We start from the raw sequence: 113381 nt of genomic DNA, 5'->3' as shown, positions 1-113381 counted from the left end.
AAAACGAAGTAATGTATTATGACAGAGTGACGTATGATGGCAACATTTGACATTTAATCAGAGAAACTGAAGAAACAGCACATACAATGCAGACTCATGATTATTTTATGCCTTGGAGTAAAAAGATCCTGGAGTTTCTGAGAGACTTTTATGAAGCTATGTGGTTTCTTTCAAGATCTACTTTGTACTTACTTTCAAATGACAAATAAGCTGCTAGGGGCTGAATTGGGTCTCCAAAAAATTCATATGTTGACACTCTAACCCTCAATGTGACTGTATTTAGAGACAGGACTTTTAGGAGGTAATAAAGGTTAAATGAAGTCATAAGGATGGCATCCTAGTCCTTTAGGATTGGTGGTCTTACAAAAAAGAGGAAGAGAGAGACATCTCTTTCTGCCTCATGCCTCCACGTAAGGACACGGTAAGAAGGTGGGCATCTGCAAGCCAGGAAGAGAGCTCTCACCAGGAACCAAACTGGCTAGCACCTTGATATGGACTTTCCAACCTCCAGAACTGTGAGAAAAAATTTCTCTTGTTTAAGCCACCCAGTGAGTGGTATTTTCTTATGGCAACCTGAGCAGACTAAGATATAAGCGTTATCTGCATTATGAGCCTAAGTGTTAAGCCCAACAGCACAGGCCTAAATATACATTTAGAGATCTGTTATTTCTACTATTTGTCTTTGAAAAAGGTCACGTCTTTGCATATACAGCCATAGATAAATTTAAGAGTTGTATTTTAAGATAGTATTATTCACTCCAGTAAAAATTTCAGTGGCCACATTTTTTCTATAAACAGAAGATATTCCTTTTCTGCTGACCAAAGAAATTTTAAATTTAAATAATCAACATAATGCCATCTTGTGTGTTTTGCACTTTGTCTTTGAAAAGGAAGCTGCTCAACTGTTCCAGGACATGTTCTGACAGTGAGAGTCAGATGCTGTTCTATCGCCTGCCCCCTCTCTCACCTCCCGCTACTTTTCTGTCCTTCCACACACATCCTTTGTATCTGTAAATCAGCCTGCAACAAAAAGGGCTTTAGAAAAAAATCTATCACTCCAAACATTGTTAACATTTGTTCCACATTTACCAATGTCGTAGGTACCTAAATCCAAGGGATCAATAATATCAGCTGAGGAGATAATTTACATTTCATCAAATGTCCTCCTATATGTTGAAATGTTTAATAGTAGTAAGCCTTATATCTGCAAAGCACGTTATAGTTTTCAAATGCTTTCATACTCATTAGCCTCAAAACTACCTTAAGAACTATCTAGAGCCATCATTCCCATGCTTCCAAGGGAGGAACTAGGCTCGGGGGATGAGACACAGGGCAGCTGGGAAATGGTAGGAGAGGACAAAGTTCCAGGAATTCTGAAACTTTATCCAGTATACTGAATATGGGAACATAACGGACACAAAATTCTTGAATCCTAAAGTAACTAACAGGAAGAGAGCACCAAAATAAATCTCATGAGTGGAAAAAGTCAAATGTGTTTGCAGTTTCCATTTTTGAAGCAGTTGCTTCCTGCACTTAGCGACCCAGGCTAGTTGCCATAGTTATAATTCCTCAAACGAAAAATAGGTTGTTCAGAACTTATTAGATCTTTAATAGCATAAACCAGTGGTCTGCAAAGCTCTCGGCATCAGAACTTCTTTACACTCTTAAAACGATCGTGAAATCTATCAAGGACTCCAGAGAGCTTTTGTTCATGTAAGTTATATCTAGCTATTTTTACTGTACTAGAAAATAAATAGAAATATTTAAAATATTTTATCAGTTTATTAAAAAATAACGAACTGATTAAATGTTAAACTAAATATCTCATTTTCATTACAATATAACTATTTCCTTACAATATAACCAAACAAAACAAGAATTAGTGAGAAAATGGGCATTGTTTTATCCTTTTACAACCCTCTTTCACGTCTGGCTTCACAGAAGATGACTGGATTCTCATATCTGTGCCTGTATTCTTGCTATGGTGATATCATACATGTAGCTCTGGAAAATTCCACTGCAAATTCATGAGAGAATGAGGGTGGAAAAGACAAGCAACAGATTTGTGCTTTAATGAAAATAGTTTTGACCTCGCAGACTGTCTGAAAAGATTTCAAGGGTCACTGCCATGTTTTGAGAACCATTGGCATAAACAATAGGAAACCCCAGAATTTTAAGAACACTGTTTTTAAGAACACAATAATTTCTGAGGTACATGCTTTTAAGTATATAATCTCCAAGATCAATTTGTCTTCCAATAGAATCAGTTGGGTATTCTAGTTCTTGCCTTTCCCTTGACTTTAAAGATAATCCAGGCACTGGCCCTATGGCTCAGTGGTTAAGTTCACGCGCTCCACTTCAGTGGCCCAGGTTTTCACTGGTTCAGATCCTGGATACGGACCAAGCACTGCTCATCAAGCCATGCTGAGGTGGCATCCCACAAAGCACAACCAGAAGGACCTACAACTAGAATATACAACTATGTACTGGGGGGCCTTGGGGAGAAGAGGTAGGAAAAAAAAAAGATTGGCAACAAATGTTAGCTTGGGGCGAATCTTTAAGAAAAAAAGAAATAAAGATAATCCAGAGCCAGGAAATTTTAAATCTGTGAAACAAACACAGTGACTCCAGCCCATCTGATCTCAGCAAGGACCCCAACAAGGGCAGTTATTACCCCAGGGACCACCAGTTTATGTGCAAACACCAAACAGTTACAAGTATGTGAATATAATTTTGGTTTCCTGATTAATGTAAATTCAACCCTGCATACTTTCTCTTTGTACTGTCAGTTCCAACAAATATGATTCAATTAAGACGGCGACAGGTGGAGAGATTAGAGACTACTCTAGACTCTTGGACTTTTGGGTGACCCAAAGGGAGTGGCAGACCTTTATGGGATGGCTGATCAGAGGCAAGAAGAGGCCTCTTTGTCTTGACCAGCAACATTCAGTCTCTTCCAGCTTCTCAGAACAGATTTTTCTCTCATGTTGTGGGACCAGAAAAATCTGAGTGCTGGATCCATGATACTCATCCAGTGAGAAAGGTATTAATGTTTTGCCACTTGTCACAGTTGGGAAATACTCAAATACAGCATTACTTAACAAAGTAGTTTAAAATGTAATGTCCTCTTTCTATGTTACCATCAACTAAACAAATGACAGGGGACTCACAATCCCTTAATTCCTCATTCTTCTCTGTGAAATAGTGTGATCTCCCTTCCTTATTCCTATCTTTGTTCTTTCCTCAAATATTTTTTATGCACCTATTACCGATGAAGCACTGTGATATATACAGGCTCATCTTTTTCTGGCTACAAATTCTGTTTCTTTTTCGTTATTAAATATTTCTTTTTCCTAAATAAGAGGAAAGCATGCCCACTAAAGAAAATTAAAATGATAGTAAAGTATAAAGAAGGCAATTCTAATTGCCTGAAACTAATCTCTAGGGAGTAATTTCAATAAATTCTTCTAGATTTCCTCCTGAATTTTTATCTACTTGAGATTATAAATATATATGCATATGCAGTTTTGTATCCTTATTTGTTTAACATTCTATCATAAGCAGTATCAGTGTTATTTAAAACTCACCATAAATGTAATTTTAATGCACAAAGTTAGTGATAAATATCTCAATGCAGAAATCTTATTCTTCATTTCAGATTTCCTTAGGATAAATGGAGTCCTGGGAGTGGAATTACTTGAGGGGGGAAAAGAATGTATACATTTTACAGCTTCGGGGGGAAAAGAATGCATACATTTTACAGCTTCTATTAACGTACTGACAAATTCCTTTCTGACAGTGTGTCAAAATTACACCACCAAATGAGGGGGCTCATTTCATTGCATCCTCACCAGTACTGAGGTCAATGTTTATTTATATGCAGTCTTTGCTAATATGATCGGTAGGGGGAAATACTTCTATCTTTTAAAAATTTGCGTTTTTGGATTAATATTGAAATAGAATCTTTAAAAGCACAAGGAAAATTAGAGAACATTTTAAAATTCTCTAAGATAACAGTTGTATAAATACACTTGTGCCCATTTTTCATTAAGTCAATTAGTGAAAGGGAGGCAGAGTTCAGATTACCCCAAAAGTCTTGGCGGCAAACACTGAAACCAATTCTGGTTAATTTAACCAGAAGAGAAATGTCTTGGAACCATCAGCTGGCATACAAAGGGACAGGAAGGCTGGAGAGTCAGGCTCATCAAACAGGCAGGGTAGCTTGGTAGCTGAAATCAGAACAGGTCATACCACCCAAACAGCACACTTAGGACACCACTGGTATTGCCATTGAACACTCCCACCTCTCACCTTTGGCACTGCTGTCTATGGGCACAAAAGCCACTTCACAGACAATGGGATTATTTCTAAAATATCTCTTCTTTGAATCACAGACTTCAGATTCAATGACCTGGACAGGAGCCTCTGTTAGGCTGAACTTAGGTCACATGATGATGCACTAGTTGCCAGGAGCTGGAGACAGTGAGTATTGGGCCATTTTGGCTTCTATGAGAGTTTGGGTTCTAGGCAGCCAGACCATGATCAATGACCACTATAAATATTTATGTGGAATTCTTTGTTTCATAATACTTTTTAGGAATCTAGTTAATCTTTTTAATTATCACTGAATTTTAGATTGTTTAGTAGGTCATGAGATTATCTAGCCCAGAACTGCAAACTCAAATGTCAGTGGGGTGGGGCATATAGGAGTGGTGGGGTCTGTGGAAAACTGAAGAGCATCTTCCCAGTCTAAAGGGGACATCTACTACTTGGCTCCAGCTGATGGAGCCTGCCACTAGAATCCACCATGGACCAAAGGTTGTCAGTTCTTCCAACTTTTCAGAACACGCCAAAAGTCTGAATTTTTGTGAAGTTTCCTGATTTTAAAATTTGGAACCAAATTCAAAAACAGAAAAACAATGACACCATTGCTTCTTAAAAATCAAGGCTGCAGGCTGCCTCTAATAGTCAAATCTCTTCATTTTAAAAACCAATGCTGAGATGAGGCCTAAGCAGATGAAATGCCTGACTCCAAACAGCTCAGTTGGTGGCAGAGCCAGGGCTAGAAGTCTGTCTCCCAGGGAGAAGCAGATTAAGAAAAGCTGATGTTCCACTACCCGTCTCTGCAGTCACTTCTCTCACTTGGAAGAAACCTCTGAACCAAACTCAAGAAAAGTGGGAAAGTGCCTGTGTTGCATCTAGAAGGAGCAGTGTTTGCAAAATGTTTATTAATTAATACAATCTGCCCAGCCAATAGAAATCACTTTTGGTGTTAGATCAGAATTTAAATCTTAATTTTTACTACTTTCTGGGTGGGTAACCTGGGACAAATTACTTTACTTCTCTGTGTTTCAGTCATGGGAAAAATAAGAATACCTTTTATATGGCTGTGGAGAGTATGAAATAAGATTTCATGTATTGAGTGCCCGGCACAGTGCCAGAACCATACTGAAAACATGGCACATGAGAATAATATAATATCCAGCAGATATGATAACAGTTTGCATTACCCGAGTACACTAAAGTGTTTCATGGTGGGGGCAGGTTATAAATAAATTTCAAGGTAGAATTCCTAATATGAAGGATAAAGCGGATTTTCACCAAAACCTTATCCTTCCTGCAACTCCAAAGCGAGTTTCACCGTCAAACCCAGCTGCATCACGGCATGCGTGCACTTCAGTCTTAAAAGGCATCCACTCCGGTCCACCTCGATGAAATTGATGGTGGAGCAAAATGAGACTCCGGGTGATTCTGGGCTGAGGAGTGGACGTGCAGGGTTTCACATGAGAAAGTCGCACTTCGTTTTACTCTCGCTCTAGGCCAGCCGCAGTGACCTGCTTCCACCTGCGAGCTTTTTCCGCAGAAAGCGGGAGGCCGCAGCCGCGGAGAAGGGGGCGGAGGCAGAAGCGGAGGCGGCACCTAGGGGCCGGGGCAGGGGAGGCCGGGACCATCGCAGTGACAGTTTCTTTTCCTGCAGCGGCGGCAGCAGGGACGGCTGCTGCAGGCTTGTGATCGACCGGCCTGCGTGTGGGTTTTCGAGGGAGCTGTGCGCCCCCGGCGCTGAGGAGCCACGGCCACGAAGGGGAGGAGGACGAGGAGGAGAACAACGCACCAGAGCCCGAGCAACTGGAACTAGCAAAGCTCCATCGGTCTGCAGAGGGGAAGCGGAGGAGGCACGGCTGGGGCAAGCGACCCGGCGCCTCGCGGTTGGGTGCCATATCACCCGGCTGCAGTGCCTTCTAGTAAAAAGCCACCGCGGCCCAGGCTGCAGCTGCCAGACGGATGCCAAGGACACACGGCAGGCGCGGGGACAGCCGCTGCAATCGCCGTCCCACGCGGGCTCCGGACATTAGAGGTTGCTGGTGAGTAGGCGCGCGCGCGCGCGAGTGTGAGCGCGTCCCCGCACAGGCGAGTGTGCACGCCGGGTGCGTGTGTCTGGTGGCCTGGCGCGTGCCGGCCCCTCTTCCCCTGGCGACGTCCAGTCCCGGGCTTGCTCTGCGGTTAGAAAATGCGCTTTGCTGGCTGCTCACTTCCTTCCTGCAAGTCCTACGATCGGCTTCCGCCGCCTGCGCTGCTGCTGTGCGCCCGGCAGCCAGACCCTAAGGGGTTAGTTTCACCTCTGTGGGGAAGGCAGGAAGCTGTCGCTCCTAGGGGCCAGGCGGGACTCTGGCAGTGACCTATACGCGTGTGTTTCTGGTTCAGACTTGGGATGCAGCCTGGGAGATGGTGCTGGCATTGAGAGAGGTCATACACTGGCTGAGAGTGCGTGATGTGAGGAAGAGAGGGCCGAGGATTGGAAAAATAGACCTTTACACCTGCAGGACGTGTGGCACGCCTTTCTAGGTGATGTTTACTTTTATGTATACTTTTTTTGAGCGACTCTTAAGACATTTTCCCTCACCTGAATAATTTAGGTCCGAGCCGAAAGGCTTTAATGAAATTCACAAAGTGAAATGTCACTAAAACAATTTTCCAGAACTCTCTAAAACAGCCCACCCTTCTGATAGCCACGAGCCTAAAGTGCTATAATTGCTAAAATTAAAAAAAAAAAATTACATGAGTGATAAATAATTCAGGAAACAGAACCTGATCTAGAGGATTGGAAAAAATCTTGTGTGTTTGGATGGCCTGGGGGTGGGGGTGGCTTTCTGGAAATTAGCTTTTGGTAGTAAGTAAAACAGACATCTTTCAAAGTAAGCTCTAGCGAGTGCACTGTTTTCTAATCACCCTACTAATCACTGAGAATAAAATGAAGTCCTAGGTTTGAAGGAGTTTCCAAAATTATCATGGAAATCACTGGGATGCTGATTTATGATCTCATGATTGAAGGCCCTGTCAAGGTCAGTATGGCAAATTTGTTCCGGTAGATAAATTACTCCTGAATGTTTGATTTCCTCTTTCAAGTTTTGGGGAGTAGTTTTCTATGGTTGGTTCCCCAGAGGTTAAGCCACTGTGTTCTGTTTTTTTCCAGCCCTTATCCAATTGGCAATCTTATGTTTGTGAGATGGATGGTAAATCGAACTTCAAAATGTGCTCTGCAACTATCATGTTGGCATTTTGTAGCTACACTGTAAATATCTATGGTTGTTTTTCATGCAAGTTAATGTCTTCGAGAAATAGGCTCCTCTTGTTTACCATTTGCTCCGTTCCCGCATCTTCATTCAAAGGCATGATGTGTGACTGGGATCTCCCTGGAAAATGAACTGGCTGCTTGTTTTCTGTTCGAGCGTGTATATGGCAAATTCTTTGCCTCTTGGGAATCTGCTTTTGAATATACTTAAACTGTAATTTATGTATCAACTGGTTCTTGGGAATTTTAAGAAGAAACTTGTTTTCTTACACTCTTTTGTAAAATAACACCATTTAAGTGATCAGGCAGAGGGGGCCTTTCTTTGCTTGCCTACTTTTGCCCTATTTCATAGGACTCATTGCCAGTGAGAGGTTTGGAGGGAGAAATGAGAGGACCATTGTCCCAAGGGTGTCGTCAGCAGAGAGATTTGCTCCTGGAGAGGGGAGTGTCTCTGGGGTTGGCTCCTGAGAAGGACTGATAAAAATAAAGAATTATCAATAATAGTTACCTCTTTTTTACTTTCAGCACAGAGGACTTCACTAAACACAATTTGATCATATACCTCCTTCAAGGACTCTTTCCAAGCCCTCTTACAGCTACACTCCAGGGAGTGAGGTTACATTTTGCAGAGAAGAAAAGCTTGATAATTCTTGCTCAAAATATGAGGGGTAGAAAAAATATGTGGATGCTGCCCAGGAAATGCTACGTGCCTTCCTGGAGGATGGATTTACCAATTATACACTTTTTAAACCACTGGATTTGTGATTCTGTCTAAGGCTGGTGTTTTTTCTTGACCCTGTTAAAGATTTATAAGTAACTTCAGTTGAAACAAGGAGAAATGACTCCTGGTCATCACTGAAAATATTAGAATAAGCTTTCTGTCCTTTAGAGCTAATGGATCGCAGCTGCCCAATAAATATTTGTTAAATGACTAACAATTCTAGAATGTCTTAATTTTCCCAACCTAACTACATTACCTTCCCTACTATTGATTTTTTTAACTATGACTTTACATGAATCACCAAACATTTCATCAAATTGAAGCCTGGTTGATATATTCAGATAAGAAGACCAGCTTCTTCAACTGAAGGAACAATGGCAATCCCTCCCAAACAAAACAAAAACAAACAAAAAACACTGAATTGGGACCTGTGGACTTGCTTATTCCAGCTCTCTGAACATGTGGATTGTCTGATTGGATGTGTGAATGTACATTCAGAAATCCTGAGTTGACATCAGAATGTTCAACTAAGGAATAATCTGGATGTAGCTACATCTGGATGTACCTTTTGTCAGAAGTTATTTGCATTTCTAAGCAAATCAGATGAACTTCTAGTACAATCCTACATCCCCTCATGCTAAGGGGAAAAGCCAATTAAACATTTGGCAAATTGCTAAGTCTTCAAAGCATACGTTACTTGATTTTCTTTCTAAATTTTAAATTAAATCCATGTTGTGTTTGTCCCTTGATGCGATTGGCTTAGAGGCATTAATTCAGACTGCGGTTACTTAGTAACTGTGTTTATTAAAAGCATTCTTTTGATATAAGCACCAGTAATTCACAAGTTTTGATTTGCTCTAGTTAACTTTTCAAGGTACTCTTAGAAATAGGTGCATGGTATGATCTTGAATATTAAGGATGTTATGCCTTCCTTTTTTTTTTTTTTTAATAGTTCTGACTTCACCCCCAGTCATTAGAGGTTTAGTCTATGATTCATGGTCTAATTTCAGGATGAAAGGTTAGAAAGCTGTCTGGAATTTGCCTGGATATTAATATTATAGTGCCTATTAATAATTCACATTTTCTTTATCTCCTCCAATCAAGCTTGTTTCACTCTGAATAAAAATCAAATGAGATCCTTAAGCATTTAAAATTTTTTCCTATTGGACTATGTCCAAAATAAGAACATAAAATAAAAAATTGCTTGTTACTGTTTTGAAGTAACACTAACACTGCTATTCTCTGTGTAATGAACCATGGCCATTCTTATCAAGTATTTATTTGATAAGTAGGCACTTAAGCACTTGAACTAGAGTTAAAGCCATGTTCCTTCCATGTCTTATTACCGCCCTTGAAAGCCAGAGGATGGCATTTTGATTTGATGAGGTAGCCAATTCAAGGCAGGTTCCTTGAAAGGAGGAAGTGATGAAAGCATCTTTTCGGAGGAGTATTTTGGCGGTTGGATGGGGAGTGGATTAGCAGAGTGAAGGTGGTAATCTGGTGTGAGCTAATGACAGCCTGACATAAGATCCAAGCGCACTGAGGTGGAGGCAGGAAAACTTCAGGCAGTCAGACATTAGGATTCTTTGTTTCATGTGAAAGAGGGATAGTAAACCCATGGACCAAGCGTGATCACCCACACATTCCACATCCCTGGGGCACATCATCAGTTGCTCACAGCATTGTTTCCTGCTGAGCCCTGGCGTAACCTCAGAATCTTGCACACATTTGACAAATATTTATTAATAAACATTAGTTATTGATCTTGTGCTAGATTCCAGGCACTGTACTAATCTTTAACACATGTTATGTCAAGGATGATGGAGTGGTTAGGAACATGAATTCTTTTTGCCATTTACTGGTTGTGTGTCCTTGGACAAGTTACTAACTTCTCTGAGCCTCAGTTTCTTCATCTTTCAATTGGGATATTAGTTTCTATTTCATAAGATTTGGGGAGGATTAAATAAATAAGTATAAATGAGTACTTAGAAGTGTCTGGCACAAAGTTAAGTACTGTATGTGTTGTTATTGTTATTGTTAATTCATAAAACAATCTTATGCAATAGGTACTGTTTTGCAGATTAAAAAATTGAGGCACAAAGAGGCTAGGTAAATTGCTTAGTATCATAGGCTGGTAGGTAATAGAGCTGGGAGTCAAACTGAGACAACTGACTCCAATGCCTGCTGTCCTAACTTGTATTTATCACTGTCTCCCGTACTGCATGCCAGGTGCTGGGGATACTGGTTGGAGCAAGAAAAGTTGGGGCTTGTCCTCCTGGAGATCCAGGGCTCCAATAATTTCCATTGTAGAATTTGCCGTCTTCAGTAAAGAATTAGTACCCAGATTGTTGCGCAAAATTTTTGCTGTTTTTCCTTGATGTTTCGGTTTCTTATAAATGGCATTTTTCATTAAGTTCTTTATTAAGAAGTGTTCCAATTTGTGTTTCACATATGCTTTAAAAGTTGATTATTTTGGGGGCCAGCCCAGCGGTGCAGCAGTTAAGTTCTCAAGTTCCACTTCAGTGGCCTGAGCTTCACCAGCCCGGATCCCAGGTGCAGACCTAGGCACCACTTATCAAGCCATGCTGTGGCAGGTGTCCCACATATGAGATAGAGGAAGATGGGCATGGATTTTAGCTCAGGGCCAGTCTTAGCAAAAAGAGGAGGATTGGTGGCAGTTGTTAGCTCAGGGCTAATCTTGCTCAAAAAAAAAACATTGATTACTTTTTGTTTTTGTCTAACAGTTGACAAATGTAATACATATTCATTTATAACATCTCTCCTTATACCCGGTGATTCTTTCCTGGAGCCGGGTAGGCTATGTCTCCCTAATATAATGTATAACATATACATCATACATATAATGTATAATGTAATATTACATAATTATATAATATATATTATATGCATTTTAGACAATGTACATAGTATATATATCATATGACATATGCATTATATACATTATAATGTGTATATTATATACTATATAATACCTTATATTAGGGAGACATTTACATTGTATATAAAGAGTCACTGGGTATAAGGAGAGATGTTACAAATGAGTATATGTACTCATTATATTATTGGGCAGATATTAGTATTCTGAAAATCTTCTATGCTAACCACCCTTCTTCACACAACCAGAGTCTCATATATCGCCCATTCCTGAGCCCTGGTGGAGTTAGGATGATGTTTCCTAACCATTTTTGTTAGATTATTTTATAGAGTAACAGCAGAGTAAATTTTAGCTATTTTTTGACTTGTTGAAGTAATTATGTCTAATTATAAGAGGCCGCATTTTAATTATAGGTAGGAAGATTGCTATAGCAACAAAGAATCAAAAATTCTTAATTCTTCCAGAGCTTCTTTAGGATGGAATATGTCATCGCTGATTTCAATATTTTAACGTTAGGTTAGCCCTTATAATTCTTTGTTCTCATAAATAACTTTCAGAAATCTGTAACTAGTGTTGTTTTTTCTAAGGAGGCAAAAGCTTTTCTTGGTCTTGTGTAAAGTTCTTGGGTACTGTTTAGTTGAGGAAAATTTTTAAAATCTCGTCTTTAAAACTATTAGACTGCATCCTTTGATTTATACTTTTGTGTAAGTTATGCATTATTATTTAACTAAAGTTCAGTTCCTTTTGAAGGAACTGCTTTTAAATTTTATGAGTTCAAACTTGATTGAAGATGAAAGAATTTGAGTTTGGTGAATTTGGTGTTTTGTTTTTTAAACTTTTGCTATGCTTATGTTTCAGTGGTAACACAGTAAGTGAACCAAAGATTCACCATGGGCTCATACAAGAGATGACGTGCAGGGACCCATCACGAGTTATTCATTTTGCTTGTTTGACTTGATGACTCTCTGGGTTAACTTGGAAAGAAGAGGCCAGTGATGACTCATTTTTAACCCTGTCTGACTCTGGTGGACACTGCCTGCTGTTTTGCCTTTGCCGGTACTCAGAGAGAAACTCCAGTGTGGTCCCTTTTCAGACTGTTACATTTCAGACTTGAATGGCTGGGGCACCAGTCATCTGTGTACTTTTTAATTAAAGGTGGAAAGAAAACTGTAATCAGAACTTCAGCTCATCTAAGGACTGTGTGATTTTGTTTATCCTGCTGCTAGAGCCATAACTTTTAACACTGGAAATGTGCATTTCAACCACCGAGAAGAAATAGAGACAGGCCTTTATGCCTGTGGGCTCATGCTTCAGTCTTCTGGTGGATGACTCTAGTTCTTTTTCTAATCTGTTTTGTCCTTGAAAGGTTGGTTTATGAACTGTTCCACAAGATAAGTTTTCTTTAACAGGGGCAACAAATGGAGATGGTGGATGGAATGATATTAGAAAGGAGAGGCCTGGAATAAGCCCTTCTTATGTTTCTGTTTTTGTTCAACAGAACAGAGAAACTGCTTACTAAATCAATATAGTACTTTAAGAGAAAAAAAAAAAACCAACCCAAATCACTTGGAATTATTAGTGGGTGTGGAACTTTGTTTTTCTAATTAATGAAAAATTCAAGGAATTAAAATATAGACTTTGAAAGGAATGTCAATGACCATCACATTCTATGGATAAAGGTTATTTTTCTTTTGTCAACTATAATATTATTGAAAGATGTAGAAAGGTAATGAGGGCAGTGCTTCTCAAAATAGTCTCAAACAGCCAAAATGTCCTCCATCCCACCCCCATCCATTATTATTCAGCAGGTTTGGGCAGGGCCCACGAGCCTTCATTTTAATATCTTCCCCGGGGGATTCCGATGCAGTTGGTCAATAAACCATACTCAGAAAAACCTATTTAAGAGCTAAGTCTAATGCTATATTTAGATCCATGCTTCTATTTTTAAGTTTTGTATGTTTTTTCCTCCTGATTTCCATAGACATTTTCATGTAATAACATATACATCAAGGCTGCCTTGGAGTTTTTATAATGGCACTCGATACTGTGTTTCATTTTCTTATTAATGCTTGTTTTCGGATGGAATCAGAAAACCACAGGGTTGGCGAGAATTTTGAGAGAGAATGTCACTCATCCTTCTGAATGGCAGATGTTGGGGTAGGGCAGAGAGGGTTTGATCAAAGGGAAGTAGAGGAAAACATGTTGGGAAGCAGAGGGAAACAAAGTCTAACAATGCAGGAGAAGGGAAAAGCGGTCGGACCTTGGGCACTGGAGGGCTGGCAGGGGTGTTTAGACTTCTTCTGGTAGGCACTAGGTTACCAGTGTGCGTTTGTGAGAAGGGGACTAACCTGATGCAGGGACCCGAGCTAGGGCCGCACTGCACCTGGTCCAGAACAGAGGATTAAGGAACAGGTGGGTGAAGCCGACTGGTATGTCACCATAAAGGCAGAAGGGAGCAAGAGTGAGCCCTTGGGGCCTTGAATTTGGCTGGGCTGACTTTGAAAGGGTTATTGCAGTAGAGTTCGCTGGCTCTGTGTTCCTGAAGGTCTGTAGCCAGAAAATTGCTCTTTCCAGCAACTGCATGTCATAGTGTGTAACACTAAGGCTACCCAGCTCAGCCATCAGACTAGACCAGCCCCTCTGGGTTTAGAAAGCCCTTGAATAACTACGACACCTACCACTTCCTTCATGATATTTTGAGGCAAGGAGAGCACAATTATTTCTCACTTTAGACCGGAGAAACAGACTGAGTAATTTATCAAAATTCACACATCTGGAAACTATCAGGGCTAAGACTCAACTCTGGAGCTACCTACTCAAAACTTATAGGCTTGAAAAAAGTATAATTTATATGATTATGAAATGATACATACTTGTAATGAATTGTACAGAAAGGAATGAATTGAATGTGAAATCCTTCATGACTCCATCCTTGAGAGAACAGCTGGGAAAAATTCAGTGTATGTTTTTCAGATGTTTTTCGTGCAAATGTCAATATGCATTAAATACATTTGTGTTAGTATTACAAGGATGGAGTCATACTTCATACGTTCTTCTGCAACTTGCTTTTTTTTGATTTAATGCTGTAACTTGAACAACTTCCTGGTTCAGTATATATAGATGTAAGTCCTTTCTAATGGCTTCATCCACTATAGAGATTCTTTGTTTGATTTTATTTATGCAATTTATTTATTTTTTAATTATTTTATTGAGGGCATATTGGCTTATAATGTTGTGTAAGTTTCAGGGGTACATTATTATATATCAGTTTATGTATAGACTATATCGTGTTTACTGCCAATAGTCTAGATTTTATCCGTCAACATACACATGTGCCCTCTACCCCTTTTGCCCTCCCCTAGCCACTTCCCCTCTGGTAACCACTAATCAGTTCTCCCTATATGTGTGTTTATTTATCTTCTGCATGTGAGTGAAATCATACGGTGTTTGTCTTTCTCTATCTGACTTACGTCGCCAAGTATAATACCCTTAAGGTCCATCCATGCTGTCACAAAAGACACAATTTTGTCTTTTTTATGGCTGAGTAGTATTCCAGTGTGTGTGTGTGTGTGTGTGTGTGTGTGTGTATACATGTATATGTATACACACACACACACTAAATTTTCTTTATCCATTCATCTGTAGATGGACACTTGGGTTGCTTTCATGTCTTGACTATTGTGAATAACGCTGCAATGAATCTCTTTGAATTGTTGATTTCATGTTCTTTGGGTAAATACCTAATAGTGGGATTGCTGGATTGTATGGTATTTCTATTTTTAATTTTTGAGAAATTTCCATACTGTTTTACATAGTGGCCGTACCAGTTTGCATTCCCCCCAGCTGTGTATGAGGGTTCCCTTTTCTCCACATCCTCTCCTACATGTATTTCTTTTCTTGTTATTTATAGTCATTCTGACAGGTGTAAGGTGATATCTCATTGTAATTTTGATTTGCATTTTCCTAATAATTAGTGATGTTGAACATCTTTCCATGTGCCTGTTAGCCATTTGTACTTCTTCTGTGGAAAGATGTCTGTTCATATCCTCTGCCCATTTTTTGATATAGTTGTTCATTTTTTTGTTGTTGAATTGTATGAGTTCTTTATATATTTTAGAAATTAACACCTTGTCAGATATATGATTTGCAAATATTTTCTCCCAGTTTGTGGGTTGTCTTTTCATTTTGTTGATGATTTCCATTGCCTTGCAGAAGCTTTTTAGTCTAATGTAGTCCCACTTGTTTATTTTGTCTTTTGTTTCCCTTGTCTGAGTGACGTGGTATTCAAAAAAATACTGCTAAGACCAGTGGCAAAGAGTATACTGCCTATATTTTCTTCAAGGAGTTTTTCTTTTTTGCTGAGGAAGATTTGCTTTGAGCCCACACCCATGCCAGTCTTCCTCTATTTTTTAGTATGTGGGCTGCCAGCACACCATGGCCACTAATAGAGCAGTGTAGTTCCACATCCAAGAACTAAACCCAGGTGGCTGAAACGCGGTGTGCTGAACTTAACCAGTAGGCCACCTGGGCTGACCCATCTTCTAGGAATTTTATGGTTTCAGGTCTTACATTCAAGTCCTTAATCCATTTTGAGTTGATTTTTCTGTATGATGTAAGATAATGGTCTACTTTCACACTTTTGCATGTGGCTGTCCAGTTTTCCCAACACCACGTATTGAAGAGAATTTCCTTTCTCCATTGTGTGTTCTTGGTTCCTTTGTCAAAGATTAGCTGTCCATAGATGTGTGGTTTTATTTCTGGGCTCTCAATTCTGTTCCAGTGATCTGTGTGTCTGTTTTTCTGCAAGTACCATGCTGTTTTGATTACTATAGCTTTGTAATATATTTTGAATTTAGGGAGTGTGATACCTCCAGCTTTGTTCTTTTTTTCTCAGGATTGCTTTGGCTATTCGGGGTCTTTTGTTGTTCCATATAGGGGATTCTTTGTTCTATTTCTGTGAAGAATGTCATTGGGATTCTGATTGGGATTGCATTGAATTTGTAGATTGCAATAGGTAATGTGGACATTTTATCTATGTTTATTCTTCCAATCCATGAGCATGGACTATCTTTCCATAACTTTATGTCTTCTTCAGTTTCTTTCAATAACGTCATAGTTTTCAGTAGATAGGTCTTTCACCTCCTTGATTAAATTTATTCTTAGATATTTTAATCTTTCTGTTGTGATTGTAAATGGGATTATATTCTTGAGTGCTCTTTTTGCTAGTTTGTTATTAGTGTATAGAAATGCAACTGATTTTTGTATGTTGGTTTTGTACCCTGAAACTTTGCTGTAGTTGTTAATTCTAATAGTTTTCTGGTGGATTTCTTAGGGTTTTTTATGTATAGGAGATTCTTTATTTTAAGTAATTCTCTCTTGATGGCTATTTATTTTTGTTTCCAAAATTTTAATACTTTTAAACCATACTGCAGTGACTGTGTGTATGTATTATTTGGCCAGGAAAGTCTATGGGGAAATCTTGGAATTGCTTGGTCAACAGGAATGAATATTATAAAAAAAACTTGCCAGTTTTTCTTCCAATCCTCATTAATATTGAGTATGATCAATCATGTAAATTTTATAAATCCAATAAATGAAAATACCCTGTTCAAATTCATAGTTTGTTAATTACTGATGAGATTAAACATTTTTCACGTTACTACCCTTTTATATTTCTCTTATGACTTGTTCATTCCATTTGTCCATTTTTATTCAACCCTTTATCTCTTTCTTTCTGTTCTGCAAATGCTCCCTATAGTGTAGAGATAATAAATATTATAGCTGTCGCAAGTGATGCAATTTTTTTTCCTTTTATTGTCCTTTTACTTGTTGAAGGGATTTTTAAGGTACTCATTGAACTTTTTAAAAAATATTTTATTTTAAAATAATTTCAAACTTCCAAAAAGTTGCAAAAACAGTATATAGAATTTCTATATATCCTTTACCCATTTTTCCCAAGTATTAGCACCTTACATAATCACAGTAGTTATCAAAATCAGGAACTTAACACTGTTATAGTACTCTTGTTTTAACTACAGATTTTAATCACCTCCACCGATGTCTTTCTTCTGGTCCAGGATCCCACCCAGGATCACACATTGCTTTTAGTTGTCATGTCTCCTTAGTCTCTTTTACTCTGAAACAATTCCTCAGTTTTTCATCATCTTGACATTTTTTAAGAGCACTGGCCAGTTGTTTTGTAGAAAATACCTCAATTTGGGTACGTCTGATGTTTCTTCATGAGTATATAATTAAGAGTGTGACTTAGTCTGGAAGTGGTCAAAAATATTTTGTTTGAAGGAGAGATGCTTAAACTAACACTGGAAAGATGCAGAAGTAGTGGAAGTGTGAAATGAGAGTGGGGCACATTTACATAGACCTTGCATAGTGCATCTCTGCAACTGAAAGATGCCAGTGTGTGGAGGAGGGGGTGCGAAAGAAGTCTGGTGAGTTGGCAGCTGGGTCAGACCCGGCATTGTGGGACCTATTAAGGATATGTGATATTAATAGTGATGGAAGGCTATTAAAGGGTTTTAAGTGAAGGAATGACGGTATCTGAATGACATACCTGTTGTGTATAGAATTAATCAAAGGGGAGCATGATGAAAACAAATAGACCAATTAAAAGGCTATTCCAGCAATACAGACAGAAAAAGGGGTGGCAGAGATTAGAGTGCTGTGAGGAAAGATGGTGAGAAAATGCAGATTTGAGAGAGATTTTGGAGGATGAATTTGCAGATGTAAGTGGTAGAATGGATCTGGAGTTGAGGGAGGGACCCAATCCAGTGTGGCTATTTCCAGGATTTGCCAGGTTTTGTGTAGTTGATTGAATGTTGGTACCATTCATTGAAATGGAGAAGTTTTCTCTTTTGAAGTCAGAAGCATCGCCATCTCCATGCCCTTAGATACCAACATTTACAATATCTTTGCCTGCTTATGCTCCTGTATCCCAATATGTCCACTGAACTTCCAAGTTCTATGTTTTTTCCTCAAAATCTCCCCCAGTGACTATTTATCCTCTCCATTCTTTTTACTGCTCTCAGTCCAGACCTGGGGTACTTCATCCACAATTGCATGCCTGCCTCCTTTCTGGGTTGCCAATTCTTCTTCTCTTTCTCTCTGTAACTTTATCCATCACTGTGAGGCTTTTTTTTCCTTTTAGCTATATTGAGGTATAAATGACAAAGACTATTTCAATTTAATAATATGTCCTAAGAGCCTGGTTTGGGCAGATCACCTTGTTAAGTAGAATTGAGAATTAGAAGGGAAGCTAAGCCTAGTTGAGGAGGCTCAGGGCCATGTTGCCTAGTGGTAAAGAGAAACTGTATCTTTGTCTTACTCCTTACTTACAAATAAATTCCACACAAATCAAAGGTATTTATCCAAAAATATCTAACCATAAAGTTACTGTAATAAAAGATTGGTGGACATACTTAAACATTTTCTCATCAGTGAGTTTGAAGAACTTCTAAAGAATCATGAAAAACCCCGATATTGTGAAAGATATATCCATTTGACAGCCTAAAATTTTGTGCAAAAGTTAAACAACTTTCATTCAAAAACTTCAACTAAACTAGTAAATGTAGAAGGAAGGATGAAAGTAGAAAATTCATAATTTTCAAATATCACAGTAATAATTATTTCAGGCAAGAATCGTCTTTGGATGCTAAAATTAGTGGGCAAAAGTATATTTGCGTGTTCTCAAAGTAACTCCCTACAAGATACTTTGTATTTATAAAGGAAAAAGTAGTATCTTTACAGAGGAGAAACCTGGAGACATACTTAAGTGATCAAAGTTACCATTACCGATAATGGTGCAAATCAGTGTCTCCTGATGCACTGAGAAGGACACACTATCACTTCTGAGGTATTTTTGCCAAAAATGCATAACTGTCTGTTTCCTATGTTTCATCTTTGTGGCAGTTACCACAGTTTTAATGGTGTAATTGTGTAGATAATTGTTGAGTATCGTTAAACCTCTCTGCTCAACCTCCTGCCCCTAGCAGAATGTTAAGTTTCATAAGCTCAATATTGTCTGTGTCTTTGCGCACCATTGCATCACTAGCTCCTAGCACAGAGTAGGAGCGTGGTAAATAATATTGAATAAATGAATGAATGAATGAATTTATTTGGAGCTAGCCTCATTTGTGGGAAAGATGTATTTAGCCTTGGAACATATTGAGTGAGAAATCACAGTTGGATGTCTTGGTGGAAGTGGATGGAGGACGTTTGAAGATACAGAGCTAAAGCTCAGATTAAGCTTTAGTTGAACCATGAAAGAAATGTGTCCTGTGGAATAAAGGTTTAAGAGAAAAGACGGAAAATTAATAGTTGAGCTGCAGAGTGAGGGAAGCGGAAGAAAGAAAGAAAATCCTCTACTTCATAGAGGCCACGGCAGGAGTTTATTCTAAATATTCAGGGAATATTCAGCTGATCAAGGCCAGGCGTTTAGGGGGTTATTTGTAACTATCTTAGAGCAGTTTTTTTCTGATGCAGTGAATCTCAAGTTTTAAGGTACAGAAAGATCTCCTGGGCTGCTTGATAAAAATAGAGATCCATGGGGCACCCTTCCCAGAAATTCTGACTTGGTAGGGCCTAGAAATCTGTTTCTTGTAGCAACCGCCTTCCTCCTCCACCAAATGATTACAGTGCAGGTGGCCCAGGAACCACACTCCGAGGAACTTTGCAACAAAGTAAGGGGATGTCAGCTACAGGGAAGGAAAACAGGAAGGGAGTGAGTGGTAGGCAAAGAGGAATAGCAGATGGACACTTGCTGACAGCTTTGGCGGTAGAAGGGGCTCTTTGAGCATTCCGAAATGGACTGCCAGGGGAAGTTATGGAAGGACGCAGCCTATTTTGCTTTCGTCCACTGCTTTGAAGAGATTGTCTACTGCAAAACCAAAAATGTGACTGTAGCTGTCTACTGGAAGATATTGAAAGCTAAGATTCCTGTAGTTGGGGACATTGGAGAAGCAGTTGATGAGATGTATTCTAGGATAGCTTTTGCTTTTGAATAGTAGTGATGGACTAAATTCATTTTTGTTGAAGTACTATCCCTAGGAAATTCATGAAAATTAAGCAAAATTGATTTATAATGCCCAAGGACTGACCTCATCTCTGAGCTTCAGGCAACTGGCAGAAAGAAAATGATATTATTTTTTAAATTTATTTCTGACTCATTATGCTTCATTGAATTAGATAACTTCTGGATAGTATTTTCTTAAAAGCAAATTGCAATAAAAACATTTCAACATACATTAGAATTTTGTGGCTTAGGAGTGGCTTATCTTTTAGAATGCATAATTTCCAGGAAATTTTAGTATTTCAACAGCAAGATAACAAAATTAACATGCTCATATGGATTTATAATGACTAAATAATTATATACACATATGAATTTCTCCCTGACACCTCAAATTTATTTTCCAAATGTTTTATGATGCATATTAGTTGAATCATCTCGTTGTAAATACAACAGAATGCTAAATTAGCATGTTTATGAGCATATGAAATGCCTTTTGAATACCACAATTTAGATTTTTTAATAAAAACCTGCAAATATTTTGAACTGAACAGTGTCTTGGTGGAATAATTATGCATTTGAATTTCTTAACTACATATTCCAGGTGGTCAGTCTGCAGACATTGAATCATTCTTCCTAAGAAACAAGTGAAGGGAGTGAATGCTGTTTTATTTCTTTGGCAGGGAGAAGATTGTGAATCTGGTATTTGTAATGCTGAACTGAAATTTTATTTCTGCAGTAAATCCTGTCATTCTTGTCCACGGCCCAAGGATTTGGCCTTCCTCTGATTTCCCCATTGACTGTTAAATGATAAAGACCAGTATCACTGTGACCGAGGATGAACTCTGGAATCCTATGCACCTAGTTTTGAGTTCCTGCTTCACCATTTGCTCAAATTACCTACCTACATATTCTAGGCTCTAGTTTCCTCATCTGTAAAGTGGAGATAATAGGAGCCATCATTTGTGGAGTGCGTACCGACTCCAGCATTGTGCTATATGTTTGACAGGCATTATCTCACTTCACCCTCTCAACAGCTCTTTCCTTAGTCACTATTATCAACCCCACTTTGCAGTTTGAGAAGAGGTGATTCTGCAGTTAGTGGTTGGAGTCAGAATTTGAACCCAGGTGGTCTGACCCTCGAGGTGACATGTGTTGTCTCTAGGCTCCACTGCCTCCTACTTGATAAGGCTGTTGTGAGAGTTGAAATCATGTGTGTTAATGCATTATTTCAATCAACCAGGGAAGGGAAGCTTTCTGTTCCTACTACCTATTATCATGATGATAACTCTTTTGCTGCATTAAAGGTGATATGTCGCCTATAATAATACCTCACCTGTCCAGAAGTCAGCTTGCTCTTATCTCGAAGACAGTGGAGGAAAAAAGGTAAGCAAAATGCTTTTTGAGCAGCCAGATTAGAAATCGTGTAGCACATTCACTGTAATCAGTTTATAGTTTTCTCACAGGACATCCCTTCCGATCCATGTCCAGTCTACACTTTAATTCCAGAGATAAATTTAAATTATTTTATCAGCGATCTAAGGTAAACTAAAAGTAGGGAGAGACCGAAGTCAGAGCAGTTTAGTAAAGAAGTTACTTTTTAATTGATTTTCTAAATGCGAGCAAATTAGAAACGGAGGGAAGCATTGCTGTTGGCAGATACATTGAAATAAGACTGAATCATCAAGAAAGAGTTAAATAATATTTATATTTCAATCAAAGAAGAATGTAATATTATCTTAGGAACATTTCCTTTGAAAATTGTTAAATCTCACAAAATTCTATTATTATTATTATTTATTATTATTTTAACTATTCAGAATCACCACTTTCGTCATCAGATTCACATAGCTAAAGATTTCCTTATATTGCTGGAGGAACCCAATATCAATTAGGCAGCATGTTACAGAATCCTAAGAGTGCCCTAAACAATAGCGTTTATATCTTACATAATGACAATTCAGATGGTGGCAGGATCAGTTTGGCAGTTCAACAGTGTCAGCAAGGAGCCAGGCTCATTCCACCCTTTGCCTCCACCATCCTCTGCACACCAGCTGCTTCTTGGGCTTGACCCTTCCAGTTGCAAGATGGCTGCTGCCTTTCAAGTCTTACATGAAGACACATGTCCAGCTGATGAAAAGGCACATATTCTCCAGAATATGTCTTTGTCTTAGAGGTGAAATTTTCTCACAGAATCCTCCTAAGAGATGTCCCCCTTCTGGTCCCATTGTCCAAGATTTGCTCATTTGCCAACTAGGCAAGTCCTGAGGGTAAAGGAGCCTGGAAAAGGGAATATCTCTGGGGAGATTGGACCCTGCTGGCAAGGAAGAAGTCGGGGTGGGAGGAGTAGGCGGCTGCTGGAGAGACAACTGACCGTGTCTGTCAGAAACTAATTGCAATGAAGCAAGTAGTTAAACATCAATCCTCTCTGATAAAGTCTACATGGCCTCACTTCTCTAACCATTGGAGGTGAGTAGAGACCAATTTTTTTTGAGTTTCCTTCTGCATTCTTGGAACTGTAATAGAATAGGTTTATGTCTTACCTCATTTAAGCTTCAACTGAGTTCTTCTGGAAAGGTGTTATTCCACCCCCCCCCCCCCCCCCCGCAATTTAATAGATGAAGATAAAGTGCACAAAAAGGTTAAATAGGATGCCGTAGCACTCCCAACTCCTATGGGGTGGAAACTGGATTCCCCTACAGGTGTATATGGCCCCTAAGCTGGAGCTGTTGATGCTAAGGGTGCCCAACCAATTCATCCTGGCTTCAGGAGAAAAATCATGTTGAACTATGAGAAATAACTATTTATGGCCAAAAGTGCAACTTGATTGCCCTTAAGGTGGCATAGACTTAGCTTGAAACTAATTTAAAACATACATTGAGGGGGTGATTTTTTTAATAATCTTTCCAGTAGCAACTGCATTCTTGTGGATTGACCTAATCCAAACCACACTGCCTTGGTATGTTTAACCTGGAATATCCCTCTAGGGTAAGAGAGAAGCACCTGACATGTAGTGGGTACTCACATGTAGTACTTACAAGTATAGAAAAACACAATGAAAGCTATGTCTTTTTTTTTTTTTAAAGATTAGCACCTGAGCTAACAACTGTTGCCAATCTTTTTTTTTCTTCTGCTTTTTCTCCCCAACTTCCCCCAGTACACAGATGCATATTTTAGTTGTTCGTCCTTCTAGTTGTGGCTGAAAGCTATTTCTAATCTGATTAAGTGTTGTACTTGTTTTATCAATATTTTAGCACAAATAAGGTATCATTTGGGCCCCAGCATATTTCTGATTTGCAGATGTTACAGATGAGTATAAAAAAACCTATGGTTTTAGTGTGTGAAATTTTAAATCTTTCAAAATGAACAGCAAGGGTGGGCCTAGCTCATTTTTTTCCTAAAGTAGGTTCCAAACTGTAAGAGTGAGACTCAGGAAATCCTCCTTTAGGCCGCTGTCATTTAAGGCGTGGGAATGACCCTTCACCTACCTGTGTCTTAATCAGATTAGGTCACTGCAGCCCACAGCCTAGGTTTTGATCATTTCCTTTGTTTATCTCTAAGTAGATCGCACCATGTCCTTCCTGGAAAACATGAACTAACCCACTGGGGAAAAGAAAGGCTGCTGGTTTGGCCAATTAGAAATGAGACTCCACGAGGCGGCGTGGGGTGTTCCGGCCTCTCTGACGTGCCTTCATCTGCTCATGCCTACTCAGTTCAGTACAGCATGCGGGTTGAAGGCGTGCCAGGGAGAACATGACATGTTTGGATGATGGTCTCGCTGGCTCTTCTCTGTGTGCTTAGTCTTGAAGGAGATTGTTCCCTGTCTGGTAGTCTCCTCTCTGTATACTGGAAAACATGGCTTTGTGTATGAAAGTGGGTCAGGATTCTGAGCTTAGCTGCAAAAAAAGTATTAAAAAAAAGAAAAGAAAAGAAAACGAAAGTTAAGGGAATTAAGGCTAAAAAGGTCACAAAATAAACAGTGTGCCAGGTGAGATATTTCCCTCTCTTCATTCTAGGCATTGTTTACTTCTGGCTTTAAAAGGCAGAATCATAGAGTGCTTCTCCACGTCCTTGGGAGGAGTTGAGACTTGGAGATATTGAATTGGGACCCAAAAACCAAAAGGATTCTGCCATTGGGCCGTCAGACTGGGAAAGAATAGGAATAGTAAACTCCTGTAAACTCAGAGCTGTGAAATCTCCATCTGGGGAGGGTTCGTGTCCCCTCCCAGGCCGCTCGTGGGTGAGACGCCGCCGTTTTTGCCACATTCCGCTCTGTGCTGTCGGGAGCTGCTCAGTTGGCTCCAGGAGCTGCTTGTTAGCTGAGCCACTGGGACAAGGGCTGACCTCCGTGTGCTCCTTGTGAATATATGGTTTTCATACCTCTTCTGTGCCCGGTTCCCCAAGCCCCTGTGTGCCAGGACTAACAGAAAGCAGACACTTCCCTACTCCTCTTTAAAAGGTCATCTAAAGGGGAAAACGAGTGTGTCTTTGTAGGCTGCCATGAGGGAAAGGGACTAGAGATAAAGGCAAGAAGACAGGAGCTCTAAAGCAAAAAGAACGCTCAAGAGGTATATTACAGGTTAAATGTGTCACCAGGCTGTAGCTGAGATGTTATCAAGCCACAGGAATGTGGGCTGTAGTGCGAGTGGAGGGCAGGGGGCAGGTTGAAGTGAAACCAGGCATGCTTGATGACAATGTTTTCAATTAGTCGTATGCCACTCGGAAGCAATAAAGTAGGGCCTTGATGGGCCTGATTGTGAATGAAGAAAGTGAGCCTGGGAGGGTCCAGTAAGGTTGACTAGCAAACAGATCAGGACTCCCAGCCAGGCTGACTCCAAAGGCTGCCTTTGCACTGTGTGCCCCAGAGCACACAGAGCCTCCACTCTGAAAAGGGAATTCATATTTCATCCGTGCGTGATGTTGAGTACTTTCCATCTGCCCTTGGCATGCTCCGGTAGCTTGTTTCGGTATATTTCCGATCCTCCAAGTTGCAGTGTCTATCTGAGCTTTAGCACTTGAAGTCAAGCTCCACTTGTCTTCCCAGGATAATGGCTGAAGTGTGAGGAGCCGGTGAAGACAGCCTGCCAGTGTCGTGCCTGCTCTCCGGTGCTGTTACATGGATTCCTTCCTTCCCTGAAGCACCAACTGCTTATAATCGGGGCACTTAGGTCATTTGCCTTTCCTCCGGCTGGAAATGGAGAACTTACGTGAAAATGGCTTCAATTTCCTCAGTAGGGCCTAAACATTCTATTTGCTTGATCCACTGTCCACCACCTCCCTGGACCACCCAAGACACTATCACCTCTCCCCTGGATTCCTGCAGTAACCTCCTCACTGTTCGCTCACCTCCCCCCTTGCTCGCCATGGCTTATCTCAACAGCGTGCCGGAAGGGCTCATTTTAAATCGTAATGCCATTTATGTCACTCCTTTGCTCAACACCCTCAACAGCTCCCCATTTCACTCCAAGTAAAAGCGGAAGTCCGTATGGTGATCTATGCGGCCTCCTGACCTTCCTCGCCTCTCTGATTTCATTTCCCTGCACTCAGCCCGCTCCAGCCACACTGCCCTTCTTGCTTTTTCTCAAACATCAGAGGCATTTCCACCCTGGGGCTTCCGCACCAGCGCTTTCCTAATCGCTCACCTCCTTCGAGCCCTTGTTTCATTTTAGGGTTCAAAATGAGACCTAACTTGAAAACTCCGTTTACCACTGTAATGTGCTACCTAGACTACCCCGTCTGCAGCACTCCTGGTTCCTGTACTTTGCTCTTTCTTAAGAGCACATATTACTTTCTAACTTACTATGTAATTTATTTATTTAAAAGCTTTATTGTGTATCTGTCTCTCCCCACTAAAATGTAAATTCCACAAGGGCAGGAACCTTTGCCAATTTTATTCATATCCCACATACCTAGAACAATGCCTGGCACATCCTAGGTGTTCAACTGATGTTTGTTGAATGACTATATGATTGAATTAATGACTAGATCTGTATTAAGAGAATTAAACGAGCTACCTGTGAGTTCTTGAAGGCCTGTGCATTTGGGGGACATATTTTAGCACTGATCTAGAGCCAAGTATTTACTAAGCTTCTGTATTTGTCTGGGAATGTGATGGGAAGTATACTATAGACTTTAAGAGAAACGCTTCTTCATTCATTCATTCAACAAATACATATTGAGTCCTTATTCTATAGCAGACACTGCTCTAAACTCAGGATAAAAGATAAATAATGGCAAATAAATGTTCCAGGTACTGGGCCCCGTGTGCCAGACCCTCTGACTTTTTTTTCTTTTCAGTTATTTTATTGAGGTCATAATGGTTTATAATATTGTGTAATTTCAGGTGCACATTATTATATATCAGTTTCTGTACAGACTGCATCGTGCTCACCACCAACAGTCTAATTTTCATCCATCACCATATATGTGTGCCCCTTTACCCCTTTCACCCACCCCCAACCCCTTTCCCCTCTGGTAACCTCTAATCTGTTCTCTTTATGTGTTTATGTTCCACATATGAGTGATGATTTTTTTTTTAAGAGAAGCAGAAATTTGAATTTTTATATGAAATCTCCCAATTTTCAAATGTTGGTAACTAACTTAAAAATTTTAAATTTACTATAACAACCAAACTAAACATTTGTAACAACCAAATGTTGCCTTTGGGGCTGTAGCTTATATTACCTGCTAGTTTGAAGTATGTGGTATTGATTCTGAAGAAGTCTGAAACTTCTAGATGGGTAAGCGGGATCTCCCAGGCTGGGCAGGATTTGGGCGAGCTGTGGGGAGGAAAGGAGGGAGGAGGATGTTTCTGTTACTCTTTGTACTGGGGCGGAGGTGTGGAGGCAGGACAGGCAGGGTGCTGAGGGGTGTGGAGGTGACGGAGGATATCTGTTTTCTTATCAGTGCCTACAGTAGTCTCTCCTGGACCACACTGAGTCATCCTTTCTAGGTTAAACGCATTGCAGCTGTCAGGATACAACAGGCCCAGCTGCCTAAACAAAGACACAGGATCAGATGAGATAGAAATTTGTCACTGTCAAAATGGTCTGAGCAAACTAGAGCGCTCCTTTTCTCTTCCTGCTTTGCCATGCGTGGCTCATCCTCATGACTGAAGATGGCACACCTGTGCGCCCTCATTCCAGTTGGCAGGAAGGGAAGGGCTGGGCCGAGAAGACTGTGTCCCTGCCTTTAAAGGGCAGGATCCAGACTTTGATCACAGTACTTCTGTTCTCACCCCATTGGCCAGAGCTTGGTGACATAGCCACATCTAGCTCCAAGAAAGGCTGGAAAATGTAGGGGCTTTTTTGGTGACTCTATATCAGCTGAAAATTCTGTTTCTATATTAGAAAAAGAGAATGGGTATTGCAGAATATATCATAGTCTGCTGCATTTGCTCTCGTGGGGCTCAGGTTCTGTGAGGTGGGGTACGTCTCACTGTACCCTCAGTTTTCTAATTATTTTAGCAAGAGCCTAGTAGCACAAATGGAAAGTGGTACTTGACATGGCCTATGATATTTCTGGTTAGTGTGAAATAGCTTAGTGAGTTTCTATGTTGTTTTATTTGTTCGCAGAGTTGATCTAGAGCTGTGGTTGTCAAACTGTTTGGTCTTAGGACCCCTTTACACTCTTAAAAATTACTAAGGGGGCTGGCCCAGTGGCGTAGTGGTTAAGTTCACACACTCCGCTTTGGCGGCCTGGGGTTCAGATCCTGAGCATGGACCTATACACTACTCATGAAGCCATGCTGTGGCAGTGTCCCACATACAAAATAGAGGAAGATGGGCACAGATGTTAGCTCAGTGACAATCTTCCTCAAGCAAAAAGAGGAGGCTTGGTGACAGATGTTAGCTCAGGGCCAATCTTCCTCACCAAAAAAAAAAAAAAAAAAAAAAAATTTAGGACACTAAAAAGCTTTGTTTATGTGGGTTATATTTATTTATATTTACCTATTAAAAGTTAAACCAGGCATTTACAAGAATATGCAAGTAAACATTCCATTAACCTGCACCCTCTGGAAATCTCCACTCTACATTTTTGAGAGATTGATGGTAAAAAAGCAAATAATGTTTTAGTAATATTATGAAAATAATGTTGACCTCACAGACCCATTTAAAGGATCTTGGGGACCCTGGACCATACTTTGACAACCACCAATCTAGAGAACATAACCTGTTTATGTTGCCTTTGGTAATTGTTTATATCACAGCTGGTAAGTGCTAGGACTGAGGATTAACAAATAAAGGAATTAACTGAGGACCACTGCCATTGAGTAGTTAATGGTCCAAAAAATAAGTCAACCAATCTGTAAGCTTCTTTCATCCTATATTTGAGGAGAGTTGCTTTCTCTTTCTGAATTATAAATAAGTTTACATGTGGGAGTTAACAGTGATTGGTTTTCATCTATAGCAATTTAATAAATTCTGGTGTTTAAGATGTATTGAATTAAACATTTTATACATTTAGAAGCTCATTACAGAGAAGTTTGTTTGATTTTTGTGCACACTTACCATTGTTTTTGGCCCCCCAGCCCTGAATCTACCTTTTCTCACTTGGCATATCCCACTGCCTCCTATGGAAGTGTCAAAGGGCTGGATATTTGCCTTTTCAGCCACCTTTGCAGCCAGGCTGCAGGCGTGTGACCTAGTCAGACACCACCGTCTGATACTTTGAAATAGAAACTAGTGACAAGAAGAAATATGTGGCAGTTCCACGTGGATTCCAGGGCAGCAGCTGGTTAGGGGTGGAAACTGCCAGCTCCTCTGCCCGGCAAATTAGTGCTTCTGTGTGATTTGGGTGATGATCCTGGATACATAACCTCTGAGCCCAATTTCTCTGGCCTTCCTGGAAACATGATCCTTCCATTATTCTATGAATTTAAGAATCAGTGCCTTTGCTTGCAACTAAGAATCCTGCTTGACACGTTCTCAAATGCGGTGTCTCTCATGTATCAGAATCACCTGGGCCACAGCCTAACAATTAATGCCCATTGGAGGGCTTAAAACTGATGGATTTAGAATCCTTGTGGGTGAGTTCCAGGAATCAGCATTTTAGACAAGTGTCAGGTTTATATGATTCTCAGGTACAGTAAAATTTAAGAACTGCTGTTCTAATATTTCCAACTTTTTAAATTATTTCTTCTCTATTTAAGGATCTGAGCAACCCCAAAAAGAAATAATTATAGGCTTTTATGATACCCTAATCAATGACTAACCAGTATTTCCTTGTTCCCCTTCTCTCCCTCTTGCCACAAATTCCCCCATAAGCTTCTTTGTTCTGTCTCTTTAACTCTTCAAATGTCTTTTTATTTTCTGGGGTTTTTTCTTCTCACTGAGAAGTGGTAATTCCCCAGAGGGGATTGCCTACATTCAGGGGCTCCAGAATTAATTTGGGTTTTGAACTACACCGTGACTGTGGCTCTCTCAAGGTCATGGCTTTCGTGGGCGTTTCTGCAACCTGCGAGCTTAGTTCTCTGTTTACTCGAAGGATCACTGGGGAGGACGAAGGGGAAATACTGGAACACGCCGAGTGACTTTCCTTGAAGGGGCTCTCAGCCATGGATGCAGGCCAGAAGATAGCATGGAAGGGTTGAATGGTCTACTTCTGAGATTTCTAGAATCATAAAATGTTATAACTCAAAAGAATGTAGCTTAACCCTCTCACTTCATAAATGAGGAACTGAGAAGATATGTGTCCAACACCACATCAGTGATTAGTAGAATATAAAGGCCAAAATAAATTTAGAAGAAGTGGGAAGTGGTGATACCGAGCTTGACCTCAACTAGCATAAAAGGAAAGAGGCTAACGTTTGTTGAGTGACTATTGGGACTTGAGTACATTCACTTAACATCTCCAAGCCTCAGTTTCTTCAACTGCAAAATAAAGATTCTAATAATAGCTAACATTTACCTAATGACTAGTACTAGGAACTATTCTAAGCACTTTATCTGCTAACTATTTAATCCTTACCAAACTGCATGACACAGGTACTATTATTTCCCCCATTTTCCAGACGCACAGAAAGACTGTATAACTTACCGGCAGTCACACAGCTAGCGTTTCAGTTTTCTGTTGCTGCTTTACAAATCACCCCGAGCTTCATGCCTAAAGACAAGCTACGTTTATTATCTCACATTTTTCGGGTCAGGAGTCTGGGCACAGCATAACCAGGTTCTCTGCTCAGGGTCCCGCAAGGCAGCAATGGAGGTGTCGACCAGGGTAAGAGTCTCACGGGAGGCTCAGGGTCCTCTTCCAAGCACACATGATTATTGGCAGAATTCATTTCCCTGCAGCTGTGGAGCTCATGGTGGCTGAGTCTCCAAGGCCAGCAGGGGAGTGTCTCCCTCCTTGAAAGGTCTCTCCTGCTTAGGTCAGGCCCACCTGGGATAAGCTTCCTTTTGATTCATTTAATGTCAACTGATTAGAGGTCTGAATATGTCTCCCAGATCTCTTCACTCTTGCCATATGACGTAACATAAACATGAGAGTAATGTCCCATTGCCTTTGCTGTGTTCTATTGATTAGAAGCCGGCTACAGGTCTCATCAACACTCAAGGGGAGGGGATTACACAAACCTGTGGATACTAAGGGGCAGGAAACACAGAGCCATTTTAGAGTTCTGCCTCCCACAGCTAGTAGGGCTGAGTTTAAGCTCAGATTGATTCTAGGTCTCAAAGTCCATGCTCCTAACTGCTGTGCTCTTTCTCCCTCTGAAGAAAGCAAACCCACCTAATAACCTGGCATAGATATCTAAGTAAGATAACACCCAGCAGGCTCATCCTGGGTGCTCAGCAATAATTAATTCTCTTCAAACTTCCACTTCTAAAGGGCTGCTTCAAGAAACCATAGCCACCTGCAGTTTTGTATTTTCATGAAGAGATTTCCAACAGTCTCTCTAAAACCTCAGATTACATAAGTTATTTCAATTTGTTCATGTTTCTCTAAGGTAGAAATAACCCTGGGGTTTGGGATTTGAGACTCGAGTTCTCAAAAAATAACACTAGTTCTGCTTTTTGTCTTTGAAACAGATGAAGTGATTGAGAAGAAACAGTGAACATCTTCATTTTGTAGACAGGACACCATGGATCAGCCTTTTACTCTGAATTCTCTGGTAGGTGGCACCAACTGATATTTTACATATGGTCGGAAAACCCAAAAAGAAGAACAGAAACACACCAAATGTGAAATGAGTCACATTTACTTCAAGAGGGTTAGCACTTGTCGTTTTTTCATCCATCTGTGTGGTCCTCTTCTATGAGGAAGTGACTAATAAAGCCATCTTTGCTAGAATTAAAAATAATTTTTTTCCACAAAGTGTGAAACTTTAATTTATCTGGGTAGATTCCAGGAGTGTAGTCCTTTAGCAGAACATGGAGAGAAGAATTTCAGAGTTGACATTGTTGCAGGTGCTTCAAATTCTTTGTGCTTCAGCTTGTTTACAGATAAAAATGGGAGACTTACCTTGTGTGACAATGACCAAGGAAAATATTTTCTATTTAACACCTAAATGTTGCTTTGAGATCCTGTGGAAATGTCTGCATATTTGAAACTCTGGTTCTTCTCACTTTTTCCCTTTCAGCCCAACGTGGTGCACGCTTTCTCTAGTGACATCTTATAAGATGCTGGAGAGGAAATAACAGAGGTCTTGGGGTCACGTGGGCTTATTTTGTGTCTCAGATCAGTCTTTGAGTGTGAATGTAGGCACATTAGTAATCTCCATGGCCCTGTTTGTGTACTTTGTACCTTATGATAATTGGAAACAATATTTTTTAACATTCCTAGCCTGTCACGGGGGCTTGAGAAATGGAAGCTGCCATTACCATTACCCTCCTGCTGGCAGCCCTCCCCAACCCAGTCACTGCAACCCTGAGGGAAACCCTGAGAGCAGCAGTATACTGAATACCCTCTACACACAAAGCTTAGCACCAGAACACAAAGACATAGGGGCCTGGTTCTTGCTCTGAAGAAGTTCTGACCCAATGTTCTCTGTCTACCAAGAAAGTCCTTCACTGAAGCTCAGTTGCTTTGAGAGGATGTTTGAAGAGCAGAGGATTGTGGGAACCTCTTCACTTTCTGACCCCATGTTGTTGGGATAATACCTGTGGAATAATAAAGGCTGCCCCATTTCCACCTCTGCAGAGGAAAGAATTATCCTTAGGGAGTGTCCTCTGTGTTTTTCTGGAACATTATTTAGGAATAATTAAAATTTTAGTGGACATGTCAATGTAAAAAGGAACACTAAGGCTTTTTCATCTGGAAATTTTGTATTTTCATCTGAGAACCTCACATGCAAATGAAACATTAGAGATTGCTGAAGACTTTAGGCTATTTCCCAGTTTATCTCTGAAATCATTTATAAATTTGGGAAGGATAGGATCATTCAGTAAAGGAAAAATAAATCTTATTTTTATCTTCAGATAAAAAAATAACCTAATTATAATCATGTTGCTCCCTTTTCTCTCTTCCTCCTCTATTTGGTGCATTTATTGATTATCATCTGTGTTGCAGGGAATATGCTACATCCTAGAGAACAGGAATGAATGGAAGATTGTTCCTTTCCCTCAGGAGTTCACGAGGAATTGAAAACACTTGTACACAAATATAATTCAGGGTGTAGTGTAGTGTCATAAAAAATGGACAGATTACTTTTGTGCATACAGGAGACTGGAAGCCCCCTTTAGAAAATGCCCTAATTTCCATAGAATTTTTTTTTCCCAGTCATTTTCTGATGTCATTGAAGCATGTGTGTGTGGTCGAGTAACAATATTTTCCCTTAGAGCTGTTGAGCTCCACAGGCGAGTGCGACGGGGAGAAGTGGATGTGTTGCTGTGGTGTCTGAGACTTCTCAGTTGGAAAAGACAGAGTGTACTCAGGCCCGAGGCTCAGAGTTCACGAGGTCCCATTCCTGCTCTGTTGCGGGGAAGCCTCCAACAGCTTCTCTGAATTTAGAAAGGCTTTCAGAGAATTGGGAGAGCAGCACAACACGGTTTGGATAGAAGGAAGAGTGCTTTCCTTTATGATAGAGTCACTTAGGAAGGGTCTGAGTGTTAGTGTTGCTGCCGGTCACATCTCTCTGATCTCACAATTCTGGACCAAGTGAAAATAGGTTTAAGGCACCAGGTGAGGATCAGAATCAAGTGTGCCCTTTATTCTTTGTAAGTTGGACCTGGAGAAAGTGGGAGATTGATGAGTCTTCTTGTCCCTTCTGCTCTAAATTGAACTGGCTTGCCTACCCCATCACAGGAGGTAGCTGGAGACCTTCAAGGCGAGGAAGCCCAGGCCTGAGAGCTTCCTTGGGGAGAAAGAAACAGGGAGGAGGACTTGCCCAATTGCTGCAGGCCGGGTCAAAGGGGTAATAGAAGGTAAAGAGGCATGGCCTGCTTCTGACTTAATGGGGCCTTGAGAAGCACGTTTATGGCTCTCTGGTTATATATTAAACTTTAAGAAGCAGGAATCATTCCAGGTCGCTAGGGTTCTATCTGGTATAAAATTACCACCAAAGTAGACCAGATAGCTTTGGAAAAACCGCAGCTATCTAATTCACCCCACCCTGCCCATGACGGTTGGTGCGGTAATTCATGGCCAGACTAAAACTATGTCTACCTTGATTTCTTCTTTAACCTTCTGTAGACCGTAATCAAATTAAGCTCTGCCCACATTGTAGTCAGCCTTGCGATCTACCCTCAGTGACTCAAGGGGACTTGGGAAGCTAAATCTGCTCTGGGCTAACTTTTCTGTTCCTGGAGCATCAGAGGATGGTAGAGTGGTCTCAAGCAGTGCTTCCCAAACTATAACGTGGGTTAAGTCCCTTTAGGAAACCAGTTAAAATTCCCAGCCCACCTCCAGAGATTCTGAGCCTGTAGATCTAAGGTGGGGCCTGTTAGGAATTTGTATTTTTAAGAGATCCCCAGTTGATGCCGATGCTGCTGGTACAGTGACCATACTTTGAGAAGCACTGGTCTAAAGCAGGAATCAGCAAACTGTGGTCTGAGGGCCAAATTCAACTGCTTGTTTTTGTAAATAGAAAGTTTTGGACCACGGTCAGGATCGTTTGTTTACATATTGTTTATGGCAGCTTTCACGCTCGCAGAGCTGAATAGCTGCAACCAAGACTGTGTGGCCTGCAAAGCCTGAAATATTTGCTATAGGGCCTTTAACCAAAAAATATTTGTTGCCTTTTTTGCCTTTTTGAAGCACCAACTTTTTACTGAATAATTGAATAATTATCCTGAATGTTTATGTTCTGTGTTTCTCCAAATATGTATAGATGCTGGCTGTTTGGTTTTTTTAAAGATTGGCACCTGAGCTAACGTCTGTTGCCAATCTTCTTTTTTTTCTTTCTCCCCAAAGCCCCCCAGTACGTAGGTGCACACTCTAGTTGTGGGTCCTTCTAGTTGTGGCATGTGGGAGGCCGCCCCAGCATGGCCTGATGAGCGGTGCCATGTCCACACCCAGGTTCCAAAACAGCGAAATCCTGGGCGTCTAAAGCAGAGTGTGCGAACCTAGCCACTTGGCCATGGAGCCAGCCCCTACAGATGCTGTTTTTATTAAGAAAATACAAATATATTAATTAATATCACTGATTTTTTTCTTAGTAATTATTATCATTTTTTCACTCGGGGATGAATTAACAGTGCAGTTTATATTATGTGGAGGTCTGAGAGTCTTTTTATGTTAAAAAAAAAAAAAGAGATAGGTGTCCATATGCTTGGAAAGGCTTCTCCAGGGCTTATTGGTAGAGTTTTATTCACTTGGTGAAGATACAGGGAGGTCCTGAAAGTTTCTTATTAAACTAGATGTATTCTGGAATAGAATAGAATCCTTACAGTAACTCTGAATCCAAGCTATCTCTTGGAGACCGTGCAGAGTAGAATGACATGAGCTCTAGCCTGGCAGGAATCCTTCTCTGGGCCAGCTTCACATGGCCCAGGATGGAAACATCCATGAGGACATAAGGGTCAATGATATTTTACCTAAAATCACCTAAAACATTTGCAAAAACGTTTTCAAACCCAGGAACTGCTAGATAATTGTACACTGAGACCTAAAAGAGATCTTACCTCAATAAAAATCCATATTTACCTGGAGATGTGTATCTCTTTGGTGTGTAGATCATGTGTTTTTGCAAAAAGACTTCACTTTTATCATATAAACTCTTGTGAAAAGCTTTCCTTAAGTATTGGTGTCAGGTCATTTCAGTCATATTCATTTCTTATTATAATCAGAGATTCAAATTTTACTTTGCAGAAAAAGTTAGCTGCTATGCCAGACCATACGGATGTTTCCCTCAGCCCAGAAGAGCGAGTCCGTGCCCTAAGCAAGCTTGGTTGTAATATTACAATCAGCGAAGATATCACTCCGCGCCGCTACTTCAGGTCCGGAGTAGAAATGGAGAGGATGGCTTCGGTGTATCTTCAAGAAGGAAACTTGGAAAACGCCTTTGTTCTTTATAATAAATTTATAACGTAAGTCTTTTGTTTTGGAGATCTGAGAAATGAGAAAATTGGAAAAATATTTACATGGTATTTCAGTAAGATAGGATGACAAGAATGTTTTCACGTTCAGACTAATTTTACAGTGTCCCAAAGCATTAGATGTCTAGGTTTTTAAATTACCAAGTGTGTACTCAAAGGCATCCCCACACCATCTCTGAGGCTTAGGGATGATGGGAAGAAGGTCAGGGATGGGGTGATGACCAGGAGGATCAGATAACTTCTCAATAGGCCAATACAGTAACCTACATGTCCCTTTAACATTCTTCACAAATAAAATTTCTTGCTTCATGTCATTCTCCCAGCACAGGAATGTAAGCTGTACGAGAGCAGGAGCCTTATTGCAGCTCCATCTGTTATCGAACCTGAAGTGAGTTCGCTCACCCACTGTGCAGCAAGCCAATCTCTAACACCAGGGGTAGTGGAAGAAAGTAAGAATTTTATTATTGCACAGAGCTGAGCAAGGAGAGAGGGTAGCTAACACTGAAATCCCAAACTCTCTGAAAAGCTAAAAGGAAGAGTTTTTATTTGGGGTTTTAGGTAGGGGAGGGGGAATATATGGCGTTGCTGGTGGGAGCTTTCCCACCAACCTGTCTTTGCCCTTGAGACTACTTGCAGAGAGGAGGGAGCCCGTGACCTTGCTGGTCAGCAGCTTTCCCACCAGCCTGTATCTCTTTGCCGGGAGGACATAGTGAATCCAGGTGCTTGTCCTTGGCCGTGTCTGTCTCCATGGAGGATAGTGGATTCTGGAGCCAGGAAGCCAGGGAGTAAGCAGGGAATGAGTGTTTTGGTTTTAATCCCATGTATGCTGGGTTTAATGTAGGGAAACTGATATCAGGGTCGGGATCACATCTATAGCACCTGGAACATGCCATGAACATTTTTAAAATTTGACTTGATGGGCTGAGACTGGGGGACATGTAGAGAATCACAGCAAGGATCTGATTTGGGGATAGGGTGTAGGAGTCAGTTTCACATTGTAGTTAGTATTTTTTTAAAAAAAGACATTTATCTAGCTGTGGAAGAATGCTATGTGTGAAAGAGCTTTTAAAATATTGAGTGAAAGCGGCTACTATATCAAAACAGCCATGTGAAAATGCACTTCACATTAGATAGATATTTATTAATAACATAATCCTAGTTTAAGAGTTAAGAGAAATGGGATTTAGATTTTCCTTGCCAATTTGCTGTCTTACTGGTTGGGAGGCTCTCCTGTTACCAATAATTATTTAATCTGAGGTAAACCTCTTATTTTTGTTTTAATTGAAAGCTGTGTGTTGATTAACATCATTCGTTAGTTGAGGTCTTAACCTGAGAACATTTGAGAAATTGAAAAGACAAACTATTTTAGAAACTGCGTCCCCTGATTCTACCAAGGGTGAAATTAAAAACAGTTTACGTGGTACACAAATTGGGTTCTGCATTTTGTTCAAGTTAAAAGTAACTTCTTGGAAATTGAAAGAATAGTTGAAAACATCCTTTGTGGGGAAAATGAGTTGTTTCTAGAAAGTTAAGCAATAAATATGAAATCAGAGGATATCAATTGTCGTTGATAGGACACATTTTCCATTTTAGTTTCTGAACTATAAGTTACCGCTTGATAATAGTGCTTTTTCACCTTCTGCTTGAGTTTTGCAAACACTCCCGTGGAATCAAAAGTGTAAAAGGGAAAGGCCACCATACCCTCTCAGTTACTGTGTAATCAGAATATTTGAATTCTCTTCTGTCATTATCAATGTGATAATTTATAATTCACTTATTCTCCATGGATCTCAGTTCCTCATCTACAAATGAAAGACTGTGGATGAAAATATCCGAGGTCTCTTCAACTCTAAATGTCTGTGACTTTATTCTATTTGTAAAGCCTTAGGTAACTAACAACTTATGTAGCCTCTTTAAGCCTTAATTTTCTAATTTGAGAAACGCGTTATGATGCCATTCCACTGTACCCTGTAGGTGAGATGATGAATGTATGTGTGATTTGTAAACAACAGAACATCAGTAATTATAAGGTATTGCATATTAGTTGATCAAAAATAGTATTTACAGCCTGTCATGATCTATCAAGGAAGGGCTATTCATTCATTTAACAAATACCTATTGAGCACTTATTCTGCAGGCTGGACACCTGATTTGCTATAGGGATATCCCTTTTCTTCTGCTGTCCTTTGTTCCTCAAAAAGGTGATGAAAAATAATTATCTCCTAATCCAGTAGGGATTCTGGCTATGTTTCTCTTCTCTTAGTGATGAATTTTCACTTGAGTTTTTGATATATACACTACGGCACTACTCATTCATCAGTGATCCTTTGAGTCCTTTTCAGTGATGAGAAGGGGTTACATCGATCACTCCAAACTCTTAGATTTTTACATGATCCTCTGTGTTGCCGGCAGGATTCATAAGTAAGGTGGTGCTCTGGTGGGGTGAAGCGCCCAGGACCTGGAAAGACCAAAGCGACGTAGTCTATTTAGGGAGCATCCTGACCATAACCCTTTAACCTCAGTGCTTAGTTTGCTGAGCTTCACTACCCTGTAATGCCAAAATCATACTCGTGCCAACCTTTGATAGAAAGGCAGATGAAAGAATACAGGTTCAATAAATTATTAAACATGCCCTTTTGGAAAGGAGGCTCATTCTCATATTAGAACCCATCATTGAACTTTTTCTGTGATATGATGCTAAGGACATGTTTTCTCTTTCTCTAGTTTGTTTGTAGAAAAGCTTCCCAGCCACCGAGATTACCAGCAATGTGCGGTACCCGAAAAGCAGGATATTATGAAGGTATTGTGGGATCAATTCTCCCCTGTGGGATCAAATGCTCCACAAGTATCCATTATTGATTCACCCCTTTCCACTGTCTCATCCTCTTGAGAGTTTAAGCACAGAAAATTCATTCCATTAGCCATGATGTTTCAATCTCTTCTTAGACTTTTAATCATCATTACTGAGCCAGTGTAGGATGTCTTATTGAAACTAGGGGGAAAAAAAGAGAATAAAAAGATCAACAATGTGCTCAATCACCTTAAGGCTTGAAAAAGGAATTATTTCACAATTCCTCCCAGAGACGGAGGGAATGGTTGTCTATTTCCCCATACTTACGTGAGACAGTCATTTGGGCTGGTTTTGATTATTCCGTAAAGTCTTGAACCCGAAAACTATTTGAAAATGAGCATTGATTATTAAGGCAACCACAAAGCTCTAATTTTCTTCTTATGGTACTAGCCTGATAGATAATAAAGTGTTTAGGGGGCGGCCTGAAATATTCTCAAGGAGAAGGAAGATTGTTGAATTGTATTGATTCATCATCAACATTTGCAGGATATATAGTTACAAAATATCTTTAGCTCAGAATATATCCTTTTAAATAACATTTTAAAAATATTTCCAATTTATTTGTCTTAAATAGTTTGGGTTAATCTTATATGAAGGAAGAGAAAACACTATATATACAAGCCAATCACAGCATGAAATTTTAAATAACTCTCAAAAGATTATTAACCATATAATGGAGTAAAGACTCTCTTACCAGTTATATCACGCCTGCAGCGGCCTGTAAGTAGAACTTATTTTGTGAAATGATCATCTGCATTTTCTAATTTTTCTACAACTTAATCAGAACTGTCCTTCATTATCATGCCTTTGTGTAGCATTTCCACTCAATTCTCTTGTTTATTCAACCTCAGCGAGTTCTGTATGGAAACCAAAGGTCCCAGGCTGCCAATGTGACTTTTTTACTGTAATTTAGGGTTATTCACATTTTTAGTTGTAGGAAAAAATTCTCCAAAGGTATATACATTTTCTTTGTTTATGCTTATTGAATAAACGGATGGATGGATAGATGGATGCATGCATGCATGCAAGGGTGAATGAATGAATGACAAAAGATTAAGAAAACAGAAATTTTATCGGAAGAGCCTGCCTAGAGTCAGGAGACTTGGATTCTAGTCCTAACTGGGTCACTGGCTAGTTGTATGATGCCGGACATGCATTCTAATTTTTCTAGGCCTGTTTCCTCATCTCTAAAAAGGTGGGTGGTCCTTGGACTATCTCAGATTTCCCAGCCGTTAAGAATCACTGGGGTGGTTGGCCCAGTGGTGTAGTGGTTAAGTTCACGCACTCCACTTTGGCAGCCCAGGCTTTGCAGGTTCAGATGCTGGGCACAGACCTGTGCACCACTTATCAAGCCATGCTGTGGCAGCATCCCACATACAAAATAGAGGAAGATTGGCCATGGATGTTAGCTCAGGGACAATTTTTCTCACCAAAAAAAAAAAAAGAATCACTGAGAAGTTGTTTTGAGATCCAGATTCCCCAATCTCTTCTCTAAATATGTTGATTCAGTAGATCTGGGAATCTATATTTTTATAAGAAGTCCCTCAGTGCTTTTCACAGTCTGTCAGGCCTAGGAGTCCCTGCCTACCATGTTGTCTGATCTTCCTTCTAACTATGATGCGTATCATTTACATGCTGTGGAAGGTGCAGGTAGAAACTCACTACCTAAAAATGGGGTACCCACCTAAACGAAACTCTTATGTCACCAGTGGAGTCAATAAAGGTCTTACAAAGGGGATATTTTTTCCCTTCCCTAACTGCGAAGTTATATTTTAGAGCCCTAGAAAAGAGAGATTTATTTTTCCACCATCATCTTTGGTTACTTGTGTCTTGATTTCTAATACACGTACCAGCTGTTTTTCTTTCTCAGCTGATGATCTGAAAGACTATACTGAAAATCCCACTAATCAATATGTATATATATATTTTTAAAAGAAACTGAAGGAGATTGCATTCCCAAGGACAGATGAATTGAAAAAGGAGCTTTTAAAGAAATATAACGTAGAATACCAAGAATATTTGCAAAGCAAAGTAAGTTCAACTGGTACATTTATTTCATGACTGTTTTCTGTGCAAATATTTTTTAAATTTCATTTTCATATGAATTTTTCAAATGTCATATGCATTTAAATTAAAAATTAAAGATGCAGTGATGTAAACCAATTAAAAATTCATGTTGATGTCCAGGTTAAGCACTTGCACCAAAGATGTGGTATTTTTATTTCCCTATACTGTCTAATAGTGTGATGCATTAGAAAATAGATTTCCTACAGTGGTTTAAGAAGAGCTTTTTGACCAACTCTTGCCAATGTGACCTTGAGCCAGATGACTGCTTTTTGCTGATGAACAAAGGCAGTAGGAGGTAGGGAGGAGAGTGGCATATGGTTTCTGATGTATCTAATTATGTAGGCCTTGGAAATGTGAATTTGATTCTTAAATATTATGGTCAATATTACTTTGAGATGGAATAATAGCTAACCATATGAGTGAAATGTAATCATATCACCAATAAGTGGTGGTTCCTAGATTATTAAATGAAGAGTGAAAATGATAATGATGTCTAACAGACTGAAAAGCATTGAAAGAAGAAATCGACCAAGTTAGTCTATAGGACCTCAAGTTCAAAACTTGAATTCTTAATGTTTGTAGCATTCTTATAAAGTTTGTTTTGCTTTTTTTGTTTGATTGTGTGTTTATGTGCTTTGGAAGTTGTCACCTTTACTGACTCTCATTTCAGTTTAGTCTCATTAACTCTGAACATGGTCAGAGAACTTCTGTACTTTCCATGGGCGTAGCTAGAAGTCAGGTGTGAGTGAGGTGTTTTGACTAAGTGACAGAAGGAATGTTGAAATCAGAAGATTCCCTCAAGTGTGGATCTTGATGATTTGATTTGAACTGTGAAAGAGAAAAATGATCCTGGAGGCTCAGACAAAGCAACAGTAAGGGAGCGAAAAGCCCAGTTAAGTCTCCCTTCCGCTCTTAGCGATGTGCATGGTCACTCCCTCTGGATCTCCCTGGGAGGAATGGCCTCAGCCGCTATTGCACAGCTTGCCTTTGGTGATACCAGTTACTTCGTAGTCCACAATAGTATCCCACGTATATGACATGCAGAGATCTCTGGGGGAATAGAATGGCAGCCTTTATGCCTAGAAGAGATGAACAGACACACCCGTAAGCCCTCGGCTACAGCCAGCACCAGGATCATCTGGGAGCTTATTAGAAATGCAGAGTCTCAGGCCCCCCAGACCTGCTAAATCCGAATCTGCCCTTTGACAAGACAGGGCGATTCGTGTGCATATCGAAGTGCTGCTGTGAGCTGTGTCCTCAGCCCCACCCCTACCTTGGAGTAGCTCCTCAAGTCTAGTTTTCATCAAAATCATTTGGGGAGCTTATTAAAGGTTTATATTCTCTGATCTAATAATGCCTGGATATTTTCGTTAAGACTGGGGAGCTTGAGAATCTTCATTTTTAACAAAACTCCTGGTTGTTCTGAGAGAGATGATTAGACCACATTTTGAGAACAATTTCTTAGCGATTCCCCCTTCTCCATAAAATTCCAGCAGTATGAGTTCTAGAGACAAATGCCAAAGGTTCTAGGGCAGCACTGTCCAAGAGAACTTCTTATAATGATGGAAATGTTCTGTTTGATGCTCTCTGATATGGGAGTCGTTAGCCACATGTGGCCAGTGGGTACCTGAAATGTTGCTAGCACAACTGAGGAACTGAATTTCTAATTTTATTTAATTTTGTTTGATTTTAAATTTAAATAGCCACATGGGGCTAGCGGACAGTGCAGTCTAGGGTGATATAACCATTTCTGAGATATTTTGTTCTAATATTGACCTTGATTTTCCACTATTTAACAGCACAGGGATAATGATGGGAACTTGGTTGTCATGGCCTGTCTCCGGTAAAATCTGAGTGGATTTAGATGCTGCCTTAATCAGATTAAGGGGCTTTTGCCATGATGTATATTTTCCTTACTGTCACGAGTGTACTGGTGGGCATATCGCAGTATCTAGCTGTCTCTCTCTGTCTGCTAGAAGATTGAAAGTTTGATATTTTTGCCTTGGAAGCTAACCTTTTATTCTGGCCACTGCATTTTTTTAGAACAAATATAGAGCTGAAATTCTCAAAAAACTGGAGCATCAGAGATTGATAGAGGCGGAAAGGAAGCGGATCGCTCAGATGCGCCAGCAGCAGATAGAATCGGAGCAGTTTCTGTTTTTTGAAGATCAGCTCAAGAAACAAGAGTTAGCCCGGGGTCAGCGCAGCCAGGAAGCCCCAGCGCCATCGGAGCAGATTGATGGGAGCGCTTTGTCCTGCTTTTCCGCACACCAGAATGACTCCTTGCTGAATGTATTTGCAGATCAACCTAATAGAAGTGATGCAACCAATTACGCTAGCCATTCTCCTCCCGTAAACAGGGCCTTAAAGCCAGCTGCTACTCTAAGTGCTGTTCAGAGTAAGTGATGAAATGCACCCAGCGAGACATTGAATCTCTTCTCATGCAACCGTATTTCTGTACGTCTGGGAGGGTTCTTCTCATTTTGTTATCAGTTGTCGTAGGACCCTACGTGATGTGGTGTGAGTGATAGAGCTAGTCTTTCAGTACCATCTGGCTTTACTATGTGTAACCTTAAAATTCAGGAAACCTGATTTGTACCCTGATAGAGTAGAGACTCTCTAATTAACAAGGCTATATTTGGTCATGCTACAGAGATTTTAAGAGAAGAATTCCAATCATTTTTTTTCATGTAATTTAACTGAGAAACACATGAATCTTCAAGGTAAACACATACTGAAGAGGAAAGAAGATGTTGAGAAAATTGTTTGTCCAGACCTTTGCTCAAAAATTTAAATGTAAATATTTAGCATTTCGCTGCTCAGGAGGATCTGGTACACACAGGTAGTTAAGCTCCAAATGGATTATGTGTTTTTGCCAACAATTAGTGCTGCTTCGTACTGCTGCATCAGTCCTGGCAAGTTTCCAGAGCCAATGGGAAAGTCTTCCCGGCAGACACTGTCAGATGGAGTTTGTGTTTCCATTTATTTTAAAAGAGTTATGATGGGGAACCATTTTATAAATTACTTTACTGCTAATTATTTCTGAAAACATAATGGTTTTACTTAATGATCATCAACTTTCATAAAGATGAAAGTACCATATGGGAAACATAATAAAGAGTATTTTTCCTGTATCTTACAGGCTATGAGATGTAGTGTATGCAGGCTGCACGCTTTAAGAGTGTGTTTGCTTTGTGCCAAAAGAAAACGCGCATACATGTAAATAGTTGATCTAGGGCACAAAGATATAAAAATGCTTGCGCCTTCCCACTTGCTTATAAAATAATTTATATGCAAAGTGTAATTTTATCTTCTTTCTAGTTAGTGTTTGCTTTTAGGATTTTAAAATATGGAAGATGGAGCACCAGATAATAATTTTATTTTTCATACTTATATTGACCTGCAGTTGCTTGCCAAAAACAGCTTTGATGGATGGAATGTAAGATTTGTTTTTTGAGTTTTTCTCTCTTTTCCCTTTCTTAGATTTAGTGGTTGAAGGACTGCGCTGTGTAGTTTTATCAAGAGATCTTTGCCACAGATTTCTACTGCTGGCAGAATCTAATACAATGAGAGGCATAGAAACCTGTGGAATACTTTGCGGAAAACTGGTATGATCTTTGCTTCATGTCTCTCTGCACAGGATACTTTCAGTAGTAATGGCTTTCTAGTAATAAGCAGAACAGAATAAAAGCATCTTAAAAGTTATAAATATTATGAAATTATCTTTACATAGATTAAGTTTACGAAACTACTGTTATTATTACGGAATTATCCTTCTAGAAAATGGATTGCAAAGTTTCAAGGATACTGTAAAAGCTTATTGTAAAGAATTAATCTAACCATATATTAAATCTTTGTTTAAAAAACAGTGGAGTACAGGTCTTCAGATTTCCAAAACCATCTAATTTTCTGAATCAATTTCCATTGCAACTGATAGTTTCACATATATTCATGTAATTAATTCTACCCTTTTTTATCAGTGACAGGTATCATCTTGCCATCTTTTTTCAGGTACACGTGGAGTAAAACTACAGTTTTGTTGTTTTCTTTAGTTTAAGGCAGTAATTTAACAAACTGAAATCTTATAGTCCGGGTCATATTTAAGTATGAAGATTTTTATCAGAAATATGTGTTGAAAGACAATGTCAAAATAGAGGGAGATAAAACAGAGAGGATACATTTAATCGGACTTGCAAGAAAGAGGAACAATGTTTCTTTGAAAGTGCCCTTTCATAGTCTCTTTTGGGTATCAGTTTATATATTTCTGGGTCTAGGCACATTTTCAGTCCTGACTATTTAGCTCGAGAACTGTTAATTGAATAATATGTTTCATTCAACACACATTCACCTATTGTATTTTGGTATGGCGTCATCACTTTTCCTCCAGGAGAGAGGAAGCTCGGATAACAAGCATAGGAGAATGACCTGCCATCTCCCCCCTCCTCCCCACAACCACCTTAGTTGCCCTTCAGGGGGCAGTATGCTATCAATGCCTCTTCCCCAAGACCATATGTTGTACTTAGTTTGATTTGTTCATTCATTCATTCCTTCATCAGACATTTACAGAGTACCTGTCTGTGCCTGGCGCTGTGCTAGGTGTTGACATTCGGTAACCTACAACAGCCATGGGTTCCTGCCACATGATGCTTACATGATGCTTGTGAAGAACCAGACAGATGATTAATTATAAATGGGGCTGGGTGCTGTCAATGGAGCACAAGATGTCATGGGAATGTGAAACTGGGAAAGCCTTGTCTGGCAGGGTCAAGAAGGGCTTACCTGAGAAGTGGTGTTTATGCTAGGCCTGAAGAATACGTAAAGTCAGCCATGAAAGGAGGAGGTAGGATGGAGGGAAGAGTTGTAATCAAGGCTGGAGAAAGAGTGCCCAGTTTGCAGGAAAGCCCTCAGACTAGAGAACATGGTGCTGTGGAGGGATAGACAGCCACTCATAGCACAGACATCTCTTACCTGAGGATCCTACCAGCACTTCACAACCTTCTTCCTTTCAACTCTTATCTTTTATGCGAGGAGAGTAATTTGTTTATGCTTTCTCTTTATCTAATTGCAAATCCAAAACATTACCCTAATTATGAAAACTCCCAGTGAGTCCCCCCAGTAGAAGAAAGTCCTAAGTCTTGAAATGAAATTAAATATAATTAATAAAATAAAAACAAGACCATCAACAAACCTTAGAGGTGTCCTTCAGTAAAACCACAAAATTTTTTAATGAGTATCTCCCCCTCCAAATAAGCCTGCTGTTGTGTTTTTCTGATTTTTCCATTACAGATACAATATATCAAGACATTATTTATTAACTAAACTTCTGTGGACCAGCCTGGGATGCTAATTCCTATTTATGTACATTTTCTGTTGTGAAAATGAGTTTCAAGGTCCAAACAACTGGCTCAGATTTTTGGCAAATAATCCATTTTCAAGTTTGGGGCTTTGTTTTTGAATTGTGATCAGGTGGGAGGATCCTGATGCAAGTGGTGGGGCAGTCTTGTAGTAAAACATTGCACTTGTAGCAAAACACTGTACTTCTATTCAGAGTTGTTGTTCTTCCTGTCAAATTCTCATTATTCTTTTTCTGCTAATTGTTTTTTAGACTCATAATGAATTTACTATTACTCATGTCATCGTGCCAAAGCAGTCTGCGGGACCAGACTATTGTGACATGGAGAATGTAGAAGAATTATTCAGTGTTCAGGATCAATACAATCTCCTCACTCTGGGATGGATCCATGTACGTTTGACCTTTTGGGTCTCAGTTTATTTTTTGTGGTGTGCCATTGTCCTCCTTGAGGAAATGCAACCTAATTTAAATAATTGCTTATTTTAAAATTTTTTTCAAGTGTAATAAATGTCATCATATGAAAACATTTTCTTCACTGTTAGGCCATGTCTAAATCTGTCAGATCTGGATTTGGAGAGGGGTATATTATGCTTTTCTCTATCATCCAAAGTTAGAAGAGAGAGAAACATTTGGGAGTTAGGTGACTTGTTTCAGTGATTTTACATAGTTTAATGGAGGCCTAGTTAGATTTTTAACTAATTTGACTAGATGGTTATTAATATTCTCTTTTGCTTTGCTGTGGATCTAAAGTAGATTATTTCAAGAAAATTTCTGAAAAAGTTCGTTTTAAACAGGTGTTTGTACATATCAAATAGGGACCATATGCTCCACTGCACCTCCCCTGCAGACCAAGGATGTATGTATCGTTGTATAAACAGCCATGGAGTGGGGCCAAAAGAACGGGGCCAAAAACATTGGGTTCCAGCATCCACCAGGCTATCATAGGGCAGGAAAGGGCTTCCAATCAAAAGACATGAGTTTAAAGCTCGGCTTTGCCAAGAATTCTCTCTAGGAATGTTGGCAAATTATTTAAGCAATCTGAGCATCAGCTTTATCATCCATAAAAATGGGGATCATAATAATGGCCTTCATGTGATGGTGAGTTTTAAATGAGATAATGTCAGTGAATTTCTTAGCACATTTTTCTTGGGACTCAGAAAATCGTACCTATTTTTATTGATGATGTTACTCTACTTTTCGTATCCATGGTTTAATCCATCTGAGGGACATTTTTCCATTCAGTCTCACACATCTGGGCCTGGGGTAGGGACAAGTCATCCTGCTGTCATGGGATACTGCCCAAGATTTCCAGGGCACATCCTGGGGACCTCCAAGAGCCCCGAAGAGTGATAAGTGATCATTTTTATTTTACTTTATAGAGAAGTATTGAGTAGGAGCAGGACACACCCACGCCCCTCACACAAAATCAAGCATCTGGTGTTGTGTAATTTAGGATGGTAGGGGAGCGTTTAGTCCCAGCTCCACCTGTTAATTCCCATGTGCCCCTGGTCAAACTCCTAACCTCCTTGTCTCAGGTTCCTTCACTGACCAAGGTGGGGCTAATGAACACCTTTTCTCCTTCACTGAATTTCTCTGAGCCATAAACAAGATACTAAGTGTGAAAGCCCTTTGAAAAGTATAAACCACCTCTCAAGTGCCAGAAATTATTTATAATGATGAGTTTTCCAAACTTTCCTTAGGTCTATTTGTTTTACTTAACAGTAAGTAATGCGCCTTACTGTTTACTTAGAAATTACTGGATTTTAAAGGCATTATTTAGTTTAATGTGATTTTCTGTAACAAGAATGCATTTTAAAGCAAAAGAAATTGTATCATAAATTGAGGAAGAAAGACAGTCCATTAAATTACACTTACATTGAAAAGTCACGGGACTGGCCCGGTGACGCAGCGGTTAAGTGCGCACATTCCACTTCAGTGGCCTGGGGTTTGCCGGTTTGGATCCTGGGTGTGGACATGCACCACTTGGCAAGCCATGCTGTGATAGGTGTCCCACATATAAAGCAGAGGAAGATGGGCATGGATGTTAGCTCAAGGCCAGTCTTCCTCAGCAAAAAGGGGGGAATTGGCAGAGTTAGCTCAGGCTAATCTTCCTAAAAAAGAAAAAGAAAAAGAAAAATCAATGTTGGTTTATCTTACAAAATGTTTCCCAAATTAGAAACAAAAGTTTTTCCCTATGACCTGTGTATATAATGTATGCAATAATGAAGTTAAATCATTCAAATAATGGATTTGGCATAATTCTAGAATTCCAGGACTTTGCTTTTTGTTTAATTTATTTTACCATATCAAATTGTTGTGATTCAATGAAAACACTAAAATGTTATATTTCTAAACTTCAGTGGTTGTAATGACTTTTTGTGATGATTTTTATTGGCATAATAATAGCAACAAATTCCAGAGCTAACTTTTTTCCAGGTATAAATTAGTCATAGGAAAGACAGGCTGAATCAGAATCAGACAGATCTGGATTTGAATTTAGACTTCTCAGCTTAACTAGCTCTGTGACCGTCAGCATGTTATTTACTCTTCTGTTAAGCTCACTTTCCTCATCCGTAAAATGGAGATGATAATAGCACTTATCTCATCTTGTTTTTGCAAGAATTCAATGAGATAATTCATGGAAACTGATTAGTTCAGTCTGGCGCATTATTCAGTTGCAATAAATGGCATGTGCTGCTATTGTCATCATCATTGGCATGATCATTTCTATTTCCATAGAGTGGGTGGTGGGGTGGGAGCACCATTCTCCCAAGGGAGAGCTGTCCTTATCGGAGTAGAAGTGATTCCTCTTGGCAGAAATGAAGGACTCAGAATGTCTTCTGGTGTGTGTTCAGTCTGGAAATAAATTAACACGCAGAGAGATTTGTCTGTTTGATGTTCTGCTTGCTGCCTCCACAGCACTAGAGTTTCACTGAACACTTCCCTTCTCACCAAGGCGGAGAAGGCTCTGTGTAGTAGTCGAAGGTTTGCACTGAATCAAATAGCAGGCAGTCAGATCTCCCACTCATACCCTCGCTAAAGATTTGGGTTTTAACAATTACGATAATTTCCATTCCTCAGTTGATCTAGGTCTTTGCAGACCAAGAGTTATTTTTTTCCTTGTAGAACATGTATCTTTCTGTAAATAGGTATCAACAGATTTTACCTTCATCCTGTTAAATGAAGTAGAAAGGAGTTTTAAAATCTTGCATTTCTTTAATAGCCCATGGTTATGTGTAAAGTCATGAAGCTATTTCTATGGGCCTATGCCCTCTAGTTAACAATGACAACGTTAAAATAACGACAGCAGCAGTAATAATAGCAGCTTATGATTTTGATTCCTTTCTCTGGGCTAGGCACTCTTCTAAGACTTTTACACGGATTGTCTCATTTCGTTTTCATAACAATCCCATGAAGAAATGATTGTCCCTATTTTACAGTTGATGAAATGGGCATGAGGAGGTTATAGAATCTTCGCAGTGTCATACACCTAGTGAGTGATAGAGCCAGGACCCACATAGGACATCCCAAGGACCTTGATTTCATGATTAAAATGGTCACATTCCGTTTTCAAGTATAATTGGGTTTTACTGTAAATTTTAAAATCATTATGGGTGCATGTAGTTTTCGTATTCAAATGTGAATCACTGATTTGTCACTCATTAACACAAGTTTGTATACAGCCAAAAACCTGGAAAATACTTCTTTTAATTTATAATCTCCCCTTCCTTCTCATGATGTGGGTATTTACTTGCTGTGAAAGATGAGTTCAAAATACCTTCAACAATTTGGAGAGTTCCATTCTCCCGTTTATAGGGAATGGCAATCCATGAAAGGATACACGTGTGGTAAATTTAGTGGAAACTTTGCTTTTGTGTCCATGGTTTTATATAAAGTATCTCTGGGTTTCCAATTACAACTCTGCTCCTTACCAGCTGTGTGACCACAGGCAAGTACTTAAAGGAGACTCAGAATCCTTGTATGTAAAATTGAGGTACTAAGTATCTGCTCAATGAGTTATGATGATTAAATGTGAATCTGTTTAAAGCCTCTGGCAAATTTCCAGTTCAGTCTTTCCCAAAAAGCAGAAGTTACATGAATACTCTCACAAGCCTCTTCTCAAAATCGTAGTTATTCCAAAGATGCACAAAGGGAAGGATTATGTTAGCAAGACATTTTTAAAAATCTGTATTAATGATGGTGAGAAAGAAAAAGCAACTAACTAGAGTTTTCCCTTAGAATGGGCTGTGGTCTTGGCTAAGACAGCTACCCGAATAAGATTGTCCGCTTTTCTTTTTATAGACACATCCAACCCAAACTGCGTTCTTATCCAGTGTTGATCTTCACACTCACTGTTCCTATCAGCTCATGTTGCCAGAGGCCATTGCCATTGTTTGTTCACCAAAGCATAAAGAGTAAGTGAAACCGTGGAGGGGCCCGGGTGAGGCTTTGTCTGGGGCTGCTGAGTTCAAGTGTGTCCACATACCAGGTTGTGGCACATGGAAAGGCAGACACACCATGCCCTTGGGGAAAAGAGATTAGTGACAGCCGGCTCCCATATACCTGTCTTGCTTTTTAAGACCCTTTCAGTGTTAGGATTTCGGGTTCTCTTTCTTCAGTTAGCATGACCTTCAAGTGGATAAATTGTATGTTATAGCAGTTTGCCATTTGAGATCTTAGTTCTACCATATTATTTCCCATTGTGAGAAAATTTCCAGCCTTAGCTTAATTACCTCCAAAACCTTTCCAGGTTTGGGAGACAATGATTATCGTAGCATGATTACAAGCAAAGGAGATAGACAAACTGATGTTGGAATCTCAACCCCAGCCTCCAGTGGAGTGTTGAGCAGGACCCCTGACCACTGTGAGCCTCAGTCTCTTCGTCCCTGATACCTGCCCATCACAGACTGATGTGAGGGTGGAACTAGATAAGAGTCTATGTAAAGAGCTTAGCATAGTGCCTGGCACCACTGCCAGCACTCGATAAATATTTGCTGTTGCTGTGAACAGTATTAGCATGATTAGAAAAATTAGAAATATCTGCCACCTGTAATTTCCTCCCACGGGGTCTCGGCTTTTCCTCTGTGGTCTCACGCAACAGTTCAGTTGCTTCTTCCCCATTACAGTCCTGCAGGTGCTTGGCGGTAGCATTGGCTCCTTGGGGTTTCTCTTTTTGAGGCCAATCCTCAAAAGATTGGCTAAAAAATCACTGTGGAGTTCCTAGTTTGTGGTTTCTTTCTCCATCCCGTTTGAGGAACACGTATGCTTGCACCATTCTAATAAAGCATCTGGAAAGTCCAAATGATCCTTAATTTTTTTTGTACCTTTTTCACCCTGAAATTTAGCACTGGCATCTTCAGGCTCACCAATGCTGGCATGCTTGAGGTTTCCGCTTGTAAAAAGAAGGGCTTTCATCCGCACACCAAGGACCCCAGGCTGTTTAGTGTGAGTAGACAGTGTTGGTTATTTTTTGCAGGTATTTATATTTCACTTCCTCTTTTTTTTTTTTTAAGGAGAGAACTATTAGCGGTGTCATATGGGATAAACACTAAAACACTGTGCTGCTTTGTTTGGAGTTTTCTTATCCAGAAAATTAATCAGTCTTCTGATTTATTCTCACTATTATTTTGTTTATAAGGGAATACCGGTATTTCTGTAGCAAAGTTGATTCTGCATAAAATTACCTTTCCATTTCTGTATCTGTGTGATACTTGAAGAAACACAGTTTTCTGCAGACTCCAAGTAAGCAGACAGTTATTAAATAAAATTATATTAAATGTTTCATGAATTATTTCTGCTTGATGTGCCCACATTAATTTTTTCATAACAATTCAATGAAAACTATAATCATACGTCTTGATCGGCTTCATGTAGCCCCCAAAGAAACATTATTTGACTACATCTTTTCTTTCTTACTGCTTGCTTTGTGGTTCTCTGGCTTTCACATCAGAGAAACATTATTTTGAAGTGAGAATTTATTTAAAATGAAAATTTCCTGGCAACCTCTGTAAATATTTTCCTGTTGAAAATGAATAAACCCGATTGTATTTGTTCTGATGGGAAATATTTTTTTAAATACGGAAGCTTTTTAAATTGGGAAATTCGTACCTTCTTCCTAAAGAGAATCATGTTAAACGTTGTGGTGTAAAGCCAATTTTTTCTTTTCTAGATATGCAAACATGTGTTGGTAAAAGACATAAAAATAACCGTGCTGGATCTGAGGTGACATGTTCCGAAGATTAGCATCGTCAACACCAGACACCTACCTATGGACATGTGGTTGCCAGATTTTCTTAAGATGTTTTCAGAAATGACTGATATTTTATATTTATACATTTTAGATCAGGAAGTTTGATATTTATTGCTCTTGCACATCTGAAGTTTTCTTTTTGGGTGGTTCTGTCTCAAGAGAGGTCACCATGGTGTTCAATCAGTACTTATTATTGTGCCCAAATACTATGACCAGACAATAAATTGTGCTGCAAACAACATGTCTGGTATTTATAGAGGTCTCTGCATACATTTTCAGAGCTTTAGGTGTTTCACTGTATTTTTTTTCATTCCTGTAAAATATAATTCCAGATAAGAAATTCTGAGTATCAGGTGTTCTCCAAGACAGGCCGTCTGTGTCTGCGACTTTTCCTGTGGGTGGTAGAAGGTGAACAGTTTACGCCTGTGAGAAGAAACATGGCTGCAGATGGTGGAGCCCATCCTGTGTTTTCAGTGTCATCACATCCCAGGCTCACAGATGTCCGCAGGCAGACAGTGTAGGATACCAGAACAGTGAGCTTCTACTTGCGGGTCGGGTATCAGAGGGCTCCGGGCAGCAGACGATTCATCATCTTGATTTAGAGGACTAAAAGTGGAGATGCTGGAGAGAGGAATGAAAAAAGACTCAGATAAAAGTATAAAGCCTGTTACTGTGGAAGTCAACAGGGGTGACAGGGAGAAGAAATGAGGCATAGGAAATGCTGATAATTTTCAACCAAAAGAATGAATAAGAAAATAATTTGGAGGTAGTTGAGGCCTGAGCCTTTCTGAGGCTGGTCCAGACAAAGCCGGGGGAAGAAAGGTTGTGGATTTGCTGAGTTGCTCCCTTCACAGAGATCATTGCTTTTCCAGTAGCGTTGCCTTTCCTTACACTCCACGACTTGTCAAAAGGCTGTAGGTTGTGACCCTTTGGAGGTGTTGAGACACACCAGGGAAGGGTTAGGAAGTCTCCGGGGACACGTGATGACAGGAGTGATTTGAGGTGGAAGGGCCAGGGAGATGCCTCCTCAGGCCTGTGGCTATTACAACTTAAATTGCTACCTGAAGAGACTCTCAACATTGGCCCAAGGCTTTTCAGTTACAGTGAATGAACAGTGCCCTGCTGAGGGGGAAAAATAATTTGGAAAGAGCAGTCATAATTAAAAGTATCTCTATATAAATCTATGCAGAGGGAATAGGAAGAAAAATACATTTAAACTGAAGAGGATATCGTAAATACACTGCTATGGTATTATTAAGGCTTGGAATGGGACTTGTGACTGGTACCTAGGTAATAAAAGCATTTACCTTGATCAACAGATACAGATTAAATAGAAGGAATGGGAGACTTATGGACTATGTTGGCAAGTTGAATTGGTAGGAAAAACCTGAGGGTAGAAACATTATGGAGAAAATTTAGCTGCAAATATGAGGAGAGAAGAATGGAAGTGACATTTTTGAGGAGCAAAGTCCAACCATGGCAGAAGGATATGGATGCCTTCTTTCTGAGCATTTACACAAGACTAACAGGGAGGCACAAGAAACAGTGGTTAGGCTTCAAACGATCTTATCATCAAGTGAACATCATGTTCAGCTAAAAGCAGATCATAATAAACCCTGGACTTGACTAACTGATTGTTTAATTTCTCTGTAGACAATTTAAATGCTAATCAATAAGGTTAAACAAATAGATTTTGAGTTGACAGAAACATTGGGACATTTCCAATGATCCTATAGTGGGTACTTTCAAAGGAGGTAAAGACTGAAACGTATAGGGAAGTCCCTAGGAAATCAAATGCATGCTCTGCCACCCTAGACATTGCCAGTGAGGTGGGCACAGGAAGGCATTAGAAAAAACAGCCTGGCATCCCAGCAAGCTCGCTGATTTGCCCAGGTTTCAAAGGAGCCTGTGTAAAAGCTGGAATGCAGGCACTAAGTCCAAAAGCAATTCTGAGAAATGGATAAAAATTAGCAACTAAAAAATAACAGAAGATTGACTAGGAATTGTCAGATGACAAAAATAAAACAATTTAGTAATGAGTTTGATGTCCTTTTTTTCAAGGGAAAACAATCCATGAACTGGGGGTGTACAGAGCCTCCCAGGCAGCAAGCACTCTTCCTCAGGATGTTTGGGCAAAAGCGAGTTTTATAGAGCCTTAGAAGAGGCAACACGGAAACAAGAAGATCGGGGATTTTCTTATAAGGTTAGCAGGTTTCTAGGGTAAGGTGAGCTAAAACTGAGTTGGAGATTGTGATTGGTGTACGTTAGGTTTCATTGACAGGTGTTTACCATAAGTGCAGGATACCATTAGGTTGCCATTTGTGATGTGGGCCAGGCCACTGGGGCAGCTTCCATTTTGTGGGTCCCGACATATGAATTAACTTTATCAGAATTAACATAGCTTCTCTGGGAACAATTCATAGCTCATATTTCTATTTTATTAATAGGTAGGTGCATTACTCTGCAGATCAGAAAGATGGTGCAGGTATGCTTAGAAGCAGGACAGCAGAGTCTTACGTTCTGCAGTCAGAGAAACTTGGGTCCAAGTTCCTGCTCTGCCATGTACAAGACAATGCTTTATGACAGCATGAAAACCAGAATACAAGAAGCTAGTAGCAGGGCAATTTCTAGGATATGGGTCTTTCCTTACTCTAGCTTAGCTTTGCTCTCCTTTCCAACATTTAAATTTCCATCTCCAGCCGTCTTCCCCTGAATCTTCAGTTTCTTCCCTGACAGGATCAAGCTAACCCGATCTAACCTTCTCTCTTTCCAATCTCTTGTGTATGCCAACCACAGCTTTCCCAGACTTTGCTTTCCTCCTGGCATTATATCTGAGTTGCCAAAATGACCTTGTCTGCATGTGCTAGCATCCATTTTTAAGTTCACTGATTTTTGTATTCCAAGAAGGGCTGTTCCCTGTTCTCTGAGCTTGAATGAGATAACATCCCTCCCCTATTCTCTAATACTGACATCGTGCCACCCAGAGCCTGCTCCACTTCTCATTCTTGAAGCACCACCCTGTGGGCCGCTCCATCACTTGTCTCTGCCTTATGACAACTTATAGGCTTGGAAAATTCAGATCCAAGACTCCAGAAGTAGAGCTTGGCTTGCCTTAGGCATGGGGACCTGGTTCTACAACCACCACCAGCTAAAGGCAAACTAACCTTACAAGGCTGGCTCCACAGACAACCCACTTTTCTCTGAGTGATGCTGTCCTCAGCTTCTTAGTATGTAAGGACACCATGATATTCTGACATACTTGATCAAAGGAAAAGATTATATAATTTATCCAAGTAAAAATGACAAGTGGTACTAGAATAGTTGAGAAATGAGTGATATTCTCAACAGAGAAATCAAAGATACAGTAGAGGACCAAGAGGATATAAAATGAGAGGTATCTGATGAAAAAACTGTGGCTATTGAATGGTGCCTACAGATAGAAAGGACTCATTTGAAAGCCTAGAACATTTAGCTTCTTAGATTTCTGTAAAGAATAGAAAGAGCGGCTATGAGTATGTAAACCCAATTATATGCCTTCTGAGTTGCAAATTAGAAGAGAACTAATTTTTCATTAAAAAGATATATTGTATCCCCTAAAAGAGTGGGGCATTTTCGACACTTTCATTTCCTTGCAAGGAGAAGCACAATCTCAGGCCTGAGGTGAAGTTTGAGAAGGTGTTCTTGAAGGGGACGTGACTTCCTTATTGCCAAGTACAAACCCAATTAACCAGATTTCCCAGAAGGACCTTGTCACAGTGCTGAAGGACCCTTGGAATCAGCAAACCAGCGACATGCCCTTGCCTGGCAGAATGAGTCCTGAGGCTCTATCTGAAAGAAGAATATTGGAAATGTAGCCACACCGTTGAGGGATGGGCTGGCCAGGAGGGAGAGCCCATGCCAGCCACCCTGGAGGCCTGTGTGAGTGTGTGTGTGCATGTGTGGCTGAGTGCATGACCACTGGTGTTCCTTGAATGAGCTTCCTTTGGAAGATCTCATTCACAGCAGGCAGAACAGCTCCCTCTTTTGAATATTCCAGAGCCCCATTTGCCACTTCCTTTCTCCTAAGGCAAAGATAGTTCTTCATTTCTTTTCAGATTGGTGTTTCTGTAGAAAATGAACCAATTAAGACTGAGCTTCCTGTTCTTTAATGCTAGTCAGTTTGTACTCAGTGCCTGGCACCTCGTAGTACATCTCATGGGCTGAATTGTCTTCCCCCAAAATTCATATGTTAAAGTTCTAACCTCCAGTACCTCAGAATGTGACTGTATTTGGAGATAGAACTTTAAAGAGTTAATCAAGTTAAAATGAGACCATTAGAGTGGGCTCTAACCCAACTGATATCTTTATAAGAAGAAGAGGTTAGGACACAGACATAGAGGGAAGCCCTGAGAAGACACAGGGAGAAGATGGCCATCTACAAGGAAAGAAATCTCAGAAGAACCCAAACCTCCTGACACCTTGATCTCTGACTTGCAGCCTCCACAACTGTGAGAAAATAAATTTCTGTTGTTTAAGCCACCCAATCTGCAGTGTTTTGTTGGGCAACTCTAGAAGACTAATACAATTCTCAATTAATATTTATTAAAGTTGTTGTTTGTTTTTTCTCTTACAGACTGAATAAAAATCAAGTTCTTTGTTGTCACGCGTAATCATTCTCTTTTCCACAGACCTTGTCAATTATAGTAGAGTAAACCAGGATGTCTGTGGATTATTCTCAGCTTCTGAAATTGTTCCTGGTTTCTTTTGAGTAGAATCTTGCTTGTGGAAAAATTGGCTTTTTTTCTTTGTTTGATATATAATGTCACTTAAGGCTACATCCTAGAATTGTTTCAGTATTTTTCCCCCCCAATTCATTCAATGCCGCAGCCATGTGGGTTGTTCCGGGGACTGTATTATTACAACAATTTGGCCTTAGATTGAGGTTTATGTTGCGAAACCAGCTACAGTGGGCCCAAATGTGGAAAGCAGATGTTTCTTTTCTGGCATATCTTGCATAATTATCTAACAAGAGAATGTCTCTGTGAAGAGGATGCTTGAGAAATGTCATGTTTTTGGCAAGGATCAAGGAAGAAAAGTAAACTTTCAGCTCCTCATTCTTCTTAGAAGAATTTTACTTGTTATTGTGAAGACAACAAGTATGCAAAGAACTCTTCTCTGTTCCTTTAAGAAACTTGTTTCCTTTTCTAGTGTCTTGGCTCTTCATGAGGCAAAAATATTCCTTGGGGACAGCTGACAAAAACTTTATTTAGTAGCTCTTAGAGATTCATCATACTGGGGTTAAAGAAGACTTTTTAAAAAAAATTTTCAAAAGGCGTGTCTTAGTCAGTTTGGGCTGCTATGACAAAAATACCATAAACTGGATGGCTTAAACAAGAAACATTTATTTCTTACAGTTCTGGAGGCTGGAAGCCCGAGACCAGGGTACCAGCATGGTTGGGTTTGGGGCGAGAACTCTCTTCCTGGTTTGCAGACAGCTGCCTTCTTGCTGTGTCTTCACGCGGTGGAGAGAGAGATCATCTCTAGTGTCTCTCGTTCTAAGGGCACCAATCTTGTCATCAGGGCCCCTCTCTCATGACCTAATCATCTCCCAAAGCCTCACCTCCAAATACCATCACATTGGGGATTAGGCTGCAACATAGAAATCTTGGGGGAGACACAAATATTCAATGCATAGGAAAGCGAGTGCCCCCAAGCTAACTTTTTTGTGCATTTGCAGTGCTGTGTGGAAGCTCTGTTGTACATCTCCTGAGATCCCATAGGTACCATATTAAAAAGTACCACTCAAGTGAGAATGTGAATAACTGTTATTAGATTCCCTCTGACCTGGTGTTAAAATGCCTTCAAATAGATTTAAGGAATTACTCATTAAGAGGATAGTTTTCAAAAAGAATTGCCAATTGATTAAGTCACACTCGGTATTAGATTCCAACTTATGGAAGAACAAACTTCTTGAAAAGAAAGGGTTGGTTTTTTTTTAAATTAAAGAAATATATTTTTATCTTTATACTGTTTTATAATTATGCTTTTAATTTTATAATGCTTTTATGATTAAAGGAATTTAATAAAATCCATGTTCATGGATATGTTTGAATAATCAATGAAGAGCTAGAGAAATGGAAAAGATGAAGAAAATCCAAGAAAAAGAACATTGTTTAGAAAGGAAACTAGTTACACTCTTCAGATCTGTCACCGTGGCTTCCCAGAATTCAGGGTGGGGTTGAGGGAGGCAGAGGATGAGGGAGAGAGAACGGAAAACCAGAGAAGGACTCTGGGGGAGGGAGGGTCGAGGGAGAGTATTGTGGACTGGCTTTATTTGTTTGTTTGAAGTAAATGCCTTGGGCATTATCTAGACCAAAAGACATTCTGAAACCAAATGGAGATAATTCGTTTTGTTATTGTTGTTTTACCTCCATCAAGGAGGATCACCTAAACATCTGCATCAGTAAAGAAGAGTTGACTGTGAAACATTAAAACTGTTGACTCAAATTAGTCACTTTCGGGTGAGTCCCTGATGAACTGACGGAGTGAGTGGTGAATCTGTATTCTTAAGTCTGAAGAGGACGTTGAAACTTCCTCTCTGCAGTTTTTCCAGGAGAGAAAGCGTTTATAGGTTGTTCAAAACATAAGGTCCATTATCTTTCGTCCTAAAATAAAGGCTGAAGAACAAGGAAAGCAAAATGAACAGTTCGAAGACATTTGCTCTATTCCTGACTTTGGGCAAAGTTTCCGTAACTACAGAAATGAGGGGTGTGAATTAACTGATTTAGCAGGTTCCTTGCAGGGATAAACTGTGTACTTATCGAAGTTTTTTCCAGAGCACTATATTATTTTTAATTGTTTAATTTATTATTTTTTTATTTTTATTTTTTTTGCTGAGGAAGAGTCGCCCTGAGCTAACGTCTGTGCCAGTCTTCCTCTACTTTTTATGTGGGTTACCACCACAGCATGGCTGACAAGTGGTGCAGGTCTGTGCCCAGCATCCAAACCACAAACCTGGGCTGCTGAAGCGGAGTGCACCAAGCTTAACCACCATGCCACGGGTCTAGCCCCTAATTTTACTTTTAAAGAATAATTTATTGAGGTGAAATTTACATAACATAAAATTAACCATTTTAAAGTGAACAATTTGGTGACATTTAGTACATTCACAATGTTGTGCAACTACCATTTCTATCTAGTTCCAAAACATTCCCCTTACTCCAAAGTGAAAACCTTTACCCATTAAGCCATTTTTCCTCATCCCCCTCCCCTGGCAACCATCAATCTGCATTCTGTCTCTATAGTTTATCTATTCTGGATATTTCATAGAATTATAAAATATGTAAATGTTTGTGTGTGGCTTCTTTCACTTATTAGAACATTTTTTAAAAGTTTGTCCACATTGTACCATGTATGAGTATGCCATTCCTTTTCATGGCTGACTAATATTTCATTATATATATTTACCACAATTTGTTCATCCATTCATCCCATGCTAGACATGTGGGCTGTTTTCACCTTTTGGTTATTGTGAATAGTGTTGCTAGGAACATGCATGTACATGTACTTGTTTGAGTATCTGTTTTCAATTCTTTTGGATATATATTTAGCAGTGGAATTGCAGGGTCACATGGTAATTCTGTGTTTAACTTTTTGAGGAACTGTCAAACTGTTTTCCACAGCAGCTGAACCATTTGACCTTCCCACCAGCAATGTGCAAGGGTTCCGATTCCTCCACATCCTTGCCAACACTTATTATTTTTCATTATTATAGCCATCCTAGTCTGTGTGAAGTGGTATCTCATTATGGTTTTGACAGCAATATGTTATTAAGTTAATTCTTTAAAAGTCAACTTTTAATAATAAAATCAGAGTGGACAGTGAAGACGCCTGAGGGTTCTAGAACCCACGCCCATCAATCTCTTATTGTTGTGGGACACCAGTCCCGGGCCTCTGTCAAGTTCATTGGAACCATGTTCAGAAGCAGAATTTTATTTTATCAAGGGGGTCAACTCTTTTGACTGGGTAGGATTAGAAATACAGGAGCGAGAACAACCAATGAGAGCCACCAGCAATAGCACTCAAAATATTACTTTTGCTTTCATTCAACTCAATGGTTTATGCATTCTTAAGGGAGAATGGTGCATCAGAACATCTATCTGAAATCACAAACTTTTTTTTTAAGAAGTAGTAGTAGTTACAAATTTGAAGGATACGATTCACCTGCTTAATATACTTTTGCCTAAGTAGATGATGCCATTTTGGCCATTTCTTAAGGAGTTTCAGGTTGTAGTATATGCAGAGATCTAAAGAGGGGAGGAAATAATTAATCCAATGAAAGGACAGAGAAATAAAGTCCAAAACTAAATGTGGAGAGAAAGAAAACAAAAGGCATGATCTAAGAAGAATATGAATAGAAGATGTTTTGATTTGGTGTGTCTACAATGCCACATATTTTTCTCCAAGGATAGGAATCTGCTTAAGGACACTTGAGCTCTAGGCCTCTGGAAAACTGTCATTGACGACACCATGTCAGAGCTGTTTCATCAGTGGTTTCCTTTGAAGATAATATTTGCTTCAAAACCAATCAGGCAAATTGTAATCATTTACATTCCTTTCACTTTTAAGGGGCATGAAGTTACTACAAGAAGAACATTCTAGAATAGCTCTAGCCATCAGGAATAAATTAGAGTGAGAGGTGGTAGCTTTGGGGCGTTCATTTCCCAGATGCATTTCTAAAAAGGGGATAAAGAATTTAATTAGCCTTCAAGAAGAAATGCTCAGGAATGGCAAATGAATCAGATATCAAATTTCTCATGGAAAATAGCCTTAATTGCTTGTAATTTGGTGTCTGATTTCAAGACAGATGTTTCACAGAGAGAATGTTATGAACTCTACTTTGGAAAATGGTCAAGTCATAGCCACACTTCTAAAGTCTGTGTGTGGCCCAGTTCTGTGGGATTCTCTTTTCTGCATGTGCAGGGCACTCTCCCATCGCTGGGCCTCTGCCTGGAGCACATTCCCTGTACACTTCCTCTTCTCCAGCCTCACTGTCCCTTTTCATTTTTTCCCTAGTTAACTCATTTTTTGAGCCTCTGCTTAAGCACTACCTCCTCAGAGAGGCCTCCTCTGAGCTATAAGAGCCCGTACCTCATATATTTCCACTTTTGTAGTCCTCACAAGGCACCGTGGCTCCTTGTTTACTTCCATCTTCCATGCTAGACTGTAAATTCTATTCGGGCAAGCTTGTTCTCTTTTTATCAGTAAGTGCCCTTCAAACGTTACCTGAATTGACTTGGCTCTCCCAGGAATAAACCTTGCTTAAACATCTGGTTTCATATTTCTGATGTGGAAGAACCACGTCCCTGGCTGTCCCATTTCCTTCTCTTTTTTCGGTCATATCTTCTTGAATAAGCTTAGTTGCAGCGATGGCTTCTGGTCAGACCGTGAGTGCATTGGCCCAGACAGCCTCCTCTCTCCCTGGAATTGCGAATTCTTCTGCAGGCTGTTCTGTGTTGGAAATCCTACTAAAGAGACAGAAGCTCAGCCTGACTGCACAAATGATGCCACACTGACAACAGAGAATTGTTTGTTTGTTTAAAAAGTAGATAATGCTTCCTCCTCTCTCACATCTGCTCACAGCAAAGCCTGCATGGTGTGGATTAATGTTATTAGAAACCCATGTTGTCTTCAGGGCTTGCATAAGCCGATCGTGGGAAAATTGGTGTCATGGAAGAAGAGTATTAGAGTTTGGTTTGCTGTTAGGGGAAAGAAGAGGATTCAGGAGGCAGCAAGACCCGGATGTTGCTGGTTTTATCTCCTCTGGAGATTCATGTGAGGCTAATCAATGAGACAGCCGCTTGTCCAACCCTTCAAGTCCCTGGGCACCTTGCGGAATCAAGGGGAGGAGTTAATGATCTATGACTGGAAGAAGGTGCTTAGGTGCTGCAGCTGGATGCTCACAAGGAAGCAACATTCCGTGGGTAGTTCTGGTTTTTCTGATTTTTGCCTCTGGCCATGCGTGTTTCGAATTCTTTGAGACTATTTCAAGCACCTATTCCTGTACCAGAGAGATTGCGCCCTCTGGTGGTAAAAGCGAAGTACAACAGACTTGTTTTAATTTTAAACTCAATACTGATAATGGGGAATGGTTGGCGATTTTTGCCTAAATTATGAAAGTGATCTGTTTGCAAATATCTATACACTAATCCTTAAGTTTAAGTCTAGAATGTCCTTGCCTGGCAAGCATAAATTTGCAACTGGAAAATGTCCCTCAATCATAGCATGTGACAGGGATTTTCAAATTTTGATGTGCAAAAGAATCACCAGAGAAATTTGATTAAAACTGAAATTCTCAGCCTCAGCTCCAGAAGTTCTAGTTCAGCAGGCTTTGGATACTGCCCAGGAATACTCCCATTTAAAACGAGCCCCCAATGAGGGTGACCTGTGTGGCCTGTTCTTTGGGAAATGCTGGTCTGATGGCTAGGAGTATGGACTTGGAACCAAGTTCAAGTTCCCCCTCTGCCAGTCGTATGGCATTGGGTATATTCCTTAACCACTCATTGCCTCAGCTCGTCCATCTGTAAAAAGGCAATAAGAATACTGACTCCATTGGGTAGGATAAGATGAGATCCTAATATAAACAGCGTGGTACAGGATCTGGTCATGACAGGCACCCAGCACATGCCAACTCTTATTATTGGTAGTGTTAATCTTAATTAGCTGCAAGTTGCAGGGCCAGAAAAGACCAGAGGAAGCTTAGATTTTCTGGACCAAACAGGCATTAAATCCTGGGCCACAAGTTCTCCGCAGTGAGATGCAGCCATGGATAGAGACCCCTGTCTCCCCAGGATGGCCAGTAACTGCGGACCTCACTCAGAGCTTTACATACAGGAGGACAAGCAGCACCCAGCCGGGGGGCTGCCAAGGATGCTAAACAGCCTGGGCAGAAAAGTGCTTTGAGACTAAGGCCCTTAAAGGCAGGGAAAGTGTTTTTATACATCTTCGTACCTCCCAGGCCAGATGGGTAAAGGAGAAGGTGGAGTTGACAGCTCCCCTACATAATGGTATTAAGAGAACAACTGCTGTTTCTTCATCTATAGAATGGGCATGATAATACTACTTTCCCCACATTGTGCTGAAGAACAAATGAGAGAGGATATGTTTAAAACCCTCAGTACGATAGTCGACACCACTGGTCCTTGGAAAGTATTGTTATCTTTCCCATCCCTTCAGATGTGAATTTATCTGTAGGATCCTTTTGAAAGATAGATATTGATCAGAAGGGAAACAGATGATCCAGATGTGTAATGAGATTTTAGAGCAGTGTTTCTTAATGATTTTTAAAACTCTGTTTTTCCCCCGATTAACTTAAAAGTCATATCTTCTTTTAATATACATTTATTAAGTTTAATATGTTTATGTATAAAAAGTCATATATGTGTGTATGTATAATAAATGTGTGTGTGTGTATGTGTGTGTGTACAGGCTACCAGTATTGAGGTTGTGAGAGCAAAGTAAAACAATGACTGGCATGTTATGAAGTCCTAGGCCAGTGTGGATTATTCCTATCGATACACTTTAATCCATGTTTATATTTATCTCCTGTGTATCTTCAAATTCTTCCCACTTACAGCATTTAGCTGAGCTTCCCGCGTTAATGTGATTCCAGCCCCACCTGGGAAACATGCACATCCTTGTGTGGCCTGTCCTCGGCTGCACCACTAGAGGGAGCCACTCTGTAACGGGTGAGGTCAACCTAACAGAAATGCGTGATCAGCCGGGTGCTGATCAGAGGCCAAGGCTATAGGTTACCGGTGACATAGTTCAGATTTATTAAAAAACACATGGGTAACGAGTCAGAGCTTTGGCTAGCAATGGTTTGGAAAAGAACTGAAGGCATTATTCCACAAAACATTCACAGTTGCGTGCTAGAGACAGAGAGCGGGGAAGTGTTTTAGAAGCATTTGCGGTGGACAATGGAGGGCCCGGCTTCGTCGTACTCCTGTTTGCTGATCCACATCTGCTGGAAGGTGGACAGAGAGGCCAGGATGGAGCCGCCAATCCAGACAGAGTATTTGCGCTCGGGTGGGGCAATGATCTGTGGGTCAGGATGAGAAAGAAGGGCCTTTAGTGCACTAGGACAGGGCCTGGGCGTTCTGCCATGGTCCAGACTTGGTGACCTGGTTGAAGTCTCATGGACAGCAGGGTCAGTCTTGGCTGTTAGATGCCTACCCCTACCTGTACCCCTAACCTTACCCGTACCCCTACCCCTATCCCTGACCCTACTCCTACCCCTAACCCTATCCCTCACCCTACTCCTACCCCTAGCCCAAGAGGGTGTGAATAGCTTGTGGATTTGGAGATTCTTCACTGAGCATATTTGTTTTTCTGGCTTCCTTTACGCCACCTATTCCAAAGCATGTGTAATACCTCTCCTGCGTTCAGTCTACTATGGGGCAAACTGAAAGTTGGCCCCAAATCCTGCATGGCCTCCACTTAAGAGCCCCCAAAATAACTACAGCTGAGCAATTCCAAATTCCACTCCAGACTTGGATATTGTGTAGAAATGAATATGAACACTTCAGCTCACAGACAAGGTGTTTCTGAAACCACGGTGAAAGGGTTTAATTTCTATTTACTCCCCAAGCTCTGGTTGCACATTTATCTTTAATACAAGTAGCTGACACTTACTGAACACTTACAGTGTACCAGACACTGTGCTGAGCATTTTACATGTATTGTCTCATTTAACTCCCATACCTACTTTGAAGAGTAAATATTAAATTACTGCCGTGTTTCATACAAGGAAACAGAGACTGAGAGATTTAGGTAGCTGGCCTTGGTCACACTGCTTGCGTACATGTCAGACCCACTATTCAAACCAGGATCTCTTCCAGGTGTTTTTTGTTTGTTTGTTTCATTTGTTTTGTTTTAGAGGTAACCTTTTTATTTGGGGATAATTTTAGATTTACAGAAAAGTTGTAAAGATCGTGCAGAGAGTTCCTGTAGACCCCTCATCCAGTTTGAATTTCCCCTAATGTCATCATCTTACTGTCCCAGGTTTTTAATGGTTTCCTCTCACCACACTGGAACCAAAGTTCCACATTCATTTCTAAACAAGAGTCTAGTTTGGAGCACTAGAAACTACCCAACTTTAGCTAGAGCCTCTCTTTGTAATATGCCCCCCACCTAGGTTGGCTTTGTAGGGGAGTCCAGCAGCTGGTTTCATCTCTCTCCCTGCAGTGTGGGGGGAAGCAGGGGGAAGAGCCAACCAGAGGGGCATCCAAGAAACAGAGGTCCTCAGAACCGGTCTCTCTCCTCTCACCTGCAGACTGTGAGAGTCTATGCTGCAGAGAGCGAGCGTGCTTCAGGCTTGCGCTCTTTTATGTTGCATACCGCTTCCAAAAAAGAAAAGGGAGTGCAAATAGCAGAGAACTTGTTTGAACTCTTCTCCTGTGTGTGATCTGCACCCAGATTGCCCCTTTTCTGGCTCCCTGTGACATGTGCCTGCATGGCCTTCTGATGTCAGAGAGTGATAATAGCCTTTGAGAAGTCACCAGCCACATGTAAGTTGCCGCCAAAGAATGATTTCCATTTAATCTCTGAGTTCCCTGGATTGGGACTCAAAACTCACACAATAGAGGAGTCTTGGGTGGTTTAGGGACTGAGCTTGGTCGTCCTGGAGTCATTCTGTGCTTTTGAGCACTTGTGTCAAAAGGTGTGCCACACAGAGAGATGAAGATAACATTCTAATTCCTGGCTACTGAGACATGGTCACGTTTAGTAGTGGAAGAAGAGTCTATTCTATTGAATCTACAGGGTTTAAACCTCTTCAGAAGTATACCTGACTTGTCTGATTTTTTTTAACGTCCTATACTATATATAATGTTCTATACTATGCTATCTATACTAGACATTCTATTTTTGTGATGAGGAAAAATAACAAAATGTATATTTTAAAAAGGTATGATGAAGGTTAATTGGATTTATTGAGTGGATCATTTCGCACTATATGCAAATATTGGATCATTGTGTTGTACATCTGAAACTAATATGTCAATTATATCTCAATTAAAAAATAAAAAGATATGTGCACATGGGGAGCTCTGTTGACCTTGACTGCAGCTGCTGAAAATAGCTGATAGACAGGGATATGTGTAGATTAAATCTTTTACAAAAATAATTCAGCTTCTCTTATGAACTGGATTGACTTATATCCTATAAGGTATGGAACTGTGGACTGGTGCCCACCGCCTAGCCCTAGAACCCGTGAGCAGATATGACTAAGATGTGGCCTCTGAAGGAAGAGTCCTTCACGTCACATCTGGTGGTAAGGTTGGCACTGCCAGCAGCCTAGCCACGGGGTCTGTCACCGAAACATACCTTGATCTTCATGGTGCTGGGCGCAAGGGCCGTGATCTCCTTCTGCATGCGGTCAGCAATGCCGGGGTACATGGTGGTGCCCCCGGAGAGGACGTTGTTAGCATAGAGATCCTTCCTGATGTCAATATCGCACTTCATGATGCTGTTGTAGGTGGTTTCATGGATGCCAGCAGATTCCATCCCTGGAAAAGAGATACGGGCCATGGTCCTTGGGCAGTGGGTAAAACCCAGGTTAGACACAGAAGACCTGCATGAGCAAGTGGAAGATTTTACACTGGACTGAGGCTAGGCGGGCATAGTAATCTAGGAACCTCCCATCTGAAAGACCAAAAGTTCCTTGTAATGCTTGTAAAGGTCCCTGTCCTCCCACCTCTTGTCCAGTGAGGAAGCCCTGCTGCAACATCTCCATGGAGTGGGGGTCTATGACATCACATCACTGATTTTTAATAGACTCACTACTGTGTGTATGGTCCAAAAAAGGGGTAAAGCCTTTGGGCTCCCTGCAGAAGGTCCAAAACTGAGCCAGTGTCGCAGCCATCACTCAGAACTCTCCCAATCTCCCTTCAGCTGCTGCCTTGTTCTCACCCCTCAGAGCGAGATGGTGCTGAATCATCAGAAAAGCGCTTCATCCTATTTGGACAAAGACTCATTTTTCTTCAATCTTGATAAGACTTTTTTTGTCTGAACTTTTTGTTAATTTCCGATATGGATCTTTTGATAAGAACTTCTAGGTGGCCCTTCATCTTTTGCAGTGCTGTGATATAATAATAATAGTAACAATAATAATATCTAATTATTAATTATCAACAATATCTGATAATTATAGAGTGCTCATTTTGGCCAGGCACTGGCCCAAGTGCTCCACACATATCTCTGGTAATTCTCAGAGCCACCCTATGACACAGGTACTCTTACAGTCCTCATTTTACAGGTGAGGACAGTGAAAACCCAGGCTCACCCCTCCCAGAGCCTACCCTCTGTGAACAACTGTGCTAACCTCTCTCCCAAGATCAATGCTAATGTAGGAACAGGCTCTTCCATTTCTCTCTCCCCATACCATTCCCAAACTCTCAGCATTCAGCACAACCTTCGCATCCATCCAGTGGCTCCACTGTGTCCTAAGCACAGACGATATCTGATCTTTCACCATGCACCACGTGCCAAGAATGCTTTTGGCTTGGCTACAACATAGTGTTTTCTCAGAAGGAAAACTCTTTTCTTGGCTTCCTTAAGTCTTCTTACTCTTTCCCTTGCCTTGGTTTAGAAATGCATTTGGTCTTGTGGCCCCTGTTGCACATTCCCACATGCAGAAGGGTGCTGGTTGCCAAGGGCTCGTTGGATATGGGAGAATGGGGTGGTGTCCCCTTCCCAGGAATGGGGTGTTGGTGCCTACCGATGAAAGATGGCTGGAACAGGGTCTCTGGGCATCGGAAGCGCTCGTTCCCAATGGTGATCACCTGCCCATCAGGCAGCTCATAGCTCTTCTCCAGGGAGGAGGAGGACGCGGCAGTGGCCATCTCATTTTCAAAGTCCAGAGCTACATAGCACAGTTTCTCCTTGATGTCCCGGACAATCTCACGCTCAGCTGTCAAGATACAAACATTAGGGTTTGCACAAGCAGTAAAAATCCACCTGCCCTACTCCAATCTCTCCCACAATACAAGCTCCTTCAAAAAAGTGTGTAAATTCATTATTCTGTGACCCCAAATCCATGATGGGGATTAAGTTATAGGTCCACTAGGGAACCGCTCTGTTCCTAACAGAGTGCCTCACTCATGGAACACCTTTAGTAAACATTGTCTGGAAAATGCATGACAGGAGTAAAATGAGCTAGCTAAAGAAAGGGACAGAGCAGGAAATCCTTCTGTACATTAATTGTTTTTGCAGAATTAACTAATCACTGTCTTTATCACTGTTTTATAACAGTTTGTTATATTGGTTTTTCAGTTTTTCAGGATGGCTTATGCTGAAGCAGCCCCTTAGGGGTCGCCACAGTTTTCAAAAAGCTCCAGAGATCCATGTTGATTAACCCAGGTAGATTCTAGCTCAAACTCTTGGCACATTTATCACCTTCCAGAAAGAGGCAGGCCCTGGCTCAGGACCAGTCCTAGTCTAGAAGGCTCTTGTGATGCATGGAAGAAGTGGGCAGGCAGATACCTTTCAAATCCTGTACCCTTAAGTTCTAAACTATTAGTTCCATCTGGGCCTCTGGGAATTTTTTGGAAGTGTCTTGGGATTCTTTGTAGGGAGCAGAGGAGGAACAGAATTAATTCAATTCCCTACTCCAAAAGGAGCCTTTAACATCTTCAGGGCTCAAACTTGGAGGCTAGAAAGCCCCAGGCATGTCCAGAAGCCTAAACATTTGACCAATTGGTGAGGTGTGGGTAGGCAGCTAGGGCCACAGACACTGAGGATGTCCCGATGTCTCTAGTGATGTCTGACTCTGCCTCTTGTGGATGGAGACTGGGAGGCATCAGTTTGGAGTCTGAAGACACAGGTATCACTGCCTGCTGGGATGGTATCAGTAACAGCTAACATTTACTGGATGCTTACTTTTTGCTTATTCCATGTGCATTATCTCATTTAATACTCACAACAATCATCTGAGAAAGGAACTATGATTACCCTCATTCTCCAGATGAAGAGACTATGCCTTAACGAGGTTAGATAACTTGTCCAAGGCCACACGGCTATCACGTGGCAGAATTGGGACCCAAGCCCTGTCTAGATGTCTCCAAATACTGCCCATCACCATGCCATTCTATCTTCAGTCTCTGCACTCTCTCTTGTGAGTGGAGAGGATTAAAAAAGTTTCAAATAATACAACTGTGACTAGCTCAGAATACCAGACAGTTATAATGTTCTCAAGGAAACATTATAAGCATTTTGCAATTTCACATAGCAAAAAAGCTATGCTTCGCTCTGGGCAATACAGTCAGGCCTTGCCATCTGCAAGGCTCCCTCCCATAGTTTCCTTGGATAGTCGCTATGGTCCTGTAAATTACTGTGAAGAACACACTGTCCCTAAACCCCCTTCCCTTTATTTCCATGGGCCTCACCGGTAGTCACAAAGGAGTAGCCACGCTCAGTTAGGATCTTCATGAGGTAGTCAGTGAGATCTCGGCCAGCCAGGTCCAGACGCATGATGGCGTGGGGCAGGGCATAGCCTTCATAGATGGGCACGTTGTGGGTGACACCATCTCCAGAGTCCAGCACAATGCCTGGAGGACAGTTGGGCATGACAAAACTTATCCATGGCAGCCAGCCTGTTGTCACTTGCTGGTGTAGTAGAAGGGGAATTTCTAAGCCTCCTACTTGAAAGGGAGGAAGGAAGGCATTTGATAGGATAGGGGAGGTGGGCCAGGGTTTGGGAAAGATGAAAAAAGGAAAGAACAGGAAGAGAGGAGGAACGGAAAAACCCTTGCTGGAAATACGAACTTAAGAGCTTGTTTTTAAAGATGAGAAGACCTTTTAGGGCTGGGAATAGCCCTGTCAATTCTAACTAACCCCCGTGCATCACGACCCACATGTTTATAAACATCAACTCCCGTAACTGATGGTGTATTCAGGAGAGTTTCCCTTTCTTCCCACACACCTACCAGTTGTACGTCCAGAGGCGTAGAGGGACAGCACCGCCTGAATAGCCACATACATGGCCGGGACGTTGAAAGTCTCAAACATAATCTGCAAAGCAATCCAAAGAGCTAAGTTAGTGATCTGCCAGTTTTACCAAGAATGTTCAAGAGAGCTTGCCTTGTGGATGAACGCGAATGGGCTCGCCTGGTTCTGTGCAGAGGAGACTAAGGCAAAGTAGATCCAGGACAGACAGCCCTGGCCACTGGAAGAGGAGAATGAAGGTGTGAGCGAAGAGACCAACGTACCGGTGACCTGACAGCATGGGGAAAGGAAAGGGCAGTGTGCACACGTGACTGGCCAGGCATAAGGGGGTCTAGCTTCTGGCTCTTGCCCTGGCTCTGACTTGAATGTGGCCTGGGGAAATTCACCAAACGACTAGCTGACTAATGCGGGCTTCATTCCAGGGCTCTCAACTGTACACGGAGGAGGAGTTTGGACTAGATGAGCTCTGGGGCTCTTCCAGTGTGAACAGTGTAGGATTTACTAACAATATCAGAGCCAAAAGAAAAAGAAAAGGCAACACCCACGTTTTGACTTCTCTGCTATAAAGAGAGAGACCTTTTAAACCTGAAGCTTTGATTGATTGTGATTCACCCAATTCTGTGATTTGCCTGAGGTTCCACGTAATCTTTTCTGCTTTTTTATTTAGTTGCTGGGTCAATGCCAGCCCTAGAATGTGAGGCCACCCTGGGGTGCAGTGGAAGGGGCCCTGATTCCCGGAAGACAAGAACTGCCTGCTGGTAACAGGACCACGTATGAATGCCAGTGCACCAGCTCAGGCAGTCCAGAGATAAGACTAGAACCAGAACCCCTCCAGGTGACTCAGGAGAAGTTTGTGCACACTGAGATGCCCACAGGCTTCCATTTCTCCATCTGCAGAACCCTTCCTGGTCTATTCACCAGAATGCCCCACATCATTTGCTAGAGAGTCATAATTCCCAACTATTTTTCTACCTTCACAGTATTCACAAGAACAATAAGGCACATCTGAAACAGCATCTCTTGCTGCATGGAGTGATTCCCAGGCACACGGATGTTCCCCTGTGGAGAATAACAGCTAGTGTGTTGGTGTAAGCACCGAGAGCTCTTCTGAGGAAAAGGCGCTGCAGTATGTATATTTATCCTTTTCCAAGGCCAAAACATCCTGGGTCGATTCCAGGCTCTGCCACTTCTAGCCGTGTGACCTTGGGACAACACCTAATGTATTTGAGCCTCCATTTCTTCATTTATATAATCAGGATAATAATAGCTTCTGCTTCACATTGTTAAGATTTAAAGAGACAATACATGTAAAATACTTAGCCCAGGATTTAACCAGAGCAAGCATGAAATTGACATTAGATATTTTTATTTGACAGCTCATCCAAACTGGAAACCTTGTCTGGCAGGTAGAATGGATGGTCTCCTGCTATAGGTCTTTGAGCTTCAGACAAGTCACAGTAATGACAAGGATAACTATGATTCGTTGAATATTTATTACACCAGACATCATGATATACATTTAACATTTTGTCTCATTAATCTTCACGTCAATCCTTTGAAAAATAACAGTACTAGTATTACTCCCGATGTGTAGACAAAGAAACTGAGGCTCTGAGAAATTAAGTGGATTTCAGGTCACATGGCTGAGAAGTGACAGATCCAGTTTTCAAACCTAGATCTGTCTGACTCCAGAACCCAAATTCCCCACTGTGTTACCTGCGTTTTGAAATGACTTCTCCTTAGAAGTTTTTAACCTAAACATATGTCACCTTTTCAACTAAATCTTTTAAATTTCCTATTGCTCTTGGAGCCAAGGGGCAGTTCCTGCAGGAAGGATGTGAATCCCATCAAGATATTCCTTTGGAATCCTTTGTCCTTTGGAATCCCCAAGTTTCTGGAAAGTTGTCAGTCTGTGAGTCTACTGCTAGGGTGGGCCTTCTCTCTGCTGTCCTTCATAGCCGCTTTCAAACAGGACTTTTCCAAACCCAAAAGTGCTGGGTCCTGGAATGGGTATTTACCTGGGTCATTTTCTCCCTGTTGGCCTTGGGGTTCAGGGGTGCCTCGGTGAGCAGGGTTGGATGCTCTTCAGGGGCAACACGAAGCTCATTGTAGAAAGAGTGGTGCCAGATCTATCGGGGAACCAAGGAGAAAAACGATGTGATGACGGGAGGGCACTGCAGACCCCAGAAAGGGACCAGAATGAGCTAAATAAAACCAGGACCACATAAAGTGTTACAAGTACTCATGATGTGTTCACATTTTTACAGATGCTGAGATTGAAGCTCAAGTGAATAATTTACCCAAGGGTTCACATCTGGTAAGTGACTGAGGAAAAACCCAAACCCAGATCTATGAGGCAGGATGGTATGTATAGTGGTTAAAGGCACAGCCTCTGGGAGTCAAACCTGGTTTCAAATCCCAGCTCAACCACTTCTTGGTTGTGTGAGCTTAGGCAAATTTTAACCCTTCTCAGCTCCAGTCTCACCATCAGTAATATGAAAATAGCTAGTACATCTTTGTGAGAATTAAATGAGGTAACCCTAGAGTTACTATCCAGCTCAATGCCTGGCCTGAGTGAACGTTATTATTATTCACTGTATCTTCTTTACCCCTTACTTCCATTTTAGTTAGTATTCATGGGGAAATGATTTCGTTTAGCAGGTAAAGGACAAATGAATGATACGTGAATGGATGAATGAAGCGGACCTGAAAACCTAGTTGCCATTTTTAATACTTTTAGGGAACTCTCCCTCTGCAGGGTATGCTAAGAGGACAGGTCTCCCTGCCTCTTGCCTCCATCCCTTCAGTCCTCCTCCTTGCTCTCCAAGGCTGGGATAAGCCTGCCTCCACTGGTACCCTCTAGACCTTCCATTCATGGGCAGACACTTGGCCTTCAGGTGTTTCAAAAAAGCCAGCGCCTATTTATAGCATATTGTGTGAATGTACTTTGGACATAAGTGTGTTTGCTTCATGGTTGAGCGTCCTCTTTCATCCCTGGATGCCAAAAAGAACAATCGATTATAAAAAGCGCTAATTAATTGATTATTTTTAAAAGCAAGAAAATTCTCCACTAGCACCAGGAATATTAGATTCATCCAGAATTAAAACAAAACAAGTACTGCTGGTGAAAGTTTATAAATGAATAAAAGCAAGATGGACTTTAAAGACTCTTTATCTTGTTCCAGTTTCTTTGGTTTTGAATTTGTGGTTTCTAGAAAGGAAATGAGACTCCTGAAAGTTCTCCTTTGATGGAGTAAAAGCAGCAGAGTGCTCAAGAGATTCTGCCAGTCATATTATAGACTGCGGTTACTCTGAAACATCATTAGAAAAACAGCCAATTTCTCTCTCTCTCTCTCTCTCTTCTCTATCTCTCCAGAAGACACTTGGAATTTAAATTTTAGAAATGATGAAATGCTTTATTCGTTCCAAGGATCTTTCTCCAGGCACATACATTCCAAGGTGCTGCCAGCTCCATGGAGAAACTCTTAAAGAGCGTTTTCTCACTGCTATTAATATCGTCTCCTTGAGACCGGCCGGGTGGCGCAGCAGTTAAGTTCGCAGGTTCCACTTCTTGCCGGCCCGGGGTTCGTGGGTTCGGATCCCGGGTGGGGACATGGCACCGCTTGGCAAAAGCCATGCTGTGGTAGGCATCCCACGTATAAAATAGAGGAAGATGGGCATAGATGTTAGCTCAGGGCCAGTCTATAAAATAGAGGAAGATGGGCATAGATGTTAGCTCAGGGCCAGTCTTCCTCAGCAAAAAGAGGAAGATTGGCAGTAGTTAGCTCAGGGCTAATCTTCCTCAAAAAAAAAAAGATAAAAAAAAACTTCTCCTCAATGCAAACTGCAGTCTTACCAAATCCAGAATCTTAAACTAAGCAAACCCAATGAAATGCAATTTTTTTAGAGAAGCAGATGTTTCATCATTACTGATAAATTCCAATTCCAGCAAAACTATATTCTTTTAAACTGGTAATATTGCACATGTGTGTGCATGTGTGTAGGGAGCTGATAGATAATTAAAAGTCCAGATGTTGTTCCAGTACATTTTGCTGCATTTTTAAAAATTCATGCCATTTTTCTCATTAGCCCTTCTGCTTTTTGTCTGATCATTTGTGTTTCTGTGATGCCAACATCCTAGGATTTAACTCTTCTCATTAGTTCTTTGACATGAGTCTGGGAGATAAAGACTTCACTTAAGGCAACACAGAGACATCCTTCTTTAAAACATTTATTCTAAAACTTTTGTCAGTTGCTTGTGCTTCAGTATGTTGAGGGACATTCCAGAATGTACCAAATCCACAATGTCACAGCCCCTTTTGCTATAGCGAAACTAGGGTTTTTTTTGTTTTTGTTTTTGTTGACATTCTGGATAGGTTAACGAAAAGCTTTCAAGAATGGGTGAGATAAAGGAACACCCAGCCCTTCAAGTCTTCAGCCATATGGCACTGAGAGGGACAACCATGCAGCCTCTGATGAGAACAAAAGGGGGGATTATTCTCCTGGTTGTGGCTCATACAATGTTTGTCCTGGTGGGGGGGTGGTGGGTAATCCAATTGACTGAGCCATAGTATATTCATTCCAACCACTGGCAAAAGACTACTGTTCTCAACTCCAGAACTGTCTCCCTCTAATTGGTTTATAAACCTTATTAGGCAAGGGATTTGTTTTTTTAAGGAAAGGTTTCAGGATTTCTTTTTCAGTTAGTGATAGTCTAGAATAAACATTAGCTAGGCAAAGTAAAATTGAGCAATGTGAGCCAGTTATTTTCCCCAGCAGGAGCTAGATGTTTTGAACCAGCGGCCACAGGACATATGCATCTCAACCTTCAGGGAACCTTCGGGTACCTTTTCCATGTCATCCCAGTTGGTGATGATGCCATGTTCTATCGGGTACTTCAAGGTCAGGATTCCTCTTTTGCTTTGTGCTTCATCACCCACATAGCTGTCTTTTTGTCCCATTCCCACCATCACCCCCTGAAAAGGTTCAAGACATAATGAGTCAGTCTTTCCCAGAATTCGTGAATTCATTCAATCCTATCATAAAGGGTTAAGTCACTGAGCTGGGAAGTTCCTCTTTCGGTACCAGCAACAATGTGCTGAGTCACTATGCTCTTAAACAACACCCCTCAGGCCTGAATGAGTCTACAAGTAGCCCAGAACCCTGTGGGTAAGGCAACTTTACACTGTGTGTTTATCTTCTGTCTTCCTTGATGAGCTCTGTTAGGGCAGAGATTGAGTTTGTCTTGTTCCCCACTATAACAAATTGCCTGGCACATATTTGGCACTCGGTAATTATTTGTTGAATGGATGTATGAAGTTTGACTTATTAGTTAAATGGCATTTTGCCTCTTATAAATCCTTTAAACTGCACTTTTAAAGTTGTCAGCTACCCAAGAGTATGTTGTTTTCTAACTATTATAAGCAAATGCATTATATTTACAAATGACCCCTCAGTGCTTGATTTCTAATGGATAAATCAATACCAGTCAACATTAAAACATCTGCCCAAACTAGTCAGATGTATTTTTTTTAATTATTAAGATGAAGCTTAAAAAAATAAAATAAGGAGAATTCTCATTCCTGGGTTTTGTATTGCACCGGGGTGACAATTTTAGAATTGCAAAACAGTCGTGGCTACTAATAGATCCATAAGATAGTGGCTTGTGCAAACTATTTCTATTGCATACAGTTCAACAAGGAGACAGAGTAAGTTCACTGGAGGAAGCTTGTAGTATTTGTTCTTGGGAATATATGCCAAATTGAGAGCCATAAACATCAATCACATAGGCTCAATGCGCGAAATACATTTCTGATGTGATGGAGAATTTCTGAGATGAAATTCTCAGTTTTTGCTATGTGGCTGCCACCAACATTTTGTTTATATGTAACATTACGTAAAATTACCATGGGGCTTTCCAGATGTATTTCATTGACAGCTAGCATTACATAAAATTACATTTGGTAACAGAGCTGGTTTCATCGAACATTGAGTTCTATGAGAGCGAGTGACCTGGGTTCTTTGTTTAGTTTCTTTCCAAAGAATAGCTATGGTATACAGCAGGTAACTCATAAGTATTTCTGATAATGAGGAGGATTATATTTAGAAAAACAGAACTTAAGAAAAAGGGGCATACTTATATCTGATAGATACCCACCAGATAGTCTGTCTACATCATATATGAAATTGGCACTTCCTTCTAGATATCAATCATCAGAGGTGTATTTTTAGCAAGTTTATATAATTTCTGGGCAGAGAGCAAAAGATAATCTGTGGATACCCAGGGACACACAGACATTGAGGGACCTAATCTGTAGCACTATTTCTCTCTGTTCCAATCACAATTTTGCTCACCTGATGTCTGGGACGTCCCACGATAGATGGGAAAACAGCCCTGGGAGCATCGTCCCCAGCAAAGCCAGCCTTACAAAGCCCGGAGCCATTGTCACACACCAGGGCAGTGCTGTCCTCTTCTTCACACATCTTGGCTGGAGCAGCTTCACAGGGTCCTACAGGGAACAGGGAGGAAGCAGCCCCAACTGTAATTCAGTACTCATGGCATTTACCCGACCACTCCCACCTTCCAAGCTGAGTTGGGTCCCTCCTCTATACTCCTAGAACACTCTCCACTAACCTTTATCTAATATAGCATTTATCTCAAAGTACTTGAACTAGACTGTAAGCTTTTTATAAGCCAAAACTCTGACTTTCATGTTCATACAACTGGCTTCTACCACAGTAGCTGGCACGTCACCTGTACCATTAAGGACTTAAAAGATTGACTAAGCAAGTGAGTGAATGAAGAGCTGTAGAGCAAAGATAGGAAGATCAGACTGTGAGACCAGACCTTCACAAGGACAAGTCACTTGTCATATGTTAAAGAAGTTTCTGGAATTTGCCCTCTGTATTGACCCAAAGTCACATTTTTCTAGATATGTTATAACTTTTTAAAATTTTTTCAAAAAGGTAAATTTTGAGGGATGGGCAGCATGTGAAAATTTGGAACTGTTGAAAAGTTTAATATAAAATATTTAAAAGAAAAATCTCTTTTAGATCCTGAGAACTTTTATTTTACCCTTTGAAAAACATTAGAACAGATCAAAACTTTCTAAGAAGGTGCTTTAAATTTAGGGGCTGCTGTTATTTTCCATTAATAAAAATCACTGCCAACTTGAAAGTCCAACAAGCCAGAGTGAGTCCAATAAATTACACATCATGAGGTAGAAAACTTTGCTGCCATCAAGAAAGATAAATAAAAGGATAAGCTAAAGGCATATTCTTATGTAAGAATAATAGGTGAGAGAAAGTAACATTGTGTGATCCCATTAAAAATGTGTTTTTATGCAATGCAAAAAGATTTATCATATTTACCAAGATGTTGATGGGGGTTATTTTGAAGTGGTAGGTGTTGTAGATGTTTTTAATTATCCTACCTGGTTTCTGTATTATTTTCTAAATTTCCTAAGTTGAGCATGTATTCTTTTAGAAATAAAACAATATTTTAAATGTCTCACTCTTAAGTTTGGGTCCAATGACAAAATTTGAAAGGCTGGAGCAAAAGCAACAACTTACAGATTTGGGAAATTGAAGGCCTAGTCAAGAACATTTTGATCCAACACCCTCATTTTTGTAAATGAGAAAACCCAGGGGAAGCGATTTGCTCAAGGTCGCATAGCCTTAGAGGCGGAGTTGAACCAGAAATCAGGTCCCCTTGGCTTTCAATCCAGATTCCCTTCCATTTTTCCAAGCAGGATTAGGTGGAAATAGATATCTGGTAAAGAGAGGGCCACCCATAGTTTTCCGCCTGACTTTAGATCTTAGGATTTCACGTTGAGGAAGATTCTTCTAAGCTGGTGAATTCCTTGTACACCCAGACCTGTTTTTAAAAGGAAACACTTTTAAGGAAATTTGTGGTAAGTAAGAAAAGAATAAAAGCGATTACAGTTGGCGTTCTGCCAGACCGTTCCCATGAAATCAATGCTGCATCTTTCCAGATGCCTAGAACTTCCCTAGCAGTGCCTCCGCAGCATAAGCCTTGCCAAAGAACGTGAACCGCAGCTGAGATGATAGAGTTTAAAATCCATCTACTATTGTAGAGGACATCTACTATTGTCTGCAACTGACAAACAAGGAAATCAAGACTCAAGAAGTTGAAGTGACTTGTCCAAGATCCCGACACTGGGAAAGTCAGGGAACAAAGGTCACAGAGCACAATGACTACAAGCTTGGACTCTTAAGTCAGACTGCCTGGATTTCAGTTTGAATTTCACCACTTAGAAGCTGTGTGACTCAGTAAGTTATTTAACATCTCTAAATCACAGTTTCCTTATTTATTTAAAAAAAGCAATAATATTGGTGCATACCACATAGAGTTCTTATGAGCATTAGGTTTTTTAAAAAGCATTTAAAATAATTTATAGTGGTGTATACGTTATGAGTTCTCAATAAATGCTAGTTTTAAAATTACTATTATTAAAATCATTATGTGATGATTATCATTATCCAGATCTTTTTATTCCTGGTCTTTGCTTCCTTTCCACACTGCCTCCAAGCTTAGTACAGAAACCCTCAACTTGTGGATTCCACTTGTAGAAATGGAAAATGGGGGGCTGGCCCCGTGGCCGAGTGGTTAAGTTTGCGCGCTCCGCTGCAGGCGGCCCAGTGTTTCGTCGGTTCGAATCCTGGGCGCGGACATGGCACTGCTCGTCAGACCACGCTGAGGCAGCGTCCCACATGCCACAACTAGAGGAACCCACAATGAAGAATACACAACTATGTACCGGGGGGCTTTGGGGAGAAAAAGGAAAAAATAAAATCTTTAAAAAAAAAAAAAAAAAAAAAAAAAAAAAAAAAGAAATGGAAAATGGGACTTATAAATGCTTGTTCTTTTCTTTCCCACCCATCTCTTCCCCTTCCAGACACTGAATTCTGTTTGGCATTCGTGTGATTTGGCTTCCTTCCTAGCAGATTTGAAGCTGGAAGAGAGGTGAAAACTGTAAGGGAAACAAGATAGAAGAAACAGTAAGAGTCTGAGGCATGTGTCAGAGGCGGCCAGCACCGAGAGCAGCAGGCTGTCTGTGGATGCGCCAAGCAGACTGTCCAAACCAAAAGTAAAAGCTGAAAAGAGGATAAAATATTTGGCATTAGAACGTTCTGAAGAGGCGACAGTGTGGTCATCATGAATACACATGTCCTTAATAACCCTTTTGTTGGGGAGGGAGTGTTTGGGTGGAGTGTTTGAATATACTGCAGAAAAAGTAGGCTGACCCTCGGCATCAGCACGCGTGCAGGAAAAAATCTCAAAATTCAGTGAACGTATTTTTATTTGGCAAAGATGTCCACGAGGAATTTTATAATCTTTAAAACGAGCACTGTGATTAGAGAAGAAATCTCTATGCCCTCGGAAAGGAGCTGGCTCTGTGGTTTACAACTCTTACCAAACCTGAATGAGCAGCTCGGTTTGGAGCAGAGCATTTCCTAATTAGGTAAAACACACTCAAATGTCTGCTTTTGGAACTGCACCCGGGTCAAGGGGTTTGCTCCAACCACTCGAGTGCATCTTGTGCCAAAAATGACTAGTTAGTGGGAGGGGAGCGGGGAGAGAACATTGCAGTTCCCAGCTCCTTGGTCTTGAAACACAAACCATATTTAGTCATGAATCACAAATCGAAGGAGAATCTCAGTGTGAAAACTCTAGTCCGAGTTGAAGCTGCCAAGCCCTGATTTACAGCAAAGATCAGCCTAGGGTGGCAGGGCTGTCCACAGTCCCGCCTGCCTCACCAGGCTGAGAGAAACGCAAACCAGACATCCCGTAGGCTGAGACACAAACAGCTGTCAGATGCACACTCTGCTGCCTCCTTCCTATTCACAGAGAAAGATTCAGTTGGTTTCCTGCTGCGCTCTGCTGCAAGCAATCAACCACCGACCGACTGCAATGCACATCCTCAAGTGTAGCTCACAGAAGACACTACCAATTAGAGCCAAGGGAACTCGATGCAAATACACAGATAGCCAGTGTCAAAAACCAGGCAACTCGCCTCTGGTTGCTTCTAAAATCTGCTTCCAGACACCTTCGCTGCACCAAAAGTACAGTCCAATTTAAAACCCCCACATCAAATCAGAACCACAAATACTGAAGTTTTCAGTGCCTAAATATAAATAAATGTATAACTTACTACAAACAGCTAAGCTGCCTCCTTGAACTGCGCTTCAAGATTTGGGCTGTTGGTTCAGTATAAACAGATTTTACGGGTAACAGACATAGATTTCAGCCCATCTTCCTCTCCCCTTCCTCCCCGACACCAAGCTGCATCTTAGCCTTGTTTTTAATATTAAATATTTAGGGCTGATATGTACAATCGTTTTAGTAGTATAATCTTCATTCAAAAATTTCAGAGTCGTGAGCCCAGCCAAATTCCCGTAGACGACGCTGTATTACGCTGAGTAAGATCAGAGCCGCTGGATCTGTAAATCACATCCCTGGGCCTGTGCCACTTACCCTGTCAGTGCTCTGCTGGGCTTCTCCGCTCTGGGTGGTGTTCAGGGAAGCTGAATTCTGAAGGGTTATATAGCCCCTTGGTCTGCTCCCCTCCCACTTGCTTCCCAAACAAGGAACAAAGACTGACTTGAGCCCGTCGTTCAGTCTAACACAACCATATAGGGACCTCAGCACAAAACTCTCTAATCTGGGTGGCCGGAGGCCTGGGTCTCTTCCACTGCATTCCACTGCTCTGCTCATGAAACAGGAGGCAGCTCAGCTGCCTTGGGAGATAAACACCCCAAGCCTTCAGAACAACTGCTGAAATGGCCAAAGATACTAAGCTAGTGTAATGGGGCCGAGGCAGGCATGGTTTGCACATTTCTCAGAAGATGCCAGCCTGCTGTCATGCTGGCATTTCAGGGCATTTCCTAGTGAACCGAGTTCAGAAAGGAGTAGCTTCTGAGGAGTAGGAACTTTTAAAAATTCTCCTGCAAAGATCACCTGCAATGAAGAAAGATATTGTTTCAATTGTCCATAAATATATAGAGGGAATAATGATTCTACCTAGTCATATTGTGTTTATAAATCAAGTTTGTGAGCAGTGTTAATGGAAATAGGAATTGCAGTGGAGACCGGGTTGACAGGTTCATGTTTCACAGAGGAATTTGGAAGTCAGCATTACCATAACCACTTTAATCTTTTGGTACATTAGGTATGTCTACTAATTGGTCACTGAGCAATTTAGCAGCATGATCAGGGACCATCCTTTTATCAGAGTCCATATGGCATTCTGTCACAGAAGCAGTTTGAAAGAGAAAAGGGCGTGTTCAGGGGAAGTCTTTCCCATCCTCCTCTCTCCCCGCTAACTCGTTTGACAGGTGATAGAGAGACAAGGGGACCCAGACATTTCTCAAAGATAGGTAGTGAATGAACACAAACCTGGCCTTAAGCATTCATTTCCAAGCGTCAATGGATAGCTTCAGTGGTTTTACGTTTATTTGCTCCCATTCTCCAAGCCAAGGTTCTAACTAAATTCATGATAGAAATATTTTTGATGGATACTATGAGTATTTCTGGACTGACTTGTGAGAATGAATGAATGGCTTTATTTTACAACTGTGGCCAGCTGTTCACTCATGTTACTGTATCCGATCGGTTTAATTTATGGTGTACACACACATACGCTTAGATTTGTCTTTGAGAAGTTGCGCTATTGATTATTAGAACATTTTAAATAGCTTAATATTAAATGATAGCAGGTTTCTCTATATTTTTCAGGAATTTTGTCAACTGTGTCTAGTTTTTGTCACCCAGAAAATACAACTTTCTGAATGTTCAAATAGGAAGACGATAGAGTACAACATAAAGTTGGGCTTTGGGGATTAATTCAATGGTGCTTATCGCAGGGATCATGTGAAACAAAAAGTCCTTATTTTCCTGATCAGGAGGGCAATTTGAGTAGAGGTGGGATTCCCCCATCTCCCGCTCTGTCTCAAGCAGGGTCTTTCTCATCCTTGGTGACTTTATGAAGTGAATATTCCTTTAAACACCAGAAGAAGAGTTTTGATACTCATCTTTATGACTCATGTCATTTTATTTCTTGAGTATAGTAGTGTGCATCCACAGCTCTGACAGCAATCAATTTTCATGACATAGACAGACATCCAAGGAGATAACTCAAGATTTAGGGGTTTTTTACAAGTTTTTTTTTTTCTTTCCTTCCTTCCCTCTTTTCTTTCTTCCTTCCTTCCCTCCTCCCCTCCTTCCTTCCTTCCTTCCCTCCTTTCTTTCCTCTTTCCTTCCTTCCTTCTTTCCTTTCTTCCTTCCTCCCTTCCCTCCTTCCTTTCTTCCTTCCTTCCTTGCTTTCTTGGTTTCATCTGTGATACTAACCAGGGAGAAACTGTAACTGAAAACAAATTTCTGAACTAGTGAGTAAAAGGCCTCATTGTCTGGGTGAGATTTATACTCCTGTGCCCCATCCAAGTCTCTTCAGGGAGAGAAGGCAGCACTGGCTGAGTACGTGTGTGTATGAAGAATCTCCAGTTGAGTGGCCGGAAATCTTCCAGGGCTCTCAGCCACGTATCCAAGGAGTTATGGAGCAATTAGAAAAACAATAGTGCCTGATGACTTGGTTGCAGTTCAGGAAAACTATAAAATAAATTCCAAAGTCTAAGCACATATTCAAGAATCATCTCCAGACCTGTCGTTCTGCAAACATCACACACCATCTTGGTAACATTATCCAGTGATGATTTATTGTAAATTCTTTGAGACCCGGGATAATTTTAATCCTCTTTGGGGCCCAGTCCAAAGCTGAGTGAGCAGTGAGTGCTCAATAATTACCTAACAATTTCTTGATTATTCTTCATCCCCAGTGCCTTGCTGAATAAAAATTAAGCCATGTCAATACAAGCAAACATTCATATAATATGAATTTCTGGTATGAAATATGATTTTCTTCTGCTCTTGAAAATTTGGGCTGTAGGAATTGTTTTCTCTAGACTGATCACACTCCTTAGCTATTTTGTTCAGCTCATAAAATTCATTTCATCTGAGAAGACACAGTGAGAGCAAGCCATCCTTTCCACCTCCCTTTCTTGGAATTCTCCAGGTTCTGAAATTCTCAGAACCAAAGGCTGAGTTCTCCCAAGACAGCCTAAGCAGACAAACTCATCAAGGCCATGGTGGCACGATGACCACTCTGACCACGTCTGCAGGGATTTGCCAGGCTCTGTTCTGTTTTCTACTTGAACATAATCAGGATTCTTTATGGCAAATTTGATTTGACGCCTCCCGTGGGGGTGTAAGAGCAGGGATTTGGGAGATATGCTAATACTCAGTAGATGGTGTTTATTTTCATTGTGTTCCCATTTATTTCAAAATCTGAGAAGCTCAAAGGAATGTCCCATAAGAGAAGACCCTTGGCACACTAAATGTGAGAGAAACAACATGCGACATAAGGAAGGGATGCAGTGACAATCCGGCCTCAGACCTTGACTTTATATAAAGGCAAAACATTTTGGAGCAATATGCAGGGATTTTAAGTCAGAGTTCAAGATCTAGATCTACCACTTCCCAGTTCTGTGTCGTCTCCCTGCTTTAGCTTTCTTAGGTGAAAAATGGAGTTAATAGGGCCCAGCTCAGTGGCATAGTGGTTAAGCTTGGCATACTCCACTTAGGCGGCCTGGGTTTGCAAGTTTGGATCCCAGGCACAGACCTACACCACTCATCAGCCATGCCTTGGCAACACCCCACATGCAAAGTGGAGGAACATTGGCACAGATGTTAGCTCAGGGCTAATCTTCCTCAAGCAAAAAAGGAGGAAGACTGGCAACAGATGTTAGCTCAGGGCTAATCTTCCTCAGAAAAAAAAAAAAAAAATAGAGTTAATAATCATACCTTATCACAAGGTGGTAATGAGATGTGAAGAGTTAACAAATGAGAAGTGCCTAGAGCACTGACTAGCCCTGTGGAGAGACGACTATGTAATTGTTAGCTGTTATTATCACCAAGTGTTCTGTAAGAGGAAGTTAGATCTAGAGGCGAGAGAGATACTTTCTCAGATAAAAGTTCAGAGGTAAACTCTTAACCAGAATGTGACACCCTGTTTCCTGTTGCTGCTTGAACAAATTACAACAAACTTACTGGTTTCAAACAACAAAAATTTATTATGTTACAGTTCTTGAAACAGGGTTCACTGGGCTGACATCAAGGTGGCTGTCTTTCTTTTGCAAGCTCTGGGGGAGAATCTGTTTCCTCACCTTTTGTACTTTCTAGAGGCCACCTGCATTCCTTGGCTTACAGCCCCTTTTTCCCATCTTCAAAGCTAGCAGTGCAGCATCTTCAAATCTCTCTTTTTGATCTTGACCATTCTGCCTCCTTCTTAGAATGGCCCTGTCACTACACTGGGCCCTGCTGAATAATCCAGGATAATCTCCCCATTTTAACAACATTAACTTAATCACATCTGCAAAGTTCCTTTTCACAGGTTTTGGGGATGAGGATAGGGATAGGTTGAGGAGGCCATTATTCTGAATGCCACATATGTCCATCCCATCACACACGCAAATGTATTTCCTGTTGCACGTCAAGGCATTTGTAGCAGTTTCTCAGTTTAAAAATCATATCTGCCCTGTTCAACCAATGGCATTGATGTTAGATATACTTACTAACATTTAATAGACACTTAAGAGATAGTGCCCGCGTCCTATCTTAGGAAAGGGATCAAAAAACTGTAAAGCTGTCTGTCCATAATCCAATAAAGGCCAACTGGGAAAGCAGAATAAGCTTGTTTATGCCTTTAAACTTTTCAGAGGGTTTAGAATACGTAAAGTATTTCTAGATTGAAAGAAGACTTTCAAGTGCTTTATTTTATTTTATTTGTAAAAGGACGCAATGCATGTTGGATTGCAGAATAGCACCCTGTTAGATAGGGGAGGCAGAACAATTTTTAGCATTCTCGTTGTCACCAAAAGATAACTTGGGAAATTAGATTTAACAGTGAAGAACAGAGAGCTTTAAAAGCTGAGTTAAATTCCCGGAGGAGAAAGACGCCAGCTATCGTCCCTTTGTCAAGGCACTTAGTTTTTGCCTGCTTCTTCTGCCTTACACCCCCCACCCCCCACCCCCCAAGTAGTAGGTATCCAGCAAAGTCTGAATGATGGACTTTTCCACTAGCAAATCAGACTAGCTTACAGTTTAGGACCTTTGCTCATGCTGTTCCTCTACCTGGAACAGTCTTTCCCCATTTATCCTTCCAACTTCGCCCCTCACTCCAGTTCTTCTTCTGGCATGCTCTACTCATCCTCCTCAACTCAGGTAGGTGTCACCACCCCCGGGGAAGCCTTCCCTGCCCACCTCCATACCCCATTCTCTGTTTGCCCCTACCACACTATGTTCAGCTCTCTCATAGGACTCACAACATTGCTCCATAATAATACACCTAACTTCCAGGCTAGACTATAACATGTTTGAGGGCAAAGACTAAATTGATTTCATCTTTGCATTCATAGAGCCTGGAACATTCAGTAAATTTTTCCTGAACTGAACTGAATCAAGCACAGAAAATGCTTAGCAAGTGATTTTTCAACAATAAAGGTCAAAGGTATTCTGAGGAGAGGGTAAATAATAACAACATCAACTAATATTTATCAGATAGTACTTTGAGCTATTTTCTCTATATACATGAGCTCATTTAATCTTCACAGCAGCCATAAGCAATACTGTTATTCCCTTTTATAGGTGAGGAAATAGAGGCTCAGATAAGCTAAATATCTTGCAAAAGGCGTCATAGCTAGTAAGCGGTGGAGCAGAGAATCAGACTCAGACACGTCTTGGTTTGACCAGGGATTGAGTTGAAGCACATACACAGAAGTTAGGTAGGGGCCTGGGTGTCAGGATCTACCAAGGGAGCAGGGAGCAAGGGGTTTAACCATCATGCAAAGGCAGGTGAATTCACTGTTCAACATCCCTGCCTCATGAAATCCTGGGCACACAGGACAATTCAGGCACCAGCTGGCTCAAGTGAGCGAAAACATCCCTAGCATCAGCTCCTCCCTCCTTCCCTGACTAGACTCGAATCTCCCAGCCTCCTACTAGTTAAAGCTCTTCTTCCCTAAAGCCTTGGATCTCTAGGGTGACTATCATGGTTTGCCCATAACTGAGAGATTTCTCAGGATGTGGGACTGTTAGTGCTTGAGATAGTCTTGGGCAAACCAGGACAAGTTGGTTATCCTGATTTTCACCAATGATAAGAGTGGCCTGTCCTACGTATTACTCACAGGGACTCTTTAGGCATTCTTCCTCTCAGAGGCCCCTGGAGAAGACCACAAATGTCCCCTTCACACCAATTATATGGATCAGCACTGTCCAACAGAACTTTCTACAATGATGGAAATGTTCAATATCTGCACTATTCAGTACAGTAGCCACTAGCCACATGTGACTATTGATCACTGAAATGTGGGTAGGAATTGAATTTTTCATTTTATTTAATTTTAATTAAATTTAAATGCCATATGTGGCTAGTAGCCACTATATTGGACATCACAGGAACAGAGGTTATTTTTAAAGTTGACTACATATAAAATCAGCTAAGGGGCTTTAAAAAAATCCCAATGCCCAGGCCACACTCCAGATCAATTAAATCAGAGCATCTGGGATGGGGCACAGACATCCAAAGTGCAGCCAAGGATGAGAACCTTCAGAGTAGACCAGGGTTCTCAAAGCATGATCTGGGTTGATTATATCAGCATCAACAAGACTGTGTGTTAATAATACACAAAGCTGAACCCCCTCCCACCCAAACACACCTCCTAAATAAAAATCCTGGGGAAGATCTTTGAATAAATTTTTTAAAATAAACTTTTCATTTCAGAATAGATTTAGGTTTACAGAAAACTTATGAAGATAGTACATAGTTCCTGATACCCCACACCCAGTTTCCTCTATTATTAACATCTTACATTAGCATGGTACATTTGTCACAATTACTGAACCAATAGTGATACTTCCTTATTAACTGAAGTGCATACTTTATTCAGATTTCCTTAGTTTTACCTAATGTCCCTTTTTTGTTCCAGGATCCTACCCAGAATACCACATTACGTTTAGTTGTCGTGTCTCCTTAGGTTCCTCTTGGCTGTGATGGTTTCTTAGACTTTCCTTATTTTTAATGACCTTGACAGTTTTGAAGAGTACTGGTCAGGTATCATTGGGAATTTTCTAATGATTTTCTCATGATTAGACTGAGGTTATATGTTTTGAGGAGGAACAGCTCAGAGGTAAAGTGCCATTCTCATCACTGCATATCAAGTGTACATGTTATCAAGAGGACTTATCACAATTGATGTTAATCTTAATCACCTGACTGAGGTTTACAGCTTTCTCTATGGTAAAGTTACTCTTCTCCCACCCCCTTCCATACTATACTCTTTGGAAGTCACCATTCAAGGTCTACACTTAAAGAATGGGGAGTTACACTCCACCTCCTTGAGGGCAATGTATCCACATAAATTATCAGGAATGGAATCTATTTTTGATAGGATCCTCAATGATTCTTATACATACTGGAATTTGGGAATCACTGGGCTGAAAGGGTAGAATCACGTGATGTCCTGGGGTTCTTTCCAACTTGAAACCCCAGTTGGGTTCCATCCATCAACTCGATGACTCTCTGACTCTCTAAGTGTGGATGACGTGGTGAATGGGTGGATTTGCTGGACTTCTGTGGAGACTAACTGATAGTCACTTATTTAGTCTAGAAACCAAGTTGTGAATCCTCTAGACACAAAACAGTGAATAAATATAGAATTGTTAATATTACCACCAGTGTTTTGGAATTGGAACCCAGCATGTTGGAGGAGAAAAAAGCCATACCAAGGAGGATATATATAGTGCTTCGGACTGGAGTCATAGACACCATTGAGGAGTGAGCTAAAGAAGACAAAATATCAGCTGTTTCAATTAGAGAAACGGTGTTGTGGTGGAGCAACTTATCCTGGGATAAACAAGGCTGTGTGAAGAGGATCACATTGCTTATGAGCAGTATAGGAAGTTCAGAGCTACAATAGCATTATTAACAGCAACAACAAACATTCATTACCCAGTTAGCATGGATCAGGTATCAACTGTACTCTTAATATATCCATTCTTTAAACCAGGAAACGGAAGCTGAGTTTAAGTAACTTACCCAAGGTCATACCATTTCTGAGTAATGGGGTTGGAATTCAAACTCAGGTCTGTATGACTTTGGACCTGAGATTAAAGCAAAGGATTAGGCCAGCTGTGTTCTTAGAGAAACAGGACATTCCCAAAGCTATCAGAAGGATGTACCTCACACAACAGGAGAGAAGCAACCAAGTTCCCGCTCAGGAAGGTGGAAAAAGGATGGAAGCTTATCAAAGTCACCGACTTCAGAGAAACAATATAGGAAAGGCAAGTTGAAGATGAAATCAGCAGGGAGGGTTCTGGCGCATGAACTGTTGAGAGATTTTATGGGGTAAAAGATAATTCAGAAATTCATTTGTTACTAATGGAAGCCTTGAACTATTAACAAAGTCATCTCACCAAGGGGGAAGTGTCTTGTTATTGCTGTTTATAAGCCACAGAAAGTCTCCGCAATGTGGATCTCTGTTTGGCTTAGCAAAGCTGCAGTTGGAGACTTAACCTATTTGTTTCGCAAGGCATTGATCAGCAAAGTGTTCCATTTTAATAATCAAGGAAATGATCAGGTGATGAGGATTGTGAGAGGCCCAGAAGCCTGGCCACATAGAGAAATGGCTCTGAGTAACTGAGAAGGCTTAGTCAGAAGTCAGGACCTGAGGGAGACGTGAGGGCTGCCTGACGCACTGGAGTGACGTGGAGGAGGAGAGCTGGCGTCTTCATGGTCCTTGTGAAAGTATACCTGCACCCATGGGTTACGTCTACAAGGAAACAGTTTTCACTTACCTTCACCTAGAAACTCAGGTGAAAGTTTCTACCAACCCAATAACACAGAGGACGACTTACCTTATAGGGTAGAGCACGCCTTGTCTGTTGAATTAATTAATTGGAAGCAAGATGGTTTCAGGACTGTTACAGAATGGATTCTTGTACTATGTGCAAAGTTTGAAGAGATCTTTAAGTACCTTTTAACTGTTTGACTGTCCAATCTTTTAATAGAGTATGAATGACACTGTACTGAGTGTCTTTGATGAGTGTTACTGCCCATCTCTAGTCCCCAAAATATGAGAAAGATCAATATCAACTGTTACAAATATGCAATATACAGCTATAACAGTGTTATGCTTTTCCCAACCTGGCTGATTTACACACATCAGAGGAAAATGTAGTACAGGCAAGCAGAGAATAGCCGCAGAGTAACAGAAAGACCCCTGGCATGGGAATCCCACCGTCCTGACTCTGGCAACAAGAAGCTAATGTGACTTGGGACAAGATCTTTACATCTCTGGATCTCCACAACTTATTTCTGAAATGGAAGTTTGAGCTCTTGCACTTCTCAGTTTTCTTCCAGTTCTGACATTCTATGTGATCTTCCCCTCGTGTTTATCTTGAAACAGTGTTTACTCAATCACGATGAGAAAGTATTAGGCATTATCATTCAATGAAAATCAGAAGCCTTAAGACTATGGTTTGCTGATGTTGCTCCAGAAAATATAAACAACAGGATTATTATTATTGCATTGATTGACCTTTCTAATTCTTAATTTCTTGAAGTGTGCACAACCTATATATGATATTTTTGCTGTGCATTGCTCATCTATGTCCCAAAATGTAGGGCAAGTTTCGCTTATCCAAATGCAGAAATGACTGAAAAGGCAGAGTGATACCTCCAATGAGCAGGGGACCTCGGTACCCCATAAAGGAGTCAGCCGCCAATGTGCCTATTCATCGTTGACACACTTGTTTAGTGTTGCTAGATTTTCCGCTTTTTAAGAGAAGGCAGCCATTGTGATTTTTATGTGTAATCCTCTCATTGTTGGCGATTAAGACACGCTAAAAAAAAAAAGCAATGAAAGAGGCTAAATCAGTCTTTTCCATGGGCCTTCAGTTTGTAAACTCTGATGTACAAATGATGATATGACTGATTCAATCACAATTCCAGTGCTCCCTGGCGCTCCACCCTACAGCATTTCAATGGATCATTAATTTTAAAAGAGAGGGAGCAGAAGTATGAAATGCTATCAAGGCTTAGTTTTCAAAAATGCGTTACGTGATATAACAGAATTAAGGGGTAAAAGGGCAACAAATTCAGCGAAGAGGGCAGTCTCAATTAACAATATTTCAGGTATGCATCCTCCTGCCTGCTTTGTTATCAGTTTTTTAGATGTGGTTCTACAACTTTCATTTGTAGATGGAAGGAAGTGGTAACAAAATATCTCAGGTCAGTGTGTTTGATGATATCACAGAAGGTGTATATACTAAGTGTGTGAACACAAAAGTGTCACACACTATTTCAGTGTCTAAAATAAGGAAAAATGACCATCTAACCAGCAAGTGATTACCATGATGTGGAATGAATTACATAAGGAAATCTGGGGAAATTTCCAGGTGTCAATACTCTGGGCAGATTTTGAGGAGCACAGGATTTGGAGCAAATATCAAAAATGCCTTAGGTAGTCTGAATTTAATTCCAAAGATAGACAGGGGAAGAACAGAACTTAAATTTAGTGCCTGGAATGTCCCCAAGTATAGTCCTTATTACATGGATAATAAGATGATTGAAATAGCTTCTTACCCTTCAGAAGTAAGGGATTAAACAGCAAGTCTGATTTACTAGGAGAGGAATGGTGGAAACGAATGAGAATTTCTATTTTTTTAATACTCATCTGAGTTTAAATAGCCAAGTAATTTTTGCCCCTCTCCTGGAAGTCACCTTGGGAAGTTACACTACTTCAACAACGCCCACCATTGCTCAGATCATCTGGATTTATGGACCAAATCAGTAGCAAATTCTTTTGGATCACTCTAGTGTTGGCAAATCTCTGTCCTTTGAGGATGGGTTTGATTTTTGTCTGCAGCCCAGTGTCATTCTTATCAAAGGCTGGCAAAGAAGATGAGTGGGCAAGCTTGGGTATTACCATTTTTGGTCAAAACAGAAGTAGGTTCTGGAGTAACCAGACTGACATGCTTTTGTGGCTTGTAAAGAACCAGGAAGTACAATACACATTTAGCCATACGTTCCTGCAGATTTTCTTAAAGATCCCTCTTTTCTGCATGTCTATATTTTATTACAATGCTACAGTCTCTAATGATCTTCTAGATAGATTAAAATCCTCTTTCTTACTCTGCCATCTCATTTCTGATTTCTCTTTTTCCTAATAGGCCCCACTTAAGTCTAGACTATGCATCTATGTATTTTGCATATAGTATCTGTGTATTTTGTACAGACTGGCCTCTTTCCCTCTGTGTAGCTACAAGAATTCAACTATTAGGAGAACAAGGACATTCAAAGGGGGCTCCCTTTCACCACTCCCATTTGCTTCCCCCTCGCAATTTTCACTCCAAGCTTCACAAACATTTTTAATGTCCTCAGTTTCCCTTTTCCCCTGCAGCACACAAATCCATACAGTCCAGCCTCTAAGCCCTCAGGCAGTCCATTTCCAGAACCTGAGATACCTTCCTACTTCTTATTCTGTTAAATCGTGTTCCTGCCTCATTTTAAAAACCTGCTCAAATGAAAGTTCTTAGGTTAATTTTTCCACATGGAGAATGCTCTCGTCACTCCAGTGATTCACTCAGCACATTCCCTCATTGTAAGCTCTTATATTTTCCCACGTTTGCCCTACACTCAACCTTAGGTCACAAACTTGGAAGCAGCCAGTGCCATTGGTTATTTCCTCAGGGCACACTGGCCTTCTACACAGAGCAGGAACTCAGGAATGCAGTTAAGCAACTTCCTATTTCCCCCAACCTTAAAAGAGCTGCAATGACCATCTCAGACATTGTTATTTTCAGAAAGTTTTTCTAATTTATTTTAAGAAAAGAACAGATAAGATGCATACGATAAGGAAGTTCTCTGGCTCTAGGCTTTCTTCAGCACATTTCAGGATTATTACAACATGACAGCTTTGTTCTCTTTTCCTTAAACAGAGTGTGGCTGACCAGTGTCCCAGCCTTAGGAGGTCAAGCACATTAAGTATATAAATATATATCAACTGCCAAAAGCCAGTGCACGTACAGAGCCCTCCGCCAGGCAGGCTGGATCACACCTTGGGAGATCAGGTCATTGGGCAAAGCAGCCAAGTGTGGCCAGCATGCTTCTCTTTGCACTTCCACAAAGGGCAGATTTTCCCGGGGATTGCTGAGCTAAGGAGCTCCTTAGTAAAGGAGCCACAGACCATTGCACGAGTCTCTGTTTTGTGATATACCACTGGTTTGGGCTGATTTGCTGCTAACTAATTTCTGATCACCACTATGGCAGGTCTCTGGGACAGCCTTACAAAACTGTAAAGCACTCCTGAAATGTAATTAACCAATGTTTTTCCCACCCTAGTCCTTGAAAACAGAGTTAGAGCAAAGTTCTTAAAGCATGACCTAAACTCATAGAATCACAGTCATTGGAATCACTTGGGCAGTTTGTCAAACTGTACATTCCTTGGGCTCACTTGAGCCAGATTCTCTGGTGTGGGGCCTGAGATGTGCATTTAAACAAGAGCCACCCAGAAGCACTGGAACAGAGAGTAGGGGGCATACTCTTACAGAGAAGTCTCAAAAGTGCAGAAAAATACTGAGAGTCAGTTCATCATTATCATTATCATCTCTCGTTAGATTATGGTCCCAGCACGTGCCCTCAGAGAGCAGAGTGGATAGCAAGATATACAGACAGGGAAGGCAAGACAGGAGGCCTGTGTTCTGTGTTAGGCTCTGCCACTGATTGTATGGCTTTGAACAGTTCACTAAATCCTCTCATGTTGCTTTTGTCATCCATAACCAGAAGTGTGTGGGCCTATATATCTCAATATTCTTTTTACCGCTACCAATCTATGATTGAAATATTAAATTTGAAAATATAAATATGTAGTATAAAGTCTCCTGATAGCATCAATGAGGTAATAGGCCAAAGAGATTGATAGTTTTCATAAAAGGAAAAGGTGACTGAGATACAGTGGCTGAAGTTCTGCCCCAGGAGCCAGACCTTATCACTGAATGGCTGTGTGTGTGACTTGCATCCGCAGTTTCCTCATTTGTAAAATGACAATGACACCTGTTCAACCACTTCGCAGGGTTCCTGAGCTTTTAGAACTTATAGAAAGACACATACTGCTCAAGTGTTTTGAAAACTATAAAGTGGCAATCAATGGAACATATCATCAGTTGTCATCTAAGTTCGGATTAATTCAGGTGAGTATCAGGTGTCAGTAGATGCTTAAATGCTCGTTGTCCAGAGTGATGTGGGAAGCGCCAGGAACTTAGGGTTCCATTAGAAGATCCTCAGGCTCGAGTGAGAAGATCCCATAAAGAGTAATGTGGCCTGAATGATGCTGAGAAATGGCAGGCTGTGTGCCAAGATTGGCCTGGGAGTTTACGCAACACTCATTTTAGCATCAGACATACTTTCACCCCCAGAAAAGAAAGTGAACAGGAAGGGCCCTGTGAGCTATCTTTGGATGCTTCAAGAATTCTAAAAGCTGCAACTTGGAATTCAAGGCATTCACTTCCTTTTCCAACAAAATTGAGACCCTATAGGGTAATTTCATACTGAGGAGCTCCCACTTCTTTAAAACCTGATTGGAATTTGAGATAGTTGGAACAGGCCAAGACTCTTATTCTCTATGATGGAAGGCATCAAAAAGTAGGAGCAAACCTATTGGCTTTGGACTTGGGTTGGATTCAAATGCCAGTTTTCCAACAACTTATTTGAGTCATGGGGCAAATCATCGAGCATCTCAGCTCCTTAGTTTTCTCACCTGTGAAACAGGAATGACACAGCATCTACTTCATCACGTTGTCATGAGGACGGATGAGAGAACACAGTGTAATCCTGATTTCTGGTGACTTTCAATACTGTATTCCTCAGCATCGTTGCATTCTTACATGCATTTTATCACAATCCACGTTGTCTAAACCCAAATTGCTAAATGTAGCACACTCTGGCACCCTTCAAACACAAACAAAAATAAGCATAAGAACACGTTTCTTAAACTTCCAAAGATAAATTTATAATGTAGACCATATTGTTTCATAATTTTCATACTGTAAGCTGTATCTTGTAAAGGCCAATAAAATAAAAACAGGCTGAGTCACTGTGACTTACTTCAGCCAGCCCAGAAGCAATGAAAGTTCACACATCTGAACCCATTTTAACTAGCACTAAATTAAAAGTAGGAAAATGGTTTACAAGGTTCTCTTCTCCCACCCCCCAACCTTGGGACACTACTTGGGATAAATATAAATGTGAGCTTTTAAAATGAGTGATATCACAGGATTTTGTTGATATGATCATCGTACTACAGGCTTATATATTATTTAGAATTTAAAACAACTGTAGTGTCCAGATAACAGCTGCTTTTTTGCTGTAACATATGACAATAATTGAGACTCTCCAGTTGGACCTTAAGGTGTGTCATGGTCCTGACATTTCTTCAGAAGTAAAGTATTCAATTTGATAGTTTTGTATGTATAATTATGTGTATTTAACTTGTATGTTGGCTATTAAATTTGTATTTAAGTCTTTGAAAACTGATAACTCAGATATGTTAGATTTAGCAACTCATTTATCCAGAATATCTGACTAACCACAATATTGAATCATGTTTTGTGTGGTCACATCTACCCATTTAATGAACTTTCTTATTTTGCAGCAAGGTTATGGAATAGAGGTGATTTCTTTTGGGGTCAGGAGCCCAGCAAATCTACCTGCAGTCTTTGGTCACCTTCGGTTTAACATTCATAATAGAACAACTGAAAACATGTTTGTTTTCCTGAATCCATGACAACAAGAATTTATCCAAAAATCAGCTGTGGGTGCTGGTAACATAGGCACTCCACCGACCTGAAAGAATGCAGGCAAGGTCTGCATTTTGCGCATGTACTTGTCGATGGAGTACTTTTTTGGTAGAGAGGAACAAAAAATTCTGGCTTCTTCAGATGCAGGCAACCCCTCCTCCAAAAGAAGTCAAAATACCACTCCAGAGAACCTTGACTTTATAAGGGAAGGCAGCTTCTGAGTCACAGAAAGTCTTTTCCTGCTAAATTCTCACTGGCTGGCCTGGAATGAGGCTCTGCTAAAAATGTTTCAAGCAACTGTTGATTTAGGAATTTCTGTCCTCTTTTCTAGTAACAGTATGTGTATGCGCTATGGAGATTCTGCAGGTCACTCGCCCTTTTAAAGCCTTCTTCTTGGAAAATGGATGTGGAAGGAAGATTTCCCAGACTTTGAGAAGGAAAAGTTTTTGTCAGAACTTTGTATAGGTTTGGTATTTTGGGTAAAACATTACATTATTTAATTTTTTCCCGGACTACATACAGATGGAAAATGTCTCCGGGTAGAAGATCCTTCTAAATAAAAAGAAACATCCTAGAATACATAAAGTGTTAAGGGTTTGGAAAGCTATGATCTGTGTTGGATTAAGACTTTACTTTTTTTTTTCACATTGAATAGTACTCAAGACAATTTTTTAAGTAGGATCTTGATTGTTGAACTAAGAAGTTTAATCCTAAGTGGTGGGAGTGGGGGGAACTTGGAGCACATTGTTATTTCCATAAGATTTAAAATAGATTTCTCTAATGCCCTGCTTGCCTTGCCAATTCTCTCATCTCCCAAAAAAGGCCTTTAGTATCAATATTCCGTCTTAAAAAAAACTGCTTTGGAAGAATGAATATTTTCACATTCTGGTATGTCTTGGGGCATTGGCTGTGCCTGAACCCGCCCTGTAAGCTGAGCAGTCACCTCAGTGTGCCTCTGATGTCTCTATTTTGAAGGAAAAAACATGCCCCATTGGCATATTGTCCATTGTACAGAGATTTTCAGAGCTTTAACGTGTATCTGTCATGATTATTTGTTGGCTGGTTTACTCCCACTCCGATTTTTCAGATTTCTGAGATGATCAGTTTCTCAAGGAAGCCTTCCCTGACCACCAGACACCTTCTGGATAACTAGAGCTTGTTATATCCTCTAATAGCACTCAACCTCTCCCTCCTAGTACTTAGCGTAGTTTGTAACGGTATATTTATGTATGGCTATGTCATTAATATCTGCCTTTCTCACTAGGCTAGGGCAGGACCTCTGATTGTTCACCATTGGATCTCCAGTGTCTATTTCAATGTCTAGGGCACAGCAGGTGCTCAGTAAATGTCTCTCATGTAGATGTTGGTAAATTATAAACTCCACCTGAGCCTTTATGATGAATGAATGCCTTTAATCCTTCAGGAAATAGGCACTTTTTGAAAAATATGCTGATAGGAGACCCCAGATGTAACCACACTAACTGGAAAAAAGATGAATTTAGATGAGTTTTTAGGGATAGAACAGTGTTCTCAATATTCAAACAATCCATGAATCCCTTATGTTTAATGTTAAAATGCATACGGAAAATGTTTACATTTATGTACCTGGATAAACAGGCCTACCAGCTCTTCCTTTACTCACAGGCAAAGTCACCACTCCATTCAAGCAGATCTGTTTCTCCAAGAGGCCTCCCTCCAATCTCTGCCTCCCATTCCACTCTCCAGGAACAGCCCCAAATCCCAGTAAAGTCTTGTTGACCTGATTGTCCTCTCCACTGAGTTCCCTCTGAAGGCAGCGTGAGCCCTCTCTGTCTTCCATCACCACTTTTATCCCAAGATTTCTTTGGACCTCAGGCCCGTGCTCGACAGAGAGGGCATTCAGTTAGCAATGTTGGGATCATCTGAATAGTTCTAGTTCTAGCTAAGCACAACTCAGAGGAGCAGTAAGCGCTAGGGGGTGGGAGGAAGGACATCATACCAGAATACTAAAATTGCATTTGAATAGTCTAGAAATTAGACAGTCTGCATAGCTCTGGAATTTCCCCATTTGATATTTCTGAATCCAAAATCTGACAAAGACATATGTCTGAGTTCGTGTCTGACATTGGGATTTCACCACCCAAAGATAACAAAATGCAAAGACAAACTTTGTCTTCTCTTGCCCTTATCCATAAAAGGCACAAATAATAGACATCTTCCTGAATAATGGAGTCTGATTTTCGAGCACTTCTCAGAAGATTATGGATTTGGGCAGGAAAGGGTTTTCCAGAACACCTAAACTGGAGAAGGCAGACATTTTTCTTACTCCCACCTTTACTAAAGTTCAAAACTTCAGCTGCTTAAATGGGTATCTCACTTTCAAGTGTGTAGAATAATAGATGACATATTTGTTTTTCATCCTCAAGTTGTTAACTTGATGAAATAAGTAAAGCTAAGGACAAATACAAACAAAAAATGAGCAAACCCCATGTGGGATGTGTTGTGAAGGGCATCAACGGAATGGAGCCATATGATTCTGTCTCAATCTTTGTCAACACAGCCCATTTTAATTCAAGTTAGGATCTGAGTGTTTGGGTAAAGAGAATAAGCTAAGAATGAGTGTGAGATGTATTTCCTAAAATGCCATCTGCTACAAGTTTAAGTCCAAATCTCATTATTTGACTAACTCCTTCCTCTCTAGACCGTATGGGTTTGATTTTTTTCTGATGGGTTTGCCAGAAGTAGAAGCAAAAATGCTAACCACTTCAAGAGTTTTTTGTTGTTTTTTTTCGGTTTTGGTTTTTACTAATAGGACATTTGTAAAAGCAGGTCTATAATACAGACGGGAGCCACAGTACGTAGTGGCTTCAGCAATTTATGCAATATCCCTCTTCTTGCCTTTGCTGCATAATTTTTCTCCAGAAAACAGCCAAGAATGGGTGTTAAAGAGTGGTACTCTGACAGTGAGCTGACATATCAATCTGTACCTTCTCCAACAGTTTATTTAAGCCAGACTTACAGTTTTTGGAGAACTAGAAGACTGCTGCCCAATGGAACCACTTATCAATTATCCATTTCTAATGAAATGAAACAAAGTTCTCAATTGCTAACAATTAAGAGGAGAGGAGTCTAAATTAGCTGTCAGCTGGTCTTCAGGCAGTGGGAAAATAAAGAATTGGCTACTGTTATTGTTAATAGTGATTGATGTCACAAGAGGAATTTTGGGAACAGAGAGTTCAGGAAAACCATTGGTTCCCATTTATTTTTAGTCCGTTAACATTTAATGTAATATTTGATATGGTTGGATTTAGATCTACTATTTTATGGCTTATTTCTGTTTGTTTCTTTTGTTTTTTTGTGTTCTTTTCTTTTTCCTTGCCTGCCTTTATGTATTATTTGAATATCTTCTAAGTGTTATTTTAATTTATATGTTTTCTTTTTAGCTATATCTTTTGGGATTACTTTTAAGCAGTTGTTCTACGGATTATAATATGTATCCTTAAATATTCACAGTCCACTTAGAGTTAACATTGTACCACTTCCTGGAAAATGTTGAAACCTTACAAGAGGATAAGTACATTTACCCCTTCATCCTGTTACAATGTATTTTATAAATCTCATACAATAGTATAAGTTTTGCTTTAATATTCTCTGCATTATTTCTATTTTAGTATATGTGCTGTCAAAGTAAACACCCCATCTATCTTTTGATCTATTTCTGATCTGTTTCCTTAATATCTATTTGAACGGAGAATCCTACAGGCCATTGTGTAGCATTCTAGGTGTTTTAGATGGCAGATACAAAGATTGTGTTTGTGTGTATATGTGTATGTGTGTTTATGAGAGCTCAGTTATTGAAAAGAGCTATTGCAGAATACTAAAGCAGATTAAACCCATACGGAGTTTGTGGTTGTTTTATTTTAAAAGCTAACCTTGTAAGTCCTTAGTCTTTCCAAAAATAAGTTTAACTTCTGTGCTTCATTTTTCTATTTTCATTTTGCTGGTCCCTTCCCTTCCATCCCCCAGTGCTTTCCTCTGGGTGACCCACAGAATCAGAAATTCCTTATTGGGATGATTTCTGGCACTGCTTTGGAGATAGAGCCCGTGAATATTGACCCTGGAGCTCCCTGCCTGGCCCTGATGGATTCCCACTCTCAGGACCTCCAGGCATCATCACCATCTGAACAGCTTTAAGAGAGACAGGAAGTGGAATGTCCTAGCGGGAAGAGTGACAAGGCAGTCCCAGAGACCGCCAGGGGGAAAATAGTAAAATCTTCTCAAAGAGTTCACGATAAAGAGAACACTTTCTTATTAGAATCTGTATCTTCCTCCCCCTTTTTGAAGAAAAATACATCATTTCATCCTGATTAATCAATTTATCAAGTATTCATGGATGGAAGGCCATGTGCCCTGTAGGCCCTGCTTGGCATGCAATGCTGTGCTTATCTCTCATTCCTTATGCTCCCAAAGCCTCTTTAACATGGGCCATTCCTCCTTCAGGTACAAAGAGCTTAAACTGAATGAACCCCAAATGGCCTTCATTAATTTACAGACATTTGAATAAAATCTATATTCATTTTTACATCTGAACCAAAGTCACCTGGCAAACTATTTTCTGTCAGGCCAAATATAAACAAGTATATATACACATACATGCATATTTACTGTGTGTTTTGCATTTTCACATAAACATGTACCTCAGAGCTATAAATTTCTGTTAAATTTAAAAACTGGGACTAACCCAGAAATTGAGATGACCTGTAAATGTAACCTGACTAAAGTGATATTTCATTTGGCTTGAGTCTTTGGTAAAGAAACCAGGCTCTCAAGACCTCTGTTTAAGAAACCATCAGCAAACAGAAAAACGTCCTTGGCATTTTTCCCAAAAGAGATGCCCAAAGAGTTTGCACTTGAAATCAGGTGCTTTATGTATTAAAAGTGAGATTGAAGCTAAAGCCCTACCCAATTAATTTGAAAATATGGAAAAAGCAATGGCCATAGTATGTATTTTATTAAACGTTGGTGGTCTTTTTTCAAAATGTATTCCTCTGGTAGCCAGATGGATCAGTTAATGGTTGTTAAGTAATAAAAATGTTTTCATGAATTCCACCTGACCTCTGACCTTGGTATAGCTTACCTAAAAGTTTGTTCGATAGAATCAATCTCTTTCCTTCTAATTAGGAAGCATTTTGGGGAACCTAACTAATGCTCTAATGTTGTAGGGTCAAGAAATATGTGGAATGTGGCTCCTTTTTTAAATAATATTCTCAGAGGTTGCCACGAACTAGGCAACCTCCTGGGACAAACAGCAGAGGGTTATAATGGTCTTGAGCTCAGTCTCTGGAGTAACGTGAGCTGGGTTCAAATCCCATATCAGTGACTTGCTGACTTCATGACCCCAGGCAATTACTTCACCTCTCAAAATTGTATCCTTAAAGTGGAGAGAATAAAATACAGTTATTTTGACAATTAAATGGAATAATGATGCAAATCATTTAGTGCAATGTCTGGCATGTAATTAGTGTTCAGTGCATTTAACTATTATTACAGATCGTATTAGTATTCCTTTTCTCCTGTCACTGCAAAGATAGTGAGTTGTCCAAAATTAAATAAATATATAAATATTTTTTTGTGAGGAAGATTGTCACTGAGCTAACGTCTGTTGTCAATCTTCCACTACTTCACGTGGGACGCTGCCACAGCATGGCTTGAGGAGCAGTGCTAGGATCCAAACCTGTGAACCCCAGGCCACCGAAGCAGAGTGTACGAACTCAACTATTACACCACCAGGCCAGCTCTGTCGATAAGTATCTTTGCAATTAAAGCCCAGAAGTGAATTTGTCTTCAGGTTCACTCCTGGGCCAGGACAGACTGGCTTGTTGTTCCCTCCTCACTGAGGGAGAGGAAAGTAGCACATAGCAGTGTGAGCTATTTGGGTACAGAATTGAGGATGAAAAAGTTGTCTCTGTAAACCATATATCTTCAGTGTTATAAATCAAGTGAAAGCCAAGCCATGGTTGGTTTTCAGGGTAACCTAGAAAGTTCCTCGTCTTCCTCACCCTGTTTAATAAACCAAATCTGTTTTCACTTGGCCATCCCATTGTGTACACCCAGAATCCTAACATCTTCCATAAGACAACAGCAGAAAAAGACCCTTTAATACAAGTGAGCCTGGAAAGCAGTAAGTGAGGGCAAAAGTGGTTCCTATGGACAGAAGGCTCAGTTCTAGGGGGATCCGGCAGCTGACAATCTCCCAGAGCAGACGTGTACACGCAAGACTTCCTGGTCTGGATCTACATCAACCCTGAGCGAGTTGTCTCTCTGTCTGCTCAGTTTATTGGAGGAGAAATTAAGGTGACCAGAGGCAGAGGGAAAGGATTAGTAAAGAATAAATTGTGCATCAAAAAATGAGCACTAGTGAGAAAAAACAAGACCATGTTGTTTTAGGTTTAGGCACATGGTTCACTACTTGAAACACTGAAAAACAGAGAAATACAAGTGCAATTCAAATTGCAGATTCTTTAGCTGCTATTTAGTGGGTTCTAATGGGCTACACTGGTGTGTATGTGGCGGGGGGGAGGAGAGCAGAAGGAGGGAAATGAGAGCTGAGATAAAGAGAAGAAAAAAAATGGGGTCAGCGAGTTTCCAGGCTCTGCAGCAGGGTGCTTGGCAGTCCCGGCTCCCAAGGAAGCCAGGCCTTGTGATTCATCACAGACCAGATTCTTGCAGACTTCAAAGAGAGATGCTCACCGAGAGAAGATGCCAGCATTCAGGCAGGATGAAAGTCTGGCCAAATAGCTGTCAGGAACCTTTAAAATGTAGGCTACTCATTTGGGATGATATTAAACACTGGTTAGAGTAGGCAGTAGTAACTCTAATAAAGAACAGGAAAGAGATCATGATGGTCTCATACTGAAGCTAATTTCTCTCTGCCTTTCTATCATTCATGATGACACTGTTGTTTTTTTTAGAATCTATAAATTCTGAGAGATGAGAAAGGACAGCATGGACATAATTGTTCTCATCCTTCTATCAAAAATCAGGACAAAATTCAAACCCCAATCAATCAGAAAAGGTTAAAGGTGCTTGACCTTATAATTTGCTAGACATCTAGTCCTGACTCCACAATCAAATGCCCGGTGGGTCCATACAGCAACAGCAAAGGCCATTCCAGTGTCTGCACCCTCCTCACACACCTCCTCATACAGCAGAAAGTGCCTGTAAGACTTCAGTGCCTGTAAGAAAGCGCCAGGTAGATCCTGGCAATATGGAATAGCAGAAAACACACTTCCTATTTTTAAGGAGCTTCCAACCTAATTATGGAGATTGGCAGATACAGAAGAAGCAAAGCCCAGTTGCGAAGCCTGTGGGTTTGGAAGATAGCCAGGTGGGCCCGAAGACTGAAATGGACTTCTTTCCACTTGAAATTTTATTTTATTTTGTTCACTGCTTCCAATTTCCTCCCCCTTCTGGCCTAGCTGGAAATTAAAGGGCTCAGTTTCAGATACATTAAGAGTTTGAAGAGATAAGTAGAAAATGAGTGGTAATTAAAAATAATGCACTGGAAATGTAAACTTAAGTCAGAGCATGAGGTAGAGATTTAAAAATCACTGGGGAAGAGGTGATGGCCAAGGTTTTAGGGCATCTCTGAAGAAGTAAGGGAAACAGAGGATGAGCAGTGTGCTTAAGTAAGCTGCAGGATGCTGAGCATAACCAGTATAAAGACCAGAATAGTGGTGTCTGGTGAACCAAAGAAGGGAAGCACTCTAGAGGCAAGGAGAGGTCAGAGCTGACTATTATAATCACTCTAATGTGTTGTCCCCGCCAGTCTGTAAAGTCCATGAAGGCAGGGACTGAGCTTATCCTGCTCTCTGGTATTCCCAGGGCCTACCACAGTCAGTGGCACAAAGTAGGTACTCATAAATACTCGCTTAATTAAGGAAGATTGTGGGGATCCAGGCTTATGTTCAAAGGCCTCTTTCAAAGAAAGTGGAGTGGCCGGCCTTGTGGCGCAGCAGTTAAGTTCGTAAGTTCAACTTCTCGGTGGCCCAGGATTCGCCGGTTCGGATCCCGGGTGCAGACATGGCACCGCTTGTCAAGCCATGCTGTGGTAGGCGTCCCATGTATAAAGTAGAGGAAAATAGGCACGGATGTCAGCTCAGGGCCAATCTTCCTCAGCAAAAAGAAGAGGATTGGTAGTAGTTAGCTCAGGGCTAATCTTCCTCAAAAAAGAGAATGAAAGTGGAAAATAATGTCCTTCTCTCAAACAACTTGCATTTCAGTTAGGAATGTGTGTCATGCCATACAAAGTCAAGTGCAGGCAATGCTAAGTAAGAGTAGGGTAGTTCAATTCCAAGTCAATAAAGATTTGTCTGAAGTGCAAATTTTTAAAAAGAGAGATAATTTTAACAAACTCCAAATAACAAAATCAGTCTCACTCACTCCTCAAAAGTGCTGAGACAGTTGTAAGTTTGGAAAGGTCGCGATGGGGTGAAGCAAGTCAGGGAAGGCTCTGAGTTTTTGATTTTGCCTTATATGGAAAGTGGGATTTGGATTGTCAAAGTAGACGAAGAGGGTCCTTTCACAGGGGCAGTTAGGTCCCTGAGAGATTTGGGACAGGGTGTCGGGAAGGCTGACTGCAAGGAAGTCAGCCCAGGCAAAGGCCAAAGACAAGACACCACCAAAGAGGGAGTGGGGTCACTTGACAGAGGGGTAAGTTAGGAGTCTCGAGACCTGTGTTCCAAACCCAGCTCTACCACACACACATGGGTTTGTGGTCACAGGAAAGTTACTTGAATTCAGCCAACGTAACATTCTTCATCCGTAAAATGAAGATAACATTAAATATTAAGATACATGAGGGTCAAAAGAGATTGGGCGTGCATAAAGCACTTTTCCAGTGCAGTTAAACCCTTGATAAATATTAGCAATGTGTTAATCATTGGGCTGGGAGAGGAATAGCTTTTTTTGGAAGGAATTGGCCAATACTTTATCCTTCATCATTGTGGTTTATGGACTTTTGCTATATTCATAACAAGAAAAGATAATAAATTTCATTTGAGGTGAGAGCTGGACTAGCATCTAAGGAAAAGAAAGCTAAATGAAGAGATGTGATCCTAGGGCATGAGGAAGTACCAAAGGAAGGCAAGAAAGGGACATTTTCCAATTCGATGTAATGTCTACTTTGTTAACAGCACAACAAAGAGGTAGATGGGCAGGGGTGGGAGACAGGAAGAGGGAACTGTGAGTCAGGGGGAAGGAAAGGTGGGAGAAAGGGGGGAAAAAGTTAGGCAAGGTATTTAGACCCTTCCAGAAAGTGTTGCAGTCCCAGGTGGTATGTGTTGTAGGGTGTGCTCTGGGGTATACAAAGGTTTTAGATTGGCCCTCTATAAAAATAAAGCACTAGGCATAATGTCTCATTCACTAAAAAGGTAGGAGATATGAAGGTATTGAAAAGAACACAGGCTTTAGGGTCAGACAGAGCTGGGTCCATTACTTGCCTCAGGAACTTAATCCAGTTACCTGTTTATGTGAATAAGAAAAGTTATTCTTTCCTCGTAGATGTGGGTATGAGAACTAAATGAGGTTGTACATGTAAAAGGGTCTGACACATAATGAATCTCAACTAGCTAGTATATGCTGGTTCAGGAAGAGGGTGGCACATTGTTAAATGCAAGAAGCGATTGTTTGGTTCAAATATCAGCTCTACAACTTACTCACTGTGTGACTAGTCCAAGATCCTTAACTACTTGGGGCCTCAGTTTTTGTATGTATATGGTGGGTACAAGAAGACTTACCTCATAGGATTTTTAAGAGCCTCAATGAAATCATGTTTTTTGTGGGGGTTTTTTCTTTTCTTTTTTTTTTTTGCTGAGCAAGATTTGGCCCAAGCTAACATCCTTGCCAATCTTCCTCTATTGTTTAGTATGTGGTCTGCCAGCACAGCACAGCATGGCCACTAACAGAGCAGTGTAGGTCCACACCCAGGAACTGAACCCAGGCTGCTGAAGTGGAATGTGCTGAACTTAACCACTAGGCCACTGGGGCTGGCCCTGAAATCACATTTTTAAGGCCCTTAGAATAGTACCTAGCTCATCTTAAGTACTCTAAGTGTGTTGGATATCATTATTAAAAGGTAGTCAAAAGTTGCATGTATATTCAGTTAATATAGTCTTTAACCTAAAAGACAATGGATTTTTAGATGAGCGATTCCACTGAACTTAAATTTTTCCTGAGAAGAAGAAAGTCAGACCGAAAAGGCAGAGTATGTAGCACAGAACTGTAAGATACGTGTCCCCACGACAGAAATAAAGAAGGCAGAGATTCACTGAGGGGGGAATTCATGGACATTTATGGTCACGTTATTCTGATTGGCTGAGGGAATCAGCAGGCTTCTAGCCAATTTTCTTTCTGTTCACCGAAATAAAAGCTCAGTGTGTTTGAAAATGAACTAAGTTTGCTTTTTCTTTTTCTTGATGGGAAGAATTTATTTATGTAGTCAAGGCAGACTTGTTTCTGCAAAGTGAAAATTTGCCCTAAGTAGTATAATATTAAGCTAAATGGAAACTGGATAGAAATACATTTATTATGACATTCTTTAGTTTGTTGATTTTTTTTACATTTCCCACTCAATACCCACAGAGGAGATATTCAAATAATAATACAACTGGTCAAAATGTTAAAAGTAGAGTCAGCTCGTATTTATCTGCACGAGATCAAACTTGTTTGATGGAGGTTTCCTTGAGCTGGCTAGACCCTTACCAACTCAAGCATCCTTTCCAGACAGTGCCGTAGATATCACCTGGGAGAGTGTGAGAAATACAGAATCTCAGGCTCCTCTTCAGACCTACTGAGTCAGAATATGAATTTTAACAATATCTCCAGGTGATTTATCTCCATTTTAAGGTTTGGAAAGTACTGAGTTAGAGTGTGGAGTTATGGCCACACAATCTTAATTATTACAGTCTTTATTTCAATCCAATTTGCGTGGGCAAGAGCCATGATTCCTAGAAGGGAGAATGGATATAAACACAGCAAAATTTCTTAATAGAATTACTCAGTGCAATAAAAAGTTCCCTTAGCTCCAGAAATCTTAATAAACAAAGCCGGAAAGTTAAGAAAATAAAATGACAAAAAATATGACATTCATCAGTGGGAAACCATGTGTTCAACCGAATGACAAAACAATCAGGTTTTGTGCTTCCTCAGGGAGTTTATGTTTTGATCCTAAGGCCGTTGATGTAACTTTCTTGAAGAGGAAGCAGATTCAGCAGGAACTTCAGAAATTCACCTCTGCCACCTGGTAACCACCTGACTTTGGGCAAGTGGCTACAAGTTTCTCGTCTTTAAAATGGGATGGTAACAGGACCTACTTCATGAGGTAGCTAAGAGGCTTGGCTGAGTTAACAGGTGTGCAAAGAACGCACAAATTCCCCCAGTACTGTATAAGCATTAGAGATTATTATTGATACTTTATTTTTGTCTGATTTCACAATTTCTATCTCCTTAAATGATTCCTCACAACGTATTTTCATGGTTTAAATAAAAATAAATTTGAAGAAAATGTTTAAAGAATTTTGATACACTCTTCGGATAACTTGGAAATTCCAAGCGGATTTCATGGCCAAGGGGGCGAGAAATGCCTGCTTTGTATCTCTCCTCAGTGTGGAGGCTGCTATGAAAGTCTCAATGTCCCCCAATTTACTATGGTCAGGGCGTCAGGCTGACTAGTTATCCTTGTCACCTGGATTAAAAAAAAAAAAAACTCTTAAGATGCAGGTTTGTGAAGGGCTTGTGGGGTTTCCGATGGCAAAAATGTGTCTTCCAACCTAGGGTTGAGGAGAGCGTTACTATAGGCCATTATTCACAGGACTCTTCCAGTTCTGTTTATAAGTAGTGTTCTTTGCATAGCGGATGTTGAGTAAACACTTGTCAAACTACAGGAAGTTGTGACATCAGGGAAAACTTCTCACCAATGGAAAGTGTTCTAAAATGGAATGAGCCACTTTGGGAGGTAGTGGGAGCCCGCACTGGAAGATGATCTCAGGCTGGGGCTCGGCTCCTAGGGCTGTTGGAGAGCAGGCAGAGTCTGGTTTAAAGTGGGAGATGTTAATTCAGTGGTCCCAAAGTCTTTTCTACCCTAAGATTCAGTACTGTACATCAGGGGCTACGAGTAGTGGGTCAAAATGGCCCAGTCCTCACATCCATGAAGGACCTCAAATATCGATTTTTGACACCAGCCCCACATGAGATTCTGCATTGAAGTGTTAAGTGTTAAAAGTATCAATTTGCTAAATGAAAACACTTAGGACATCTCATAGTTTTTGCCAACCCAATTTGATATTTATGTTGATTTCCATTTGGCTTTAATGTACTAAAAAACCTTCAAAAGGTGGATGTGGCCCAAGTTCTCTGAGCCAAGTCTCTCTTGACCTCTGACAGGTCTTGCTGCAAGTATACATAAATCTTTGGGGTCCACAGTCTCCTCACTCAAAGCTTCTGTTTGGCCTCTCCACCCTTCCACAAGAAATCCAATCCAACCAAGCGTATTGTGATTGTCCACAAAAAGAGGATCCGTCAAACAGGGCACAACACAGAGCATTTCTTCAGGAAAAAAAAATTCCATCAGATGGGTCTTTCCTCAAGTCGTTCCTCCTGACCCCACATTGACATCACCTCCCCGGCTCCTGCCTTGACTCGCTCTGATGGCACCCAAAGATCCTCACCCCGGCTCTAAATCTCCCACCCCTTTCATATATGCAAAGCCTTTTTGCTCAGTCCCAGCCTCTCCAAACCAGCAGACTCATACCCACTCATGACCCTTAGGAATGTCTCCTAGAAGGCGGTGTGTATCTGGGAAGAGAGGATTCCTGCTTAAAAATTTAAAACAATTTAAAATCATATATCCACGCCATCCTCCCTTTTTTTGGCATTTCTCATTTTGGTTTTGAACTACTTTATAATCATTTAGGCACATCCCAAAGCAGGTTTTTAAGACCTTTGTTCTTTTCTTTGTCAATATCCATTTGGTGGAATTGAACCGGTAAATGAACCACAGATATAGCACAAACTGGCCAGGCAGTTTGCATTTAGTTACTCATGAAATCTTTGGGCCTGTCTAAATAACCAGTTCATGTACAAACAGAGAGAGAAACATCTCTTCACCTTCAGACCTGATCAGAGGCAATAACGGATGATCACTGAAATGAATAGCCTGATCCAATGATTCCTTTTAATTCTTTTCCAGTAAGTTTTAAAAATACTGCTTTCTTTGTGGAGAAGCCAAGACGATGGGCTGCAGGCAACGCTTACGCTCTCTAACCTAGCGAAGGAGGAAAGCAAGACAGATAAGTAAAAGGGCACTGATGTTGGCAACTATGGGCAGGGCCCACATAAATTGTCACCTATGAAAGATATGAGTGATTCATGTGGTCTTGAGGGGACCATTTGCAAATTGCAAAAATTAAATAAAATAAAATTACAAATTGCAAGACCAACTTCCAGGCAAATCATTATTGCTGAAAGGGCTTACGTTTACCAGGTGGGAAAATTGAGGCTGAGAGAGGTTAAACATTGTGCAAAGCTTCTCATAGCTAGTGAAGTAACTGAACTAAGATTTAAATCCAAGGGTCTATCCTTCTCCCTATTCTGTATTAGTTGACTAAGGCCATCTTCTGCAGAAAACCATCTACTTCTCCTTTCTATCCAAGAGCTCTGTGCTCTCAATTAGCCTCTGGCTCCCCTCCCCTCTCTCCTCCAATACCCGACTCCACATTCTCTCTCCAGCTCTGCAGGACTCACTGCAGCCCTCCCTGCTTCCCCGTCCGTCCATCCTCTCCCTTGAGCTGTGCCTCAGTCTGTCCTAATAGGGGAAGGCTGGTACCCTGGCAGGGGGTCCCCCTCAATCTCAGTCCTCCAGCCCTAGATGGGGCTTGAGAGACAATGACTGCCCCTCACCTGGTGCTGGTCTGACATCTTCTCTTGCTCTTGCACATCAACTCCCTTCCAATCTCCCACGGAGGGCCTGAGGCCCAGGTTTGCTGGTCTTTTCTCCGGCAGTCATTTGCAGGCAGGGAGAAAGGCTAACACAGAGAGAAGGGGCTACTATGCCTTAAGTCAACCTTTCCAGAAGTTCAGTACCCTTACCACTGATGGTCTGAAAAACAGTTTTTAGTGGTATGCAGGCAAATAGTTTGTTTCAATAGTTGTGTATTTTTATTTTTATGAATACCTTCTATCTTTGGTAAGGAATGCTGATTTTCCATTCATGGTTATAATGTAATGTTTTATTTTAAAAATAAAATTACTTAAGAAACAAAGTAAGTTGATTTAAAAATACATATTAGTTAAAAGGAAATACAAGTGGACCACAGAAACGGCAAAAGGGGGACTGAGACTTAAGAAACATTGCCATTAACTAAGGCTTAAATCTCATCTGCCCCAGATCAGCCCTTCTTGAAAAGTGGTCTCTATCTTTTCATGCGTCAGTGCTGAACATCGGCGGTGCACATGCTTCTCATGTGTGGATTCACAGAATATCTGTGCTTTCAGGGCTCTCAGAGGAGGAGCGCCCAGTCGGATTATGAAACCAGGGCCTACAGAAGAGCTGTTTTTTACAGCCACTTGCTGCCCAGAATGTCTCTGCCTCCTAGCTGCTACAGTCTACATGCACTTTAGTTCATTGTCTTCTCCAAGTTCTTGCTCAAGAGTAGGTTAGTATACCAGTTTTCACACTGGGAGAAACTGAGAGATTGAATAACTTGTTCCACATCTCCACGGCCAAGCTTCCTGGCCTTCTTCAGCCAGGCTCCAAGCAATTTTCCTTAGGCTAGAACTTCAGGCACGTGAACACATTCATACGGGAAGTAGTACAGGAAAGGATTTGTAAGGTACTAAACTTGGCTTTCTTTCCACCTGACCTGGGACCTCAAATTAGCAACCTGTCCTGTGAAGGCACCTTATTCCGGGACAGTGATGCACAAGTAGTAACTAGTATTTATTGAGTGTGCTGGTTGCTTTGCATACCTCATTTCTTTAACCCTGTAAGAAATAACGTGTTCTCGGGGAGATAAAAATGTCTATCTGATCAGGCTCACAGATTATCTATCCAAATCAAAGCCCTCCCTCCTCTTTCTTCCCTTTCCCAAGAACCCAAAATATTGTTCTAATTGACGTATTCAGTGTTGTCACTTAGCTGATGTGGTATTTGGTGCCCTCTAGTGATAGAAAAATTCTTTGGTGTCATGTGTCTATGTCTTGGGCCATCTCTACAGGCTTGTTTAAGTGATTATCCTTACTTGAGGCTGAAACTTTAATAGTTAATTTGTAACAACTAATTTTGATAACAGAGGATTTCTCACGCTGATCATAAGCTCTGATCATATATTAGTTAAGACTCTTTTAACTGTAAGAATCTGCCTTAAGCAAACACTGAGAATTTATTGATTTGGACGACTGTGGGTAGTCCAGGAATAGATTTCAGGACTAAATCAATCCAGGACTCAAGTGACACTACCAGGCTCTGCCTCTCTGCATGATTTCCTCTAGCTTGGGTTGATTCTGCCTTTGGGTCTTGCAGGCCCACAAGCTCTCTTTATGACCACATCAGTCCATACCTCACATATTCCCACTTCGAATCCAGTTGGAGAAGAAAACGAGTTTGTGTCCCACTGTTTCCAGTAAAGGTTGCAAGGTACTTCAGTTAAATGTAATGTGCTGATTGGCTTAAATAAGTGGAGTTCCTCATCTCCCTCCTCCTCCCACATACATACACACATAGGCCCTGAGATTGGTGTCAATGCCACTGTGATGGTTAATTTTATGTCAACTTGGCTAAACCATAGTACCCAAATATTTGGCATTATTCTAGATGTTTGTGTGAAGATATTTTTTGGATGGGATCAACATTTAAATCAGTAGAGTGTGAGTAAAGCAGTTGCCCTTTATAATGTGGGTGGGTCTTATCAAATCAGTTGAAGGCCTTAAGAATAAGATTGACCTCTCCTGAGAGAAAAGGAATTCTGCCAGCAGACTGCCTTTGGACTTGAATTGCAATTCTTCCTTGGGTCTCCAGCCTGCCAGCCTACACTGCAGATTTTGGATTTGCCAGCCTCCATAATCAGATAAACTAACTCCTTAAAATCTCTCTCTCTAGATATAGATTAGATAGATAGATAGATAGATAGATAATAGATAGATATAGCTACATCTACATATATTCTATTGGTTCTGTTTTTCTAGAGAACCTGTATTAATAGCCACCCACATCAAATAGTTAAGAAGAGGGAAAAGGAGCAATTTTTCCAAAAGCAACTTGGAAGTGCTATTACACGCAAGAAGAAGAAAAAATGGAGGATAAACAATTATGGATGCTCAGTATGGTTGGGAAACATTAAAATCAATTTATTGCTACTTAACAAGAGTAATTTGGTTGACAAGAATTTTTAAAACATTAGGTCCATGGGGAGACGGAATAAAAGTAGTCTTGATGGTAAAAATGTATTGAAGGTTTTTTTCCTCTCAGCTTTTTACATAGTCAGATGGAGGGTTAAATGTTATACAGAATGAGATGTTCAGAGGCAAGGACATCTTTAAAGCAGAAGTAACAAGCTTTAACTTATATGGTATGGTTTGAGTAAAATCAGCGTGGTTGTCCAAAATACCTCCCCCATCTGGTAGACTGCCTGAAATTCTGTTATTAAAATTGTATTTTGGGGCTGGCCTGGTGGCGCACCGGTTAAGTGTGCATGTTCCATTTCAGTGGCCCGGGGTTCGCCCGTTCGGATCCCAGGTGCAGACATGGCACTTCTTGGCAAGCCATGCTGTGGTAGGCATCCCACATATAAAGTAGAGGAAGATGGGCACAGATATTAACCCAAGGCCAGTCTTCCTCAGCAAAAAGAGGAGGATTGGCAGCAGATGTTAGCTCAGGGCTAATCTTCCTCAAAAAAAAAAAAATTGTATTTCTTTGCCCTTGAAGGTTAGAGACTCTTAAGAATGTGTTGTTAAAATAAAAATAACCGTTAGAGATGTTTGAACTGTTTTCCCCAGAACACTAGCATTCATAAGGTGTTCATTAAATAGTTGTTGTTCAAAGGACTCCATAAAGAAGACAAAGAAATTTGGGGAACAGTATATATCACAGCCCCCTCTTAGATATTCACAATGCATATTAGCATATTAAAGCCTCTAAGAAGTCCCAGATTAAGAGATCTGATTAAATTAACTCAGAATTTTCTAAAGTCGTTTGACCATGAAACACTTCTCCCCACAAAGCACCTATTACTATGTCATTGAACTTGAGGGTAATTAGGTGTTTGGGGGGCGAGGGGAGGTTAGAAAGAACAAGGGCTCAGGAGCAAGAATATCTAGATTTAATTCCTGCATCTGCTACTTAATAACTACCCAACTTTGTCAATACTGCTTAAACTTTTTTGGCTACAATTCTTTATTTGTAAAGTAAATTCAATAATCTCCCACCTCACTGGGCTAAAATGATAAATATTAAGTAAGGAAGAACCATTTGTGAAAGTTGCTAGCTCATAATTCACACTCAAGAGATGCTGATTTTATCAATTATCCTCTCTCTCCCCTCCCCTTCTTCCCTTCCTGCATTCCTTCCCTTTTTTATGCTATTTTTTTATTTCAATGAACTTTTTATTTTAGATTTACAGAAAAGTTGCAAAGATAATACACAGAACCCCCATACACCATCCCCCCTGCCCCTATTCACTTCTTTTTTTTCTATTGTGTGCCAGGAACGGTGGGAACAGGACTGGCACAGCTAGGGGCTTCTCCACAACGCTCTCTAACAATCTGCTGGAAGGTGAAGCAGAGACAAGCAAATCAGCACCCACAAGACAGGGCGATGGTGCAGTACAAAACACAAGGTGAGTGAAAGCACGCACTTAGGAGGGTGACCTAACCCTGACTTGGGGGCTTCCAGAAGAAAATGTCAACAAAGAGGGAGCCTGATGGATGAGCAGTGTGCCGGGTGAAGGGAGGAGCAGTGAGCCTTCCTAATGGGATGAAGCGAGCGAGGAAGGAAGAGGGGCAACAGAGTGAGGTGCAGAGCTTAGCGGAGGAAGCATCCACCTCCTCCGAAGAAATATCAACGACTTCACTGGCGCCCACCCTAGGAACTGCTTTCAGGATCATTAATGATGTCATTATACAAACTTCGCTCTTGTAACATTGTTGCAAATCTAAATAAATATCTACTTTTCCAAAACAATAGTGACTTTAAGCATAAGCAGTGTGAAAAAGAGCAGTATTGTCTTTTTTTTTTTTT

General features: G+C 40.7%; 2 protein-coding genes and 3 long non-coding RNA genes across 15 annotated transcripts; 1 reads left to right on the top strand and 4 right to left on the bottom strand.

Moving 5' to 3' along the window:
• The first annotated feature begins 5673 nt into the window (after nt 1-5673).
• Nucleotides 5674-80366, top strand: STAMBPL1 (STAM binding protein like 1). 11 transcript variants are annotated; one of them, XR_011437104.1, is made up of 14 exons: nt 5945-6362; nt 6703-6843; nt 31237-31319; nt 35456-35673; nt 38407-38482; nt 40469-40564; nt 42644-42998; nt 44084-44208; nt 46206-46343; nt 50256-50368; nt 51299-51398; nt 71166-71311; nt 72453-72502; nt 79104-80366. XR_011437104.1 is itself a non-coding variant. In XM_005602372.4 (12 exons), exons 3-12 carry the CDS (start codon nt 31290-31292, stop codon nt 52177-52179), a joined length of 1308 nt encoding a protein of 435 aa, XP_005602429.1. In that variant the 5' UTR covers nt 5945-6362; nt 6703-6843; nt 31237-31289; the 3' UTR covers nt 52180-52442. The 11 variants fall into 11 exon arrangements, 7 of the variants coding, with proteins under 7 accessions (XP_005602431.1, XP_001503096.1, XP_070118487.1 ...); XR_001378876.3 differs by lacking the exon at nt 6703-6843 and having other exon boundaries at nt 5807-6362; XR_011437105.1 differs by lacking the exons at nt 5945-6362; nt 6703-6843 and adding an exon at nt 6405-6606.
• LOC138923473 (uncharacterized) lies at nt 31389-31807 on the bottom strand. The gene is made up of 2 exons (XR_011437128.1): nt 31670-31807; nt 31389-31566 (listed from the first exon to the last, which is right to left on the bottom strand). It is a non-coding gene; the product is annotated as an uncharacterized lncRNA (long non-coding RNA).
• On the bottom strand, nt 35417-48064 carry LOC138923472 (uncharacterized). The gene is made up of 4 exons (XR_011437122.1): nt 47829-48064; nt 38547-38674; nt 37798-38140; nt 35417-35695 (listed from the first exon to the last, which is right to left on the bottom strand). It is a non-coding gene; the product is annotated as an uncharacterized lncRNA (long non-coding RNA).
• Nucleotides 63993-80944, bottom strand: ACTA2 (actin alpha 2, smooth muscle). The gene is made up of 9 exons (XM_001503035.7): nt 80684-80944; nt 76540-76694; nt 75033-75161; nt 72204-72314; nt 70167-70251; nt 69627-69788; nt 67961-68152; nt 66568-66749; nt 63993-64282 (listed from the first exon to the last, which is right to left on the bottom strand). Exons 2-9 carry the CDS (start codon nt 76666-76668, stop codon nt 64139-64141), a joined length of 1134 nt encoding a protein of 377 aa, XP_001503085.1. The 5' UTR covers nt 76669-76694; nt 80684-80944; the 3' UTR covers nt 63993-64138.
• A 24713-nt stretch (nt 80945-105657) lies between these two features.
• LOC138923475 (uncharacterized) lies at nt 105658-109173 on the bottom strand. The gene is made up of 2 exons (XR_011437129.1): nt 109049-109173; nt 105658-108413 (listed from the first exon to the last, which is right to left on the bottom strand). It is a non-coding gene; the product is annotated as an uncharacterized lncRNA (long non-coding RNA).
• Nucleotides 109174-113381: the final 4208 nt, after the last annotated feature.

The sequence above is a fragment of the Equus caballus genome, chromosome 1 (genome assembly GCF_041296265.1).
Source record: "Equus caballus isolate H_3958 breed thoroughbred chromosome 1, TB-T2T, whole genome shotgun sequence".
Lineage (NCBI taxonomy): Eukaryota > Metazoa > Chordata > Mammalia > Perissodactyla > Equidae > Equus > Equus caballus.
This window is presented reverse-complemented; position numbering and strand designations above follow the sequence as displayed.

Excerpts from the sequence above, each read along its gene's own strand:
- ACTA2 (XM_001503035.7), bottom strand. The coding sequence starts at position 76,668 with ATGTGTGAAGAAGAGGACAGCACTGCCCTGGTGTGTGACAATGGCTCC. Across the intron at positions 75,162-76,539 it reads TGGGACGTCCCAGACATCAG|GGGGTGATGGTGGGAATGGG; the intron begins GTGAGCAAAATT and ends GAACCTTTTCAG. Across the intron at positions 72,315-75,032 it reads ACTGGGATGACATGGAAAAG|ATCTGGCACCACTCTTTCTA; the intron begins GTACCCGAAGGT and ends GTTCCCCGATAG.
- STAMBPL1 (XM_001503046.6), top strand. The coding sequence starts at position 31,290 with ATGGATCAGCCTTTTACTCTGAATTCTCTG. Across the intron at positions 35,674-38,406 it reads CTTTATAATAAATTTATAAC|TTTGTTTGTAGAAAAGCTTC; the intron begins GTAAGTCTTTTG and ends CTCTTTCTCTAG. Across the intron at positions 38,483-40,468 it reads AAAAGCAGGATATTATGAAG|AAACTGAAGGAGATTGCATT; the intron begins GTATTGTGGGAT and ends TATTTTTAAAAG.